The following is a 107,361-nucleotide window of genomic DNA, read 5'->3' on the forward strand; positions in this document are numbered from 1 at the left end:
TTACTCTAACAAGTTAGCTTTGGTACCAACTATTGCAATAGTTAGCTCTAGGAAGGACATTGAATAGAACCCTAAACTCTTCTTGTGAACAACTTGGCTAGATCTCCTAGCAAAAAAGCAAAGTAAAAACAATAAAGAGCAGTTTTATACTAGTTTACCAAACTCACAGGAAATTTTCAATCCTCCCTTAAGACAACTTCTTTAGAGGTTCTACTAATCAATTTAATTATTACGTACACAAACCACTTTTAGTTACACAACTACTCATCGCTATCCTATCTTAATCCCCCTTAAGACTAAGCAAAGAAAACTCTCAAGGCAAGGACAATTTAAGCTCACAGAATTTACTTCACAAAGTGAAAGATACAAAAAGGTTTAACTTACCCACAAAAAACTGTTAGCAACTTATGAATTCTACAAAACTATAAAGCTCTTATGTCTTATTCACCTTCAAAAGGGTTTAAGATGGGTTTAATCTTTTCAAGAAAGCTATAAAAACCAACTCACCCCCTCTTGGTTTAGATAAGACTTTACAACAACAAAAAAGTAAAGAAAAATCTCAAAGAGAGGACAATTTAAATTCATAGAATTTACTTTATAGAGTGAAAAGACATAAAGATATAACACACACATAAAGAACAATTAGCAACTTATGAGTTCTAAAATTTATAAAAACTCGTATATTATTCAACTTCAACTTCAATCTTTTATATAGGCTTTTGAAAAGATATTTATTTCAATCTTACTTTGTTGGATTCTTTTCAATCAATTTTCATTAGCTTCAAAGATTGAGTATTACGTCGTTTGACTTAATTGGAAACTTTATGGAAAACTTTGATACTTCTTAAATCTTCCTTATATTTGTATGGAAACATTTCAAATGTATGTAATAAAATCATAATGTATTGTGATTATAAATCGCAATACTTTTTTTTGTTTCATTTTTAGGTTCTAATGTGAACATTGTAGAAGATGAGATTTGTATATAAAAACATGTTTGTGTTTAATTATTTAAAATATATATGATCTTGTATCTTTACCAATTTTTTATTTATTTTATCTCTAGAAAAACATTTATGATTATGACTTAGTTACATATCTTATGTAACCTTATTATGTATGCATAGATGAAACATTTGATATTAATGGCGACTATCGGACTATCTAATGAGTTTCAGCTCACACAAAATACACATTAGAATGTTCATGTTACAATATCATGTAAATAAGGATAAGAAAGAGTTGGTTGAAGATAGAGTAGAAAAAGGAGGATGAAAAATATAAAAAGCATGACAAAGAAAAGAACAAAAAGATTCTAGGAAAGATTTACAAGAGAAAAACTAAAAGAAGTTAGAGAACATAAACAAGCAAGAGAACTTGTAAATTTTAGAGAGTATAAAATATTCTAAGAGAATTAAATGAATATTCCATAATAATCTAGAATTGCAAAGGTGTATGCTTAAAAACATGAAAAGGCATATAAAAATTCACTTTCAAGCACATATGATAGTTGTAATTATCTTCACATGTCACTTTGAAGTGCATGCAAATGTTGTACTACTTCACATGTCACTTCTTTATTTCAACCACAGGTTGATGGAGAGGTTGATGTAGAAGAAATCCTTTTATATTTTATCAAGCAAAGGTTGATGTAGAGGAATGTCAATTTCTCTTTTTTTTATTGGATATAGTCTCCCTTAATTTGTATTAACATGGTAACTAAATAAATATATTTTTAAAATATTCATTATCTGACTTGTTCTAGCTTTATAGTCATTATTTAGCACATTTTTAAGTCTTTGTTCATCTTTTGTGTTGGAAAGTTGCACCTTTTTGGTTTTGGCCAATATCAAGGCTTCATACTGGGGTAAGAGAATATATATTATTTTTGTATTTGTTTTGTTCCTAAAGGTTTTAACAGGTAGGTGGGAAGTCATTTTGTTGATAAAAAAAATGGGGGTTGTCTACTTCGCTCAAGGATCTTAGCAATATTGGTTTTATATAGCAGAGTGCTCTATTTCATGGTATTCTGTTTGTAGAAGAAGTGACATGCAACATGTTGATATTCCTCCTTAAACTGATTGTATGAAATAGAGAAACAACATTTTGTGAAGGTTGTTTTAGCTGTGGGTTGTGGGCATAATGGCAAAACAGTGCGCTCCCTCCTTTGTGTTTTAATTTTATGCAAAACCTACAAGTCTAGTTTGTTTTTTTGGTGTACACCTTGGGCTACTTTTATTAGGATTAGTTGTCTTTTACAGGTAATGTGTTGGACGGATGCAATTTGGCAATAGGGGTCTATTTTCTTGGTTTTGATTCTACCTATAGTTTTGTTTTTGCTATATTAAACAGGTGAGCCCTTATGTCCTTGTTCTTTTTTAGGCTATAGTCTTCTGTGTACAAGGGTTGGAGCATCCTTCAAATGCTCCATTTAATTGAGTTTATTCTTTCGCTAGAAAAAAAATCTTCTTTATTCCAAGGGATCCCATGTGCTTCCATGTAATTAACTCCATGTGTTCCTCCTTAAATCAAGGAACAATCCTTGTGATAATCAAGATTAGAAATTAATTAAGTGTTAATCATATGATTAATAAGATATAAGTGTAATCATTAATTTAATTAGGCTTGTGTTTAGACTACGTATCATCATTAGTTTTGTGTTCACACTTAGGATTCCTTTTCCTGTGTCCACATTGCAACTAACTTGTAATCATCTTCCTTTCTTCTTATACGAAATTGTTGGTTATAAATAAATTCAAACTCTCTTGTAAACTCATTTTTATAGATTGAGTAAAATTTTCTAAGAGACATCTTTGAAAGTTTTGAGAATGTTCTTCTCTTGTTTTGATTCGTGTCTTGGAAATCTTTTTAAAGTGGTAAATCCTTTTTGGACTTATCCTTTGGGATTTATAACAAAGGTGACGTGTTCTACTTCTATTCCTTTCTTTAATCCATTTTCTATTTTTTTTTTTTTGCAAGTTGTTCTAATTTTCTATTGTTTTTTAGCTTTTCAAATTGAAAAATTCATGACTTTTGCCATTGTTTCTTGTTTTTCCATAAAGTTCTTCTTCTCCAACACTATCAAGATTCTCTCATCGTAATAAAGAATTCATCACGATAACATATCTATGTATAATTTGTTTAATACGTTTTTTATCATCAAATTTTTTTAGGAATTTTAATATTAGATTGTTTAGATTTTGACAAAACATACTCTAGGACAAAATCTAATTGGTTCACATTATCTTAAACTTTGTGATCTTCTAAACGGTAGCTTCTAATTGAAGAAAAAATGAAAAATAATCTCAAAATTTTACAAAAAGATTAAAAAGAATGAAGAAAAAATATTTTAGAAAGATGATTGAATGGCCCGAGGGTGCTTCTTCCAGGTGAAGTTGCAGCATCCTCCTCCAGCGAATCCTTGGGGATAGTGTTTACTTGTCTCGCAATGTGTTTGGGAATTCTACTTTTCAGGGAAAGACTTCTACGTAATTGTCCCTTTCTCCGACCGACGCTTCTGAGTGGGATCGAGCCAACTATGGTATTGATGACCTCCCAGACGTCACGTCTCAATTGATCCTTCCTACGAGGACTCTCGTTTTGTGGTTGAGTCCTTCGTACAGGGCTTTCACTCCTTCTACTATGCTTGACAGGACGCTGGTCATCATCAAAATGATGTGATCCTTTTCGTCCATGTCGTGTGTACTGCTTTTTCCATTCCCTATGAGGATATCTCTCCCTTTGTGGGGGATCAATATGAGTTGGCATTTGTCTGAACAAACTTGCACAAATGACCGACTTGGATAAACTCTTCTATCTTGTCCTTCAACGCTTGAAATCCCTCGATTAGGTGGTCGAAGTTGCAATGGTATTGGCAGTGTTTGGACATATCAGCGTTTCTTGGACTTTGCAATTGTTTTAAGGTCGGGAGTAGTTTCGACTGTAGGGCCTCATCCAGAATTTTACCCCTTGCAGCATTCAATGGGGTGTAAGTATGGAAGCGAGGTCCTCGGTTTTCTATGAAATTGTCCAACCAACCAGATGTAGGTCGGTTTCCTTTGTCTTTCTCCTTTCCTTTATCTCCTCCTTTAGTCGCTTGATCAAATTGTGGGTGAACTGTCCAGGTCAGAGTCTCGAGACCAAGTGATGCATGGCTATCTCTGGCATGAGATTTTTTATACTCGTAGAGACTTTACTGAATCTCTCCATGAATGTACGTAAAGATTCCCCCTTTTCCTGCTTTATGTTGATGAGGGCCAAAGATGTCATATGATGTGGTCGGCTCGTTGCATACTGAGTGGTGAATTTCGTCGCCAGGGCTTTGAAACTGTCCACCAAGTTTGGTGGGAGCCGGGTGAACCAACTAAGTTCCCCTTCTTGGAGAGAGATGGGGAAAACCTCACACCACATGACTTTGTTTGTCGTGTAGAGATTCATCTGCGTCTTGTAAACGTTCAGGTGCTCGCCTGAATTTGTGGAACCATCATAAAGTTTGATGTCCAATCCCTTCCATTTGGAGGGGAGTTGTGCTTCCATGATTTCATCCATAAAAGGATGTCCTTTCGGATCCTCGTCGTCATCGATCGGGTGGGATCGCTTGGTTCGCCAGGAACTTTGATGAGTCTATGTTCGAGCAGTTGTCGTCTTCCTGGTGTGAGTGTGATCACCTAATCAAGATTGCTCCTCTCGTTCGGATTCGTTGCTTCAAATCTTTATTCTGCTCCTAGAGAAGGCACACCCGCTTTTCATTCCTCCGGTGATCCTCAATGCCTTTTTGACGCATCTTCTCCACTTGCACCTGGAGTGTTTGGATTATTATGACCTAGTCCTCGGTGGTCTGATCGTGGTTAACCGTATTCCTTGTTGACACCATTATTGCTAGTCTGGAGTTGATTCTGAAATTGACTACTGTCTCGACGCCACGATGGACGTCAATTGTACATGTATAGGCTAAGAGGGCCTAAATAGTACCTGAGACTAGTTGTACAATTGTTGGCATGTCGTTGACCTCCTCGCTCCTTCTTCGAGTCTTCTTCCTCAAATGCTGGTGGTGCTCAGTCGGGTTGACCTGAAAAAGATACACCGACGATCAAGTAAGTACTATGTGTAAAGAGTGTATATTTGTAAATTGATTAAAGTGTATCTTACACCTCTGCAAAGGGTTTACTTATGGTGTTGGTCATGGGTCCTTGTTATGATGGGCTGAATATCAGTTGTTTACTGATGTGCATCGTGATCTGATGAATATCCACTAGGAGAGGATTTTATTAATGAAGGAAGAGGATTTTCACCTACACATTTGAAGTTCTTCCTTCTAGTCTTCTCACAAATTAAAAGAAGTCAAAGAGAAGATCAAGCCTAAAGATAAAGAAGTCTACAAACTCTCAAATAATAGGCTTCATATTAAATATCTCTCTTTATAGTTTCTTTTAAATTGTAAATAATATAGAATAATGTTTAGAAAGGTGCTTAGAGGGAAACATGAGACACCTCTTTTGTAAAAGCATCTTTAGGCTTTAGTTTAGCAAATTCTAGAAGCTTGGGGAGTGAGCTTAGTAAGGGGGGTGTGATCTTAGGAGTTTTTTGGGTAGCTTAGGGAATAAGCTATGTAAATGACCAGCCCTTACTCCTATAAAAGGAGGGCTTAGGTCCTTCACAATTCAGATTGGAATTTTATAGTAGAGAGACTATACTCAATTTTGGAGAGAATTTGTGAGTTTTGAGTCTTCCTCTTCTTTGCCTTATCTTGTGAGCTATGGTGAGCTTCAAGTGGTGGCACTCCATCACTTATCTTGGTTCAAGGTTCCAAGTGGCGTGAATGGCTTCTTCCAATTCTCAAAATCCAGCAAGCATCTTCTTCTATAAGTGTTCTTCTTCCCTTTTCTTCAATTTTCCATTCGGTAGTTTTGATTCCTAGAGTTTACTTCTTTTTCTACCGTTTAATTTTGTGTTCCAGCATTGTGTTCTTAATTTTGTTTTGGTTCAGTAGCTATCTTTTAAATTTTGTCCAGTTTTAATTCTTGTTCTTCTTTCCTTTTGTTTTGATTCAATTTGACAATACATGGACTTCCATATGAGTCATGGTTGGTGCTTAGTTTCGGTGAGTTCTTGAATTTAGAACATTGATCCAATTCTAAAGTAAAGTGCCTTTCAAATTCAGCTCAAGTTGTTCCTAAGAATGTCAAGAATCATGTGTTCTTGTAGTTTAATTCACATCATGATCATTGATTTTTAGGGAGATATACTGGTATGTTGGTATATTTGGATAATATATGTATCATCTTTTGGTTAATCATTTATTAGCTTATTTGTCAAATATATCTTTCGTATAATGCGGGACATAAATGTGATTCATGAAGGACTTTTTGTAATTATTGTTGTCATCATTCATTAAGCGTTTTAAGTATGATTTGATGTGATCACCAAGAATGAGTATCTGACTCATCCAATTTCGACCGATAAATTATATTAAAGACTTTTATTAAAAATTAAAACCAAAAGTTGAGAGCGTACATAACCTATTTTTTTACGCCAGCATAATGTTATTTAAATATCTGTTTTAAATACACTTTTTTCGAATCAATTTCACTTTTTAACTATTATCAGCAATTGAATTTTTAACCATTAATAAGAACTAGCATTAACTACTATAATTAATTTTAATTAGTCATACTCTTTAAAAGCAGGTTAGAAAATAACATATGGTATAAATATGTTTTTCTTAGTACAAAGTAAAATTGTATTAAGTATAAATTAAAATGTTAAAATATTTCATATTAATTTATTATTGACGTCATAAATATTAAAATAATTTTTAATAATTTTTGAATTACAAATATAAAAAAATATAAAATTTATAATAAAAACAAAATTCAAATACAAATATAAAACTTATAATAAAAACAATAGTTTGTCACTTAAAAAATTAACAATTATTCATTTAATACTTCTTATTATAAATATTAAAAAATATAAAATTTGTACTAAGAAAAAAATTAATTTTACATAAAAATATATTTAACTTAATTAAAAAACATAAAGTATTTGAGACGAATTATATATGCTAAAATGGTAAGCAATTTGAGACACAGAAGCATGAGTGGTCGTTTATGACAAGCTCATTTCCCAAGAAAAATGAACAAAAATAGTGTAAAAGAGACAGAAACAAAAGACTGACATTAAATTTGAAACGGTAATAAAACAAAACAGTGGCTGGATTTTGAAGGGTCTAGCACTGTACTATAAGGGACCCCCAAAATTAAAAGGTCACTTACCCCAAAACCTGCAGGATTGGGTGTTGCAATGCAGAACAAACCCAATGTTGAAACCAACAAGAACCCTCTTCTTTCCCAGCAAATTACCTTCCTTTCCATTCAAAACATGCACAATAATGAAAATGCTCAAAATTTACCAAAATCCACTCAAGAACCTCAGATCATAACAATAGAAACACTATTTTCTTTGGCATTGGTTCAACAACAAAAAGTAAAAGGTAACAACAGAAAACAAAATGATAAGAATGCTATATATATATCAGTAAGCTAACAGATTGAGCCGTGTAGCCAATATCACAATCGGCAGCATCAGAAATCAAAACTCAAAGAAGAATAAGAGTTTATGAGAAACAGTTTCTGCTACCACTATCATCCTTCACATCCATATCAGCTAAGAACACACATTTTCCTGACCAAGATTCTTCGATCCAGTAGACCCTGGCAGCAAAATCCTCACCATATTCAGTTGTCTCAGCTTCTTCTGTAGCTGTCACCACCACAATCATAATGGTATCATCAAATGAATAAACAAGGGACAAGGTAAAGAAAAAAACTATAACTTTATAGCAGCGTTTGAAGAGAAAAGTGAGAAGGGACCAAATAGTGGGTGGTGGTGCATATTTTGGCAGAAAATAAAAAGGAAAAGAAAACAAACACAAAAGGGTTGCATGAAGGCAAGAAATGTGTATGTTTGAAAAGGATGGTGTTGTTGAGAATGCATGTGAGTGCAATTTGGTCCAATAAACATCATATGACCCCATAAATATAATCGAAATTTAGAAGAAAACAAGGGAAATGAATGGTGGGCGCACAGTTTTAGACATGAGATAAATCTGCTTGCTTCTGCTTAACAACCACATTCCCTCATCTCAAAATCACTTCTTCACTTTACCCTTCCTTTTTCTTTTCTTTTTTTTTCTTTTTTTTTTCTTTTCTTTTCAGATGATGCTTGACACCGAAGACCAAATTAGCTACATTTGCGCAAGCAACCTCTGTCCCTCTTGTTCCCCTGCCTACCCTTATTCAACTACCACAATTCCAACCCTGCCCTTCTTTTAAAGTAGCCAACTTTTGACTTTCCTCCCCCCCTCCCTTATCTTCAAATATTCATAATTCTTTTAGGAATATATAACTATATACCTTGAATAAATTATTATCAATAAATAAATTAGTTGTTAATAATATAAAACCTAAAAACTTCACTATCTTACTTGATATTATCAATATAAAATTAATTAAAAAAAATTATGAAGGTTAAGGTGACACTGGTGATAACAAATAATATCAAATTTCATTATAAAAAATATGTTAAATGTGATATTCTTATATTGGAGCTTTTTTAAACTATTATTTTTATTTTTATCTATTATATAATAATTGTGAAATTATATTTTTTGTGAAATTGTAAAATCAATTCGCATATTTTACGCGGAACAGGTTAAATGTGGGGTGAGTCAGCCCCATTGTCATTTCTAGTATTTTCTCTCACATTTTTTTCTTTGAATCTACTCATTGACTCCTTTGCACTCCTTCTCATTCCCTATGTAAACCATATCACATCTTTACTAAGGCTTTGTTCGGTTCTAGGTGCGAAAAAGAGAAGATTTACTGTGCATGAGTAAAACACGAAAAACAAAAACGGTTATGTGCTTAAAACTTTCCTCGCGTTTTAAGAAGGAATTGCGACGAAAGTTGTTTAAGTTGCTTTATACGTTACGTTCGTTTTTATTTTAAACTAATTTATTATTTTTATTTAAAATAATATTATAATTCAAATATAAAAATATAATTAAAACTGTAAAAAATATTATTATAAAATAACATAATTAATTATATTATATATAATGAATTATAAATAATAATAAAATTATATAATAATTATATTAATTATAAACAATAAAGATAAAGATTATAATATTATTTAATTTATTTTAAATATAATGATAAATTTGTAAATTTATGATTTTATCAATTAAAAAAATATAATTTCAATCACACCTATCACATCACTCACAAACTTTCATAAACTTTCTCTACACTTTCTACTTTATTTACCTTAATCCAAACAACCTCACTTTCTTCACATTTTACCTTCAAATCATCTAAAATCCACTCCATAATCCAAACAAAGCATAGTGATCATTTTGTTGTTGTCTTGGTTTCCTATTAGGCTTAGTTTTAATGATCATTGTGTTGATGTCTTAGTTTTATGTTAAGCTTAGTTCTAATAATCATTTTATTATTGTCTTAGTTTTTTGTTAGGATTTGTTCTACTGATTGACTTGCGTTATTATCTTGTACACTAAAATCTCTCAAATTTGATATGTAAGAAAAATTTATAAAAATGATTGTCATACTATTGTACAAAATTGTTTGTATTATCTATTGAGTCAACTCTCTCATATTTGTTTATTTTGTGTTGATATCTTGTAATATTTGGAATATCAACTTGTTTCTCTCATGTTCCTTTTTCAATTAGGTGTGAGTTTTGATGTACTAAGCTAGTTAAGATGGTGAATTCAATTGTACTTAACTACTTTGATACTTTCCTTATAAGTAATTCTAAATTAATAACACATTATGAAACTCTCCCTTCTTGTGTATTAAAAGGTACATTGTGTATTAAAAGGTACATAATCATTTTAACCCCCTTTTGGAAAGGACTTTATTTTTTACATATATTTTTCTTGGTGTAAAGCTTCCTGTATTATATTCTCTTCTTCCCTAGAAAGTCTTTAGAAAAACATGTTTATACATTTTTTCCCACCTATCATAATAACAATTCCTTTCTCTACCAAATTTGATAACTCCAGCAATAACAACCTAGTTTACAACAAGATTTCAACCCCCCCTCCCCCCGACTTGATATCATGTTTCTTCATATGAATTGTATTTCTATGTAACATTGTGATCAACTCTCAAAAATTGACTTGGTATATATTGCAAATTAATTTGTAGAGAAAGAATATTAAAAACTAAACACAATAGATATGTGTCCTTTGATAATCAACCTAAGTTGTGCTATATATTGCAAAAAAATTATAGAAAACTTAGATGATTTAAATTCAAAATGAATTGAATATTAGGTGAAAATCAAGTGTTAATTGATACAAGTACATAAGTTTGTTTACAACTGGACTTATTTGAAGATATTGACACAATGTATGAAATACTTTTAAGAAAAATTGTTTGTGTGTATTTTACTTGACACTACATTCATAATGGTCAACATTCGAGCTTCAAATGAAAAAAAGGAAAAGAAAACATCAAGTTCTTCGAAAAATAACTCTTATACAAAGATAAATCCTCCTCATTGGTAGGGGGTTTTATGTACACTTTTTCAATAACATTGCATGTTTCAGCCATAATATGTTTTGCCATGACATCGAATGAAAAGTTGAAGGAGAAAAGAAAATCTTTAGCAGACTTTCGGGTGTTGTATTTGGAGGGATATGAAACAACTTTTTTTAGTATCCAAAAATACTTAGGGTCAATGATGAGGAAAACTTGTTATTTTTTTTCCGAGCCAAACTTAGTCTAACACCTCATTAATTTCTTAAGGATAGACCTTTGTTTTTTTCTTTTAGGAGGACTGGTTATGGTAATATATGCTAAAGGTATAGAGGTCACTGTCGTAGAAGCAACGAAAACAAGGGAGGAGCAATTTCCTTCATATAATTACCCACTAAAGAAAACAAGTTGATATGACTCTCAAACATTGATTCATCTCAATACCGATAACCTCCTTGCTTACAAGAAGGTTATCTCTATTGAAGGAATATGAAGAAAAATCCATGAGAAAAGAAGTGTACCTAGAAGCGAAAAAACAAAGGAAACAACAATGTGATAGAGGAAGGAGATTGTCAAAATACTCTTAACGCGAAAAGCACAAAAACTAAAAGTGAAACAAAATGAGTTTAATTAGAGTAAAATATGTCATGTTCAACGATAAAATCCTTCTAAATATCACTCAAATATCTTGTTTTAGGACAACATATTACACTAAACGAAACAATAATTGCCTAAATGTCTCAAGTTTGAAAACCCTTTATTAATGAACATTAAAAAACTAGTTTTATTTAAATAATTACAAACATAACTTGACCTCATTCAAATTATTTAAAAACTCAATCTCCCCTAAAAGAAGTCACAAAAAAATTCACTAATATCAAACAATCATATTAAGTGTATCAAATTTGTCCATCCAATCTTTTACCTACTTATGATAAATCTTCATATTCCAAACTCCCAAGCTTATACTAATCCGTTAATTACCTTTTAACTGACAAGTACAGGGTAATGGACTAAAATCTAAAAGTCAATATCCATGTATTCAATTGAAACATTTGAAATTAGATATATACTTAATTAGTTATATACACATCAATAATACATTATTTAATTATTCTTAATATTCTCTATGGAAGAATCTAACTAACTTGAATGCCAAAAAAATTCTATAGATGAACCTCTGTTAAAAAAACCTACAACTCAAAATTCTTCCCCAAATTATCCAGAAAACTCAAAATAGCTTGAAGGTTTTTCTCATCTACACCTCCGAAAGACACCACTTTAACTTTCCAATAACAAAATACATTCATTTCTCTCTTTCTCTCTTTGTACACACAACAACGAATTTGTTCCAATTCATCAGCCACAAAAAAAAAAAGCTGTTTCTTGGCCTTGAAGATAAGGAGAAGTGATTGATAACTTTTGTTTGTTTTTTCTTCCGTTTAACACAGCTGCCACATTTCTTATATATAGCTATCTTTTGGGGGTTCCATACTTGCAAACTTCTTTTAATTTGGTCAATTTTGGAACACTGAAGGACAGCATGTTTTTGTATGAAAATATCAATTTTCTCTTCCCCCACATCTAATTGGGATTGTTGTCATGCTTTAATTTTTATCTCTTTCATATAAAATCTCAATTTGAATAATCTGAGATTCCTGTTTTCAACTTTATGTTGGTTTGGGCACTGTCGGGTACATCTTTTCTCTCTGCCTCCTGTTTTCTTCTCCCAAAGTGAATTTCATTTTCTTTATCTCATATCTGACTTTTCCTCAGACATTCTGTCACTTGTCGTGACAGTTTTTAGCAAAGCCTTTCATTTTAACTCAATATTTATAAGAATATTGCAAATTTGGTATGAAAATTTTATTTCCAACACACCTTTTAATATCCATGAGATTCTTTAAATCGTCTTTAATCTATATAACAAATGATCCAATAAACAATTTGGATGGAAAAAACACGCGCGGAAGCAACACATAATCATGAATTAACTGAAAAAAAAAATAAACTGAATATGATTTAACGTGGTTCAGTCACCAATCTTTAACCTACGTGAGGTATTAATTAGGTTTTCATTTTGTTTGTTACACACTAATGACAAATACAATAATCTCTTTAAATAAATATTATAAAAGAAATACAATGATTAAATTTACTCATTAGACATGGTGTCTAGTCAATCTAACACAATCCAATTAATCTTTGTTTCATACCAACATTAATATGATATTAAAGACTGAACTTTATCGGATTTATGTGTAATAGTGTCAAAAAAGATAAATTGGAAATTTTGAGCATACTCCGAAAGATAATTGTTGGAGAGAAAAGTTGAAATAATTATTAGAGTGATTAGAGGTGCATCAACTACCCAAAAAGGAAATTCTGGTTGCATGTTACAGAGCCGCATAACCTTTTTTGTTCTGTTTCCATGGAAACGTAAAATCCCTGCTCCTTTTCGTCATTTCCTAGTTCTTTTACTTTATAAATGAAAATGACTTGATCTACCCTGTTCATTATTGCCGGTGCCAAAAGCTTTTTACTTTTCAAATAAGGTTTCAGTCCTCACTTCTATTTTGAATACATAATACATTTCTTGTTAAAGAATTACATTAGTCACCTAATCAATTATTAATTTTAGGTTTAAGTTTAAGTCTTTCGAAAAAATTATTTGTATTTTATATCTACAATTATATTAACTCTTTTATTAATTCTTGAAATATTTTAAAGTTTATTTTTTTTATTTCTCATTTATTGTCAATACTGATAATAGAAAGAATTCGATGCGTATAATTTTTTAACTTGCCTCGGATATATTTTAACTTAAACACATAGGCACTAGAATGGGTGTGTGACGTAAAAAATGGGAGAAATATTCTTTGTTGGAAACTTGCTTTGTTGAAGGTTGTTGGGTGTTTTCTTGTAGGGGTTTGGTTTGATTAAGAATATTGAATGAATAAGGTACAAATCGCTTTGATTAAGCTCTTGGATGACATCTTGAAGGAAGGATATGAGATAAGGTTGGAGGTGGATAGAACATTATCAATATTGTATCGATCGGATCGAACGATTTGTAATACTTGGTATCAAAGGTCGTTCTACCGGTTTAGAATAAAAACATTAAGGTAAAAAGAAATATTGACAAATTAAATATTTTATTTTTATGATTATACACATTAAATATGGTTCATCAATAATATAGTCCATGACAAACTCTATAAATAAACACATCAAACAAGATAAAGGTACTCAATTAATACAATACTCATCACACATCGATTAGGGTGTCTTAGAAATATTCTTCAAACTTGGTAAAATATGTTGCTGCGAACAGGAGAAAGGTGTTTGGGATGAAAAGTTGTGATTCTATTCATGGGATGGTTACTCCTATAGCATTTTGTTCATTACCAACTCATGTTATAAATCTTATCATCAAGATACATCATTTTTTAAAAAGATTTGTGTTTTACAACATTGAAGTAAGACGACCTTACTAGGATTGAACAAAACATTTCAATCATTCTCTATAAGTTTGAGAGAATATTTTCTCATAATTCTTTGATTATATTGGAACATCTACCTATTCATCTTTCATATGAAGCAAGACTTTGTGACTTGTCCAGTATATATGGATGTATTCATTTGAAAGGTAATATCATTATCAATTAGTCTTCAATTTTGTAATTTATAATCATCAATCATAATATAGTTGTTTCATTTTATTGATTCATGGAATATTTTAAACAATCAGTAAATAATAAGGTTTGGATTAAAGATAATTTGTATATTATATTTGCATCACGATACAACTCACTTTTGTTTCAATTATTTCAACTTTATGTTAATACCACAAAATACTAAAAATGAAATGAAAATTAAAAATTTCTCAGTATTTGACCAACCTAGACATCATTAGATAATTGACTCGTGGATTAACCAATCAAGAGTTGACTCATGTTAATGTGTTGATCAACTACAATAAAATTAAAATTGTACTTGGAATAAGTCTCTCACAATATTTTTTTTCTTAATTATTTTATTGAACTTGTTATGTTGTTGTTGACTAAATGAATGATACCTATAAACAACTACATACATTCTCACAATCCGATGAAATTTATGAATCAAATGATTCAATCATTCTTTAAACTATTTTTCATGACTTATTTAACCATTTTTTCATATGCTGACATATCTAAGTTCATAAAAAGTTTTAAAATATGAGAAACTAACACCTCAAAGATTTATTATTAGTCTTTTAAGGTGTGTAAATGAATAATATTCATTTTTATAAATAAGTATAAATTCCGCACTCATACCTAAAGTGAGAACAAGAGAATGATAAATAGTAATGTTTTTTTTACTTCCTAATATACCCTTTAGTATATATACAAATATTTTATTTTTTCTATTTTATCTTTTCATTTTTTCCAAGTGATTTTCAAAATTGATTCCATATGTTACATTTGTTTATTGTAACTTTGAGGCTTTCTACCCTTTGCCATCGCATTTGTCTTCTCCCTAGCTCATTACATCAAATTCTTTTGATCTAAACTTCAAATCTTTTAATGATATTTCATATTTAAATACAACAATGTGTAGATAAATAAATTATATAAATAAATATACGTTAACAATATATTATATTGTAAACTACATACGAATTAATATGTAAAATAATAAAAAAATATTATAATAATTAAATTTGAACTCAATAAAATAAGAAGGCATAATAAAAGTACGAATAAATAAACATATATAAGCAAATGTGTTTCAATAATATTTAATTAATAATAATAATAATAATAATAATAATAATGTTGTAGTTGTTTTGTTGTATAATACTTATAACATATTTTAATACATAATCATAATTTTACTTTTTAATATATAAAAATATTTATTTAATAATTAAAAAACGTGTCCTTACTTTAAAGTAATTAAATAATTTTTTATCTAATATAATCATTACATACATTTTTTTTTAAATATTATTCTTATAAAATTATGTTTAATGAGTTTTAATATTATTTCACAAAATTATATATATTTTAAAGTATTATTTTAATTCAATAAGAATGTAAATACATGTGTGAAACATAGAATATATTTTCATAACTTTTCTCTTATGCATTTTTTAAAAGGTTTATATTTAAAGTTATGGTCATTATTTTTACTGTTTATATAAATAATAAATAAATATTGTTACTAATAATAATTTAACTGTTTTATAGTTAATTATAAATATTCAACTCTTATTTTATTTAGTAGTATGTCTATTTTTTTAAAAAAAGAAAAACACATAATTTTTTTATAGTTTAATAAATTATATTTTTATAGACAAAAACAATAGGTACTTATATAATACTTTATTATATCTTTTATATAGTAATAATTAATTTTCATAACAATAATTATCATTATTATATAATTTTATTAAAATTATATTTATTATCATAAAAATGTCAACATATAATGGAACATAGTATATATTTCCAAAAATAACAATAATAATAAATTATTTTAAAAGCTATTACTATTTTCTCACTGTGCCACTTCATCCCAAACTCCAATTCCTCTCCGTCTTCTACCACCGCCGCTAAATGGAGGCAGTCGGTTCCAGACTCGGTCGCGCCTCCTCCCGTTACGGCTCCGCCACCGTCTTCACCGGTCCTTCAGGAAGTGGAAGAAGAAGTGGGTCCTCGTCACCCCCTCTTCCTCACCCACTAACACCAACACCAACACCACCACCAGCAATAACTATCACGCTCCCGCCAATTCCAAAGCTTCCTCTCTTCTCCTCCTCCGCCGCTGGACCCCCACCACCGACGAAGAGCCTCCCAGGAGGAAGTTCCGTTACACCCCTGTATGTGTCTCTCTAACCCTGTTTTTTTTATAGTTTGCCCGTTGCATTTTGGGGTGAATATTTAATTGGGGTTTTGTTTTGTGGTGAAAAGTTTCAAATTTTGTTCTTGTGCTGTGTTGATAGGTTGTGGTGTTAGGTGGGTTTGGAGTTTTGCTCTGTAATGAAGAAGTGTTGGGTTGGATTGTTGTTTGCATGTTGCATGAGTTGGGATTTCGGGATGTGATAAAGTGTTGTTTGGTAGCTGTCTTGTGTGTGAATTTTAGGTGGTGATATATGTGGCAGAGAAGGAAAAAAACAGGGAAGGTAGATAAGAAAATACAGATTAAAGTTTTTTTTTTGTGTGGAAAAAATTGTTTAATCCCTCTGCTTTCTGTAAAACTTAACTTTGGTGCATGTAATAATCTCAGATTGATAATTCTGATCTCTAATTTTTATAAATATGTAATTTAGTCCCAATCCATGATCAAACTTCAGTGACGGATTTTGATTTTTAGTAAATTGGAAAAGGGATTAAATTCACATATATTTTTGGAGATTAAATTCGTAATTTTGAAAGTATAAGAACTAAAATGTAGCTTGACCATATGTACATAAAAAAAACACATCTTTCTCTCTTTTTTTGGTTTAAGGAAAATGAAAAAAGTAAGTCTAACTTCTAAAAGTACAACAGCAACAATAACCAAGTCTTGTCTGACTGGGAGAAATTGCCTATAGATAGAGATCATACAGTGTTATTCAGGTTGGTTAAAGATCAATGTTTCATAGAAGTCAAAATTCAAAACTCTCTTTTCTTTTCTTCTCTTTTATTTTAAAATTTTAAAATTTATTTTTCCTCGTTTTCTTTCCTCAATAGTGGTGCCCCTCTGTGATATATGGATAAATGTAAAGGTTCACCAAAAAATGAGGCGTATTGAGGTGGAAAAAAGAAGAAGGTTAAGAAAGAAAGTGATAGATGTGCTGGGTAATACGATGGGAAAAGGATATAGAAGAAAAAGTGGATATATATTTGTTAAGGTTGATATTTATATGTACAAGGTTGCTTTAGTCCTTATTTGGGTTGAAATTGTGGTTCCACTGAGTATTAAAATTTGTATCTTTTTTTGTTGGTAAAATCTAGTTATGCCATAAATTTGTGCATGGGAAGATGGGTGGGTGGATCATTGTTTGTTTATGTCAAATCAGTCTTTTTCATCGTAATTGAGGATTGGTCAATTTCATGATGCAGATTGTTGTGCTAGAAGAACAGAAAAAGATTATGGTTAAGGAAGAAAATGAACCTGCAACTGAGAGTGACCAATCTGCAGCTAGACAGACAAATGTCACTCATGAAATGCACGGGAAACTGAACATGTATGAAATGTTGGAGGGAACCAAGGTAAAGTAACAGAGTCCTCCATTCCTGTTTTGAATGGTTTAGAACTTTAGTCTGGTTTCAATTTTCGGACTTTCAAAGCAGAATTTGATCTGCTTGAAATTTATCTTTTCCTCTCTTTCATTATACTGCTCTTAGATTATCCTTTGCTTACTATATTACAATATTGACACACACAAACCTTGTGTTAACATTCAAGAACTATCATGTGTGTTTGCTATAAACCATAATAGTGGGTTAAGAACCATTTTTCCAACTCAGGTATAATACTATAAACATTGCCTATGTTGTACTAAATAAATGGTCCCAAGATAAAAAAAAAAAAAAGAGGGTTTTCTTAGGCAATTGAGAGGCTGACCATTGACATGACCTTATCTTTGAAGATTTGGATTGAGTTGAAGGATATGGTGTGATTCATAGAATGCATAATGCATGGGGGATCTATGTAGCCAACTGAAATAGAGAATAAGGCTTTTGTTATTGTTATTCATGGTGAGTAATCATTACTAACATTGATCTACATATCGATGTGTTGCAGGATTCAGACATCGTTAAATTGGATCATGGTTTGGTGGACTTGCAAAGCCACAATGATGAAACCAGCCAGAACAGTGATACTGAATTGGAAAATAATATCTAGTGGTTGGTCCATGAACTGAGTATATGATATGTAAGTAGAAAATCAATGTCAGGCAGCAAAGTGTTGATTCAGGAAATACTGATCTAGTACATAATACCTCTTATCACCTTATATCCCACCATCCTGCATTGGCATGTAATGTAATTAGCCATAATCTTTTGTATATAGTGCTGCCAGTAAGTAGTATAGGAATGATCAGTGACTAGTTTTGGTCAACAAAGGATGATCACTTACTTTTCACGGTGTTCATATGCATGATGTGATGCTTACTATGTCCTGCCTTAATTGTGAATTGTAGGCTTTGGAAATTGATTACTATGGAGGACAAAATTTAGTTGCAATTTCTCAAGTTTTAATTTTAATTTTAAATGGAAACCTCTGGTAAAAATGGGAGTGTAGGGGAATGACAAACCCTGTAGCAGTTCTCATGTTTGTCGTATACTTTGTATGCCTAGATTTAAAGGAATCCTTGGCTGGAAGGGGGAAAAATAGAGAAAAATAGTTCTTTGAAAGTCTATCAAAAATTTGTTACAGAAGTTACTTTTAAAGATATGAAGGGATACTTTTAACTTAAAAAAAATGTTATTTCTTTTCTAATTATAACCTAATATAAATAAAAATCACTTTTTAAAAAAAAACACTTTTTAAAGTAAACAAATCATTCTCAGTAGAAGGAAATGTAAGAGAAATGTGACTAATATACATAAAAATTTAATTTTCTGTCTAGTACCCTTTTTCTAAAATTTTAGATGTCAGATTTATCTTGTCTTCCATCCATATATATGAAAAAAGTAAAATGTATTCAAATTATAAATTAATTGTTGTAAAACAATTGAATTCAAACTAAACACAGTATGGAAAAAAAATATCCACATCCACAGAATTGAATTTATAACTACATATTTTATAGCTTTCTGCGTCTTCATTCAGGCTTGTTTCAACGTTTCTTCTCTAAACGTTAACTTTTTTCTCCTGGTGAGGATCTAGATTAGTTTTCAACATAAAATTTATTAAATTACGTTTTATTCATTAACCTTTATTTTTTTTCTTAGAATGACAAGTCATATTGTTGAAGTACTAAATAGCTAAAGATTAATAATATTGTTTTTTCAGAAATTACACGAATCTATAACAAGAGTCAATTTTGTTTTAACTTAGACTCAAATTTGTTAATTTACATACAAAATTAAATAAAATTAGCTTTCACTTTAGCCTATTATCTGTCTTCCTTTCTATATCACGAAGATACTCCTTGTTTTTCGGTTGAAATTTTTTCTATTAATCATATTTATAAAATATACCCGTAAACTAAATCAAGAACTAATCTTTGAAAAATGACAATTTTTTTCCACTTTTTTACTAATACCAACAATAATAACTGAATCTTTATCGAATACATAAATTCTCAGAAGAAACTGTAATTCAGCAATTGAACATAATGACGAGTAACAAATTTTTGCTAAGGCCTGTCAGAAGAAATTAAATTCCTTAGCCTAATTTTTTAATAACTCCACCCAAGCAACCTTGGTGAAACAAAGTAACATAAAGCACAGACCAATAATAATCGTATTTTCAATATACACTGTCAATACAAATTATTTTACATCATCAACCAATTAAAAATAAGTTTAATTATGATTTGATGACAGTAAAAAATATTTACACCAAGTATTGTAATTACTGGCCCAAGTATTCATTAGATATAATATAATAATATGTAGAATACCATACAGAATTTTAAAAATGGACAAAAATGGGGGAAGGTGACAGCTGCATGTGAAAATTACCCATCAGGCACAAAAAAAGTATTACAATTTCGCGCCTTGTAACAAAAAGAAAGGGATTAGAACTCCTTAACTCAGCGGGTATTTAGAGGTTACAGAAGATGTTACTATAATGACCATGCATATAGCATGTTATCAAAATCTCATGGAATCATCAAGCTCATCGTACATGATATTTTTGTTATTAAAAAATAAGACTCCAAATAATAGGAGAGGCACATAGCAAAAAAACATTGAATGGTATTCAATAAGAACTCACTACTCTGGCTTTCCTTCATGCCATCATCATTTAGTTGCTTCGTTATCATCTACTTCTTGAGTTACACCAACTTCTGCCGGACGAAGAACACGATCATAGAGCATATATCCAGCCTGAAAAATGACCACGGGGTTAAGCCATGTTAGGATTGATGGTAAGGGGTGCAAACGAAAGAAATAACAAATGGTGGCATTGTTTGAGTGTTTATGAATGAACCATCAAGCAAACCTAAGAACAAGACCCACATTTATTCCAAACTCTCAAAAAGTGGATTATAAATCCAACTAAACCTTATCAAACTAACATGAAAAATGAAGTTTGCATTCACTTATTTGATCATATCTCTAATTGATATAAGATATCCAACACGTTTCTTTATACCAAGGATTGAACATCTCAAGTGTGAAACTTGATATTAGTGAGTAATCCGATAATCACTCAATAGCAAATAATACTATAGACTTAACAAACATTGCTAAGATATGCTTTGGTACCATCTTATAAAGTAGATTTAGAACTAAGAACCATACAAAACTATAATTTGGCCATATGGATCTCTAATCAAATCAATGTGACTCCAATACACTCTTCAGACCATGGACTCAAGCACAAACAAAACCTCTTATAAAAATAATTTAGAAAGTAAAAGACCTTTAATAAACATTGATGGAAATCACTATGGTTAATACAATAAACAAAAAGCTAATCATAAATAGTGAAACACATCAACCTAGACTTCATATATTTTTCGAGTTCAAGAAGGTTTTCCAAATACAATACAACACAATTTTGAAAATAAAATGTTGACACGTGGGAAAAATCACAGCACTACAACAAAAAAGTATATAAAATACCTTCAGAACAACTCCAACAGTGCCAGGGGGCTTGGTAGCATCAGGGATTTGGAAGATGGCATTGTGCCTGTGTGGATCAAATGGCTCATTTGTAGGATCATATTTTTCTACACCGGACTTTTTTAGTACCTATAAGCAATAGTTGTCAACAAATATGAATGAGATTACACGGTGGAACTATTTCTAGGAGCACATTAAATCAAGCAAACAATATGAAGTGATTAACTTAGTCTCACTTCACTCCCTTATGAACCACTCTAATCAACTCTATTCTAACTTGACTCCCTTATTAACCACTCTAATCAACTCCATTCTAAACACGGACCTATTGTTATGGAGTTGATGTTAATATTCCATTAATCACTATATCACTGTTAACTATGCATTCACTTTCTTGTACTGGTTTGTTGTTGGACTCGGGCTTAAATTGGGTTTTAATGTGTTCTTTAATTTGTGTCCAAGCTTCTCTTAAATCTTAAATATAAGGGACAATAACATTAGGACTCTAATCATAATGCTTGAAGGATGTCTTTTAAAAAAACAACATGATTCACCAAGAAGTTATTACAATTCACAGCAAATTTGTATCTTCTATAAGATGCTTGCACAATCAGACCCTAGCTTTCATTCCCTAGTTTTCTTCTAATCTCTTCTATTGTTTTCTTCAATGTTTTCTACAACCAGGCTACTTCCCTTGTAGATAATACGGACAACTAAACCCACCAAAACCAAAGCACCAGAGTTTAAAATTCCTTAAAACCAATCTTAATCCTAGAAAGTGTGGATAACCCCCTGACAGCTTGACAGCCTGACAGCCACCAGCTTAAGCCAAAATCCACTTCTTAATCCAGGCACATCAACTCCCCAACCCCTTTCAAACAGACCCAATGAACCTTCAAATCCACCTATTACTACAAGTTACCCACCCATATAAATGTGGAACACTGCAACAAACTGTAAAACAACCTTATAAATGAGAAAATACGTTATATTAGCTAGAACTATTGCAAATAAACAACAAAGCCATAGAGTATAACCGTCTACCTCTGCAAGTTGTTTCTCTGTCATTTCAACACCTTCTAAAAGTGTTTTCAGGAGTTGTGCTGCTTCAGAAGACTGCTTAGGAGATTCAATTTTAGAAAAGCTTTCCTTTACAACAGAGGAAGCTCTTCCCAAATTATCAGCAACATCTAGTAGACTCTTCGCAAAATTCTACATCACATTAAAGCCATTCAGCACAAAATTGAAAAGCTCATGACAGAAGAGCGAGTACCAAGAGGTCAAGACTTTCCCAAATCAAAAAAAGAAAAAAAAAAAGTCAAAACTCAAGACCTGTATAGCAAATTTTTTCGAATTTTCCGCTTCACGCCTTGTTCTGCCCATGACATTCTCCATCTCCGCATAAGTTCGCAGAACTTTGTCCTGCATTTCCGCAATCTCCTTGTGTTTCAACTTCAAGAGAAGTTCCTTCTCAGCAACAAGCTTTATTAAATCATCCCTGGATTGATCACATTCACTCTCTACATCTGAAGCAGAAAACGAAGTTCATTTAAAACTTCAAATATTTCTTTCGACCAATCAAGCTTAAGACCGAGATTTCGAAACGAAACCTGATTCTTCGGTTTGATCGGCAGCTTTGGCTTGTTCAGACTGATCAGTCACCTTTTCTTCTTCACATGCCTTTACGTCATTACTAGCAGGTTCAGATGAGGCCGAAGAAGAAAGTCCGAATCTCGAAGCCAAGGATGAATTCAGTGGATTCCGCAAAGTAGCTTGAACTGGAATCAGCTGGAACATCAGAAAGATCACATGATGAGAATATTTAACCAGAGCTAAATCTACTCGACACAGAATTGCAGGGACAAAGTAGAACAATTACAAAATCTACAGAATAATTCATAGCCAAAACATCATAAAGATAAACTAAACTCACACATGGCATACAAAATGCCAAAACTCTAAAGTTTTCAATAAACCTTAAAACCCTAGTTAAACCCCAATACTAAAAATTAGCAAAAATAAAATCTTGTTCAGGTTTTCGTAGTGGGGTTACCTTGTTGGGTGATGGGTGGAGGAGAGAATGAAAATGATTGGAAAAGGGTTGGGAATTTCGTGAAACAGAGAAGGTGAAGCTTCGACAAAGGGTTGCAGAGGAACGGGACAAGACCCTGAGTACGAACATGGCCGGAGAAAATGGATTGAGCAGAGATTTGGATTGGGATTGAAGAGAGAAAGTGAATTTTGAGGAGAAATGCGAGGAAATGAAGGAGGGAAAATTTGCTTGGACAAAAAGAAAACGAATGTTGGGGGTTAGGGTTTAAGGGAAATGTTTCTCTGTTGACGATATCACCCTTCTGTTTTGGACTTTGGAAACTGCAATGTTTAGTTTTTGTGTGACGAAATGGGAATTTCACATTGGGTTTCCAAATTAGAAGAGTCTAGAACAAAAGAAAATATGCATGTTGTTTGATCAGAATCATCTATAATTCTGATTAATGTTTTTCTTTCTTCTTTTATCATGTTTTGGTGGGAGAAATATATGGCTTTAAAAAATAATAAAAAATTAAAAAATTGTTAGTTTAAAAATTTATATTTTGAAAAGAAATTAGTATTTTTTTTATATCAAAATTTAATAAACGTGTAAATTTGGTTGTGAGGGTAAGTCTATCATCCCTAAATTAATATTATTGACATATAATGACTAAAATATTTTAACAATATTACTTACTTATTTTAAAATAGTAGAATAACTTATAAGACTAATTAAGTATCGTTATTAAATGTTAGGAATAAATAATACTGAGAAAAAATAAAAATTTTAATTTTAATATCTTTTAATTCTAGAGTTACTCAAAACTTATTTTACATGATGTTAAATTACTATACATTTTTCCAAAACCTTGAAGTAATTACTATAATTTGGTGTATACTAAACTGCAAACTTCACATACATTTTTTTTTCTTTTTGAAAGTTAACATGAAGTGAACTAACAAATTTGGAATTGAATATATTAAATATCTCTTTAAACTCTTGTTATGAACTACAAGTTATTTTCCTTAAAAAGACAGTTTTCATGTCAGTAAGTTGTCTTGCAGGACCAATTGGTCAACTCTGAAATTTTTAAGCTACAACCAATAATAAATGTATTATTCGCATAAAATAAAATATTTTTAATTAGGAAGTTAATTTCATGCACCATTATCTTAGTCTTTTAGCTTTTTATAATGATATATTTTGCATTTAATACAAAATTCACACAATTGCTCCATTTAAATTACTTTGATTAGGTAATTATGAAAAAAGTTTGTCCTTAAATAAAGTTATTTGTCTCCAAATTCAAATTAATTATTAAATCAAGTATAGATGAAATTAAAAAAAATGTTTACTAAGATCGAGGGGAGTTGACTCGACTCACCTAATCATTGTGTTTAAGTATTCCACTAAACATTAATCATAATTAGGAAGAGATATTGTAAAGATGGTCAGTAAAATTCAAAGAGTTAACTTATATAATTCAACAAACAAATACATTAAGTATCCAAACATTCAAATATTATTGAACTAACATTGCAGTCTTAAAAAATCAAAATGTTAACTTACATAATTAAAAATAGTTGTTGGTGATGGGTTATGAGTCAATCTATAACATGACTTGAACTAGTTCAACCTACGGATTAAGTAAGTTAGATTCAATTTGATCCACATTTAAAAAATATATATATTTTCTAATTCAACCTGACTCAAACTCATGTTGAGTTGGGTTGACTCACTAATTTTTGACTCTTTTACACCTCTATACAAGATCTCCTAACACATTTTTGTGAAACCACATCACAAGCATGCATTAATCAATCTGATGAAAAAAAAAATCTCTAAAAATGAAAAGAATTAGAAAAAGACCACCTAAAAAACTCTAGCTTAGCTTTTTGTAAAAATGGTCAGAGATAATATTAGAACAAAACCATAATCTTGATCTTTCAATCTTTAAATAACACTTCAAATAAAACGTTTTTAGTGTGAATAGCTCTTCTAAAATTTATTTTTCAAGTTTTAAGAAAATTGATTCAATCCATATTTTAAAATGGTATGAACCTTGGTTTTGCTCCATCAATAGTTTTAGTCAATTAAAACAACATTTTAGTAGGATAAAATCACTTTAAAATAGATTTTTAGTGATTTTAGTAAAATAAAAGTGTGTTTTAATCGGTTAAAACAAAATGAATAACAAGTTTTAAAAAGTTTAAGTTTTTCGTAAATTAAAATAAAGTTTTAATGAACAAAAATGCTCTACATTATAAACTCAGAAAGATTAAGAATAATTTAGTTGATTAAAAATAATTTAGCTTTTATAAGAAAAATATTAACACTTTCTAAAGAACATTTTAACCAAAACTAATTAAGATAAAAACAAGTAAACTTACTTACTACTCAATTAAACACAAGATTACAACCGAAATAACAAGATAAACCAATCAACTCAATTTTTATCAAAACTAGGCAGTTTGAGGCATCAAGTATTTGTGAAATAAGCTTGCTTTAAACTTAGTTTCAAAATATATATATATATATATATATATATATATATATATATGATTTTATTCATTATTAGTTATAAAGTTTATGTTGAATTTTCTATTGATATTTGCATTGCATTTGTTAATTTTAATATTTACTCTAACTTATACATCTTTATTCGAATTAAATGTAATTATAAATTTGAAGCATGTGCACAAATAAAGGTTTCTTACTTCAATTAGTACAAATAAATACATTAACAAAAGTAGAAAGTTGAAATCTAATGTAATGTTCATTACTGATTAGAACTTAAGACCTGAAGTCCAAGATTGTTGGGACAATTATTTCATGTGATTGAGTGTATGACAATAAGAATATCACTTTGGTCAAACTTGTTTCATGATGTTCATTTTTGTCCTAATTCTAAAATATTTAGGGCAACCCTTGAAACTTCTTTTGATTGCAGGATTGGGATAGGTTTGGGTGGACAATATTTTTCATGCCTCAACTTTCCAAACAAATTGTTGTAACTTTAATAGATCATCCAACTTGTACACATGATTAATGTCCCATCAGAATCATGGTGGACGTGTTTGCATACAATAAGCATGTGTGAACATGGTAGGTGAATTTTTTTAAACTTCCTATAATCACACAATCTTTTGTCCAAGTTGATAATTAATTTTCAAGTTGACCGCACCTCCCTTAAATTGATAATTTCCTCCATCAAAAAGTTAGTGTTGGTTATATCGCATTCAAGCACTTTGTGGGTGTTTGTCTTTGATTAAACATCTTCCAATGCCTTTGTTGTAATGGAATAGACATGATCAATATTAATCAATGTGACAACCTCTTTTACACTTTATGTGAACAATTTGTTGCATTTGTTTTTTATGTTGCAATGCTCATGGAAGGTATTTGAAGATTTCTGCTTCTTTACAATACTGATTTAATGGATTTAACTAAGGTTAATCACAATGTGTTCCTGGTATCGTCATTCATCACTTATCTAGTCAAACTTTTCAAGGTTTTTCTTAGTTTTAAGAATAAAATATTAACAATCAAAATGATAGAAATAAGATATGTTTGATTTCTTTTCATAATTTATAAGAAATCTTGTTAATTGAAAATATATATGATTGAGGTCGTCCTCAATCCAAAAATAAAATTTAAAATGTAGTAAGAGTTTAATTTTTGTTGTCTATAAATTTCAATTACATATAAAAATTTCTACATCGATAACAAAGGCAATTGATTATAATTTTTAGAATTAAGAAATAGAAATTAAAAATAAAAACAATTAACAAAATAAAGCAATTCCTAGCTCTTTTGCAAGTGAATCAAACATTGAAAATCCTACATTCTTTTCACAAATTCAAACTAAAAAATCAAGAAGCACTGATTAATATCCTTGAAAATCACATACAAAGATTAAACAACTTGTATGAAACTAAGTCTCTTATTCTAGTAATTAAGAAAAATTTGAATCTAATTTAAAATTAAGTACATTGAATTATGAATCCTTTGTTAAGAACAAAATACGAATTGAATTGAGCAAACAATTCATTTTCAAATCAAAACTTAGGTTTCAAGAAATAAGGCTAAGTAGAACCCGTGTAAAAAAATAATTCGGATTACTAATGGATCACAACTTCAAGAATTATTGTGAATTACATTAGAGATCAATCCTTAATCTTCAAGCTTCCATTGATAATGAAACAAAAAAAAATCTAAAATTGAAAAGGAAGAAGAAGAAAACAGAAGAAGAAAACAGAAGAAAGAAAAAGAGAGAAAAAGTGAAGAACTTTATCATGCCCAAAACACTAACATAAATCATATTAAAATTAAACTGCTCCTAAATTCATCATGAAAGTAATATCATGCAACATATCAAATTAATCTTAGTTTTTCAATGCTATTAAAATCACCAAAATCATTGACCTACATTTATAGATATCGACAAAACTAAGACAAGTAAGTCAATGTGTTTAAAATATGAAACTAAACAACAATCACAATTAAATCTCAAATAAGTCCAATTAAGTGAATTCCAATTAAAATTGTTGATTTAATTATAAGTAAGGTTCAAGAAGTTTAAATTTAAAGATAGTAAGTGTGAATAAAAATATGTTTATTTGGGGTAACATTCCCAACACTTTCACTTTTGTACTTTGGGGGTAAAACATCTCAAGAATTAAAAAATCAATAAGGGGACATAATGCAAATTCACATGGCATAATTATGAAGAGATCAAAGGAATAAGAGCAAGTAGAATACAAGAAATCAGGGAGTCATGACATTTTTCACAATCTAGCAAACAATATAGGAGTTAATGAAGTGAAAGGGTGAATCAAAGATTATATATTCCTCACAATCTATGATTAAGAACTTCAGATCACAATCTATTTATAATTTCACGAACACACAGATAAGTGTTTGTCTCATGCCTTGCATGCATGTTGACACAATAACCCCAGAAAATCAAGCAAAAGATTAAAGCTCTTGGTTTTTGGGTCCTCCAAAAGATGACTTGACCACACTCTTTAGGTAGAGTCCAATGAGCAACACAAGAAAGACAAGGACAACTAAGTTGGCCACTTTATTCTGCTTCTTAACCTCCAAAACCATGTCAGAAATCATGTCTAGGCTTCTGTTCATCTTGGCTACACTAGTCTTACTTAACCCTTCAGAACCACTTCCTTGACTCTTATTAGAACCTATAACTTCCCCCATCTTTTTCTCATTATCTGTTCTTACTCCTGATTCTGCCACCTTCTTTTCAGAATCTTCATGACCTTCCTTTCTCTCCTTGACTGCTGTTTGTGTGGTTTCATGCAGTTCATGAGCTTCAGAAGTTCTCCTTTTCTCTTCAGTTTCTACTTTGCTCATCTCCTTTTGTGGCATCTCTCGAGAGTCTTCATTCTCTTCCTTAGGTTCTTGAGGAGGTGGTGGTTGTTCCTCTATCTTGGACTCTTGAGTTTTGTCCTCTTTTGGGTCTTTTTCATCATCATGTTGTTGAGGAGCATCTTGTTTTTTATCATCAGTTATTGTAGTTGTTGGTTGGTGAGGCTTTGAAGGTTCTTGTTGTGTTGGTGAAAGTGGTGGTGGTGGTGGTTGTGGTTTGATGACTTTGGGAAGCTTTACATATAGCATTCCAGCTTCAAACTTGGCGTTGATTCCACTTGTGTCATGAGAATCAGAAAGGGGTTCTTCCTTGCGAAATCGACGCCATTTGTTCTCACTGATCTTTCTTTCACCACTCAACCTTAGGACACGGTTATTGGACACTTGAACCTTCAATTGCTCTTTTCTAAACCCTGTTAAATCAAGGTACATATACATACACATATACATACACATTAGTTATTTAATTTCAAAGAATTTTTCTTCCAAAGAAAATCTACACACTAAACATTATTTTTCCTTACTTTTTTGTTTGATTATGTGATTATCCGTGTATAGTTTGTATAATATTATCACTTTTAAACATAAACTGAACCTGGAAGCATGAGAATGAGCGTGTCACTATGTTGCTGACGATCCCAATCAGAGGGTGGTTGAAAATCTTCATGAGCAGCTTCAGCTGCTGCTTGTGCATTTGTCTTTTCATCTAACGACATTTTCATCACCTCTGTTTCTTCTTTTTCTTTTATTGTTTCTTCTCTTGGTGAATGAAATCTCAAGTTATGTTAATTATATACACATTCGAGACTAGCTATGTTTTCTTCGAACCTAGTTCTTCCTTTTCGTGCAAAGGTTGATTTAACTATGTTCAGGACTTTTCTTTGTTGTCCCATGCAAGAGAAGGAGAAAATAAAATATTGTTCCTCCAAAGAATACTTTGCTTGTATGCTTGGCAATGTGAGCTTCTTTCTCTCTTCCTCATGCACCTTCTCCAAACACATACATCTAATGTGTAAATTAAGATAAGAACTTCATATTGTTCCTTGCTAAGGGTTTTCTTCTTCTTTATATAATATTGTCTAAACAAAACAAAAATCTCCTACCCAACAAATTTCCAACTCTGTTCTTTGGTGTTTGAATTTCGATCATTCTCAATTTTAACTCCTTCACCTTCTACTTTATCTCTTTTCTATGACCCTCTTAACACAATTTTTATACTTGTTCTTGGGTAAGTGTAATCAGCCAATTAATGTTGAAAGGATGGTTTTTCCATTTAATAGAGCTTGCATGAGAAACTATACAAAAGATGTGTTTTTATAATCTTTCACAACCTATTTTTCAAGGATAATATAATTATAAAAAAAGGTAAATTTTTATAATTGTGAAATATAAAAAGAAAAGAAAGTAGAATAATGGGTGTGATTGTATAAATTTACTAATTTTGTCAAGTTATTACTCTTCTTTTCTATAATAATTAAAGTTATGAGTAGGTAGTTAGCATAAGACATGTGGAGAATGATATTATACAGTATACAGAAAAGAGTAAGGAATGTGCAGACCTAAAAAACAGAAAACAAAATTCTGCATTTTCCAGATAGAACATAAGAATCCCCTGCTGTAAAGATTCAACACCTTACTTAGTATTTTTTATATATGAAAAGAACACGCTTTGCATTGCATGGCTGTGAATGTTAATATTCTAATTAAGTTGGTACCTTAACCTTAATCAAGTATCTGCACCATGTTATATCATAAAAAGAAACAAAAAGAAATATAAGGAGACTGACTACCTAGGCTAACTCATACAAAAAAAAAATTACAAAACCTATATTTCAAAACATCAAATTTATTTCTAAAAAGAACTCTGGAATATAAAGGGCAAAGAATTAAAAAAAAAAACAGATTTGATATTAATATTCTAATTAGTCAAAATAATCCATTCCCCAACTACAAGAAACCCACCTAATAAAAATAATAATATAATGCAAACAAATAAATTATTATAGGATACACGTGCCCATGTTATTGCAAACTTTAAATAAATATAGGATCTGAGAAAAGAAGAGATAAAAAGAAAAATAAAATAAAAAATATATATATATATATAAATGTATTTTAAAAAATAGAGCTTTTTGATCTTTTTACATTCTTTTGCTTCATCACGACAAAACAAATAAATAAGTTTATAAACTAGGTTCCCAATTCTGAAATAACACTTATTTATTGTATGTGCTCTTTTTATACAAGTAACTTGAGATGAGTGTGATGGTGTTCTAAAGTTTTGAAAACCTCCTTTTTCTCTGGTTGGAATAAAACAAGATCGAATTCACATCTTTGAGAACTAAGGGTGACATTTAAGTTATGCTTTCCAATAGTCAATCTTGCAATTTCACATTCAAGAAACTTAAGATTCACACGTATAAAATTTCCTTTCAAACGAGTCTCACAATCAAAAGAGAATTTATAAATCATTTTCTAACCTTCTAAATCGATTTTAACATGTATTAAAACATCTTTTAATTCTTGGCAGAGGCTAATGGCAGCAAATGGTCCATAAAATCGACCGTACTTGGGATTAAGGTTTATTATTGTTCAACATTTCTGACATCAAACCAACTGAAAGGGGTAGTGAAGGAGGAAGATCATATAGATAAAGAGTACTACTCAATGACTTCGTGAATTACAGGCACACAAAATTGAAATGATAGCGTACGAAACCCGAAATCCTCAAAATTTGTTAAGGATTCTAACATAAACTACCACTAAATGTTTGCTAAAGTGTCACGACCCCTAAAAGGCGACCTTTCTTGGAGGAATCACAACATTCTTGTTTCCTGGAAATGCATTTCGCGATATATCAACCAAAGACTTGAAGCTATAGGGTTCATGCATAGATAACTCTGATAGAACCTTTCTGTTAAGTTGGATATTTTCCTTCATCAGCCCATGCATAAAGTTACCATAATTGACCTGGCAAATAAAGGAATGTTCAACAAAGAAAAAGGCAGAAGATTAAATACCTCATGGGATGCAAATATAAACTCAATAAAGGTGCTAATGCATGAGAAAAATTATCCTAGACGCATGTTCACCTAATATTCAATTCATTTGAGGTTACAGATGTATCACTCACATCACACACACCATGTATTCAGTTCGTCGTCATTTACTACAGCGAATAAGGTTCAGATGCAAGTTCACCTAATAATCCAATCTGTCTACCAAGCCAGCTATTCTACACCAAAGAACACTTTCACTTTCATGGCATACTCCTATCACACATCAAAGACAAAATCCATCTCTGAAGAAATAAATTATTGATTTGTTCATCCCATACATCCTCCTAGGCCTCCTTGATAAATAAAAGTATTCGCAGAATATAAATTCATTGATCCCATTTACCATCAGGCAAAGCTCATATCCTCCTGAGCTTCTAACTAAAACCACAAAACTCGAGCACAGAAGCCAGTCCTATGTTTCCAGACAATGCTAAAGCAAAGAATTATTCTTATAGGTAACATCACAACAATCAAAATTGGTACGGCAATATGACTATATTCTTCATGCAGCCTATTTAAAGAAGCAAAAGCTTAACTATGTAAAGCACAGGTTTTGCTTCCAGAGCTTTCAAGTGGAGGTGTTGCTAAAGTTAGACGTCTATATATGATAAAATCTTGACATCATAAGCTCTGGCAGACGATTCAAGTGGAGAAGTTGTTAGAGTTATAAGTGTATACATGCATGTATGTATAGTATAAGAATTAGCACAAGGCTCACAACAATCATAACAAATGTATCACCAAGATTTTAGACTATGTTTGGCTTTCTGATAGCACAAATCCCCAAACATGCAAGTGCAGCAGTAGTAACTATTTTTCTCTATTAAGCATATTTTAGGCTCTTTCTCAACCAAAACCAAACGCATACTTAGTAATGAAAGTTTGAAAACGTAAGACTGAATTTCTTGGTCAACTATTAAATTGTAAAAGATTATGGATTAGTGAGAGAAGAAAAGAAGTGAGAAGACATACCCCATGAACACGGGTGCCAGCATTGATCCTTTGGATCCAAAGAGATCGCATGTCCCTCTTTTTGTTACGACGGTCTCTGTAAGAATATTGCAAGGCCTTCTCCACTCTCTCCCTTGCTATCCTTATGCAATTCTTGGCTCTTCCCCTGAATCCCTTTGCTAACTTGAAGATCTTATCCTTGTTCATTTTCTCCTCTTAGTTCTTTCTACAATACAAAACACATATTCATCAAATCCCAAACTACGGGTGAAGTAAAAACCCTCCCTACTATAACTTATCAGACACTGCTCTAACCATGGCCACTCCAGCAGTTGTGGATGACAACAGTAAGGGACGACGAATAGTGAATAACAGACACCCGCGAAAAATATCCATCCTGTTTACATGCTAGATATCTGTTTGAAAATATTGACATAATTCTATACCCGCAGGGTATCAATACTTTATAAAAAAAATTATTTTATGAGATTTTAGGAGCTTGCGAGGAAAAAGTTTATCCTGGTTATGTTCCATAACTAATATCCATTAAACAAAGCTAACAGATAACAGGAAAGGAGGCATATTTTGAGATTCAACTGAATAAAAATAAAGGAATAAAGATTGGGAAATCTAATCAGCAATGAGATTGTGAGACCAGTGAAGAGTGCAAACCAAAACCAAGAATCAGAATCAAGAGTAGAGATCGCCAAATCATGTAACAAGACAGCTACTGCTTCAACAACCAACCACGCATTCACTGTTTCTCTCCCATATGAGATTGAAGTGGTGAAAATAATGGAAAACTAAATCAAGTTAAAACTCTGCAAGTTTGAGAAGGAAAATTTGAGAATTCAAAGTCTATGGTAACAAAGATCACCAAAACAAGCATTTGGTTGGACGCCAGATATCATGTAATTCAAGACTACTCAAACACACTGCAAGAAAAAAAATTCAAAAGCTAGATACATTTGCCACCATATTCAAGAAACTAACAAAAAGGGAAGCTATTAAAGAAAAATTAAATTTATCTATGAATGTTAGCTATCTAATCTTCTGAATGAAGAATGAATAGAGAAATGATCAACACCAAAATCTCATCTGTATTACAGACGATTGCAGATGAATGTATTACAGACTCTTGTAAATGAATAAAGTTGAGCATTTTCATTGCCAAGATCTCCACTTAAAACAGAAGAATAATATTAATTTGATTGATACAATGGAAGAGAAAAATAATCCATCATTTCTTACAACCTGCAAACAGAATTTCGCTGAAGCAAAAAAAAAAAAAAAAAACTGCCCTTCAAAAAATCTGATTTCTTACACGGGTGCACTTGAGTTTGCTTAAATATATACCAATCTTAACGTTATACGAATCAATACAAAGTACCTGCCCTTTGAATTACACTACAGCTGAGACCTCGCGTCGGGAAACGAAACGAAACCCTAGAAGAGCTCGCCGATGTGAGATGAGGTTCTCACAGCACAGGTGGCGGCGGAGCGGAGGTTCTCACGGGTTACTGGCGGAGCAGAGCGGAAGCGGGCGGGTGGCGGATTGGAGCAAAGAAGAAAGGAAAGCAACCTAGTCGAGGCACCGCCGTCACGATCAAGCACGGAGGAGAGCTTAGTTTAGCTTACAAAACGGTAAAAGATAGGAAAAAACTATTTTGAAATAATAATATTTCATATTATAAACCATAATATTTAATATATTTTTCATAATTTAAAAAATTATATATAAAGTTTTGTAATTTTATAAATTATTTTTAATACAAATGAAGTGGTTATTATGATTAATCATTATTAATATTTAGTTTAAATTTATGAGTGTTATGTCATAAAATATAATTATGAACAGTAATAATAATTAAATATTATTTTAAATTATGTTAATATGAAATTATTACAAATATTAAAGATTATAATTAAATCTTATTAATATTTAAATTAAATTATTTAATGTTATAGAAAGGTTATAAAATACAATTATGAATAATAATAATAATAATAATAAAGAATTATTTTAATTTTTTGGTGATGTATATGTAGAGGAACTGTTAAGTTAAATTACTTTCTTAATGATAACTATTCTGTGTGGTATTTATGTCATTTATTTAAATAATATTAGTTATGGATAAATATTAGTATTGAAATATTAAAATTATTCTATTAAAAGTTATAAAATATTTTTAATGATGATGTGATTAAAAATGTTAAATATAAAATATTTATTAAAATTTATATATGAGGAACGTTGTAACCAAAATTTTGGACAAAATATTCACCTCCTCATGTAATTAATAGTCTTTTGTCTTAATTCTCCTAATAATTTGTTATAAATGGTTAATATTTGTGCTAATTGCAGATCATATTGATATACATGGTTGACTTCTGTGTATATTTGCATGCAGCAAGTACATGCAAATATAGTAAGTGAAGTTTGTGAAACTTCCAAGAGTCATATTACAATTCTTCCGATTTGATCGTAAATCTTCTAGCTAATTATACTTTTGTTGAGTTTATGGTATTCTTTACTGGAAATCTTGTGTCGAATCTATCAAATTCAATCATTCAATGAGTGTTTGCATTTGATTATGCATATTTCATTGATTTGGTTGCTTCTTAAGAATAATCATGGTCCATTGTGTTACTTATTGCAACCTCCCTTCCTCTATTAGTGAAATTTTTATAACATAATGTGTATGTGGCCATTGCAAAGAATAAATTGGAAGGTTCGTAATGTTTTTAATCAAAAAAATTATTGACTTCATCAGATTGGTTGTCATGTGTCCCAAACATCTTTCATCTTTTTGCAAGTGTTCACTTGTCCATTTAAATGTCATTAAATCATTGTGTTGCTTCCTCATTTTAACTTCTTACTAGGTTGTATTAGTAATTAAATTTAGACTCAATCATTTCATATGTTTTGTATAAAAAAAATGTCATAAAATAGGAAACTCGCATATATTGGCAACATTATTTTTTAGTTGGGCATTCTTAAGGCACTTTATGAAGTTTTGTGTGTATTCTTAAAGCATCATTCAAAGATATCCAATTGACTTAGACTCGTGTTTCATTTAGTAAAATACATGAATTTGTTAATGGTTGGTGTAATTTAAAAGTAATGACAAAGTACTTGAAAAGTTTTTAAAAAAACCCAAATATTAGGGTGAAGTTGCCTGGGAGTCGCATTCAAGGTTGTTAGTGTAGAGTTTAAAAGTAACACGGAATATATTGCCAAGTACGTTGTCAGCGGGGGTTATTGATTCACAAGAAGGTGATGCACAAATGTTCCATCGCATAAAACTTTGAAAGACTTTCGAAAACCAAAACAAGCAGTGTAAAACGTTAAAGTTTTTCTATGTCTCTTTTGCCTTTTCACAACACAACCTAATCACGTTGCAAAAATGAAAATTACCTCGATATTTAATCGATATTAGACCATTGGTTTTGTTTGGTTAAACAAAAGAAACAAAAATAAAATCAAAATTGTGGGGACAAAATTAATGTGATATAAACAAACCTTTGAACAAATTGGCTGGTGGGATTAAGGAAAAGATCGAAGAACAAAGTTTAGTGGAAAAAAAATCTAACTTGAAATATAAGAGAGAGGAGCACTCGAAAAAAGAGGAAGAGATGTTATTGTTGGGTTATAATGGGACAACCAAACTTGATTAGTTATTGGGTCAACCCACTTAGCAAATTAATTCATATGAGAAAATTGTGCTTGTTTTATTTTTTCAAATCCATCTTATGTTTTTTATTTTATATAATATCTTTTTCCAAAATTAATGTTGGCAATATACATAAACTATATTTTATGGAAACTTAGCATTTTGGACATTAATTTTACAAAATGCATAATAAACAATTTAAAAAGATATGTGTGTGTCATATCTCAAGTGGTGAGTCACTCTCTCCTCTGTTTATCCTAAAATAACATTTTCTAGCTTATCTCTTGTGTGGCGCATTGAGGTTTTATCAAAGTTTGGAAAGTAGAGAGTTTTTTTTCTTCCAATGATTTTTTTTGTAAGCTAGGTTACAATTGACGAATCACCATCTTGCTTACATCATGGAGTTTGAGTGACGCAAAAGTGTTGTTCTAATTCCTAACATTATCTTAATTTCTTTTGTATATTCTTTAATATGTTTTTATTTTCCATGAACGTGTTATACATTGATTCTTCAAAGAATCGCTTCAAGAATCTTTCCAATAATCCTTTTCAAAAGTTCTTCCTTAAAGCTTGACTTAAAAGATTCTCCAAACCCAACCAATCCTCTCTTAGATTTACACTATTCCTTACCGTGCAATGTTTCATAGACAATATTTGGTTTCATTTGTGTGATGAAGGCGAATTTCCCTCAAAATATTGATCTCGTTCTTATTTTATTATTTGGATTTTCTATGCGGTTTAAACAAATGATTTCACATCGTCTTTATTAGGTCCCTTCTTTCAATTGGTTCATTTGTTGACGATGTAGATGCTACTTCAACATATAAAGATAAATTTTTCTTCCTTATTTTTCTTTTGCTTTGCAAATTCGTGAACATGTAGTTTAATCATAATAATTCTTTACCAAACTCTTAGTCATTGAATCTCACACAAATAATCCTTCAAATGTCATCATCCTAAAGTTGTAACCTTTATAGGTCTTAAACATTTTTTAGTATCCAAGTAAGACCCCTTCATCACTTTTTGAGTGAAACTTCCATTGACTTTTATTGGTATTTAGCACAAAGCATTAACATTTAAAAGGATGAAAATAAAAAAATTTCGTAACCTCTCTCCACATTTCATAAGGAGTTTCTTTAAGATGGGTCTTACACATTTTTTTACAATAGATTGTGTTTACTAATTAACAATCAACACAATTCTAGCCATTTATTGCAATGACTTATTTATTCACTAAACTACACCATTTTGTTGTGATGTGTGTGGAGTTAAAATATACTGATGAATACCATTATAAAAAGCTATTAAAATCGTCCATTTATGAACTCTCCCTATAATAACTTTTGATAGATGCAACAATTAAACACTTTTTTTTAATTTTCTTATCAAAATTATAAAAGATTATGAAAGTTTCATCCTTAGGGATAAGGAACTTAACCTAAGTTTATATAGTGTAATCGTCAATCTTTACCATTAATAGATCCAATCATTACCTTTCATGCATGTTTCACAAACAAAATCATCTTTAAATGACATATTAGTAAGTCTCTTACCATGTCATGTTTCCACAACCTTAGATATTAACCTTAAACTTATATTATTACACATTTTATGTTATATCTACTTATATTTATTAATAAATACACGACAACAAATCGTTTATTTAATATTTCATTAAAATCTATATTGTAGAAGCAACACTATCTCTCAGTAGAAAGGATAAACAAGTTCATCATTTTTACCTACACAAAAATATTTAATAAAACAAAGGTTATATTCACTCACATATTTAACTAATACATCAACAAATTCATTTCTCATAAAGGTTTGAACTAGTAGCCTTATCTTAAACAACCTATTTTAAAATACCTTTTTTAGAGTTGAATATAAATAAAAAATAATATCTAATAATATCTAATTAATATAATTTTTTATTGTAATATTTATTATAATAATGATTTTATTACTATAAAAAAAAATATAGAACTCATTGCCTGTCATTTCACCAAAAAATATATATATATTATTTTTCCTTTCAATTTTTTTATTTAAATAAATTTTGACTTTTTTCTGAAATTGCATTCTTCTAACCAAACATGATATCCAACATTAGTAGGAAATTTAGTATGTAACAAAAAGCAAAAACAAAAAATATTAAATATGCCATGCGTTATATTCTTTTTCACTTTTTATTTTCCTCAACGTCCACTCCTACCAAGCGATTTAAAACTCTGTTTGCTTTAAGGGTTGTACTGTTCAAAAGAAAAGATGTGAATAAATATCCATGGTTTGGATCAAGGGGTGTGCATGGAAGGAGGAGAATGAATCTACATGAACAGTGATTTCTCTCATCCTCCTCATATGCAAATATCTGAGGGGAAAGCCACTTAGGATGGTGGTGTTTTCCCCTTTTGACATTATTTTTTGCTTTGTCATTCATGAATAATATATATAATAATACAATTTTATTTTTATTATTTTTTCATCATAATTATCATATTATGACATTTCATACTTTATTCTATATATTTTATCTTTTTTATAAATAATTTTGTTGTACAATTCACTCTCTATATAATATTTTTTATTTTAAAATGTCCTCTAAAATACTTGCGTTGGTATGTATCTACATATTGAAAGAATTGTAATCCTCACTGTCCTTTATTCCATCAATTGGTACCTATTTACATTCCCTAATTTACTAGAGACAAGAAGATATTCTAAGATTACTATTATTATTCGAATAATTACAATATCAACATATTTGGCTAAAAAAGATATTCTAGGAATATATACACTATAATGGGGAATGATATTATTTTAATACATACAATATAAATCAATGAATATAATTTTTTTTCAAAATGTATAAATAAATATAATAATAAATTTGTATATGCTTAGATAATATTATTTTTATGATTATTTTCATGTTTCGATAATATTAAGTAACTCATTTTTTTTTTCCGAAAGTAATTATTTAACAATATCAAAATAAATTATTCAATTATACCGAAAATAATTTTAAATATTTCAATTAACTAAAATATACAAAAAATACACCATATTTCATTATTTAAATATTTTTAAAAACAAAAGTAAATTTGTAAACTTACATTTTACACTTTTAAAAAAATTTCATAACCATCATATCACTCACAAATTACAATAAACTTTATTTCTTCACAAATCTATTTTAATATACCTTAATCCAAACCCAATCACTTTATCCGCATTTTCCAATAAAATCTTCACATATGTATTCCCTCGAATTTTCTTACCTCCTTCTCCTAAATTCAAACACAACCTAAAAAAGTTAGCCCCTTTTGCACGCACCGGAAACCCATTAAACCCAAACTGATCGCTCCAACTTGAACTTTGGCAACCACTCCTTTGAGACTATACTTTCTCCGAGGTACTCTCTTTCACTCTCGTCAACTCATACAAGTTACTCCTATGTTTCTGCTTCTCTTTCATCTTCGCTCCGCAATTTTTCACTCTCAAAGTTTTCGCACCTCAAAACCCTAATATCATCCACAGAGTTCACTTCATTTCAATTTCCCCGTTCTTATACTTTGATTTCGCTGCTAAAACGTGAATACACTCTTCATACCTCGATTTCGCCCTAGATTGTTCATAGGAATAGTGTGTTTTCTTGCTTGAAAACCAAATTGCACTGAATTTTGAAACTCCTTTAGAATTAGTACGTGTGGAGAATTCGGTCATTTGAACTCTGATTCTTGGTTAGCTACACTTCCAATGAATACGTTCATTATATTTTATTTTTGAATGCTATTGTGATTGATAGTGCCACATCACTGTTCTCGAGGAAGCATGTGTAATACCGTGTTGTGTTTGTAATGTGATCGTGCTTATGGAATTCTTTCATTTGCTTTTGTAGGTTCGGGTAAAGGTACGGTTATGATACTCTGTGAACATGTACATCAAGCAGGTAATTTAATTTTGGAGTGTGTTTGTTTAATTAATTTTTGTTGCTTTTCACGGTTACATAAAACTACTAGATTTGACTAGATTTTCTTTTTGTATTCTGATTCATGAACATTTCCTCTAGTTATCACAGATACGACATATTATGCTGATATTTGAATTTTGGAGTTTTGTCTTTGCAAATGGTTTTTTTGACGTATTTGTTTGTATGTGCTTTTAGGTTGTGATCGAAGGTTTTAAGAGTTATCGAGAGCAAATTTCCACAGAGCCTTTCAGCTCTAAAGTGAACTGTGTTGGTAATAATTTGAATGACAAAGTTTTAGATGCTATCTTCTATTGACTCTGGAAAATTATTCGATGTGTATGACGTGGGCATTTCATTCATGACATGTTATGATGGCAGCGAAATGCAACATGAAAATGAGGCAATATAAAATAAGTTGTTTAGTCAATTTTTATTTGAATTCAGATATAGTTTCTTAGACTAAATAATAAGACTGATATAAATAATAGTTCATATTTATCATCAAAATTTGTAAATTGTTTATTGTTGCAGATATACATATAATAGTACTTATAGATAGATAGCTAATAAAGAGGATGATTCGTTAATATTGTGATGAAAGACTCCACCCATACAAAAAGTGTGAAGGATATATAAAGAAGAATTTTATTGTATAACTGAAAACAATTTTATGATCCGATAGAACTTGATTATTAGCTGATAGATACGTTCTCACACCAAGCTAAAGGCTGAATGCAGTTTTTTTGGCATAACTGGATTATTTACTCACTTCATTACCTTCATTTTCATTACTTAGTTTTTTCCACTCTTACACTTCATTCCTTTTTCTTAAATTACATCTTAAAGATGAAGATCATCTTTTTATTTAGTTCAAATGATGAACACATCTAAATTGTATTTTTTTGTAACTAAAATATATCTGTTCAATTATTTATTTTTGCAGTTGGTGCTAATGGATCTGGGAAGACAAACTTTTTTCATGGTAAAAAAAGATCCCCATTTCTTCTGTGTACAATTTGGAAGTAACTATAATCCAATCTCTGACATTCACTTTGCTACACTTTTTTTTTCTTTGGTAGCTATCCGTTTTGTATTAAGTGATCTCTTTCAAAACCTACGAAGTGAAGATCGACAGGCACTACTCCATGTATGGCACAGTTCATCCATTTATTGATACTTGTAGTTGTCATGTCACTGATAAATAATCAATTGTAGTTTTGATTATGCTTAAATAAATTATTCTTTCTGCACAGGAAGGAGCTGGACACCAGGTTTTATCTGCATTTGTGGAGATTGTGTTTGATAATTTAGACAACCGTATCCCGGTAATATGTTGAGGTTAATAACTTGTTTTCCAGTGATCAATACCATGATTTCTTAGTTATTTGATGAATTACAATTATCAAATTAATTTTTTGAGTTATGCAGAATTGTATATATTATTTTTAGGCTCTAAAACCAGAAATGCTATTATTTTCTGTTTTTGTATTCTATTTGTTTGATTGACATGGTGCAAAAATGTGATTTATTTTGACATTTTTTTTCTTGAATTTTTTAATTAGATGCAGAATATTGATAGGGATAGGCACAATGATTCTTTCTCTTTAGTTCTCATAATTTGTAACTATGTTTAGAACAAAGTTAAAATGCTAATTCTATCATTCTCCTTTCCTATGTTACCATCATCTAGAAGAAAAGCATAGCTTCTAGTTAAAGGTATTGCTCATAAACCAAATATTCAACCCTTTCTGGATCCATTTTGTTTCTCTAAAAAGAATAAATGAATGAAAGAATGAGGAAGAATGTTACTTTTTAAACAGCTTTAAGGAAGCTTTTCAGATACTATTGTAATATATCCAAGCATATCCTATAAACAATTAATAAAAAGTTTGTATACTTTTCAGATACGCATGTGTAAGCATTTTAGAAGTGTCCAAAATGTATCAGAGAAATATCTTAAAAAAAGGTTAAAATAAAAAAGTATTGGATACTTTTTTGATATCTCGTAATATCCGAGTATCAGTATTCAGTACGAGTAATAGGCCTACACTTTACCTTCGACAGGGATATATTGTCTAGAGGATGTCACAGGGTTCTTTGAAACAGTTCACTGATTTTACCATTTTGTGTGTGCCTTTTTGACTGTTGGACATTCATCCGTTCTTGTAAAGTGAATGCATATTATGGCTCCTCAAGTTATGTACAGAAAGGATTTTGTAGGAAAATAAAAGAATATATTAACAGATAAATTTTGTATTTAACTGAATCAGACTTGCTCGCTGATAAGTAATAGATTAATGATATGTTTTGCAGTGTTTTAATTTCATCGAGCTTCTAGGCTACAATTTCAATCAAATTAACTTTTTTAGCTTAGGCTGTAAAATCTTGTTAGTGCTTGTTGATGATAACTGCATTGCTTTGAACTGATCTCATTTTACATTCTTTGTCAGAACAAAACTGCTTTTTTATTGGTGGGAATAGTGCTTTTTGTTTGATAACATATGCACTATCTTACATCTATCCGTGTTGGTGAATAGGTTGACAAGGATGAGGTGCGATTGCGTCGGACTATAGGTTTAAAAAAGGATGAGTATTTTCTTGATGGAAAACACATAACGTGAGTTAAATAGAATTAATGTTAAATGTAATTATTTTATTTTATTTCACTATATATAGAAAAGTTAATGTATTTTATCGTATGTTATTTGGTCAAATGAGTATTTTCCCTGATTCTTTATGAAGGAAAAGTGAAGTAATGAATTTGCTGGAGAGTGCTGGGTTCTCCCGTTCAAATCCTTATTATGTTGTACAACAAGGAAAGGTATTGGCTCTTGGTAACAGTGCTTGAATTTGGTCTGGGGTTTATTCATGTTGTATTCATACATTTTGAAGTTGATTTCTAAACTTGTTCCGTTTCTTCTATTGCATAGATATCATCATTAACTTTGATGAAAGACTCTGAACGACTGGACTTGCTGAAGGAAATAGGTGGTACTAGAGTTTATGAGGAGAGGCGCCGTGAAAGTTTGAAAATAATGCAGGAAACTGGCAAGTTTATGATTTATTTGTTTTTAAGTTCATGATTTATCTAGTCTTCCCTATTTATTTATTTCTTGTGTTCATGATTTGAAATCTACATATAATAATAAGGTTATTCTTCTAAAATTACCACTTAACACTTTCTTGTAATTTTATATTCTAAATTCTTTTAATTTATTACTTCATCTATTTTCATTAGAGTTAATAAATGCATTATGATTTTTAATGAAATATCACATTCTTATATATATATATATTTATACCTTAAATAAAGAACAATAAAAATATACATTAACATAATGTTCATCTAGTACTTTTTTACTTAGCTGTAGATTTATACTTGCATTTGCAAGACCTGACAAATTTTTATAACTATTAAAAACTGATTTTTTATTTATTTTTTGTATATGAATAGTATCAGCTTTATGCATACATAAATTCTTGAAGTTTCAGTAAAAGAATTTGAAAATTTATTTTATTATACATGATTTTTATCTTAGTAATGCATTTGAATTTTATTGATAGTAGGTAGGCGTTAACAAATGAAACACGTTCTTTTTCTTTCTAAATACATGTTTAATTAGAGAACTTGTTTAATATAATACCAACTGAAGCACTGTTGGAATCTGTGTGTCTGCACTTTTTTAATAATCTGGCTTATAATTTTCTATAAAGAAATAGAAATATATATCATTTTCTATTTGATGTGATTTTATTTATTATATGAAAATAAGATAGTTAAATATATTTTTTTATTATATATTGTATTGAACTTATGTTGTAATAAAAAAGTTTAATTACATAGAATCAAACATTCTAAACACTTACTGCATGATTGTACGTATGATTTGTACTATATTTTAGATTCTATCTTTTTCTCCACCTTATTTTAATTTCTTTTGTTTTTCTTTTACTTCTTTACACCGGTAGTGAGTTTTGTATTGTGACTTAAAAATATTATTAGGGGTAAAATAGGAAATTTTTTTGTGTACTATCCCATTACATATTGTTATAGATCATAGACAAAAGAGGGAATCCCCATTGTATATTGTTATAGAATAGATTAGATTGTTTTTATGTAATTTTCATATATATGGTAAATTATTTATTGAATGTAATGATTTTTTTTTGAAACAACTCTAAAGTAGTACAACTTTAGTGATCGAAGTTAATTAAACTAATAACTGCATTTGAATGTATTCAAAATTATCTAACTTTGAGTTTAAAACTGATTGTTATTATAACATTAAAAAATATTGCTCAATCAAATGGATTGTAAAATAAAATTTTGTTAATTTATTTGAATTAAATTGATTATGATAAATGAATTAATGACTTAATTTAATAATTTTCCTTAATAATTATTTGAATAATCACTCTATAAATGAATAAATACATTCGTCGGTTTTAACATATCCTGTTGGGATGAGAATAAAAAGAGATTTTATTAGCCTTCAAATTCTTACCTTTAATTTTCTTTCTATGGAATTCAATTTATTTTAAGTTTTATTAGATTTAATCATTTTTTTACTTTTGAAAGAATCTTTTGGTTTTGGGTAGGTAAATTTAATTTATTTTTAATCTATCATTTCATATGTATGTATGTATGTAAGCATGTGTGTGATTGTTGTATTATGAAAAGTATAGTAAATTATAAACATTTTGAACTTAATACTTTTAACATTTTTTTTAAGATTGAAATGTTAATTTACTATTTGCTTGATAGTTATATATATGAAAAAGAAATAACTAATACATCAAGATATATAAAAGTGGCTAAGTTAGTTTTATTAATTGATGATAACATAAATTCAATTTTTATTCATATATACCCTTAGTGTGAAATGTATGATGATAAGTGAATACCTAATAAATGGACTTTGCAATAAATTAAGGATGTAAAAGAAATTTAATAACAAGTAAGTTTGAAAATAAGTCATTGTTTCTTTGACAAAGAAAAACACCTTTAGTTTCTTATACATAGGGCCAGAGGTAGTATTGATTTAATCCTCTAAATATTGCTATGAAGTCCTTCCAATTAAGAATTACAAGGTGTATAAAATATTATTTTGATTTGTAATAATTTTAAAAAAGAACTATTTTTATTGTTTTGAGAGACATATTTGATATTGTAAATTTTTAACTAAATAACTTAATATCAAGTTTTTAAGATACTAAACAAATAGTTTAGTATTTTCTAATAATCTATTGAAATATATTCATATTAAAAGTAAAAAAATTGAGTTAATATTTTCATTATTAGTAAATGATGGATAATATGCAAATAAAGTATTACATTAGAGCGTTATTATTCTTGTTATTGATGCTGTTATTCTCATGCATTTTTCTGTTATACAGGTAATAAAAGAAAGCAAATAATCCAAGTTGTACAGTATTTAGATGAAAGGTTGAAGGAACTAGATGAGGAAAAGGAGGAACTTAGAAAATATCAACAGCTTGACAAACAAAGAAAATCGTTAGAATATGCTATTTTTAGCAAAGAAGTTCAAGATGCTCAGCAGAAACTTACAGAGGTTGTGTTAAATGTTATTTCTCATATAATTATTTGCACAATTTCTAACTGTTGGACTTATTGGGTATGTAGTTTTGGTGATTATTTTTTTTTGTTTGGTTCTTCAAAATCACATGTATATAACTAAAGATAAGACAATGAAAATTTAAATAGATTCTTATGAATATCTCATTTTATATTTTCAAATAATATTTTGGTTTGGTTTGATTCAGTATAGATCGGGGAAGGAAAATATTAAGTATCTGAAATGAGAGAGGTCACAACCAGAGACAGTTGTGAATAGGTTGCTTGAATGCTGGATTGAAATGATGACATTGCTGAACTAAAAGCTAGAGGCTGTAGAGTTTAAAATGTATTTGACACAATAAAGTAACACATTCATGAAGATATTGTAACTCTAAATATGCCAGGTTATAGGAAACTACTGAAAATATTTGTATTCAAAGCAAGTTATGGTATGATGAGTCACATTCTGCTCCAATTTAAGACACTATAATTTTACAAAAAGCATGCAAAATACACGTATTAATATTGAACACTTATTTCTGACAAAACTGTTAGTTATGAGTGTCTTCAGTCTTTGTAAAAAATTCTAAAGATATATAATATTTTTAGTTGATTTATGAAACAAGATGTGCACCACTTTACGGTTTTATATGTAATTATTTTTTAGATGTTAGGTGAAGCATTTCTTTCTTATTATTTTCCTTCCATTTTAGTTTATTTATAATACTATAAATTATTACTAGAAGTTTTAAACTGTTTTTGTTTAGAAATGGAAATTCCTCATGTGCCAGAACTAGTAAATTGCATGCAATAGCGGCACTATGGTAATGTGTGAACACTGTTGAAACTAGAAAGAGCTATATATTTTTGGATGAGAAGGGTGTTGGGCCTGCACCCAAATTTGTCCACTCTTCACCCCGAGCAGTGTTATATGGGGACTTTTTGTCAATCATATATTGTACTATTATTAAAATACTATATGGCATTATATTCTATTTAAAGATATAGAAAAATAATAGTACAGAATTATATATTTGGGTATAGAGATAGTATTTATAGCATATATAAACACATAAGCGTAATAATAAAATAGAATGTATTACTAATAATAAGTAGAAAGAATATAAAGCAGTATTTAATAAATACATATATTATACTATAATATTATAACACATAATACAAATATAAAAAATTAGAGTAGTGGCCATCAGCTATAGTGTTGTTGGGTTGTGCCACAGTGTGCTGTCATCAGCGTGGTTGGTTGGTCGGGGATGACAGAGCGTTGCAATTGTTGCATTGCAGGGTTAAAGAAATTAGAATAGCGACCATCCAGCTGTAGTGTTTTTGGGTCTTGCAATTCACAGGGTAGTCAATAGCATAAATAACACTGATTGCCTTGCTTCCTGAAAGCTTGTTGTGTTGTTTTGGCATAATAGCTGGTGCTTCCTTGTTAACATCTATATGTGACAATTTTTTGCTGGTTGTGTTGTCATGAACGTTCTCATGGTTGAAATCCCTGCCCACACTAAATAAGGAAAAACAATGCAGTTTTACACTTATTTTAGGCCTAATCTTTCATTCATTACATACTCATCTTCTTGCACACAGCTCTAACAATTGATTTTTTGTAAGTGCCAACACTTTCTTGTTATGTGCAGCTTCTCATTGAGACATACTGCATCACCATCTGTGATACCAAATTAGGTTGTTTATTTCAATAATGATCTCTTAGTAAGTGGGCTTATGTCTAACTCAACTTCACAAGATATGCTTGTAAGGTGAGAATACCTTATTTATATATCATAATTCGGCCTTATTCCTAGTTGATGTGTAATCTTCAACAAACCCCCTCATATTGAGGAATGAACATCTCAAGCATGAGATTAGATATTTGTGGGTAAGAGGAGCCCAATAACGGTGGTACAACAACCCTATTGAACTTTATTAGGATAAACTTTAAATGACTCTAATACCTCTTAGTAAGTGGGTTTATGTGTAACTCATCCTCACAAAATCGGCTTGTAAGGTGAGGATTGCACCTTATATATTATAATTTGTCGTTTATTTCTAGTTGATGTTTCATTCGTGTGAATAAGGTAGCATGGAATATTTAAATATATGACAAATATCCTTAACAAAGTTAATTTTTTCTCCCATTATCACCCATTACCCATTCCTACAAGACTTCAGTTATTACCCTTAAATAAATTATAATTATATCTAAACGATGTGAATATTTCTCATTCATAAAAATGTCAGAATATTTTTTAGATGAAAATATTTTTACAAAGAATGATATAAATATGGGAAATCTATCTCAACATTCCTCAGATTGTAAATCTAAACTCAAACAAATGTCCCCATAGTATATTTTAGTTTGTGGGCTTAGCTACTTTGACTACAGACCTGTGTTGGGTATCAAAATGACATGTTAGACCGGAATATGTGTATCGGTTCAATTATAAACACAAGTGTCTGTTAATTTGTGTGCCAGATATTAAGATTTCAAATGTGTATTATTAATACTTAATATAATATTGTTGGAGTAGGTTAACATCTTAAGTTAGTTTTTGTAATGAGAACTTGCTTATTTTCACTTGAAAGAAGTTTTCTAATGATAGCACTTTTGAGTTTTTAGAAATGAGAATGAACAATAGAGGAAATCTTCTAAATGGTGAACATAGAAGTGTAACCTGAAAGATAAATTTTAAAAGTTTGCTTAAGATATTGACAATGGTCTAGAGAGGGTTGTGACATGCAAAACTCTTGTCCGACTCGATTTTTTAAGTGATTAAAAATTTCCTTCTCTTCATTTTGCTCGGATCCTTTATCCCCAAGTCATTCACGTCACTGAAAACCAAACTTCCTCCCTATCAGTGTTGTGCCAGTTGTCCACTTTCTATCCTGGGGTCCATTCATAATTGCCTTGATACCCTTAGCTCCTCTTTTCTTGCTATAAAAATACAAGTAAAAGGTCTTGTATATACTTGATACAATTAGTTGGAGTTTATAATTGGACACTTCTAATATCTCTGTCGATTCTTATACACCAATCATATTATTGGCTGTCAAATATTTATTGTTCAGACATTTTTAATCCCTTTTTTCTTATTCCGATTTCTATGATTGAATGCTTGTCCATTGGTTTTAGATAGAAGATGTTCGGGCCAAGGTTTCTGAAACATCAGCAAAGAAGTATAATGATGTTCTTGATGCACATGAGAAATCCAAAGATTTAGAGAATACATTAAAAGATGTATCAAAAGAACTTCAAAACTTTAACAAAGAAAAAGAGTCTATTGAAAAGCGACGAACAATTGCATTAAAGAAGCACACAGAACTTGAGCTTGATGCCAAAGACTTGCAAGAGAAGACCTCTGGAAACATCCGAGCCAAGGTACTAATTTGAAGAAGACCTTTTGTGAGTTGTTTTGATGGGATTGTTTTGTACATTGCTCATGTTTTACCTACATGCTTTCAGGAAGATGCTGCAAGACAATTGGAGATACTTGAGAAAGAAATTCAAGATTCAACCGTTGAACTGGGCAAAATCGTTCCCTTACACGAGAATCAAGTTCTGAAAGAAAAAGACATTGCCATGCGGTATGTTTATAGTTATATTTGTCCTTTATATGCTTGAATGTACTTTATCTAATCTAACTCTCGTAGTTTATGTTCTCTGACATTTTTGGCATGGTGGTTGGGTATTTTAGTGCACTCTATTATACTGGATTAATCTTACTTTTTTAGTGTCTCATTGAGCTATAATCTTGGATTAGATATGTTATAGGATAGTGAAATATATTTTTTAATCTTTAACATGCTTATATTATACGGCTTTCAACAAATGAAATATAATAGTGAAAGCCATTTGAAGATGGGATGGGGGAAGGCCCCCATAACTGTACCCAAATTCTAATGAGTTGTAGATAGAGGAGAGTCTAACCTGTGAGATTTGCCAATACAGGAAGCAGAACAAAAGTAATTAATATCTTTCTTTGTTGTGGGTATTATAATTATTGAAATAATCCCATCTTATCTGATCACCCTATTATTAGCAAGTGTGCCGGGGATGCGGTCTGGACGCCTAGCATGAAACAGAAGGAAAAGTCTAACTGTTATTAGATCCAAATTCAAGCTGGTTTCAAGAAACAAAATGTTGATGTTCGATCCAGTGTAAAAGCTAAATATAGATCTATGGCTTTGGCCACTTATGAACATCTGTAGATTAAACACCTCCGTTAAGAGTTGAATTTTGTGAAGTTGAGCAAACAATGTTGTATTGTGATAATCATGAAACCTTTCATATTGCTTTTAATCCTATGTTTCATGAATGGACCAAACAGAGAGAGATCAATCCTCTTTCTTTGAGGGAGAAGATGCTATCCAAAGATCTTTGCACTGCATTTTTCAGCTCTGATGATTAGTTTATATATTTGAAGTTTGTAATTTATGTGCTCCAACTTCAGGGGAAGTGTTAAAATTATCATTGTTATTGCCAGAATAAGCATCTCAACTTTTAAAGTAGGAAGGGGGTTCAAACTTGCTTCTGATAAATGAAATTACTTAGCTGTAGTCTTGTAGCTATCCTTCATGTTAGGAAATGAGTTTAAGTCTAACTCATCCTCACATAACCAGCTTGTAAAGTGAGGATTGCCCTATTTATATAATATAAATTGGTCTTATCTCTAGTCAATATGGGATCTCCAACATACCCCCATCACGTTGAGGCATGAACATCTCATGCGTGGGACTAGATATTTGGGTGTTCCGATATTGGCTTGATAGCTAGTGGCACGACAGGCCGAACAAACCTTGTTAGGATAAACTTTGATACCATATTAGGAAGTGAGTTTAAGCTTAACTCATCCTCATAAAACCAACTTGTAAGATGAGCATTGCCCCATTTATATACTGTAAATTGGCCTTATCTCTTGTCAATGTGAGATCTTCAACCCTTCAAGACTAGATATAGGTTCTTGAATTGAAAATGGATCGCCAATTGAAGCAAGTGTATTAGGAAGCATTTTGATGTGAAGGAGATAGTTGTAGATTGCAGTTCTGTATGCAACTATGTGTACTTTGGTGCAGGTTTGCTTTTGAAAAAATAGTGAATTTTCTCCTTAACTCGATATGAATGAATGCTTAGAAAAAATCAACTGTAAAGTGAAGATTGAAGCCTTAATAAGAGCATTGTATCTTGTTGTTAGGCTTCATACTCTGGTCAAACTTTTGCAGCTTTGGAGTTGGCTTCACTAAGAAATCACAAAGGAATCTTTGGTCATTTAGAAATGTTGATTCAACATTGTTGAAGACAATGAGCCTTGATTGTATGTTGCACTTGTTGCAACAGGAGAAAATTGTTCTTTGAGATTGAGTGCAAGAGACATTATTAGAGGAAGAAGATGGAGTAGAGTATTCTGCCATCAGGATACTGACTTTCAACCGTGTCAGAGTTTACAAAGAGTTTTAGAGAGAGTATTTTGAAAGTAGGAGAATTGTATTTCATCCTCTTAGCATTTTGTTACAAGTTACAACAGAGATTATATAATTAGATGTCACTGGCCAGCCAGCTAGGCTTAACTAACTTGATTTAACCCGGTATAATATTCCATTCTACAATTCTTAAATATTGTTACATTTTTGTGGCTAGTACATCTACCGAAACATATTTCTATCATTTGTTGAGGATATTCAACAGATCTAATTAATATTTCTCTCAAATAAATGAATTGTTAGAATAATGGAGCGTGAAAAGAAACTCAGTATACTTTATCAAAAGCAAGGACGAGCAACTCAGTTTTCAAGTAAAGCTGCTCGTGATAAGTGGCTTCAAAAGGAGATCGATGATCTTGAACGGGTGCATTCTTCAAATAAGGGCCAGGCAAGTATTTATTTATCTATGTGAGCTATAATGAATTTTGTCCTAAATACACTTTTAATCTTGATTTCTGTTAATTTTAAGTTTGATAACAAAATCTCTTTCCTTCTCATTTGTTTGTATATGCCTATTTTAATTTTTTCTGCTTAACATATTGAGTGCATATGTCTATTTGGGAGAATAATTACCTACTTTTGCCTACTTCCTTAGATAGCTTTTGATAACAAGATGATTGTTTCTAGGGAATAATCATTTCTATGATGTAGTGTGTTATTAGAGAATAAATTAAAAAACGAGAGACTCCCCATCCAAGAAACATTGCTTGGCTACCAAGGTTTTTAAAATTGACTCATGGAGGTTTCATAAACACAACTTAAAAATATTAAAATTCCAATAAATAACATAAAATTCCATAATATCGCAAAATAGAAAACTATAATGTCCAATATATACTCAGAAATTGAGAGAACAAAATCTATTTAGTTTATTTATGTTAAATTTGTATATAATATATTACGTTTTTATTAGTTTGTTACTATATTATATTTTGTTTTAAATATTTTAATACTGTCATTTTTTTTTAATTTATTATATTCTATAATAAATAACAGTTGTTGGTTAACAAGTGAAAAATTCATCCATGCTTATTTTTTGGTTCAACAAACCCACCAATAAATGTTGGACTCAAATAGGATACAAGTTGACGCTGAACAAATGAAAAGGAAAATACACCCTAAACTCTAACTAGGACCTGACACAGTAGTTTTCCACCAGCTCTTTGTTAGTTAGTGCCCCAGCAGAAACTTTCCCTAAGAGAACAAGGATGCTCTAAGTGTTTGGTTTAGGCTCAATGTGAAAAAGGTTTATGGTCATGAAATATGCTATCTGAGCGTGATTTTGCTTGATCTCTTTTTGTGGCATGATGACCAGTACTCCTAAGTGAGATGGGTTTGTTAATAGCAGAAAGGTGCTATTTTGCTCCACACCTTTGTAATCACAACGCTTTCAACATCTATGGAACACAAGTTTGCTCCCCATTTTGATAAAACTATGATTGCCACCACAAAAATCAATATTGTCTTCTGAAGTGCCAATCATCATGACACAAAAGGATTTTTTTATCTGCAGATTTGGCCAATAATCTACTTTTTCAAGTTGTATTACTTTTTATACAATTCTGCATTAACTATGCTTAATTACACAATTGGCTTCTTTCCAATAATTCCAACTGAATTTAGTCTTGCTGTTGCTTTTGAAAGCTGCTTGCTGCTTGTAGAAGCTAAAGTTTATGCTCTAATGTTGTCAATTTGTCCCAGGGTTCACTTATCAACTCCAACCCACTCCTAAAATAAGTCTCCTTTTATTGACCCATCAAATGAGTGGGTTGCAAAAGTGGATTGGGTCAAGGGCAAATTGGGTTTGATGAACTACAATATTAAAATAAGACTTCAGTTAACTTCAAGTACTTTTCAAAATTGTATTAGTCTTTAAAATATTTAAATTGCAAATAGATCCCTAAATATTTTACATTAATGATAAATTGATGCTTAATAATTTTTTTCTATTTTTAACTTAATTGTATGATTGGGGCATAACCCAATCTACATGGCCATAACCCAATCTACATGGGCACAACCCAACCTACTCAGGCACAACCCAACCTGCTAGGGCACAACTCGGTTCGAACTAATCTTTTATGATTTGGGCCCAACTCAAGTTGAACTTTCCTAAGTTGGACCTAACCTGGGCCCAACACGACTCAACCCAGGTCGACTTGACTTGTCCTTAGTCCAACCTGGCCAAACTTTGCTTGAGCTCGACCAGGTCCGACATATTGACTTGCCCCAATATCGATCCAACCTAACATAGGATCGTCTTGGCACTATCTAGAATGATTGGGGCTTGATCTGACTTAGTCCCATTTTGACCTGGGCCAGACCTAGCGTAGTTCTATCTGACTTAGGCCCCACCCAACCCAACTTAGCTTGATTTGGGCCAAGCCCAACCCAACTCAACCTGATATGGGCCAAGCCTAACACAACTTGCTTGGGCCTAGCTCAAGTGAGCTTGATTTGGGCTCAACCTGACTTGATATTTCTTGACTAGGGCCCAACTTGTCAAACTCAACCAATCTGAACTTGGCCTGACTTGGACCCAACCTAACTTGGACCTGATCCGACTCGGTCTAACCTATACCCAACCTGACTCGGCTTGATCTAGGCCCAACTCGACCAATTTTACATGGTCCCAACCTAACATAACTTGGCTCAATGTGGGGATTCAACCCAACTTACCCAAACTGAACTTTGCCCAACTTAGGCTCAACATAACTTGACCCAAAAGGGCTCGACATAACTTGACCAGAAAGGGCTCATCATTACTTAACATGACTTGGACCTCACCTGTCTTGGCCTTACCTGGGCATGCTCGAGTTGGCCTTACTTGGACTCAACTCAACATGGTTTGGGCCAAGCCTAACTTGACTTAAGCTCGACTTGAATCTACCCATATTGACTTGGGTTTTGATTGAGTGATGTTTTTCATGTTTATAAATATTTTTAAGTAAATTTTTTATTTTCATTTTTAAAAAGATATTTTACTTTAAAAATTGTCTATCAGTCGGTATTGCCCCATGGGGCTTTTGTGGGCATTTTGGCTCTAAGGATTCTTTCTTGTGTGTGCTTTTTGGCCTTGTGGACTTTTTTGGCCAAGGTATATCGGTTTTAGCCAAATTGACTAGTCTACTAAGGAATGAATGCCATGACATATATGGTCCAACTTGAGGGGGTAGTGTTAAAACTATGATTTGATTATATCAAGTACAAAATAATCTTTTAGGATACAAGGGCAAGGAGATATTTGTTATGATTGTTAGAATATTAATGAATTAAGTACATTGTTGGAGGGCACACATATGACCAAATTATAATATGTAAGTGCAAATCACATTTTGTAAGCTGTTTTTGTAGGGTTGTGTTAAACCTAAATTCATTTAGTAATATGGTGTCAAAATTTATTCTATCAAGGTTGGTTAGGCCTATTGTATCATTTCCCTTTAAGATAGACAATTCTTAGCATGAGAGGTTGAAGATCCTATTTTGACTAAAGATATTGTAAAATTATAATATATTTTAAATTATAGGGAAGAGATTATTGGCATTCAGTTGAAATTGTGTTTTTGAGACAACACAAAGGCTTTATTTATATTGAAATAATAATACATATATAATCGAGATCCTCTTAGAGACTTTAGGGATATCTCTGTTAACTAGAGTTGACAAATATAGTGGGGATGTCTCGATACTCCAATTCTTCTCGTATGAAATGACAATCCACCTTAATATGTTTTGTTCTCAAGCCATATATGGTGCTCAACTTGTTAATGCTGGTATATGAATATTCTTTGATTATAGAACTTTGACGTGATCAGTGACCATTGCAATGATTTCCATTATTTATTTTTGTATTTTCAAAATTTAGTCATATTTTTATCTTCTGTTGTGTGAACACTGATCTTTTGAACCATGCTCCATTGTTTTTCATTGTTGTTTTGGTTCGCAGGAGCAAAAGCTTTTGGATGAAATTGATCGGCTTAAAGAAGAACTGCATGATTGTGACGAGATCATAAATAGACGGAAATCAGATATTACTACTTTGGAATCTCTCATTGCTGAGTCATTTAAAGGGCTTAATAATTTCAAATTGGAGAGAGACAAGTTAAATCTCGAGAGAAAGTATGTAAAACTCCTCCTTTTGTGACCTTTTTTTTTTTTTTAATTTCTAGGTATACTTTTTCCTAGAGGAAAGAAGAATTAATAGTTAACTTATGAGTATATATTGTTACATTATAGGTCCCTATGGACAAAAGAGAATGAAATTATTTCTGAAATTGATAAGCTGAGAGCAGAAGTTGAGAAGGCTGAGAAGAATCTCGATCATGCAATTCCTGGTGTGAGTAATCCCTCTTTTATAGCTCTTTAACATCCCTTTTATAAATGCCATTAAATTATCAGAATTCTCAAAATGGTGTTTCTAGGCATGACATCTTTCATATGTACGGCCTAATCTGGGCTTGTTCAGTGTAGAATTTTATTTTAACTTATAACGTCTTGATATGAATTAACAGTGTTATGATATTTGTAAATCGACGTCACTCTAAAAGTATATGAATGATTTTGAGTTTGGCTTTTGTGGGGTTTCACATTTTTTATGCAGCATATAGATGAAGGGAATTGCAGAAACACTTTACTTGCAGATATTATATTACACTTAAAATTATAGAAGATATAAAATGATTCTGTTCTGCTGGGAAGTACTTTTAATTTTTTGATTTGGTAACCGAGTTTAATAATTGCTGGTTTGCTACCACTTAGTACAGCACTAAAATGTGACAAGGTTGCAATTTGTGTAAGTCAACATCAATTAAGGAGTTTCAGAGAAAATTAAGACCGAGTCTCTTTAAGAGAGACTATAAAAGAACATAATCTGACTTTGTTATTCTGTTAGAGGCCAACTACCTAACCAGGGCTAGGAAACAGAATATGAGAACACAGTTTGGATGTGTATAGTACTAGCCACCGGTCTAATTAAGCTTTGTAAAAGTGAAAAGGGAAAAGTCAAAAGTTTGACATTAATGTTAGTTAAGGATGTAATTTATTCTGATTCCCAGCAAGGATTTTTGGTGTTCTTTAAATAAAAGAACAACTCCTCTGCAATAGTTATAATAACTTTTAATTGGTAAATCTGTTTTTCACAATGAATATGTGAATAAAGTTTGTAATGTTTAGGAATGACAATGACCTTATGGATATTTGCTAAAATTACTCATGATCGATAGGGTAACCCCCTTTGTGGGCATTGGCATGGGTAACTTGCTTAATGGATATCTCGTTGTTGGGGCTGACTGGAAGACCTAGTTGAAGATGACAAATTAAATTTGCCATAATATATGCTTTTTGATTGGCTATAGCTTTTCCAAGAGACAAGGTTATCTTCGAAAAATATACAAAAGCTTTGAGTGGATTTTCTTGCCCAGTCTGCATTAGATTATCCCACAACTCAAGTGTATCGTTTGTCTTCATACAAAAGTCCCTTTCTTGGAGCTCCTTGGATTATCAAGCAAAGGGAGTCATTGCATCCTAGTGTTCCTTACATGGAGAATTGAGAAATTGACTTATTTAACTTATTACGAACAAGATATCTGGATGAGTAATATTAAGGATATACCCTACTAATCTTTTGTACTTTTCAAAATACGGTAGAGGCTTCTCTTGATGTGGTAGGAGTTGGACTTCTTGCAAAAGACCCTTTTGTTAGAGCTCCTTGGATTATCGACCAATACGAGTCATTGTGTCCCAATGTTAGAGTTGAGGAACTAAATACTACACTTATTTCGAACGGGTAACAATAAGATAGTTTAACTCCCCTACCAACTATCTTCACCTTTTGGGATTTGGAAAAGGCTCCTCTTGATTTGGAAGGAGTTTGACTTTAGGATCCATCAAGGGACTTGGAACTTATTATTCTTGTTTCTTTCAGAATATCCATTACATACTTCTTTTCTGATATGATTGTTGATCGCATTTTTGGACTTTGCTACCTTTATCCCCTAGAAATATTATAGGTTTCCAAAATCTTTTGTTTGAAGATGCTTGAAGAGATGTTTGTTCACATTTGTAATGCTGACATGGTCACTACTGATAATTACAATGTGATCAACATAAACAATCAGATATATGCAAGTAGGTGAATGGTGATAGAAGACAAAATGGTTAGCCAAACTATTGAATCACAATTTTGAATCTATTGAACCATGCTTTGGGTGACTGCTTAAGGCCATTTAAAGATTTTTGTAACCATTATACAAGACTAGAAGACTCCTCTAGCAACAAAGAAAAGTGGTTGTTTCATGTAGACCAATGATCTGCCCTATATTATCATCTTGCAAGGAAACAAAATCTTTAGTAAGAGAAATGACACAATCATGAGACCATGTGTAACTTGACTGATGAACAAGAAATAAAGAGAGCCTAGAGACACAAAGGACATTATGAATGCAAAGAGAAGAAAAAGTTGATTTATTAACAATGCTATGATCGATGTCCCTAATTCAAGGACCCAAAGAGTGAGAGATGTCGATAAAGGAATTACCAATGGGTGCAACAATAGTATTGGAGCTTGAGGTTCAACGATCTTCATATCATTTTCGCAAGCTGTCATAGGAAGGTGATGTGACTAGATCCAAAGGCAACAAAGAAGTGGAAGCTAAAAAAAGGAGAGGATGACCTGGGTAGTGAGAGGAGGTCAACCATTCGGAGTCCAACACTTATCAATTGTGTCTTAACCTAGCCAAATATTTGAATCAGGGACATCCTTCGTCGCCCTTCGTGGTGTCTGTTGTTGTTGGGAAATCAAAGCATAAAAGTCATCAGAAACAACATGGCACAAATTCTCACAATAGGCTTTTGGCATGAACTCAAATGATAGTTACCCAAATATTGTCCACGGTAGCTCTTGTGGGGCAATCTAGGATCTGATCACAAACAGAATAGTACACTATGAGTAGATAATTTAAGGCCAAGGGCATGAAAAACATGTGGCGATTTTGAAGCTTTGCAGTGTGGGATGAAAGAATTCATTGAAGTCACAGAGAAGGCAAGAGACCTGGCCCAAGTAAGTTGATATTGAATCGTTAATTTGACGAGCACTAAAGATGCTCATGAGATCTTCACAAACCTGATAGATAGCAATGAACAATGGGTTCTTTGGGATATCCTAAGATTAGCCTTTTGTTAAAACTCTGATAACATGTTGAGAGATAGAAACAAGAGAGAATAAGGTGAATTTTGTGTGTGTAGATGAAGTTATTAAATTTTTAAGGGAGAAAACATAATACAAAATATTGAGGACATTCTAATTAATGCTAATATCCACCGTTACTGTATTTATTACATTCCACCGTTACCTTATTTTAGGCTATTCACATTAATATATAATCTATCTAATTAATGCTAATACCCACCGTTACTATATTTATTTACAACATTCTAACACAGTTTTAACTGAATCTACACAACAAGGTTCTGGGTTGTTGTATAAGAGGTACACAATTTCTGCATCGGACTTGAATGTTTATAAATTTGCTGTTGTGGAAGTGTATTATAACACTAATCATGTTTGTAATCTTTTATAGAAAGAATACTTGAATATTTGTTTGACTATTCTGTTGCAGTTAATTAAAATGTGGGTAGCATATACAGAGATGGGTAAATAGATATTCAACTGGTAAGGGGTAAGATGATTAAAATTATTATCCACACCAGTATGAGTCCAAGTCCGGGTATATTTTTTTTTAAATGTGTATGGGTACTTGGATCTTATTCCGTTGTTTATCTGTTGAGTTTGACGGTTAACTGTCATGGTGTTTGACTTTATTATGATGTTCAGGATGTGAGAAGAGGGATGAATTCAGTCAGGAAGATTTGCAAGGAGTATAATATTTCTGGAGTTCATGGTCCAATTATTGAGTTGCTGAATTGTGATGAGAAGTTTTTCACTGCTGTTGAAGTTACAGCAGGAAACAGGTAATTTCTCACTGATATTTATTTTAATGCCCCTTGTTGCATTGAGCATATTTTCCTATAATCTTTTGGTTGTGGGGGGGAAAGAAAGGAGACATTGGCTCACCTTTAGCATGTAGTTGTTCAATCTTTTTATTTTTAGTCCTTTGTTCTTGGGCTAATTTTTTAACTGGTTTTATATTTTTGCACATTTGGCTTAATGTTTTTATTTAACAACTTTGTTTGAACAGCTTATTTCATGTTGTTGTTGAAAATGATGACAAGTCAACCCAGATAATTAGACATCTTAATTCACAGAAAGGTGGTCGAGTTACATTTATTCCGCTTAACAGAGTAAAGGCTCCACGCATCACTTATCCACAGAGTTCAGATGTCATACCTCTTTTGAAGAAATTGAATTTTAAACATGAATATACTCCTGCTTTCAGTCAGGTTAGCTTCTGAAAATTATTATCTTTTATTTCACTCAGGTACAACTTCTTTAGGTGCTGTTTGGTGATAAAATAATTCTGATGTTTTGGCTAATCAAATGTAAACTTAACATGAAAAATTTGATGCATAATGGAGAAATATAATTATAAAAGTTGTGATACATAATTATTTAGTTTTTTTTCATGTCCCTTAACATCACTTGTGATATATCTTTTAGGTATTTGCTAGAACAGTTATCTGCAAGAATTTGGATGTGGCTTCAAGGGTTGCTCGTACTGATGGTCTGGACTGCATTACACTGGATGGTTGGCCTACTTCTTTTCATTGTCTGTCTTCTTTTATTTTGGCTGGTCTTGCATTTTCCCTGACTAGCTCTGACTTATTACAGGTGATCAGGTAAGCAAGAAAGGTAGTATGACTGGAGGATTTTATGATCACCGACGATCGAGATTAAGGTTTATGAATATCATTAAGCAGAATGCAGACACTATTCATATTAGAGAGGAGGAATTGGAGAAAGTTAGATTTAATCTACAGGATATCCTTTGTTTTAATAAATTGATATTTTGTTTTTGTAATTTTTGTTTCTCTTAGGTGAGAACTCATTCTTTATATAATGCAAATTAAATGAGTGATGAAACGAAGGAAAGAAAATCCAAATGATCTGGTTTACCTGATCAAATTTTGGTTGGAAAAAATAGCTCCAAGAGTGAGCATAAACTCTAGTTGCATTTGTTCACTTTATGTTATGGCGTCTATTTTTCTGATTAACTGCAAATTCACCACTTTAATTTTATTACAATTTTCTGGTTATTTGTTCTTGTTTATTGGGGCATATCATATTCATGTTGATGCCTTAGAAGATGTTTTAGTTGGTAAGGGTGATTGCTTCATAAAATTGTTTTATTTGAATTTTGTCAAGCTTAAGTTAACGAACAATTATATTCTCTACTTTGCCTCAATTTGGTTTTTTCCTGACATGAAACAATTTCTTCCCATTGTTTTCGCTGAATTAGTCTTACAGATAGACCAAAAGATTAATGAACTTGTTGCTGAGCAGCAGAAGATTGATGCTAAGCGTGCTCATGACAAATCCGAGATAGAACAGCACAAGCAAGATATTGCTAATGCTAATAAGCAGAAACAGTTGATTTCTAAAGCACTTACAAAAAAGGTGTGATGGAATTTCTCAGTTATACCTAAATATTTTTAGGGAGCTCTATTTCTGTTGTTTGTTGGCTTGTGGAATTTTTCACTATTTGTTTTACCTTTTTCCTTTATTGATTGTAGGAGAAGTCTGTTGGGGATGTCCAGAATCAGATTGAACAGCTTAAGGCTAGTATCGCAATGAAAAATGCTGAGATGGGCACTGAGCTAATTGATCATTTAACACCAGAGGAAAAGAAACTTCTGTCAGATTTGAACCCTGAAATCAAAGACCTTAAAGAGAAGCTTGTTGCTTGCAAGACTGATCGTATTGAGGTTATTCAATCATTTGTATTGGTGCTCACAATCTTTTGAAGTTAGTGTTCTTATTTTGACTTCAATTTTAACAGACTGAAGCAAGGAAAGCAGAACTGGATACCAATCTAACTACTAACCTTAGGAGAAGGAAACAAGAGCTGGAGGCTGTAATATCATCTGTGGATTCTGACTCTCTGGTTGGTGAGGCTGAATCCAAGGGGCAGGAACTTAGTGATGCTAAAATGTTGGTTGATGACTTAACAGAGCAGCTTGGAAGTAAGCCCTTAAAGTTTTAAGTCAATATAGTCTTTTATCTATATCTTTATTATGTTTCCTTTTGTGATCAAATATTCATCTTCAGGAGTTGCTGAAAGTATAAATGATCGAACAAGGCAAATTAAAAAGATCAAAGATGAATTGAATAAATTGAAGGTAAATGATCTTTTAGTTTCATGATGATTGTATGTAGTTTTGCTGACAATGATGAAATCTTTTGGCTGCAGTCTTTGGAGGACGAGTATGAAAGGAAACTTCAGGATGAAGCAAAAGAACTAGAGCAATTGCTGAGTAAAAAAAATACATATGCGGCTAAAGAAGAAGAATATGCCAAGAAAATAAGGGAACTGGGACCATTGACATCAGATGCTTTTGAGGCGTAAGTATTTTCTTTTAACATATTTTTCTGTTATGTGTGCATAAGCTGAGTTATTTTAGAGGGATATGAAAAGATCAAGAAAATGATGGTTCAGTTATATGGAAAGTATTAAAACTCTCCATTCTCAATATTAGCAATATCTCATCACGTAACGAAAAGTGACAATTTTCATCCACAATGAATTTGATGTTATCACATTCTTAAGTAAGCCTTGTGCTATTCAAACTTCTGCATTTACTCATTTTTTGTTTTTACTCCATTGTCATTAAATATGGCATGACAAACTCCTGCCGAATGGAGATAGAGCTTATGAACAAACAACAGCATAAAGTCTGTTTAAATTGTTTAACTTGTTTGAATAGGTTAATTTGTTAGAATAGTTTAACTTATTTCTTCAGTACCCATCTGTTACCTAGGTGTAATCTTTTCAGTCTTTTTGAATCTTCTTTGTCTGTCTGATGTAAGGATTGTTCTAAATGCAAGAATTAGCTATAAGAGATAAATTAATCTCTTTATAATTCTTTCCTATATTTTCACCCTCGAGTAAGTTCATAGCATATTTCTAAAAATCTTTATCTCGATTGTTTGTTACTTCGTTTTTTTATACTTAATATCAGGCATTCGGTCATTCCTTAGGGTAATTATAATTACTACACCATGATAATTTTGAGGGTCTGGCAGATACCTATGCTATTACAGTTTATTGCTTGTTGCATTGGTATATATCATTTTCTCTGTGCTTTTATTTTAGCTATCTTTATTTAATTTTTTTTCTTTCCTCATTGCAAATGACAGGTATAGACGGAGGAATGTAAAAGATTTGCACAAAATGCTGCACAGGTGCAACGAGCAATTGCAGCAGTTCAGTCATGTAAACAAGAAAGCACTTGACCAGTATATAAATTTTACAGAACAACGAGAAGAACTTCAGAAAAGACAGGCCGAACTTGATGCAGGGGATGAGGTACTTTACAGGGATTTCAATTATGAATGCCCTTTATAATTGTTTCCAGAGAAACAAAAATCTTTGATGGCTACACTTCCTAGCATATATTTTTAGTTCTGCAGTTTGCCTAAATGATTTGGGTGCCACTGATCTTTAATGACTCAGATCATTGTTGTTTCTTTGTGTGCCTCTTTAGTAAGTCTTATCTACCACTATGCACTAGGATTGTTTGTATTATTTGGTTTCAAGTTTGATTTTGCAGATTCGACTGATTTCAGTGCCAACTTTTTCATTTTTGGCTATATTGTATCCTGCATTGCTAACTTCATTGACGTACTGAATAATTACAGAAAATCAGGGAGCTGATATCAGTGCTAGATCAGAGGAAGGACGAATCAATAGAACGCACTTTCAAAGGTGTTGCAAGGCATTTTCGGGAAGTATTTTCTGAACTTGTGCAGGGTGGCCATGGTCATCTGGTTATGATGAAAAAGAAGGTTTGTGATGGTTCTTGAATTACACATTCAGTCCTTTTTTGAATGCGAAAAAATAGTGCTTTGTAGCTTGTTGTCTTGGTTCATGTTTTAAAAGTTAACGCCATCATTCTTTTAATGTTTTCATGTCCTATTTTCATTGTCTTGTTTCAGTGTGGTGCTTGATTATTGCTTTTATTTCTTATGCTTTGCAAAATAGTGAGGATTCTCTAGAAAGGTTATTTAGTTATTGTAATTGATATAGCAGTGGTATTTCTATATTAAATTTCCTTTCCCTCAGGATGGTGATCATGATGATGACGATGATGAGGATGGTCCTCGGGAAGCAAATCCGGAGGGGAGAGTAGAAAAATACATTGGAGTGAAAGTGAAGGCAAGTGTATTCTTTTTGTGCCATTTTAAAAAAGAAAAATTGATGTAAAGTTTCTGCCAGAAGACCTGTGGGTTTTTAAACCGCACCCACTGGGACAAGGCTATTGATGTTTGTATGGGAATGGACTAGGGTTTGTTTTGTACATTGAAAGAGAGAAAGAAAGATGCTGGTCTGGGGTAGGAAATATAATTATCATTTCTGGTATTTAGACTGAAGTTACATTCATTAACTATTGTAATCCATCAACAGCAGAAATTTATATCATCTAACGAAGCATACTGCATTAAAATAGCCATGCTCTATTCGCTGCTATTACAAATACATACATAACATCTAAGTTATGACATTTCTGGTCTCCTTTATTGTTTGCAGGTCTCTTTTACCGGGCAAGGGGAAACACAGTCCATGAAACAGTTGTCTGGGGGTCAAAAAACTGTTGTTGCCCTTACACTTATCTTTGCCATACAGCGATGTGATCCTGCTCCCTTTTATCTATTTGATGAGATTGATGCAGCTCTGGATCCACAGTACAGAACTTCTGTTGGAAGTATCCATTTTTGTGTTTGCTACCATATTGTGTCAATTGATTGGTCCTGTGCAATTCATCCATCTCTATTGACTGCATACCTCATCTTCAATTGAAAAATGGCTCAACTCAACTCTGTTGATACTTAACTGTGTGAAATGGGATGGGATGGGATTGGATGCAATGAAATAGAGTGGACTAAAGTTGTGATTTAATTATTTGGACATTTTTCTGATGAAACAGGAAATAAGGTGGTTTTATATTTGTCCCCTTAAATTGGAGAGGAGGGAAAATAACAGGTTAATGGGACTGAATGGAATGCATTAACATTAGATTCCGTTTCAGTCTATCCTATTTTACTAATTATTCTTAACTATCTGGTAGGCGTGATTCTTCTCCTAGATTATTTTGAAAATCTGTTGTTATGATATCCTTTAGAGTTAATTTCCCAATTTTCTGATTCTCTCTGTAAAGATTGATTACCCTATTTTCTTATCTCATGATTTTTTCCATATTTAGTTAGAGTTGTTAATTTAATTAGTATGATAATCACATTGTTATATACCACAGAGTGATTATATGTAAGCCATATAATGATATATAGTATCTATTCTCTCCGTTTTGGTGGTTCTGGGAGACAAGGCTTTTGCTGTGGTCGTGGTTGTATGTGTTTATGGAGCTATTGAAATATAAAAAATTAATTTATGCTTGTGATATTCTTTCTGAATGGCACATAGATTCCCGGTCATATCATGTCTGGGATTCTTAACTATTGAAATTAAAAATTTAATTCATGCTTGTGATATTCCTTTTGAATGGCATATAGATTTCTGGTTATATCGTGTCGCTTTTGGGATTCTTAACTATCTGTAGATATGATTCGTCGCTTGGCGGACATTGCAAACACTCAATTTATCACAACAACATTTCGCCCAGAGCTAGTGAAAGTTGCTGACAAGATATATGGAGTAACACATAAAAACAGGGTCAGTCGTGTTGATGTTGTATCCAAAGAAGACGCATTGGACTTTATTGAGCATGACCAGATGCAGAATGCTGAATAAGGTAAGCCTTATAGCTTTTCCACAATTTTTCTTTATGATCCCCACTTCTATTTGGAGTTATTCCTTCCCTGATTAGGTAACTTGTATCATCATTGCAAGTGCGAAATTTTTGCGACTCTGTAATTAAGAATCAATTGTATTTTAATTACCATTTGTTGCATGCTTTTCATTGATAAATTACAAGGCTTTTTCTCTCAACATCATAAATGTCTAACCTGTTTGGGCAACTGTTTTAAGCGTGTGACTTTTTTATGTTTTGAAGTGGTATTTATGTGCTGTTAGGTGCTTATCACTCACACGTTATGGAATAGATGTCAACACTGGGCACTCTTCGAAGATTGTAATGCAGAGATTGCAGACTCAAGTTCATTCGAATTCTTCGACCTACTATTTGTCTGTTGTGAGTTGCTATAATTTGTAAGTGAATCATGATTCCAATGAACCTTTCCTCTTCGAGAAAAGGACTTCATGTAATATATGATTATAATATTCCTAACTCGATAGTTGGTTTCATAACATGTATTTAGTCAAAACCTTGCAAAATTATAATTGTACCATCAGCTTCTGAAAATATTTACATTTATTTTTTGTTCTTTAAATATTTAAAACAATATATGTTCCTAAGTCTCTTTATAATAGAAATTAACTTGAATGCGAAATGTATTTAAAGAGATGTATTTTGAAAAAGAACTTCTAACTCTTTATTATATTTATCTATCTCAAATATTTAAATATTCCATGACATACAAAAGTGACGATCAAACAAATTCGCCAATCAAGGCTATTGAGATTCGTCAGTTCAATAAAATAATTTACTTACAAATGTTATAATTTAATCAAATTGATAATACTGGATTGCTTTTTGTTTAAATTAGCAATTTCTATATAATCAAAGAAAGTACAATCAACAGTTAAATAATCTTAAGAAAAAAAAGTACAATTTAATCCTATTATCAATTCCGAAACAGTTTTTTAATGTTTATTTTAACAAGAATCTGACTTTAATAAGTGAATACATAAAACAAACTTGCACACTTTAAAAAGTTTTTATTAAATTTAGAACCTTGATTAAACTAATAAATTCTACAAATTAAAAGAGTACTTCAGAAACAAAGTTTTAAATGCAAATGCTTTAATTATTTGAAAATGCCATTTTTTAAACTTGAACGGAAAAAATAAATTAAGTGCAATGATGGAAACTCATTTTCTTAATCTTAAAATTTCAAGTAACGAAAGTGACCAAAAATAAAAAATGTAAACGTGAGATGTGAAGTGAAAGCACGACAATTAAGGCAAGAAATGAAAGATTAAGAGCTTTGATTAACTAAAAAAGATGTTGAAGAGAGAAGTCAAAAACTAGAATATTCTATACAAATTGATGAACATGGAGATAAACATTGACCTTTTATTAGTCTTTTTATTTTTGGCATTACAGAATTATCAGTTTTGTGTTTAACTTTTTATTAAAAAATATTACATTTAACTATTATTCATAGACTAAGATTGGTAGCTATTATTACATTCATGTAGAGGTATTCTTAGAGTAAAGTTAAACAAATCTCAAAAAAATTATTTTTGACTATGTGCTTATAATAAAGTATGAAACATGTTTTCAAAATCATCATATAATGACAAACACAATTTGCCTGTGCAACACACGCAAAACACATTGTGTAAGTGTTGTTTTGTTTCATAAGCTAAATCTTTGACTTGCGAAAAATATAAGTAGTCTTAAAGCATGTTAAGTGTTAAATTTTGTTATACTTATTTTATGTATATAAATTATGTTTGTTTCTTTCAAATTTTTTTTTTCAAGATGATATTCTTAGGATGTGTCAACCTAAAAAAATATCTCAAAACATATTTAAGATGTTCCACGCTAACAATTCTTATGATTTGACTTTTGTCAACTCTAAAAAAGACTATAAGCAATGTATGATTCTTTTTTTTTGGAAAAAAATATTTATTTTAGGTCAGATAAGTCATGTTGTGTAGTAACCCAGATTTTTGCTACCAAATTTAGAATCTAAATATTTGGTAGTTAAAACCTTGATAACTAATTAGATACCAATTTAGAAACTATTTAACAATAATAGAAACTAATATAAAAATCAATTTTTTTTAGTCTCTAAAATTGTTTATAATCTAATCACTATAACAACTAATTATTTTTTGTTTCTAAAAATTTGTTTTTATTTCATGATTTTCTTGGAAGAACATAATAACAATAGAAAACTCATCACAAATCATCATCTAATAAAGATGATGAGAATGATTTTTTTTAGGATCATCTAGTTACAACAAGATCTCTAACCAATATTTGTAATTAAAACAAAATTTGAAAGCTTTGATTTTAGATCCTTGGGCAATATTTGTAATTATTTTTTTTGAAAGTTTTAATTTTAGAAAATGAAGTTCAAGAAAGGTCAGATACTAATCAATGAAAAGATGTCAAGCTTAGGGCAGACACATGAATTTGATGCTACTAAAATAAATAAAAAATTGGAAGAACAAATTTCATACTGCAAGCATGATTTTGAAAAATTTGTTAAACCTTCTAAACTTTGATTACGAGTATGACATTAATCTTAGATAGTACAGTTTAGTTTTATAAAAGTCATCAAAAATTTCCAATATATTAATTTAATAATTTTCGTGATGTTTTATTGAAACAAAGAATATAACTGTCACGACTTCTAGTGATACAAAGATTATATATAATTTTCGTGCGTTAGAAATTTGATCCAGTTTCACATGTTTCTAGCACCTCACCATTTTTACTTATGTTTTGTTTTTAATCTATCATTTAAATAAAAATTAATTTTAGATAAAAAAAATTAATTATTATTTTACAAACTAAAAAATTATTAGTATCTAAATTAATTTTTATTATTGATAAATAGTTTTTAAATTCATATCTAATTATCTACCAACTATTTATTAATAATAATAAATAAAAATTAATTTAAATATTAATAATATTTTAGTTTATAAAATAATATTTAATTTAATTAATATAATAATTAATTAATTTTGATTTTTAAAATTGATTTTTATTTAATGATTTTATAGAAGTAAATGAGTATATATTTTTAGGATTTTGTACCAATATTCATAGGTATTAATTATAGCTTTCTTGTCCAAGTGATGTATATATTATGTTATATGCATAATTCATTTATCCTTTTGCCTATATATTTAAGGAATGGCTATATAAAGTGGTTTTAAACTCAAAACACCAAATATTGAGAGCACAGAGATAACTTAATTGAAGAGATAAAACTTTGATGAGATTTTGTAGTTAAATAATTGTGAAATGGGAGCATGCATATATAGATGTGGATCTTATTATTAAACAGTGATTTTATGAAGTAGCATAGTTGATTTAATAATGCACCAACCACTTTGAATTTAGCCCTTGCAACAAGTTAAGCATGGTGTAATAATTGGAAGTGAGTAGATAATAATGGGAAATAATAGAATCTGACTGAGTGTCAACTTCTTCATCAATCCTTCTCTTTCATGTATTACATGTGCAAACTGGTCCCTAACATTATGCAATAATTAATTTGGATAGCAACGCTTTAACCCTAGTTTTTGGCTACTAAATTAGCCGTCTAGTTTGAAAACTTTAGGTACAAGAATCACCAATTTATTGTGCCTCAGATCAATTATATGTTCATTTCCCATTATAGAATCTCAATATCTTCACACAACGCAACAACCTATATACATATATACTATCATCTTAAACATATTACACTCATAAATCTTAATAAAAAAACAGATTGTATCCGTCAAATTGGATGTGGTAACTTTTGCTGAAAATTTTCACACGGGTGTAATACTTATTTAAGTTATTAAAATAGATAGATTTAAAAAAAAATTACCTTACAGTAAGTGATACCATCACTTATAACCTATGAAGTTCAGACACTCCTCTTAAATTGCGTGTTTGTGTCGGACACACGTATCAGACACTGATACTTGTATGACACTCGTAGGATACGTATCGGTGATGTGCAATTCAAAAAAATTTGTTAGATTTCTAACAATTCTAGCACGGGTCTAACACAATTTTAAAAAGGAGAAATGCATTAATTTTATAAAAACTCAAATTTGTTGTATAAAATATTATTATGATTATAAAAATAAGGAACAAATCCTTTTGAACCAACCATGAGAAATATCTTTCTGCTCCAAACAAAAACTGAAATATACTTGATGTACATAAATCTTTATTGTCAATTTATATAATTCATAATTATATAATATATAGATCTTGTCTCCGTGTTCTACATTTTAAAGATTATATGTATCTATGTGTCCGTATCCGTATTGTATCAGTGTCCGTGTCAGTATTTATGCTAGATAGAGTATAATTTCACAATAACGAAGAAGTCATGTTTTAACATATGTTTCTTTTCTCATCTTTATTTTTTTCCTCAGATTATTACTTGTACAATTTTAGTTTGTTTAGCAGTTGTATTTGCATGTATAGTTGTTTTTCCATTTGTTATGTTTTGCAGAAATTTTTAATTGATAATGTAACGAGAGTGAATAGGTTGTTGACAAATTTTTATTTTATTTTTAATGTAACGAGAGTGTTTATTTAGAGTCCATATACTAATTGAATAGAATTTGAGAAAATTAAAAAAACAAGTAAAGAAGAAGCTGGTTGTTCAAGTAAAACAAATACATAATATTATTCAATATAGATAATAATTATAATACTTATGTTAAATGAAACTAGAGAAAATTGTGTAAGTTTGTACAATAGGTTGATCTTTTTGTTTGTGGTCTAGGTCTTTAGTTCTTGTTTAGTAAGTCTCTAACATGTTCGTGCAACACTTGTATAAAGTTGTGTATGTACATTAACATCATCTTCATTATCCTTATCTCCGTCTTCATTCTTCTCATTGTATCATTAGACTTTCGTGAAAGTAATGTGTACTTGTAATTATTCGTTGATGGTATTAGATTGTATATGTTGAATGTGGTATCATTATAGAAATGAAAAATATAGTAGATGTGCTAAAAAAATATAAATGGAATGAGAAAATATTATAGATGTAAAGAATTTGTTGGAATGAAGATTGGGTTGACATATTATGATGATGATCCATATATTCGAACATTAGAGATGATTGAGTATTACACTGACCAACATATTATTTTGATGTTGGTGAATATTGGAGAAGATCCATTATGTCATTATCATCTTATAGTGGTGGTTGTTGAGGTAATATGTAATGGATAATGTGTTGAATATATTATTGCATGTATTGTGTACTTGAAGTAAATGGTTAGATCTAGAAATAGAGGTTTGAAAAGAACTTAAAACTATTTTGAAAAACTTTTCACAAAAGGACTATTGAACGATGTAAGGGGTCTTCTAATGGTTTCATAACAAAGTTAAAAAAAAATTTAATAAAATTTTGAAGATGTCTAAGAGTAGTTAAAAATCGAGTAATAAAAATATGCAATGAACATGTTGTTTTATATTAGTTTACCTTTAACTTGAGTTACATCTAGTTCTTCTTTGCCAACTGCAAAGGCTTTCACTAATCAATACATTATTACAAGTATTATAACTATCACTTTTGACTTACAATGAGTATGCAAAGTCACTCCCAACTATTTGTTAATCTTGCCCTAAGATTAAGTATAAAGTAAATTATATCTCTCCAACCTATATACACATAGTTTCGCCAAGCTATGCAACAATATAGTTGTTTATATAAGATTCACTGTCAAAAGAGAAGATATAAAATGAACATAATGAACATTTCTTGCACTAAAAGACTAAACTTCACAATAATGAAAAGTTTACAAATATAACTCTAATTTTCTATATCATCTAGTACTTTTTTTTCCTAGGAACTTAAAAGCTAAAGAATGAACAAATCATGTATGCTTGTATGTTTGACATTGCTTTGATTAAATGAGTCACAAAACAACATTACATGTGACATCAATTACCTCGTGGTGGATGCCACGTGGACTAGGTCATAATCGAATCTTGGGACTTAGGCTGTTACGCTCTTAAGTAGGAAGAGTTGCGCCTTGACTATTAGCTATAACTTTTGGCCTAATGATAGACACTCAATCCAACAAAAAATTCATTATAACCTAGCATTTCTGTTTTTTTCCTTTGTGTCAAATCCTTTTAAGAGTTTGTTAGACTTTTATGTTGACACTAGTGTTGTAAAAAACCTTTTTGTTTTGGTGAAGGACAAACTTTATCTGAAAAAATATCATTGTTGTACTAATAAAACTGAAATGAGTGTACAATGTTTTGATATTAACGGTTAGTTTTGGAAAGGGAGATTTGAATAAAGCTTAAATCTAACTTAAAAAAACTTTACGCAATTATGTCTATTAAACATTGATAGGGTGTTGTATAATGGTTTTATAATGATATTCATTAACACTTTAAAAAATGTTTTATGATGTCCAAGAGTATAATAACATGTGTCATAAAAAGAAATAGCAAACACTTTGTTTTTATGTTGGTCCATCCTTAACCTAGGCTACATCCAGTTCTCTAATGCAAATGATAAATTGTTCCACTAGTAATCAATGAAATAATTATAGGTATTCTTACTATGTTTACAATTATTACACAAAATCACTTATTGTCATTTCTTAATCTCCCCTTGAGATTAAGTACGAGTACACAAGGTTATACTTAAATGAATGGATGTGAAATTTGAACAATCCTTACAATAAAAATTAACTTCATAACAATTAATGAGCTACAAATAAAACATTCTCTTTTATATCGTCTAACATATGATACTTAAGCACTTTATAAACTAATTAATCAAAGGATGTAAGTGTGTATGAGAGTATGCATGTTTATTTGTTTAGTTTTCAACAAGCTTCATATGTATAATATAATTTCTATTTATAAGAGTCACAAAAAAAAGAAAAAAATTAGTGTGACCTAGTGCTTATACTTGACATCAATGTTTTATCAGAGATGTTTAAATTTAAGATGACACTTTCACTATTTGGAACCCTTTTGTGTGGGAGCTACTATATCTATTGTAATGAATGCATTGAAATGAGCAAGCAAATGTCAGGATCTTCATTGAGAACTATGAAACTATACGTTTTAGGATTGATAATCTTCCATGAGTCTGTTGAGTACATGGTTCTCATGTCTTGACTTGGATTTCTAAACTCGTTTAATCTTCATAATCTTGTGTTTAGCATTTCTTTGAGACTCATCCAATATTCATAATCTATTGCCTAATGATTTACGTGTATGCATCTATTCTTGCTTGAGCTCCTTGTTTGTCTAGACGTATCTGATGATGTCTATTACAATCATGTATTATACACATTTGAACATACAATTTTGAGGATGGTCATTATGAAATACACTAGCAAACATATTAGATAACCAAACTTGGTATTACTTATTATTATCAAGATAATGGGTAACTTATTAGGTAGGATCTTCAGACTTGCGTTTGAATGAGTCTTCTAGCCTTGTACGACCATGTGTTTAAAGATATAACATTTGAATAGGTCCACTAGTTGCATGACCGTCTTAGTCTTGACACTAATGTCTAGAACATCTTGATCTTTTTCTGGTCTTGAGAGCTTGTCCTAATGCTTCTTGAGAATCGTTTGACCTTTGTGTCTATTTTCAAGAGCTTGCATCAAGCGATATATCAAACTACATTTGGAGCTATTGTTTGTGGCTTACATATGATCGTACAAGCTTGAGAGTAAATATTATATTATCTCTCTAGAAAAAAAAAATTAGATACCCAAAACTTGGTATTATTTATTATCATAAAAATTTATGGATGAGTTTTATGAAAAAAATATTTAGATGTAGACTAATGCACATAGTATTACTCACACTTTAAAACTTTTATCATAGATTCTTATACTGATAATGTATAAATTCATCGTTTTAAGTAAGATTAATCTAATTAAGTTAAAGAATTAGAGAATAAAATTTGCAATATCTCATAAATAAATTTGGAAGTAGATCATTTGCAAAGATAAAAAGAAACATAATCACTATTAAAATAGAAATAAAATTTGAGAATTCTGGAAAGTTGGAAACTAAGAAATTGTGAACAATATTTGAGATAGAATATATTTATGAGATCCTTGGAGCATAAAAACCTGCAAAAAGATACAAGTTTCAAGGAAAATTCACCCCCTACACAGCGGAACACGTTTGAAAAATAGAGCATCATAGTTTTCTTATTTTCTTCTATGTAAATCTTTTATTTTGCCTCCACATGGAATTCTATACTCATTTGGGTTGGTTCTCTTGTAATTTAGCAATGAATTATGAGGTTTTTGTTTAATAAAGTTTTATTCTTAAATTTTTTTGTAGCAGTTTATGTTTGAAGATATGATCTTTTTGAATTTTGATTTTTGTTAAGGAATTATTTTTAAACACTTGTTAAAAATTCAGTTCTTTTCGTTATTTAGAGTTCTTGGCTAGTTCTCTTAGTTATAATCAATATCTTCTTTGCTTAGTTCAAGGGATAAAAGATAAACATCTAACGAATAAACACTTAGAGACGAGTGAGATATTGAATACATCAGTCGTGTTTTGCTGATAAGATTCTATTGAATTTGATTAACACTTATTTGATTATGTTTGGTATCTGTGGGAGAATTGAAAGAGTGAAAATCTTAAGATAATTAATGAAGAATTTACTATTGAATGAACTTGAGAGTTAACTTGCTTTGTTTACTATTTCTTAATTGTCTGTTTTACATACACAACAAATTAAAGCCCTCATTATACTTTATTATTATTACTAATCTTACTATCTTACATATAGGTTTTGAACATTCTTTGGTTGAATTTACTACTAGATTTGTTGGGAGACGACTTTGGATCATCTGATCACATCTATACTATCATCTTTTTTTGTGTGTTAAATGGTCTAACACTATTGTTAGACGATATCTGTATTGGAACTGAATTTTTTTTAATTTAACTGCAAAATGACTACTATAATAGACTTACTTCTAACCATGAGTAAATTATATTCTTAACAATAATGTCACACAAATGACCATTTTCTTGGAACTCATTTCCTTGAATTTGAAGATTATGTTGATTATTCTACATTACTATCCACTTTTCATAAAATTGAGGTTAATATCTATTTATCATTCCTCTCATGTCCTCCTTGTGAAATTGATCTAAGCTTAATGGGTTAGTAGAAATATATTGTTGAAGGCTAAATTGTTGTATAAGCCTATTAGCTAATGAATATCTAATTTGTGAAACATATAAGAGGAGCAACCATCCTAATTATGAGAGAAATGACAATATAGATCAAGCATCTTATATAATTTCTATTATCTCTAAAATTGAAATAGAGATTGTACTTATAATAAGTAATACAAAATATGTGTTTGAAAAATATTGTAATTATAATTTGATCAACGACCTCTTTTGACTATAAGTGGTCAAACATATAACAAAATAAGTGAACTATATTAGTAGTAGGACGTAACTACTTATCATATAAAACAATTAGTTCATATGCGTGTAAGTAATAAACTTCAAAATCAAAGAAGAGATTATAACCTCAAAGAGATAATAAGGGAAAAATATAAAGTAATTCATTTTACTTGCAACTTGTAAAGAAAAAAAATGTCTGAATCATATTAATAATGCATGTAAAACAAGAAGAAGAAAAAAAGTTAAAAAAAAACTAAGAGAATATATTTCATCCAACAAAATAGACTCAAAATCTAACAATCTGTTGATCTAACATATAATATATTTCAAATAAACCCACTATACTAAAATGCAACAAAAATTACTCAAGTTGTGAACGTTTTAACTAAAACATTGTGCAACTTTCACTATTCATACATTTACAAATTCAAATAACTTTTTTTATTTTGTCGGGAAAGCAGAAAACAACAACTTTAAATATGTAAAAAATGAGAATAATAAAACAGAAAATAAATTTGTTAAATATACAGAAAAACAATAAAACAGACTATACAATATATATATATATAAGGATGAATTAAATTATTCAGCTATAACTTTTATTGCATCTTACATAATTTAATATTTTCGATTAGATAATTTATTCATTTAAAGTTGATTATTATATTCAAAGTCTCTTTTAAATAAATTATATATACAAAATTTTATGTTAATACAAAATAATTTGATATATTATTTATATAAATTTAAATTAATGTAATGTATATTTTTAAAATAAACTAAAATAAAAATATCATTTAATAAAATTTGAAACTCATATAAAATTATTAGTGTGGTAATGTTTAATAAAGTTTGTTACAGAGTAAAATTTGATATTATATTATCGTCAATCATTCAATGTCATAGATAAACTAAAGTTACTCATCCAAATTCAGAATATATATATTTAGAGTCTTTTAAATTAAATAGAAAAGTAAGTATAATGTTGTAAATATGTAGAAGTTGAAATATGTTATATAATGATTTTATTATTTTTTTAGAAATGTAAATAATAATAAAATTTTATTGTGAAAAAATAATATTAACGATTTCTAACATGTGAAATTGTGTTAAGATGGAATATGTTAAAATCACACGACTTCATATGAAAGTGTTAACTTTTTTTACCATAAAATCAATATTGTCACAATCTTTTTATATTTGTAATTTTTTCAAAACCATTTAAGTAAAAAATAGCAAAAATGATCTCCCTTTGTTAAATTTTTTGAATTAGAAGATGATAATATGACATTGTAGTAAGGGAAGGAAGTGAAATAGCAGCATTTATTGAAGGGTTAGTTAGTTTTTTGAGGTGATGATATGAACTCACCTGCCTCCTCTTACTTTTCTCCCCCTTTATAACTTCCCATCTTATTCCTTCTCATCATCACTGTCAATTCAAACATTGCATTCTCTTCTCTCTCTTCTCTCTCTTCACCCATCATACATAACAAACCACACCATGGTGCAAACAAGGAAGTTCAGAGGTGTTAGGCAGCGCCATTGGGGTTCTTGGGTCTCTGAAATTCGCCACCCACTTCTGTAAGCTCTTTCTCTTCTCCTATTCCACACATTATTTCATTTCTATACATTATTGTCACCACCCTTCACAATGAAGTACGTTTTTGTGTAGAAAAATAACTTTTAGTTGTAATATGGTGGATAATTCTGAACTTATCATGACTCTAACAAGATTTGAGAGGGTGTTCATGAAACAGCAAAAGGAGGGTGTGGCTAGGGACGTTCGAAACAGCAGAAGAAGCGGCACGAGCATACGATCAAGCTGCGATACTCATGAGTGGCCGAAACGCCAAAACCAACTTCCCAATAGCACAAACTCCGGAGGGCGATCCAAAGACGCTAACACCAACGCAGCAGAACAATATTCCGACAACCTCAAAGGAACTGGAAGAGATTCTCCATGCAAAGCTCCGAAAGTGTGGGAAGCTTCCGTCTCCTTCCATGACTTGCTTGAGGCTGGACCCCGAGAACGCCCACATTGGCGTCTGGCAGAAGCGCGCCGGCCAGCATTCCGACTCCAACTGGGTGATGATGGTGCCCTTCGGAAACAAGGCCGATGAAGGTGCAAATCACTCCACCGCTAATACTTCATCTGCTTCGTCGTTTTCTGAGTCTGGTGAGAGCCAACAGGGTAGAAGGCAAGAGCATGTGCGAACAGAAATGGAGGAGGAAGAGCGAATCGCTATGCAAATGATCGAAGAACTCCTCAGCAGAAACTGGCCCACTACCCCTTCATGTAATAACATGTTCTGATTAAGGACAAAGAATTTCAAGCTTCTGCATAACACTGATCATTGTTTTCTTTTCTTCTTCTTCTTGCTTCTGGTTTTAGCCTTCTTCTGTTTCTACTTTGTTTTTGGAACTTTCTTTTTACACTTTATGTGGGATAAAAAGGGTGTGAATTTTCTTTCTGTCTTTCTTCACCTTTTCGTTCAGATGTGTAAAGAAAAATCAAGGTGTGTGTGTAAGAAGAACTTTATTATCAACATTTCATGCAAAAACTATTAGTATAAGTTTTATGATATATAAATATGATACCATTTGTGTTGCCCTACATTGTATTTAAACATTAATGGTGAGTTTTTTTTATTTAATTAACTAATTTTATAGATTAATTATTAAATTTTAATTAATATTAAAATCGTATAAAAGTGACCGTCAAAATTTAATTGTACTAAAACTATGTTCATAACTTTTCGTTCAAATATAATAAAGATTGAATATTCATGTTATTCTAAACATAAACTATTCAATTTACTAATTTTTATTTATTTTTGTAATTAATTTATGGAATTACTTTGTTTTGATAATTGTTTTTTGAAAATATAAAAAAGGGTAGGCTATCCCAATCAGATGGTTGAGGTTGTTAAAGAGTGGTTGGTAGTGAAGTCTTAGAGGGGATTTAATATTATCACGTGGTTCAAATTTTGACATGAGTGTGTAGTGTAAAACTGACATTAATTAGAGATTGACCAAGAATTCATAACAAACGCAGGTGGAATGCTCATAAAAAGGAAGCAGGGCCAATTGAAAAAAAGGGACCAATATATGATTTTTATTTGTTATATTATTTGTGAATAACGTTATAAATTGTTTTATAGTGTTTTTAATGTATTAATGTAGGTTTTTTCTCTCTTGAAAAATAGATCCGAATTAATTAATATTTTTTTGGTATTATTATTAGTAGTAGTATGAGTTGTTGGCTGAGTTTTCAAGTCATCTTTACTTGAATCTGAATAGGTTAAAAAAAAAATCTCTTATTTATAAGATTAGAGAGATTGTAGGATTCATAGCCCCATATAAGAAATTTATAAGGATTTGTTTGGACTGGGGAGGAGAATTGAGAGAGTGAATTTGAAATAATTTTATAGGGTAGTGAAGTTGTTTGGATTGAGGTATGTTAGAGTAAATTTGTGAAAAAAGTTTATTAAAATTCTTAAGTGATGTGATAGTTTTATTAAAGTTTATATAGATATAATAAATTTAAAATAATTATAAATAATTTAATATAAAACTTTAAAAATTATAATTATATTAAATTTTGAATTAATAAATAATAATAAAAATACATATTGATAATTAATTTTTAAACTACTTTTTATTTATTATTTTAATTATTCATTTTATTATAATATAAAAATATATATTAAACATTATACTTATATTTATATTAAAATATAATTGTTATATATAATCAATTTATATATAATTGATTTTAGAAAAAAACACTTTCTTTACAAATCTCCTCAAATCACCAAAGAAAATTTGAAGTATCAAAAGTATTGTTTTTCGTGATTTTATTTCATTTTTTTTCCAACTTTCCTTTCATTGACACATTTCTTTGTTTTTCTTCGCTAGACAAACAGGTCCTAAACAAATGGTTGATAGACTAAAATTCCTACATCGACATATAATTGACACTGACTAAAACAACTTACTTATACAAATTGAAAAGTTCAACGAATGATATTGAGTAAAATAATTTTAGTTAATGTTGGTAGAAAATTTTCTCATTTAACACCACTAAAAATAATTCTTAACGAACTATTAACAAAAACAATAACATTAGTGTCATTTAAAAAAAATAATTATGACAAAAATATCAATTGAAAAAATATAGTTTACATAAAAAAAAGTAACCTCCGTCTGAAAAAATCTTAATAATATAAATAAAAACATATTAATATTAATAAAAAAATCTTAATTCACATCAACTAAAAAAGTAGTCATCACAATGTTAGAAAAAAGTCCTAACTAATGTTAATCAAGAAATAATTTTTACCTACATTGTCCAAAAAATAACTCTAATCGATTTGATTGAAAAAAAAATCTCGTTGACAACAATTGAAAATAACCTCACATGACATCAATAAAAAAATATAATTGACATCAATCTAAAAACATCATAAATGTTGATCAAGAAAGTCTTGACTAACGTTGGTTGGAAAATAACTTTGGTCTAATGTTGGTCGACTTCTTGCACTATTTATGTCATGACAATACATTCAACTTCAATGATTGATAAAGTTATTACTTTCTATAGACCATTTTTCCAACAAATAGGAGTGTCATATGTAGTAAACACAATTCGTGAGAGATTTTCTACAAATCCTTCTATCGAAGTGTCTCTGACATTACTTCTAGCACCACCATAGAGTAAAACACTTCCAAGGGACCCTTTAAAGAATCCAAGTATCCATTTAAGATCTTGCTAGTGAGCTCAACCAAGTTTGACATGAACATGGTTATAACACCCACAATATAAGTTATGTCGAGGCGAGTGCAAAACCATTTCATACATTATAGAATGAACACTATTTACATATGGAATACCATCCATATAATCTTGTTCCTCTAGTGTCTTAAGAGACTATTCAACACTCAAGTTGAAATACGAAGAAAATGTATATATACATGGTTCAAGTTTGACATACCAAACTAGTCAATAATTTTTCTAAGGTAAGTATCCTAAGATATATGAACGTTTTAGATCATGTCTTTTAATAATCTCAATCCCCAAAATCTTTTTAGTAGCTCCAAGATCCTTGATATCAAACTTTGTTTAATTTAGCTTTAACCTTCTTGGCCTTAGGTGTATCATTGCTAACTATCAAAATGTTATCTACATACAACAATAGTATTATGAAGCGATCTTCTGCTAACTATTTGTTTAATTCAACATTAATCTCCTTAACCTTAAGCTTACTATTGATGATTATCATAATGTGATCAACATTTTTTTTTATCAGCATGTGATCAACATATAACAACAATATTGTGGAGTAATTTTCTGCTATAAACTTGAAGTAGATGCAAGTATGGTACTTGCTTATATCAAAATCAATGTCTATAATGAACTCGCCAAACCTCTTTGTTCCATTTTCTTGGGAATTGTTTTAGAATATATAAAAATCTAGTTGATTTACGAATATAATTCTTTTTGTCCGGTGCCTCAAATCCTTCTCGTTGTTTCATATAAATTATCTTTTTGAGAATGCCTTGATTAGATTTCCTCAGGAGTTTACATATCAAGAGTTGAAGGACATTTGTTTATCAAACATGGAATAATAGTATTATCTTCAAGACTTTAGTAGTTAGCAACATATATATCAAAATTCTATAATGGTTTTATTGGATCTCTCATCTAGACAATTATTGTTAGGAGTCCTAGTTATAGTTTGACGTCCCACTATGTCATTTTTCTTACAAAAGTTAGTCAACATTTATAAACAAAAGTCAAGATTATTATAAGATATGAACCTCTTCACCAACTTACTAATTTGATTCTTTATCATATGCTTTCAGCTTTTCTTGAAGGTTTTATCTTTGGTCTTTTAAGGATAAACTCATAAATTGAGTAATCATTTTCTATCAATAAAAAGCATATGACTTTAGAGTATGATGAAGTTATATATGTTCTCCACAAATAAACATGAATATGTTCATGAATATCCTTTGTTCTTTTGTTGTCCTATGTTGAATTAGACTCTGCAAGCTTTTTCTCATACACAATGTCCACATCAAACAAGCGTTCAATTAAAAAAGAAGTTAATGAAAATTATCTAGTAAACAAACCAAAAAATATAAATATGTGAAAAATATTAGAGAAAAACCTCTCTCATAAAAATAATAGTTTAAAAAGATACATACGGTAATTTCTAGAATAACTTATTCTAGAGTAGAAAAGAAATAAGAAGGTGGGCTAGTGATAAGTGTGAAAATTACATGTTTATAACCTTGTTTAAGGTTCTTATTTCTTGTTCATTTGGTTACATGCTTCTAAGCACTCCAATTTTTTTGGTGGAAATATATATGTACCGGTAAGAGCCGTACGACTGATATCATGTCTCGGTCCTCATCACTGGGCCGACTGAGATCGTGGCCCACATCAATGGGCCAACCGACAGAACAAATCTAGTTACGCTCAAGCAGGATTAATCAAGCTAATCCGCGATTAAGAACTAGGTAATGCATCCCTAAACACGGTCCAACTCCCTAACCTGACCCAATAAGGAAAGCCCACCAAAGGTAATATAAATAGCCCACATTCCAATGTTCAGGTACGTCATCATCTACATTGCCCTGACAACCGAGCGTCGAACACCTTTATTGACTTGAGCGTCGGAGTGCCTGAGTCTGGACTATGAGAAGACCGAGAAGTGAGACGAGTGAGGAAGAGTCAGGAGCTTGCAAGAAAGAAAGCTAAAGTACAATCCGACCGATTGAAGGTAAATCCGACCGATTGAAGGTAGAAGAGGATTCCTCTCAATAGTTTTCTGAACTCCAACCCTGTTCGAGAACAATTGACGCCACTATTTTGCTTTTATAAGATTTTCCTTATGTCTATATAGAAAGGAGGAGTCCAAGACAATGCAAGTGAATAGGAGAAGCAGTTAATGAATAGAAGAAGAATTTCATTACCACCATCAATCCGCTAAGTAAAGAAGAAAAGCATTAGGCAATTTACTAATTCAGCAGATGAGATGTGTGCTAAAAAATCTTCTTCATACACTGAGAGAATTTGGACGAATATGAGACAGCAACAACTTTATATAGAAAACATAAATTTAAAGAATATACTAATAAATTTTTAGTATTAATTAAATTAAAACTAATTACTCTATTAGAGTATTAATAATATACCAGTTAATATAGTGCTGCTAATAAATTAAATCCATTGATATTTTAATTAGAAGTTTAAATTGTTTTTCATTTTAGAAATAACTAACGAAATTCTAAAACTAATTCGGTGTATTAAAAACATTTCTCGTTTAAAATTTCTTATTTTTAGAAATATATTTTTCTGTTTATTATTTTATAATTTTAAATTCTTGTTCAGTTTAATTATTCTGGCAAAAGGTGGGGTTGGATAATTGTTGTACAAAGAATATGGTATACTGTGGGGAAATATTCTTCCAGCAGAGTATATTAACAACAAGTTGGTAAACTTTCTCGATTTTAAAAATTAGAACGGACTCAAAACGTATTCTAAAAGTAATAGGTTTTTGTTTTTAATGAATTTTAGTCAATATAAATTTATGACAGAATATTATTAGTATATAAAATATTTTTACTTTAATTAATTTTTTTATGTATCTATAATAATTTCATATTATTATTTAATTTATTATTTAATGATCGAGATTAAGAGTTTAAGATTTAAGGTTGAATGTTTAAGATTAGATCATCAGGTATTTTGTAAGATATTTTGTAAGATCAGATAAAGTTATGATGAAATTTCGAATTCAAATAAGGAAGATATTTAAGTAGATTGTTTATATTTTTAAAAGTGTATTTTGAAAAATATAAATAAATGTAAAGAAGTGAAAAAGAGAATTGTTTAAAATAAAATAAATTTTAATTTGATTTAAAAGTTAAAATAAAGAAGGAATAAGTTGTATATAGATAATTGAAGAAGGAGGTTGGAGAAGAAGGGAATAAAACCCTAAATATACTTATTCTTATTGGATATCCAAAAACAGAGAGGAATATTCTCTTTCTCGCTACCCTTATACCAGTCACACAATTCCTCTTCCCACTTTCTCTCTTTTTAACCCCACAATTTCATTCTTCACCACACTCACTTTCTTCCCTTCCCATTCTCCTAGCTTTATCACCTTCCTTACTTTTTCTTCAATTTCTCAACGGAATCATGAAATTCGGAAAGAGTCTCAGCAACCAGATCGAGAAAACACTGCCTCAATGGCGCGACAAGTTTCTCTCCTACAAGGAACTCAAGAAGAAGCTCAAACTCGTCGAAGCCGCCCCCAAATCCTCCGAGGAACGCCTCGCCAAACGCCCTAGGCTCCATGCGGAAATGTCCATCGAGGAAACCGACTTCAGGAACTCGCTCGAACAAGAACTCCACAAATTCAACACCTTCTTCGAGGAGAAAGAGGAAGAGTGCATCATCAAATTGAAGGTTTCTACCGTTCATTCATCACTCATTAGTATTTTCATTTTCTAAGAACTCTTCTCAAATTATCTATTATATCATTTATTTTCTGTAAAATACTTCCATTAATATCAATTGTAAAATAGTATAATAGAAACTATTAACAAGTTGATCTTCTAGCGTAAATTCTACTAAAAGCTTTGGAATCTGATGCGAATATATCAAGCATAGACCGTTATGTTATTAATAAATAAAAGTCTGTTAATTGTTATTGATTTTTTTTTTTGTATTTGATGAGGATAATATTAATCATTAAAAATATTTGAAGTTTAATTTTATAAATTTACTGGACTTATAAAATTAAAGTGTTTTTTAAAGAATTTTATTTAAACTTTATGTAACTTATTTAAATTATTTTTTTTTATAAATATTAGTTTTATTCATACTGATATTTTATATCGCAATTTTTATAAATTAATGAAACCTATACATATTCTGCATAAATTGCATGTTATAAGAAATTTTTTACCTCATAATAACATGGTTTTTTAGTTATAGTAGGTAAAGGACACCTATTTAGGTAAAAAAATTATATTTATATTTTTTAAAAGAAAAAAAAATGAAATTTGTATCTAAATTAAAAAATAATTTCCAAAATAAGTTAATATATTTTTTATAAACAAATTTTAAATTATTAAAAAGTATTCTATTTTTGTTTTCTAGAGATGAAAATGTTTATGGAGAAGTTTACAGAAAAATACCTTAAAAATGAGTTTTTATGCCTTATTAAGGCAGAACTATTACTTGGAGTATTAGTGGGTTGAACCTCATTAACACTCAATCCAATTCAACTCAGTTTGTGACTTGAGTTGAATTTGTTTAGGGTACTTAATTAGAATAGGATTGAATAACAAATCCATGAATTTTAAACTCAATCAACCCAATTTAACTCAATCTACATATATAATAAAAAAATTATTTGTCAAATAAAAGAAAATAAATCTGATCTAATGTAGTCCAGTTAAATTTAATTGAGTTGAATTGAAAATTTGGCAGCACCTATGCTCCTAGTTATTCTTAACCTTTAGCTTAATAAAGAACCCCTAAATTTGGTGCGCAATTAACAGTCAGTTGTGGTTGAAATGTGCAGGAGCTACAAGATAGGGTGGTCAAAGTAAAAGATTCTAATGAGCAGTTAATGGAAATTCGGAAGGAAATTGTGGATTTCCATGGAGAGATGGTCCTGCTCGAAAACTACAGTGCTCTTAACTACACAGGTACTTTCAACTTTTGACATATTAATGTTGTGTTTTTAAATAAGATTGCCTACAATAGGCACTGTTTTTTGACATCTGAACTGAAGCATGCTATGTAACTTACGGTGTGACTAAATGCAATAGAAAGTGTAGTATATTAGAAGAAGGGTTTCATTTCAGATGTGCGAATATTTTGAACCAAAAGAAACACATTTCGAAATATCAAGCATAATTTTCATAGAGGATTAATCAGATTAAAACTATATCTTTCGACTGATTTTGAGTTGAACATTTTGGTAAACCCAATGGTGGAGTAAATTAATTACAATAACGAATTCCACAATTATTCCCGCATAAAATTTACGAAGATCACATCACCTAAAAGCAAAAGGGCACAACAATTGAACATACCAAATTGATATTTCGCCCTTTAAAGTTCAGACATGGTCCTATAACCAAAGACATATACAACCCAGATGTTTTATTGGGGGATAAGAACTGTTGCTTTATAGTGATATGTCTTGTTTTTAGTCCAAAGTATTTTCTGCTAAATTGCAGCTTGATTTGCCTAAGATTCACATCCAACGCTTCAATTTTGTGTACAGGACTAGTGAAAATACTAAAGAAGTATGACAAGAGAACTGGTGCCCTCATTCGCTTGCCTTTCATTCAGAAGGTCTTGCAACAGCCTTTCTTCACCACTGACCTGCTCTACAAACTTGTGAAGGAGTGTGAAACAATGCTGGATCACCTTTTTCCGGTGAATGATCCCTCGATTTCCGGGGAGGCAACTCCCCAAGCTGAGGGGTGTGATGCTTCAACTTCAACCAGCAAAACGAATGATGATCTTCTGATGCCTAAGGAGTTTGCAGCAGCCAACCAGCACATTGATGAGAGCCTCTATATGAAGAGTACCATTACAGCTTTACATGTTTTGCAGGAAATTAGAAAGGGAAGCTCAACAGTAAGCATGTTTTCATTGCCACCGCTGCAGATGAGTGGTTTGGAAGAAACATGGAACAAAATCCCTATTCTGGAACAGACAGCCAAGTAATTTTCTGCACTGGATTACATTAGAGGATACAAGACTAGTTAGTGGGAACAGAGTTCAACCTTTTTTTTTTCATTTCAAAATCCAGTGCCTCAGTTGTAACGCAGATAACAAACAACACGGATGTAAAATGCTGAAGATAGTGAAAATATTGACACAAGAATTATAGACTCATCTGAAAGAACAAAAACCTTCTCGAACTATGATCATGTGCAAAAAAATGTATCTATACTTGAAGCTCACTTACAAAACACTTTATACGCACACATGTCTCATAGTTGGTCAGAATTCCTTAAATTTGGCCCTGTAGTAATAAAACATAAAGTTGATAGAAGCTGTGGTGTTTTCACATTTTGCTACTCTCTCAAAAATAAAAGATAATAAAAAAAAATATACATATATGGACAAGATAATTTTGGAATCTTGTCGTCCTTAATCTCAATAAAGTCATATGATTTACAATTTGAAATAATGACAAAATATATAGATATGAGGTATTGATAAATATCAAATTAAACATAATATGACAATTAAAATCAGTAAAATAAACATGAAAGTTTCATAAAATAACTACACTCATCTCCCCCTCAAAAGTTGGTGAATAAGCGTTGCAAGTTGTCCTTATATGATGTGCAAATCATGTCGTTGTCAACCTTCTCTTTAGTAAAATATTTGTCCACTTCGATATGTTTGATTTTGTCATGTAGTATTGGATTATGAGATATGTTAATTGTATATTTGTTGTCACAATATAGCTTTATAGGTCCATCCACTTTATCTTCAAGTATTTTAGTATAATTTTTAGCCATAATAGCTCATATATCCCTTGAGTCATTGCTCAAAATTCTGCTTTAGCATTATACCTGGCTACCACACTTTGCTTCTTACTTTTCCAAGTTATCAAATTTTCGCCAAGGAAAGTGCAATATCCAATAGTTAATCTTCCATCAACAATTGAACTTGCATAATCAACATCAGTATATGTTTTAAGACTGACATTCCTGTTTCTTTAGAACAAAATTCCTCTTGTAAATGTGTTTCTTTTGTACAAAATTTATCTTGTAAATGTGTTTCTTTTGTACAAAATTTCTCTTGTAAATGTGTTTCTTTTGAACAAAATTTCTCTTGTAAATGTGTTTTTTTTTAGCAAAATTTCTCTTGTAAATGTGTTTCTTTTGAACAAAATTCTTCTTGTAAATGTGTTTCTTTTGGTTGATGCATAAACTAACTTACTCAACTCATAGCAAAAGCAATATAAAGTCTAGTGCAAGATAAATAAATAAGTCTTCCTAGAAGCCTTTGATACATTTCTTTATCAACAACCACACCATCCCTTTCATTTCCCAACTTTGTATTTGGATCAATTGTTGTGCTTGTTGGTTTGTAGGCCATTTTACATGTTTCTTGCAGCAAATCAGTAATATACTTTTGTTGAGATATAAAAATCTCTTTCTTAGAGTAAGCAAGTTCAATTCCAAGGAAATATTTTAATTTCCCTAAGGTCTTAATTTAAAATTCCCAAGCTAGAAACTAACTTAATCTTTGTTGTTTCGGTTCATCATTACCAGTCACAATAATATCATCTGCATATACTAACAAAATTGATACTCTCATGAATCATAATACTTAATAAACAAAGTATGACCTTATTGACTCTGTTTGCATCTTTTACATCAAATTGTTGCAATCATGGTTTACTGCCAAGGATAAAATAACTCTGATTGTGTTCATTTTTGCAACTGGTGTAAAAGTCTTCAAGTAATCCACTCCACATGTTTGAGTGAATCCTTTTAATACTAGCCTATCCTTGTATATTTCAATAGTTCCATTAACCTTGTACTTTTTTATTGTATATATCCACTTGCATCCAACATGTTCTTACCCAATGGTAGACCAACTTCCAAGTATTCTTCTTCTTCAATGCCTCCATTTCCAAATCCATGGCTTGTTTCCAAATTTTTTCAATTAATGTCTCAGATACAGAAGAATTTATAGTTGTAGTGTTTAGGCCTGTGAGAAAGGTTTTATGTGAAAGAGAGAATTTTTCAAAGGATAAGCAGGTTTTATTACAACTCTAGTACCTTTTCTAAAAGCAATTGGAAAATCTATATTTGCTATACTGACTCATCACAAGGAAATTTGTCATGGTTAGTGGATTTATTTATCTCCTGTAATGGTAAAGGGTTGAACTCTTGGACATGTGCAAATTCTGGAATAACCTTTCTCTATGATGTGGTCTAGCAGAATCTGCAGAATCAACTCTAGGAAGATTTTGATTTACCACTTTTCCCCTCTCAACATGTTCACTTTTAGTCATTCTTACCCTCTCAACAATTTAAATTTTAGTGGTATTATTTTTTTTGTCTTTCAAAAAATAGATTGGGAAATATAAAATCATCATACTCATCATCTTCTCTTAAATCCTCCATCTGAAGATGAGGATAGTAAAAATAGTTAACTTGTTCATTGGAAGTGATATCCCTTGAGGCAAAAATAAATAAATTAGAAGGATGATGAAAACACGTATATTTTTGTGTGACAAAGTTGATGGGAAATTCAACACAATAACAATAATATCTCAACAAGAGCAATAAGCAGCGGATAACAATTTCCCTAACTTACAAGAATCTGAGGAGCAATAACAAATAATGGTAGCAACACAAAACAACACTTCAAGAAGACACATGAATTTTAACGTGGAGTGGAAAACCTTCTCAATGTGAGAAGTAAAAACCACGGGCACAAGCCAGTCAATCAAGTTCCACTATGATCAAAATTATGGTTACAAGAGAGTCTCAAATCACAGCACAAATTGTGCTCAATAACCAGTCAAATAGCAATACAATAGAGATGAAACAGAGAACAAGAAACCTGAAAAATTCACAAACTATAGTTACCGTACGCGGTCTATATGTCATTCCAGTGACTTTTGAACAATCCGAACGGTTCAACTGAAGAACCACGAGTTATAAACCTGCTGACAAAATTTCAGCCCGATCCAACGGTGGACAAAACAGCAGCAGCAATCCAAAAATTCCCGTCCTCAAAAGAAACGCTGAAAACGATGCTGCAGTGTGAGATGAATTTCTCTCTGCTAAACCAATTTATGCAAGATCCGAACGGTCAGATTTAAGTCAAACAAAGTATGAACATGATCACAAAATTTCAGCCCGATCCAACAGTGAAAAAAGTGTCGGTGGCGGCCGGAAGTTGCTGAGCAAAACTTTCTCTCTCTTTAATCTTTTCTGTCTCTTTTTTCTCACTGTCTGTGTTTGCTGCTGGCTATCACACTGTTTGAAAAATCCTAAAGGTTAATATTGGACTGACATAGGAAGTGAGCCCAACCCAACAAAAGTACCCTAAGAAAATACATTTAAGTGCCCTTGGATAAATTTTTTCTCTTTGTTGTTTATGAAAATGGACAAAAGAAACACAACCAAATATTCTAGGAGGAAGGTTTTGAGAATGATTTATACGAGGATAAATGAGTGGAGTACCTTCATTAGACTTTTTATTTGTAAAATAGTAGAGAATAACCTGCTAATTAAATAAGTGGCAGTGAGAATGACTTCCCCCAAAAATCATTTTGGAACATTATTTTGAAAGAGAGGTTCTCTAGTTTGTTCTAAAAGATGTCCATTTTTCTGTTCAACAACTCCAATTTTGTTGGAGTATATACATGAGGATTAATGAATTATCTCTTCCTTTTAAAAAAAATAGTTTAATGTATGATTAAAATAATCTTTAGCATTGTCAGGCCTAAGTTTCTTAATAACCATCCTAAACTGATTTATAATTAGAGACACAAATTGCATAACAACATAACCTCATATTTGTTTTTAAGGAGAAGAAGCCATGATAACCTTGTACAATAATCAATGAAAGTAATAAACCATTTAGCTCATGAAATATTTTGACATATTAAAGGGATCCCACACATAAGTATGAACCAGATAAAAAAGATTAGAACTTATTTTATTGCAAGTTGGAGGAAACAAAACACATTTGGGTTTTCCAATTCACAAACCTCACAATGAAGATTATGCATATTTAAATTTAAATCCTTAAACAAAGAAGGAAACACAAGTTTTATAACACTAAAAGAAGGATGTCGAAGACAACAACGATATAACTGAACTTTTTCATGGTTATTGAGGATTTAGTCATTAAAGAGTGACTCTTAATAGACTGGTTAAAGTTTCCCATATAATAAAGGTCATTCCACTCTTTAGAATATCTAGTCGTCCTCCTTGATTTCTTGTCCTGCAATATATAAGAATTATTATGAAAAATCACATTTCAAAAGAGATATTTGGTAAGTTTTTGAATGGATATTAGGTTTGTTGACAATTTAGGAACATGTAGGACATTTTTGTGGAATATGGTTGGGTTTACATATCTCCTTGACCAGCTACAATTATCATGTTTCCATTAGTTATGGAGTTTTTTTGTTAGCACTACAAAAAAATTTGTTATCACCTACTAATAATTACCTATTGATTTAGATCTGTAGATAAATTTGATCTTACCAATGAACTTTACCTACGAATTATTATCCATAGGTAAAATTGAGTTACCATATATAAAATTCATACATAATTTTGACAGGTTGGGACAAGAAATTGTTACCTACAAATTTTTACTTATAGATTTTTACCTATGGATATTACTTACACCTACATATTTATCTCTAAGTTACCTACAAATTCAAATTCATAGATAAGTTACCTACAAATTTAAATTAATAGGTAATTACATTATTAATACTGATATTAGTATTATTATTGTTTTTATTATTATTAATGTTATTGATAATGTTATTAAATATTATTCATAATTATTAACATTTTGAATATTATTAATAAGATTAACATTTTTGAATATTATGCTCCTTCGTTTTTTTGATGTTACTAAGGAATGATCACGATCAGAGGCTCCCAAATCTTAATAAAAATTAAACATAATATGACAAATAAACACATGAAGTTTGCTAAAATAACTTAACCCTAATCATAAATTAATTTATAATATTATTGGATCCTTCCGAAATTTTTGGAAGCCTTAATCAATTGATTCCTAGTGCAATGATAAAATGTGACTTCATATACATTTTGGAGAGAAAATAGGTAGAAAGTGCAGTTCTGTAAGGCAAACTAAAGTTGACGAAAAATGATACATTGACACCCTTCGTCCAGTATACAACCCTCTTTCTTTGTCTAAAATTTCAATTTTTATATGAAATGACAAAAATACCTTTTTTTATATCATCAATTAAGGGTTGTATAGTGGAGCAAGTTGTCCATATATCATTTCTCGAAGTTGATTACGTACATAAAGAAGAGTGTTTTCTCTAAGAAAGAGTGTTGTCTCTAGAAATTTTGGACCCAACACAAATTTCGAACTTTCTTAAGATAATACTCACTTTTCAAAATCTTTAAGCTTTTTAATCACAAATTCATTATTTAATATTTTATAATAAATTAACTTTAACATTTCACTCCCAATCAAAAATTATTCCTCTGTTGTTATTGGACAATTTCAAATATCTATTCATCTCAAAATAAAATATAGTTTGTTCTTATGACTTATATCATAGTACAATACAAAATTTTCATAAAATCTTTTACATCTTTAACCTTGTTTATTAATTTTTTTACTTGGAAGACTTACAACGTTATAAGTTCATTTTGCTTCATATTGTTAAACTAATGGGCTCCAATTTTTACGTGCATAATCCGATCAAATTCTGTCAGCATGTTATGACTTAGATCATAATACAGTAAAAGATTTCATAAAAATATTTTACATCTTTAATTTTTTTTATTAACTTCTTTACTTGAAAGATTTGCAATTTTATAAGTTCATTTTGTTTTAATATTGTTAAAATATTTACCATTTTTCCATCCACAATCTTGAAAGGGTCCATACTGATATTTCAACTTCAAAATACAATACCCTAGTTTGAATTAATAGCTGATAGGCCCACTCCACAGAACCTTGCTCATCAAGAGTTTTATTCTTGGCAAATTCTTCCTACACCCAACTTGCACCAAACACAATTTTAAAATTCCGAAAATACCCTTTATTTCGGAAATAAAAATCTAGAATTGAAAATAATACATTCCCAAAAATTATATTTGGAAGAGATTATTATGTTTTGGAAATAAAAATTTGGAAACAATAATCAAAATCCCATTCCAGATAAGAAAATACGGAATTAAAAATAATACATTCCAAAAAAAATATCTGAAAGAACTTTTTGTATTCTGGAAATAAAAATCATTTTTAAGGGCATTTTCGTCTTTTCAACTGGAATTGGGTGCAATCATATGGTGCAGGAAGCAATTTCTTTATTCTTTATGGTTGATTGGTTGGGCCTCAAATGCTCAGATATTTTTGGCCTGGCTAAAAAAATTGTTGCCTTACTCAATATATTTTGAATACCTTTTCAAGTCTCCATGATATGAACTTTAAAAGGTTGGGGAAAATCTCAACAGTTGTTGGAGAAGAGAAATTCATGGAAATGCAATGGAAGTTGGGGAAAATAGTAGAATTCATGGAGAAAATCATAAAATTTGAATTAGTTTTTAGTAAAAACAAGAACAAGTAAAGAATAATTAAAACAAAAAATGGATTAAGATAAGGAAATGGAGAGAACATGCCACCTTCAAGTCAAGATGATTCACCACTTGAAAAAGCTTATCAAAATAAGAACTAATTAAACATAGAAGAGAAAAATCAAACTCTCACAAACTCACGAAGGAGATTTCATTCATTAAGATGTCTTGTCTTTACAAATGAATGAGATACCTATAAAGAGAAGAGAATCTCGTCTTAGGAAATGAATGGACAAAAAAATGAAGTTAACTTTCTTAATCAAGAGTTAACTCCACTTAACTAAGATTAACACATGATAATCCCTTGAAATTAAGGAGTGTCCATGGGTAGTTCTTCGAATCTAGAGACACGTAATGATTACATGTGAAAAACAATGATGTCTAGGAGGATTAGACATGTGTGGTGCCACATGTGGAGTTCCAATTATCACAAATGTGTTTTGAAAACTTTAAGAATAAAATGAAAGAGTCCAACTAACTCATGTGTTTTTGTGAGTGTTGTGTGCTAGTTTAGAAACTCCAAAAGACACTTCCAACTCTCTACATTTTAGATCCTCAAGTTCTAACTAACAAATATTAACCTTTTTCAAGTTTTACTAAAAACTATTCAAGTACAAATCCTCTAATCTTCTATTCCAAAATTTGAAGTTTTCCTCTTTTCAACTTTATTGAAATCTTCATAGAATCTCCTTCTTTATTTCTTATTGTCATGTTTTATTTACTTATTTTTCTTGTCTACTCTTCTTTTTCTTCAACAAACTTTTATTCATATTTATTTATATCACTCGTGATAAATTGATGTAATTGCACATCAACATCTAACAAATTGTTTTATTTATAACTTTTTTTCTATCAAAATCTTATTTATTCATTTTTTTTCATTATTGTTATATATTTGATTTTTCTGAAATTCTCTATAAACAATTTTAAAATTTTCATATATGCTTAAATTATTGTTATTAATTCCTTCTACTCCATTTATTTTATTTACAGATTAATTTACATATATAACTATAAAATGTATTATGCGCTTCAATATTTTTAAGTTATTAAACTAAATTATCATAAAAGCAAAGCCTAATTAATTTTTAAATTAAAATCTTAAGAATGACACATGTTTATAATGTACTCCATAATATTAAAAAAAGTATTCACGTGGTAGTAATATAAATTCAGTAGGACATTTTTTTTTTTATCAAAAGTGCTTATACTGTGCTGGCCATTTCCTTTATGTTCACATAAAATATTATTAGTGGACTAAGGAAGATTCTTTTCTTTTTCTACCAGTTTAAGGCATGTGAAATTTGCTAAATTTTTAATTGTTATACTCTAGTTTTTACTACCAAAATGGTATCTGACTGTACCAAAATCAATTAAAATAGAAATTATTTTGTTTTATGAAGATTTGCATAAGTTATGGGCATTCCAATATTGTTCTCTAATTTTGTATTTATCTGACACCACTGAACGCATTATGCAGAGAAATTGCGATTTGTGACTGTAGTGTCACTCTGGAACAATGGCAAAGTTTTTTTTTATTGATGAAATTGAGTTACACTCTAAACTGGTGCCAAAAGATACTTTTACTTTTTTTACTTTTAAAATAGAAATGTACTTTGTTTATGTTTGTAATAAAATATAAACGTTATTTATTTTTTATAATGTGACATTCGTCTGTCTTATATAAATTAAAAATATATATTTACTAAAATTTAAATAAAATTATAAAAATGAGAGAGTTATATAAAAAAAAAAAAATTGCCATTTTGTCCTAAAATATTTTTAAGTGAGGTAAATATTATAGGTATGATTCATGTAACGATATGATTTCTACAAGTATTTATAGATATGATTTCTCCTCTTTTTTTCTTTTTTTTTTTACTTTTAGCAGTCATTATTTTTCAGTATTAAAATAGATATAGAAAGCCTGAAAAACAACATGATGGAAGATCCACTTGTTCCCACAAAGAACACCATTATATAAGTAACAAGCAGTGAGCAAATGGTTGAAGCATATGAAGGGAAAGTGAAGAATCAAATACCAAGTTGTTTGAAGTTTAGGCTTTTACTTGAATCACTGTTATTACTATTACCAAATGGGAGACATATGGTTGGGTTCATTAACCATTTTTATGACCATTATGGTTGTACAGGGACAACTCAAAACTGGGTTTTACTCCTCTTCCTGTCCAAACGCAGAGGCCACAGTTCGGTCCACTGTGGAATCCTACTTCAATAAAGATCCTACCATTGCTCCTGGCCTGCTCAGGCTTCATTTCCATGATTGCTTTGTTCAGGTTTGCTACTTTGATCTTCATCTTCAACCCACATAACAGAATGTTCTGCATAATTTTTATCACATCTCACATATTCAATACAGCACCAGAATTTGTTATTTTGTCTGTTAGTTGGTGACAGAAATCATGATATAGATGTGTTGACTAAAGATAAACACATTTCATAGTATATAAGTGAGTGCAAATTTCAAAACCAGACTATGAGTTTGTTAAGTTTATTGAGTTTATCAACCCATCAAAATAAAGATATCCCTTTGAAGATGTTTAGGATGTTCAGTCCTAAGATAGGATGAAATTATAGTATATAATCTTACAAAAGTCATTTTGTGAGATTTTCTTATACATGAATCAAACTTATCAGAACATGGTTGTTTATTTAGTTATGCTACATCTTTTCTCTCAGGGCTGCGATGGTTCAGTTTTGATTCAAGGCTCTTCTGCAGAGCGGAATGCGTTCCCCAACACTGGTCTAAGAGGTTTTGAAGTGATTGAGGATGCAAAATCACAACTTGAGGCCAAGTGTCCTGGTGTTGTCTCATGTGCTGACATACTAGCATTGGCAGCACGTGATGCTGTAGACTTGGTACTAAATACAATGTCCAACTCCACCCTCAATCACACACATTCAACTGATAAACACATACATACACACATTCTCATGACTCTATCAAATGATTTATCATAAAGTGAACTCTCACTTAAAATCCCTTATAAAGGTCACTCATGTTCAATGGTTAATATTGTGAAAACGCCACTTTAACCTTGGAAAATGACATTTACTATGTTCCTTACTATTAATGACTACTTACATGAATGATTTTTGAAAGTCAAGATTCAATGAAAGTTTGATACAGTGAGGAATTAAGATGAACAACACATAAAATCCAGCATTATTAAAGTAAGGATTTATTCATTGTTGCTTCAGTTAATAAAGTAGCATTTAAAATGGCAGAGTGATGGTCCAAGTTGGTCAGTACCTACTGGAAGAAGAGATGGGAGGATTTCTTTATCATCTCAGGCCTCAAACTTGCCATCTCCACTTGACCCTATTTCTGTGCAGAGGAAAAAATTTTCTGACAAAGGCTTAGATGACCATGACCTTGTAACCCTTGTTGGTGAGCTTTCTCACATGATTATTGCATATATATGTGTGTGATTCATAATTATGCTAATATTAAATGGTGTAAAGAGAATATGAATGTGACACTTGTCTCTCTATAGGGGCACATACCATAGGCCAAACAGAATGCAGATTCTTCAGCTACAGGTTGTATAATTTCACCACCACTGGCAATTCAGATCCAACTATAAACCAAGACTTCTTAGACCAACTTCAAGCACTGTGTCCCAATAAAGGAGATGGCTTGAAAAAGGTCTCCTTGGACCAAGATACTCCAGCCAAATTTGATGTTAGTTTCTTCAAAAATGTGAGGGATGGTAATGCAATTCTAGAGTCAGATCAGAGGCTGTGGGGAGACCCTGATACACAAAGTATTGTGCAGAAATACGCAGGGAATATAAGAGGGTTATTGGGGTTAAGATTTGATTATGAATTTAAAAAGGCTATGGTTAAATTGAGTAGTGTAGAGGTAAAGACTGGTACACAAGGAGAGATTAGAAGGGTGTGCTCAAAAGTTAATTGATATCAGACAATTATGAGTGTGTGAGTATTTAGTAACTTATGGTTTCTTTGGATTGAATAATTTGTAATGTTCTGATTGTGAAAACAATTCACATCAAATTGTTAGGAACCAATCCAGTTTTATCAACTTTTGGTGTTATTTTCTTCTCTTTTGTGGCTATTTATCTAATGAAAGGTTTCTTTCAAAATTTAAATGTTATGCTAGATTGGATACATGGTTTTGTAGAGATTTAGAAAGTTTATTCTAAGTTTCACAATTTTGTCTTTCCTTATGATAGATTGAAAAAAGAAAAAAGCTTTGGCAATCACACATTATTCACACTGTTTTCCCCTTCAACTTTAGTCTCATCATGAAATTATCTTCAATTAAAAGTATGATTTTGAAATTACCTATTTTTAAAAGGTATAAATAAAAGTGGAATAATAAAAAATGTAAAAGTTAAAAGTTAAAATTAAAATTAAGACATAGTTTGTTAAACATCATTAAAAATGTAGAAAAGTAAAAGAAAAGGTCAAAGGATACGGCATTTTGGTTTTGAAATTAAGGAAAAATGGGATGGGGACAGGTGTCAGTCTGTGACGCTTTCTCCGAAGCAACCGACCTTGGTTTGGTTTGTCACCTTGTTACATCTGATTCATGGAAGCATCATGCTCAAGCTCCACAATCTTCTTCCATCCTCATCTTCCAAACTCCTCTCCAGCTACATTTTTTCACTCTCCACCAAACTCCCACCACCGCTAACATCACCCTTCTATCGCCAACTCACCACCACCACCACCACCATGTCCATAAACCTACGCACACACGCCTTCGCCGGCAACCCGCTACGATCCAGGACTTCGAACGGGGTCGAACCGTTATCTCCCGCCGCGGCGCACGAGACCTTGAAAACGCGAATTGCGGAGAGCGCGGGCGAGTCCGCCTCGGTGAATTTGAAGGTGTTACCTTTCAGAAACGGGAGGCCCCTGGCGTCTGTGGCTAGCAGTGACACGTGGCGGCTGGCGTGGATGGGGTTGGAGGAAGTGAAGGGGCTCTTGGGCGCGAACCTGAGCGCCGACTCGTTCGTGTATTTGGGGTCCGACGCGGAGGAGGATTCGGTGTACTGGGCGATCGACTTGTCAAGGGAGAGTAGCTTGGTGGCTAAATTTGGTGCCATGAAGCGCTGCTTTGTGGAGCTGAGAACGCTCATGGTTGCTACCGACTGGGTCGATTTGAAGGCCATGGGGAACTTGGCCATCGCTGGTCATGTAAGTTGATTTTCTTTATTGCACCTGACTTGTGTTTGCAATGCAGAATTACGTGGTGTTTCTTGGCTTGATCACTGTATTGTCAATTTGGTCCTTGAAATTGTGTTTCAATTTAGTTTCACAATATATGTAAACTAAAATAAACTCTTTGAAAATATCTCTCATGTCTCATGTCTCAAGTCCATCTTCCATTTCATTAGGGGAATCTGTTATACTTTCTCCTGCATTGTTTTATGGATCAATCATATTCTTTGAAATAGTTATGTAAGCTGCTCACAGTTAGTTAACTTTCTTGGTTTGTTTTTGACCTTTTATCCTACTTCAGTTTGCAATATTGATAGGCAATTCTACTTTTCTAACTACTGGGTTTGGCCAGGCCAGGGCACTTCTAGAATGGTGTAATATATCACGATTTTGTGGACATTGTGGAGAGAAAACAGTCCCAGTGGAAGCTGGGAGGCGGAAACAGTGTTCAGATGAATCATGCAAAAAGAGGATATATCCACGAGTTGACCCGGTTTGACATCTCCTGTTCTAATAGTTGAGTGATCAATGGATGATCTAGTTTTTCTGAATTTCAGCGGTCATCTAAACTTATGCAGGTGGTCATTATGCTAGTAATTGATTCAAAGAATGACCGTGCCCTTTTGAGCAAACAATCAAGATTTGTACCTAGAATGTGGAGCTGCTTAGCAGGTTTTATAGAGGTGCATGCTTGACCTAATCTCTAAGACCACTTATTTTTTTTAGGAACTTAACAGTGTATTCCAGTAAATTTGACTACATGTAGGAGAAACTAATTTGAATTTGCGTAACCACTGCAATAGCCAATAGTTACCTAATGCCAATAACATTTCTTTTTCTAAAATGACAATATTTGGTATAAGATGTATACGCTCCTGTTTATATAGTCTGAACTCCGAAATTCTTGCACTTCCTTTTATTGGGTGCCCTTAGCATTAACATCCAGAACATGTATGAATAAGCTTCAAAAATTTTCTTATCAAAAGCACTTTAAGAAATATTTTTCTTATAAGCTATTTTGAAAGCAAAATAAGCTAGTTTTAACATGAACAGATGCACTTAGGACATTTATGGTAAACAGTTTAGTTAATTGCACGTTGAAGATCTTATTACATATTAGATATTAAGACAATTATTGCTAGTTGCAATTGAGAGGGTATTGAGATAAGCTTGTTTTGATAAGTTTCATCGAGAAGCTTATCGAACCAAGCAAAAATGAATGTATCACTGGGTGGACTTTTTTTACTTGCATAAGCTTAACCAAGTATGTGTATGATAAAATAATTCCAATTGATTTCCATAGAAGCTCTTCCAAATGCTTCCTTCGGTGGTTTAAACAGTCAAAAGTTCAACCTTCTACTACGAATTAAAGGATATCTTTAAAGTCAGATTTCTTTGATTTGAGAATTCACGATACAATTGCTTTTTTGTTTAATTTTATTCCTTGACCAATATAGTAAAACTTTTGTCTTGTCTACTCTCATTACATATAGCCAGGAGAAAGCTTAGAGGAGGCTGTAAGAAGAGAAACATGGGAGGAAGTTGGTATTGAAGTGGGAGAAGTTGTATATCATAGTTCTCAGCCATGGCCTGGTATAGCATATTCTATATAACTATTTTCATTTTTTGGGCTTTTGTACTTTTTCAATTTCACCAGGGTTTATATGAGATCAAAATGTGAAGATTTGTCTTTATGAACATCTGATAGTAATTGTCTGTGAAGACTTGATATTTCTATCTATCAAGTATCATATTTAGAGTCAATTTGGATGAAGTTCTTAAGTGTAGAAAAAATAAAAAATATAATGAATCAAGAGGGTAAAAGAAATCTAACTTCTTGCATAAGTTTAAATAAACTTGTACCTCAACTTTTTTAAGATGCTATTTCATTTAAAATTTCATCTAGTTTCATACACGAAATGTCCATGCCTTGGCATGATGGGTGTGTATTAGGGATGCCGCATCGACTAGAAATAAGACTATTTGACAAACTATATGTGAGGGCAATCCTCACCTTACAAGTCGGTTTTATGAGAATGAGTTAGACTTAAACTTACTACCTAATAAATCTTATGGATCCAAATAAAAAATTAATGGCAGAATAGGGATAAGCTTTCTCTAATCCAGAAAGATATATCTTATTATTACTAGAACAAATTTGTCTTTTGCAGTTGGTGTCATAAGTCAGTTCATGCAAATCCTTGTGTTGATCATTTAAATATTGTCATTCATATTCTAAGATAGCTTAGGAAGGCTCCAGGACAAGGTCTACTTTATAAAGATAAAGGGAATACCCAAATTGCTAGATATTGCCTTGCTAATTGGGCAGGTTCTGCTATGGACAGACACTTTGCTACATGATATTGTGTTTTCGTTAGAAGAAATATTATCTCTTGGAGAAACAAGAAACAAATGTAGTTGTCCTCACACCTCAACAAAATGTTATAGCAGAAAAAAAAATAGACACTTGATTGAAACTGCTCATACCTTATTGGTGCAAACATGTCTGATTATCATTGGGGTGATGATATCCTAACCCTCTATTTTCTCACTAACAGAATGACTTTTATTAATATTGATTAATTTTTCTTTCTTCTTTAGTACACTTTTAGTAATGGGCCTTCTATGTTATGGCCTATATTTGGACCCTTTAAGTTCTTTAAAAGATGAGAATATTTTCTTCAAGATTTCATGTTACTTCAGGATCTATTTTTGCAGGTGCACTATTTCTTCCTTTACTATAATATAACTAGTAAATCAATCACTTGCAGTCTGATGGGGGGTTAGATCATGTTTAAAGTAACTTGAATCAGAGTTAATGTCTAGAATATGTTTAACCCCATAATTCTAGAATGCAAGTACTGTGATTCTTTTGACATACAGAGAGCTTTGAAGAGTTATTAGCTTTTATTCTGTTCAAAGATTATATCCGAAGTAATTTAAATAGGAGTTAATGCAGAACATGTTTGTGAAAACTGTAATTTTTTTTCTTTTTGTATACAGAGAATTTTCAAAAGTAAACAAGTAAAGGTTAAGATAATTTAATGTACCAAATTAACATATTTTTGTGTTTTCTTTCTCATCATTAGAAATTTTAATTTTTCCCTTCTTTTATATCTATTAACTGTTGTTTTGTTTCTTTTGACTTTGTTTCTAGTTGGACCAAATAGCATGCCATGTCAGCTGATGGTAGGGTTCTTTGCATATGCAAAATCCCTTGAAATAAATGTGGACAAAGAAGAGTTGGAAGGTATATGAAGCATTTAAGTGCATTGGCGTACTATTTATTTCTCACCTGATGCAACTTTCAATTCATTTATTTATAATGTGTGACTTTAAATGGTGTGTGGAGAATCTACTCGTGCCACACACTCAGTATAGGTGCATTGTCTAGCTGAAAATTGAGCCTTAGGGGTGTTGGACGGCCACAGTATGTAATTTGCACATGTTGTAAGCAAGTATTTTCCTTTCAGTGTTATGATGCCAGTGATTTTCCTTTCTCATGGTGGCGTGGTAAACCTGAACCTCTAGAAGTCTTGCTGGTTTACAATCATTGTTGGCCTTTGTTTTATTTTATTTTTCTTTTTGGAGGCAATGGGGAAAAGATTGGGGAGGATGGTAAATAGTGGATTTAGATTAAGACTGTTAACCTAAAGTTTTTGTTCTCCTTCACTTCAATTTGCATTCCTATCTAGTAAGGTTTCCTCTCATTTGGTGGCAATGTAAATCACAACTGTAAAGTGGTTTAACTTCTAAAACATTCGCTTTCTCATCACTTTGCACTTACTATCTCCTTTGGTTTTGGTTTTGGATCTGTGACAAATAATCTGTTGCAATTTTGTGATCTAGATGCTCAATGGCATAGTAGAGAAGAAGTAAGAAAAGCTCTGACATTTGCTGAATACAAGAAAGCCCAAGAAACTGCAGCAGCAAAGGTAGAACAAATGTGCAAGGGAGTAGAAAAGACTCACAGTTTGTCTACAGATTTCAATGTGGAAAGCGGTGAACTTGCTCCAATGTTTGTTCCTGGACCCTTTGCAATTGCTCATCATCTTATATCCTCCTGGGCATTCCCAGATAAAGATGTAAATGGCATTGAATGCCATTCAAAACAACCTAGTGCTTCTATGTCAAATTTGTAGGAGTAACATTATTTTTCAAGCCATATTTAGTTATAATGCTTTTCTTATTATTGTTAAGTATCCCACAAAGGTGAAGGGGTGTCCTTGCCGGTGACGAGATTCTCAGCAAAATTTTTGAAGAATCCACACACCAAGAATTGGAGACACTTACCTTTGATTTTACTTTGTTTTTCATACTAAACACATGTTCGATATTATCATTCACCATAAGACTGACTACATTATATTTCATTTACCTTTTCACATCTTTCTCCCAACTTAATCTTATTCATTCCTTAACAACAATTTCTCCTCTAAACTTAAATTTTATTAACTTCTCAATTATCATTTCTTTTCCAAACTTTAAACGTGTTTACTTCGCAATTATTATTTCTTCTCTGAACTTCTAACTTGACAGTCTCTTAACACCGATTTCTTCTCAAACTCATCTTTTTAATTTATTTACATATTTATTGTTTTCCGATATTTAAGTTGGTATTGCAAAAGGTTTTTATGTTAGTTAAAATAAATAGTTACGATTTTATTTGAAATTTGATTTTAGATGCTTAATGTTTCACTATTATTTAGTAATTAAGACTCCTAATTTAATCAAGTCAAGTGTTTGAATCATTTTAAACTTTCAATTTGAAGATGGAAGTTGTTTATCTAAATAAATAAAAAACTAACAAAGATTAACGAAAACATGAATTTTGATTCTCAGTCTACAAATAAGGAATCATTTGTTGTTTAGGAATATCTTGAGAAGTTATTTTCTATTTCAAATTAAAAATAAAAGGAAATGATATTTTGACACTTGTTTAAAAGAAAACATTCCTCAAAAACTTTATCATTATTTATTTTAAGTCAAAAGTGACTCATTTTGATAATCTATGAGATTGTTGACTAACCTAAAAGGCAATAAGATGAAGAAAAGAGATAATGGAGAGGGAAAAGATAAAGCCATCGAAGAAAGAAGACACGAGAAAGAAGAAAGACAGTTGAAGAGAAATAGATAGCTAGAAGGAAGGAGTAATCATAGCTATAAATGTGATGGAAGGAGAAAGAAGAAGAAATGATAATAGGGAGGAAGAGGAAATGAAAAACGTTAAAGAAGAATAGTGAGAAAGAAAAGGGTGGGAAAAGTAGAAGGAAGCACAAAAGAGGAAGATGAGCATATATTAGGATATTACTTCAAAGGTATGAACTTGTTTGTTTGTTTAGTGGTTGATTTAGATACGCTATTACTCTATTCAGTAATTTTACTTTATTGCATAGTGCTTTTGGTTAGGTATACTAGTTGGTTAAGCTTTAGCTATTGTGTTAGTTTTAGTTTAGTGGGTGGTTAGTGAGTTAGTTAATTATTTTTTTTTAATGGTTAATTTAGTTTAGGAATGGGTAATATGATTGGGTGCAAGGTTATCAGATTCGAGAGTTTACTCAGACTCGTGGGAGGTCTTTTAGAAATACATTTATTTATGTAAGAAATTACAACAATCCAAGTCGTTGTAATATAGTGGTGAGTATTCCCGCCTGTCACGCGGGTGACCCGGGTTCGATCCCTGGCAACGGCGTTTTAAATATTTTTATCATTAAAATATTGTTTCATAAGTATAATATTATTTATGTAAGACTTGTAAGAGTCTATTTTGCACAAAAAAAATTTAATTCTATTAAATTCTATGAAGATGAGAACTGTGTTGAACTTTTTTTTAGAACTTGCTGACTCAATCTCAAACTCACGAGTTTGTACCGAGTTCACCAGGTTTGATGGAGTTTACGAAAAAACGAGTCTACTCACTAGTCAACTAGTGATAAGTGAACTCTTAAACTCGTAAGGGTTTATGAGTTAACCCTAGGATTTGATAACTTGGGTTGGGTGTATTAGTTAGTTAAGTACGTTTGTTGGATAATTTGTTTTAAGGATGTTATAATATTAAGGTTGTTTATCAACATCATTATTTCTTTTCATGAGTAGTAGATTTTAATGTGTTTGCTAGTTATTTAAGTGTGAGTGCTTAATTTCATTGAGTGCGAGGCTATAAAGAGGTGTCTTTGCTTACATATTAAGTAGGTCAAATAAATATTGACTTAGTTGATTCGTTTTGTAATGTTAATGTTGTGTATGATTTTTTCTTATTAATATTGATAAAATTATGAAGTATGATGGTTTTGAGTTTTGCGACAACCTGAAGACTAATTTAGTGATGCGTGAAAATGCTTAGTTGAATTTGCTATGCATTTATCAATGGTGAGTTTGTATATGGATCTTTTATTTGAACCATGAATATAAGATACCTTGATTAATAAAGTTAATAAGAAGATGACAAGTGTGTAAAAGAGTGATGACACCATTTAAGGGTTTAGCAAGGTTGAGTTAGAAACTTACAATATATGATTGATTGATGGATAAAAATTCAAATAATCAAATGCAATCTATAATTATATTCATTTAAATGACTTTATCTCTATTTTAATGATACATTTCAAATCTAAATTCACATTTTTAAATTTTAAATCCAATATATGTAATTAGATATTTTGATTTAAAGAAATTAAAATCAATATTCATTCTAAAAGAGTGTGTAATCAAAATATATTGTTATTTGCAATTGAGACTTATTTTACTTGATTTGTAAATGTCTCTTTGATTGGGATTACTATGAAAGATGTTGATTTGGATTACTATGAAGATGTTGTTGGGTTGGCCTTGGACATAAGCATCCTTAGCTCTATTTTGATTGAAAAAATTTCAACTCAGATTAACACAACTTCATATTAACAAAACTTGCTCAAATTTTGGTTGAAAAATCCTGAACTCAGCCTTGATCATTCCATCATTGACACAATTTAATGAAACATTATTTGTTGGGCTTGAATGAGACTTTATCGGCTTGATCTTGAAATTAGAACATTATCGACATGTTTTGGTTGAGGCTTGTTTGAGTTGAGACATCTTTGATCTCAGTAAATGCTAAATGGATTATGAAATAAATTTTTTTTATTTTATGTTTGACAATACTTGAATATGCTCAGATGATTTGATTTGTGCATAAATATAAGCTAATCCCGTATCACATGAACATATATATGTTTATTTTATGTTGCATGAAATGTTCGTTACTTTCATATGTCAAGAAGATCCATTCAGGATAAGTCACATCATGATCTCTTCAATGAAAATTTAAAGTTGTTATTTTTAACAATTTCTTTACATAAACATATGTCAACTTTTGCCTAACTATTTGTCCACTACAATGTGTACTTTTACCGTGTTTTGGTGTAAACTATGCAACCTAGGGAGATAACTACTACCAATTATTAAGGATATTGCATGAAGTAGAAAAAGATCATTAATGTTGCATAGAAAGCATTTAATGTATCTCTTACAAACAAGTTCATTAAATGCAAACAAAAATATTCATCTGAGTTGAAATTGTTTAATGTCCAAAAATAATTTTTGTTACAACTTTAATTTAAGGAAGATACATGAAAAATAATTACAACATTCACATGCACTAGAAAGTGACATGTGGAAGTTAAAAACTCTTTATCTAAACTCTTGAATCAACTAAATTTTGTTCAAATGACTTGAGAAGACTTGCGAAGTAATTACAACATTTACATGCACTTGAAAGTAACATGTGAAGATGGTTACAATTTTCACATATGTTTCAAAAGTGTGTTTTCATGTTTCTAACAATCTACTCTTGTAGTTCTGAAATATTATAAAATATTCATTTATACTCTTTGAATATTCTTTAATGTATGAAATTTACAAGCTTTCTTTCTTCTTCTTTGACTACTTTAATTCTCTTCTTGAATCTTTATTAGAATTTTTTTTCTTCTTTTATTTATTCTTGAAATTTATTTTCTACTTCTTCAATAGTTTCTTCTTTAATCTTATTTATATCAAGCATGAAATAAGTTGAACAATTTAATTTCATAACAAACTACTTGTTTTTAAGTCTAATTCAACCCCATAAAACTAGCTCATGAGGTTGAGGTTTGCACCCACTTATATACAATGAAAGACTTTAATCTCTAGGATCTCCAACACACCCCCTCACGCCGAGAGTGACAACAGCTCGTGAAGTGAAGTTCTCACCCACTTATATACCATGAAAAGCTCTAATCTCTAGTCGATGTGGGATCTCCAATGTTCACATTCTAACCATATCAATACACTTGGTTGAGTTTCTCATTATAACCAGTATGAGGCTTAGCTAAACTAGAAGCATGGTGAATATGTTTTACATGTTATTGCTTTATGCTATGAAACCCTCCAATGTGTCTGCTATGAAGTTGTGGCATTATTAGACCTTCAAAAGGTTGTCCAAGTAAGACGATCTAACAATTTTATTGATCAAGTTAATAAATGCACACTATAAAATGTTGTAATAAAAAATATTATTTCTACACAATAAGAAATATATAAAGTGTAAGTTTATATGTGATTGCAAATGCTCAAAATAACACGCAGTGTCCAATGTGCTATCATACATATAATAAATAAATTATTTCTCCAAGATTCAAAAAATACTCTCGTATGGATACAATTATTATGATTATAAGCGAACATGTATATGGTTATATTTGAATATTATATTATATGTACATGTGTAGTATTTTCTTGATTATTCATGTAACATGAAAAAGGAACTTCAACCTTTCATACATAGCCGTGAACATTAGTTTGAGAATAAATCAAGTAGAATCATTCAAGAAGATTTGTGATCAAGTTATCAAGCACAAAGAGGTAAGAGGTATCATCGCTCTTGATTGTACCAAGGAACAATCATAATCTTGAAGCCTATATATTGACTATATATTTAAAAAGCTCATCACTTAAAAAACATTCAAGAGAAATAGATATTATATGAAGTCGAATATTTAATATTATATGAAGTTATCCAAAATACTCAAATTTTTAATCTTTAGTGAAATTAAAAAAAAAACAATCATTTTTTGTTACTAAACTTACCTAGATATCAATGTTATCATCAATTATTTTTTAAAATCTTATGTAATCCTAGCTATAGACACTTTCATTATCAAGCATTTAGATATATTCATATATTTTATATAATATATATGAATCTTCTTTAATGTTAACATAAGTGGTGATATTCAATAAAATCATTTATTTCATGTATTACTTGATTTACTATTGAAATAAAAATAAACTAAAAGAGAAGATGAAGAATGTCAACATACATGTCTAATCTAGTGGTTGATCAATCCTTAAATAAGTTGTTTATTTGAATGTTTAATTTAATTTTATGGTCCTACAATTAACCTACAAAATAACGTTTTAGATACTTTTCCCCATTAACTTCTATCCATAAGAGTTACTTTTGCAAACAATGTGTCACACCACATGCTTTAATAATAAATGTTATGAAGAAGCCTTGTTTAACTTTAAACAACTTTTGCAAATAACTACTTTGGAAATTATCTTAATTAATTTCTATTTCAACTGTATATATTAAATATTAAATGTAATAAATTACCTTTTTAAAAGAAAAAAAAATTAATGATTAAGATTTATTAAAGAGATATAGTCTCTCAAACCCATAAAAATAGTACTCTTTATTTTTATTCTTCTTCTGAATTTGAATATTTAAATAAAAATTAATTTAAAAAAATAATTAATTATTATATTAATTAAATTATATATTATTTTAAAAATTAAAAAAAATTATTGTATCTAAATTAGTTTTTATTATTTAATAACTAATTAAATACTAATTTAAAAATTCTTTATTTATTAGTAATAAAAATTA

The 107,361-nt window shown here is 30.7% G+C and overlaps 8 protein-coding genes, 1 long non-coding RNA gene, 1 other non-coding gene and 1 pseudogene across 19 annotated transcripts; 7 read left to right on the top strand and 4 right to left on the bottom strand.

Moving 5' to 3' along the window:
• Window positions 1–7,418: 7,418 nt before the first annotated feature.
• Window positions 7,419–8,278, bottom strand: LOC137821171 (uncharacterized). Its single transcript, XR_011082751.2, has 2 exons — window positions 8,087–8,278; window positions 7,419–7,761 (listed from the first exon to the last, which is right to left on the bottom strand). It is a non-coding gene; the product is annotated as an uncharacterized LOC137821171 (long non-coding RNA).
• Window positions 8,279–16,092: 7,814 nt separating this feature from the next.
• Window positions 16,093–18,784, top strand: LOC137822597 (uncharacterized; annotated as a pseudogene). The gene is made up of 3 exons (XR_016515863.1): window positions 16,093–16,431; window positions 17,657–17,806; window positions 18,342–18,784. The product of XR_016515863.1 is annotated as an uncharacterized LOC137822597 (transcript).
• Window positions 18,785–20,197: 1,413 nt separating this feature from the next.
• LOC137821954 (grpE protein homolog 2, mitochondrial) lies at window positions 20,198–23,720 on the bottom strand. Its single transcript, XM_068626777.1, has 6 exons — window positions 23,394–23,720; window positions 22,951–23,128; window positions 22,673–22,866; window positions 22,385–22,552; window positions 21,341–21,469; window positions 20,198–20,599 (listed from the first exon to the last, which is right to left on the bottom strand). The coding sequence occupies exons 1-6, from the start codon at window positions 23,520–23,522 to the stop codon at window positions 20,513–20,515; spliced, it is 885 nt and encodes a 294-aa protein (XP_068482878.1). The 5' UTR covers window positions 23,523–23,720; the 3' UTR covers window positions 20,198–20,512.
• A 4,474-nt stretch (window positions 23,721–28,194) lies between these two features.
• LOC137822799 (uncharacterized) lies at window positions 28,195–29,590 on the bottom strand. Its single transcript, XM_068627798.2, has 2 exons — window positions 29,356–29,590; window positions 28,195–29,173 (listed from the first exon to the last, which is right to left on the bottom strand). Exons 1-2 carry the CDS (start codon window positions 29,480–29,482, stop codon window positions 28,350–28,352), a joined length of 951 nt encoding a protein of 316 aa, XP_068483899.1. The 5' UTR covers window positions 29,483–29,590; the 3' UTR covers window positions 28,195–28,349.
• Window positions 29,591–31,297: 1,707 nt separating this feature from the next.
• Window positions 31,298–34,419, bottom strand: LOC137820883 (Ribosomal protein L20). Of its 3 annotated transcripts, none has more exons than XM_068625188.2 (3): window positions 34,161–34,419; window positions 32,792–32,996; window positions 31,298–31,730 (listed from the first exon to the last, which is right to left on the bottom strand). In XM_068625188.2, exons 2-3 carry the CDS (start codon window positions 32,975–32,977, stop codon window positions 31,551–31,553), a joined length of 366 nt encoding a protein of 121 aa, XP_068481289.1. In that variant the 5' UTR covers window positions 32,978–32,996; window positions 34,161–34,419; the 3' UTR covers window positions 31,298–31,550. The 3 variants fall into 3 exon arrangements, with proteins under 3 accessions (XP_068481289.1, XP_068481291.1, XP_068481290.1); XM_068625190.2 differs by lacking the exon at window positions 34,161–34,419 and adding an exon at window positions 33,443–34,048; XM_068625189.1 differs by lacking the exon at window positions 34,161–34,419 and adding an exon at window positions 33,086–33,436.
• A 5,275-nt stretch (window positions 34,420–39,694) lies between these two features.
• TTN7 (Structural maintenance of chromosomes (SMC) family protein) lies at window positions 39,695–66,009 on the top strand. Of its 6 annotated transcripts, none has more exons than XM_068624086.2 (30): window positions 39,695–39,859; window positions 40,346–40,396; window positions 40,613–40,688; window positions 41,361–41,399; window positions 41,497–41,564; window positions 41,671–41,742; window positions 42,955–43,034; window positions 43,160–43,238; window positions 43,348–43,465; window positions 45,815–45,990; window positions 49,147–49,392; window positions 49,477–49,598; window positions 51,735–51,879; window positions 55,438–55,610; window positions 55,728–55,827; window positions 59,323–59,459; window positions 59,687–59,888; window positions 60,106–60,193; window positions 60,277–60,426; window positions 60,911–61,062; window positions 61,179–61,370; window positions 61,445–61,628; window positions 61,714–61,784; window positions 61,856–62,007; window positions 62,803–62,971; window positions 63,304–63,450; window positions 63,728–63,820; window positions 64,193–64,367; window positions 65,220–65,411; window positions 65,673–66,009. In XM_068624086.2, exons 2-29 carry the CDS (start codon window positions 40,382–40,384, stop codon window positions 65,408–65,410), a joined length of 3,612 nt encoding a protein of 1,203 aa, XP_068480187.1. In that variant the 5' UTR covers window positions 39,695–39,859; window positions 40,346–40,381; the 3' UTR covers window position 65,411; window positions 65,673–66,009. The 6 variants fall into 6 exon arrangements, with proteins under 6 accessions (XP_068480187.1, XP_068480185.1, XP_068480188.1 ...); XM_068624084.2 differs by having other exon boundaries at window positions 65,693–66,009; XM_068624087.2 differs by having other exon boundaries at window positions 39,720–39,859; window positions 43,166–43,238; window positions 65,693–66,009.
• Window positions 66,010–76,287: 10,278 nt separating this feature from the next.
• On the top strand, window positions 76,288–77,481 carry LOC137820966 (ethylene-responsive transcription factor WIN1). The gene is made up of 2 exons (XM_068625324.1): window positions 76,288–76,448; window positions 76,625–77,481. Exons 1-2 carry the CDS (start codon window positions 76,369–76,371, stop codon window positions 77,178–77,180), a joined length of 636 nt encoding a protein of 211 aa, XP_068481425.1. The 5' UTR covers window positions 76,288–76,368; the 3' UTR covers window positions 77,181–77,481.
• A 5,343-nt stretch (window positions 77,482–82,824) lies between these two features.
• LOC137821739 (SPX domain-containing protein 1) lies at window positions 82,825–85,832 on the top strand. Its single transcript, XM_068626474.1, has 3 exons — window positions 82,825–83,349; window positions 84,473–84,599; window positions 85,184–85,832. The coding sequence occupies exons 1-3, from the start codon at window positions 83,080–83,082 to the stop codon at window positions 85,630–85,632; spliced, it is 846 nt and encodes a 281-aa protein (XP_068482575.1). The 5' UTR covers window positions 82,825–83,079; the 3' UTR covers window positions 85,633–85,832.
• Window positions 85,833–94,185: 8,353 nt separating this feature from the next.
• LOC137823156 (peroxidase 25) lies at window positions 94,186–96,312 on the top strand. The gene is made up of 4 exons (XM_068628304.1): window positions 94,186–94,543; window positions 94,947–95,126; window positions 95,496–95,658; window positions 95,765–96,312. The coding sequence occupies exons 1-4, from the start codon at window positions 94,343–94,345 to the stop codon at window positions 96,184–96,186; spliced, it is 966 nt and encodes a 321-aa protein (XP_068484405.1). The 5' UTR covers window positions 94,186–94,342; the 3' UTR covers window positions 96,187–96,312.
• Window positions 96,313–96,748: 436 nt separating this feature from the next.
• LOC137823155 (nudix hydrolase 19, chloroplastic) lies at window positions 96,749–101,830 on the top strand. Of its 2 annotated transcripts, none has more exons than XM_068628302.2 (6): window positions 96,749–97,433; window positions 97,810–97,950; window positions 98,036–98,140; window positions 98,951–99,050; window positions 100,615–100,707; window positions 101,307–101,830. In XM_068628302.2, exons 1-6 carry the CDS (start codon window positions 96,834–96,836, stop codon window positions 101,597–101,599), a joined length of 1,332 nt encoding a protein of 443 aa, XP_068484403.1. In that variant the 5' UTR covers window positions 96,749–96,833; the 3' UTR covers window positions 101,600–101,830. The 2 variants fall into 2 exon arrangements, 1 of the variants encoding a protein (XP_068484403.1); XR_016515634.1 differs by having other exon boundaries at window positions 96,761–97,433; window positions 100,615–101,151; window positions 101,307–101,659.
• Window positions 101,831–103,077: 1,247 nt separating this feature from the next.
• Window positions 103,078–103,149, top strand: TRNAD-GUC (transfer RNA aspartic acid (anticodon GUC)). Its single transcript has one exon. It is a non-coding gene; the product is annotated as a tRNA-Asp (tRNA).
• Window positions 103,150–107,361: the final 4,212 nt, after the last annotated feature.

Source organism: Phaseolus vulgaris, chromosome 9 (genome assembly GCF_051622355.1).
Source record: "Phaseolus vulgaris cultivar YP4 chromosome 9, ASM5162235v1, whole genome shotgun sequence".
Classification (NCBI taxonomy): domain Eukaryota; kingdom Viridiplantae; phylum Streptophyta; class Magnoliopsida; order Fabales; family Fabaceae; genus Phaseolus; species Phaseolus vulgaris.

What these genes read in the sequence shown, in the direction of transcription:
- LOC137821954 (XM_068626777.1), bottom strand. Translation starts at nt 23,522, where the DNA reads ATGTTCGTACTCAGGGTCTTGTCCCGTTCCTCTGCAACCCTTTGTCGA. An exon ending in CGATCAAACCGAAGAATCAG is followed by an intron (nt 22,867 to 22,950) that starts GTTTCGTTTCGA and finishes TTTCTGCTTCAG; the next exon opens with ATGTAGAGAGTGAATGTGAT. An exon ending in CAGAGAAACAACTTGCAGAG is followed by an intron (nt 21,470 to 22,384) that starts GTAGACGGTTAT and finishes TATTGCTTATAG; the next exon opens with GTACTAAAAAAGTCCGGTGT.
- LOC137822799 (XM_068627798.2), bottom strand. Translation starts at nt 29,482, where the DNA reads ATGAAAATGTCGTTAGATGAAAAGACAAATGCACAAGCAGCAGCTGAA. An exon ending in GCTCATTCTCATGCTTCCAG is followed by an intron (nt 29,174 to 29,355) that starts GTTCAGTTTATG and finishes TTGATTTAACAG; the next exon opens with GGTTTAGAAAAGAGCAATTG.
- LOC137820883 (XM_068625188.2), bottom strand. Translation starts at nt 32,977, where the DNA reads ATGAACAAGGATAAGATCTTCAAGTTAGCAAAGGGATTCAGGGGAAGA. An exon ending in CTGGCACCCGTGTTCATGGG is followed by an intron (nt 31,731 to 32,791) that starts GTATGTCTTCTC and finishes TTTATTTGCCAG; the next exon opens with GTCAATTATGGTAACTTTAT.
- TTN7 (XM_068624086.2), top strand. An exon ending in GAAGACAAACTTTTTTCATG is followed by an intron (nt 41,400 to 41,496) that starts GTAAAAAAAGAT and finishes TTTCTTTGGTAG; the next exon opens with CTATCCGTTTTGTATTAAGT. An exon ending in ATGAATTGAATAAATTGAAG is followed by an intron (nt 61,785 to 61,855) that starts GTAAATGATCTT and finishes TTTTGGCTGCAG; the next exon opens with TCTTTGGAGGACGAGTATGA.
- LOC137820966 (XM_068625324.1), top strand. Translation starts at nt 76,369, where the DNA reads ATGGTGCAAACAAGGAAGTTCAGAGGTGTTAGGCAGCGCCATTGGGGT. An exon ending in GAAATTCGCCACCCACTTCT is followed by an intron (nt 76,449 to 76,624) that starts GTAAGCTCTTTC and finishes TTCATGAAACAG; the next exon opens with CAAAAGGAGGGTGTGGCTAG.
- LOC137821739 (XM_068626474.1), top strand. Translation starts at nt 83,080, where the DNA reads ATGAAATTCGGAAAGAGTCTCAGCAACCAGATCGAGAAAACACTGCCT. An exon ending in AGTGCATCATCAAATTGAAG is followed by an intron (nt 83,350 to 84,472) that starts GTTTCTACCGTT and finishes TGAAATGTGCAG; the next exon opens with GAGCTACAAGATAGGGTGGT. An exon ending in CAGTGCTCTTAACTACACAG is followed by an intron (nt 84,600 to 85,183) that starts GTACTTTCAACT and finishes TTTTGTGTACAG; the next exon opens with GACTAGTGAAAATACTAAAG.
- LOC137823156 (XM_068628304.1), top strand. Translation starts at nt 94,343, where the DNA reads ATGGGAGACATATGGTTGGGTTCATTAACCATTTTTATGACCATTATG. An exon ending in TCCATGATTGCTTTGTTCAG is followed by an intron (nt 94,544 to 94,946) that starts GTTTGCTACTTT and finishes CTTTTCTCTCAG; the next exon opens with GGCTGCGATGGTTCAGTTTT. An exon ending in CACGTGATGCTGTAGACTTG is followed by an intron (nt 95,127 to 95,495) that starts GTACTAAATACA and finishes TTAAAATGGCAG; the next exon opens with AGTGATGGTCCAAGTTGGTC.
- LOC137823155 (XM_068628302.2), top strand. Translation starts at nt 96,834, where the DNA reads ATGCTCAAGCTCCACAATCTTCTTCCATCCTCATCTTCCAAACTCCTC. An exon ending in TATATCCACGAGTTGACCCG is followed by an intron (nt 97,951 to 98,035) that starts GTTTGACATCTC and finishes AAACTTATGCAG; the next exon opens with GTGGTCATTATGCTAGTAAT. An exon ending in TAGTTCTCAGCCATGGCCTG is followed by an intron (nt 99,051 to 100,614) that starts GTATAGCATATT and finishes CTTTGTTTCTAG; the next exon opens with TTGGACCAAATAGCATGCCA.